This window comes from Mya arenaria, chromosome 6 (genome assembly GCF_026914265.1).
Source record: "Mya arenaria isolate MELC-2E11 chromosome 6, ASM2691426v1".
NCBI lineage: Eukaryota > Metazoa > Mollusca > Bivalvia > Myida > Myidae > Mya > Mya arenaria.
In genome coordinates, this window is record NC_069127.1 from 2,547,900 (window position 1) to 2,674,467 (window position 126,568).

The 126,568-nt window shown below is 35.6% G+C and overlaps 5 protein-coding genes and 1 non-coding gene across 10 annotated transcripts; 2 read left to right on the plus strand and 4 right to left on the minus strand.

Annotated features, from left to right (window-relative positions):
• Nucleotides 1-1,894: 1,894 nt before the first annotated feature.
• Nucleotides 1,895-23,730, plus strand: LOC128238774 (trafficking protein particle complex subunit 10-like). Its single transcript, XM_052955016.1, has 22 exons — nt 1,895-2,048; nt 7,187-7,268; nt 8,481-8,613; nt 9,112-9,305; nt 10,691-10,883; nt 11,190-11,301; nt 13,389-13,636; nt 13,902-14,048; nt 14,199-14,328; nt 14,803-14,885; nt 15,149-15,240; nt 15,769-15,906; nt 16,133-16,236; nt 16,448-16,959; nt 17,625-17,757; nt 18,137-18,375; nt 18,703-18,803; nt 19,095-19,221; nt 21,309-21,473; nt 21,883-22,066; nt 22,328-22,453; nt 22,691-23,730. Exons 1-22 carry the CDS (start codon nt 2,024-2,026, stop codon nt 22,879-22,881), a joined length of 3,459 nt encoding a protein of 1,152 aa, XP_052810976.1. The 5' UTR covers nt 1,895-2,023; the 3' UTR covers nt 22,882-23,730.
• Nucleotides 23,731-32,051: 8,321 nt separating this feature from the next.
• On the minus strand, nt 32,052-32,133 carry Trnas-cga (transfer RNA serine (anticodon CGA)). The gene has a single exon. It is a non-coding gene; the product is annotated as a tRNA-Ser (tRNA).
• Nucleotides 32,134-32,217: 84 nt separating this feature from the next.
• LOC128236562 (E3 UFM1-protein ligase 1 homolog) lies at nt 32,218-46,791 on the plus strand. The gene is made up of 17 exons (XM_052951492.1): nt 32,218-32,300; nt 35,496-35,641; nt 36,193-36,319; nt 36,684-36,798; nt 37,454-37,584; nt 37,913-37,971; nt 38,404-38,550; nt 38,857-39,032; nt 39,336-39,506; nt 40,147-40,261; nt 40,500-40,755; nt 41,044-41,210; nt 41,913-42,043; nt 44,207-44,287; nt 44,711-44,802; nt 45,075-45,286; nt 46,328-46,791. Exons 1-17 carry the CDS (start codon nt 32,227-32,229, stop codon nt 46,483-46,485), a joined length of 2,358 nt encoding a protein of 785 aa, XP_052807452.1. The 5' UTR covers nt 32,218-32,226; the 3' UTR covers nt 46,486-46,791.
• A 3,328-nt stretch (nt 46,792-50,119) lies between these two features.
• On the minus strand, nt 50,120-59,360 carry LOC128236760 (uncharacterized). Of its 4 annotated transcripts, none has more exons than XM_052951861.1 (7): nt 59,276-59,360; nt 58,761-58,947; nt 57,809-57,927; nt 56,281-57,496; nt 55,636-55,786; nt 54,248-54,389; nt 50,120-51,381 (listed from the first exon to the last, which is right to left on the minus strand). In XM_052951861.1, the coding sequence occupies exons 2-7, from the start codon at nt 58,919-58,921 to the stop codon at nt 50,552-50,554; spliced, it is 2,619 nt and encodes an 872-aa protein (XP_052807821.1). In that variant the 5' UTR covers nt 58,922-58,947; nt 59,276-59,360; the 3' UTR covers nt 50,120-50,551. The 4 variants fall into 4 exon arrangements, with proteins under 4 accessions (XP_052807821.1, XP_052807823.1, XP_052807820.1 ...); XM_052951863.1 differs by having other exon boundaries at nt 59,291-59,321; XM_052951860.1 differs by lacking the exon at nt 59,276-59,360 and adding an exon at nt 59,041-59,257.
• A 22,363-nt stretch (nt 59,361-81,723) lies between these two features.
• Nucleotides 81,724-83,266, minus strand: LOC128236540 (toll-like receptor 5). Its single transcript, XM_052951457.1, has one exon. It carries the CDS (start codon nt 83,126-83,128, stop codon nt 82,019-82,021), a length of 1,110 nt encoding a protein of 369 aa, XP_052807417.1. The 5' UTR covers nt 83,129-83,266; the 3' UTR covers nt 81,724-82,018.
• A 1,255-nt stretch (nt 83,267-84,521) lies between these two features.
• Nucleotides 84,522-88,585, minus strand: LOC128238948 (toll-like receptor 5). 2 transcript variants are annotated; one of them, XM_052955291.1, is made up of 2 exons: nt 88,105-88,585; nt 84,522-87,131 (listed from the first exon to the last, which is right to left on the minus strand). In XM_052955291.1, exon 2 carries the CDS (start codon nt 86,969-86,971, stop codon nt 86,330-86,332), a length of 642 nt encoding a protein of 213 aa, XP_052811251.1. In that variant the 5' UTR covers nt 86,972-87,131; nt 88,105-88,585; the 3' UTR covers nt 84,522-86,329. The 2 variants fall into 2 exon arrangements, with proteins under 2 accessions (XP_052811251.1, XP_052811250.1); XM_052955290.1 differs by having other exon boundaries at nt 84,522-87,693.
• Between the last annotated feature and the right edge of the window lie 37,983 nt (nt 88,586-126,568).

Sequence of the window (126,568 nt, forward strand, 5' to 3'; positions counted from 1 at the left end):
AAAGTTGTGTTATCTTATTATGTCGGACAAACAAAATGTCGCACAGTTTCAATGTAACGGAAGTTAAATTAAATGTTCATATGATTAATTTACATTTAAAATTAGCTTTACAAATATTAAAACTTGTTTTACTGTTTTATATATGAAAAAAGTCATATACAAACATGTACACAGTTAAAAATACCCAGTACACAGCTAAGCTATTGCGTAACTGTTGAAATGAATGAATAGTAGGTCGACTGCATTGGCAACAATTTATCAACGGCTTTGTAACAGAAACAACTCACAGTGTACAACTAAAAAACAGCTCATTTGATGTTTGAGTTTGATTAGCATATATGCCATTGTAAAGTAAATTGTACATGCTATTCACTTCATATAATATGATTGCTGTATGTTTTAAATAATTTGTGAAAAGTAACGGAAGTTAACATGGTTTAACAGTTTTGAACAAATAACTTTTTTTGCAATTGAAACAACAATTTAAAAAAGATGTAAAGACGACTAGAATTATGCCGAAACAACAACTACTCAGAAAAGAAAAGCTGATACATATTGGAACATCACAACATCGTGGTGAACAGATAAAATCAGCTTGATGTTTACTATTGACTATATACATGCATGTTCATTTCATATTTTTCACACTTTCTCCTAAAGAAAGAGGACTGATGAGCTGTTAATCTTCTGTCATCTTACTACAGAGTTAAGAATTTATGTCTTTGTTGTCTTTTTGCGATAGCATATCAAGTTACAAAATGAAGTAACGGATGTTAAATCATTTCGCAAACCTTGTGATTTGCTTTTTATATGAACGTAAGCAATGTGCAAATAATATACTGAAAGGGCTTTAAAAGACATCAAAGGGGTTAACAGTAATTGTTTGCATAGAGCTTATATGTAAATTATCATAAATGTATCAATTGAAAACCACCTGTCTAAATGTTTAATAAATAGAAAAAAAAAGATTTTAAAAACAATTTTTAATTATACCATGATCTTTTAGTACAGTTGCATATCCTGTGTAAACTGTTTTAGACTATTGATTTAATACATAATTGCAATTTAGATGTCGGGTGTAAATTATATTACTATCATTTTTAATATTTTCAAAGTTTCGCTAGACTATTTTTTATCGTATGATATTGATATTTATTGTTTTAAGTTCAGACGACTAGTTTAATACCACATTATATTTTATTGTGGTTTCATATTTTTTAGTATGTCGTACATTTATTGTTCAAAAGCTGTCTTAGTATTTTAATGATAATTATTGCTTGTAGTTATAGCTGTCAGATTATATGGTTATAAAGCGCCTTTGAACGTGAATATGAAAAGGGCGCTATATAAGTTTGGTAAATAATAATAATAATAATAATAATAATAATAATAATAATAATAATAATAATAATAATAATAATAATAATAATAATAATAAAATAATAATAACAATGTAATCAACACTCTCAAAGTCTTTGTATGTCCAAATCACCATACTTCATACAACATAGTTACACTCAATAATTGCCACATTCTTCTCTCTTTTCAGTTGACTGTTGATATCGATCCCGGCTGATATGGTCCCGGCAAATATCAATTTATTGGTCCCGACCCGGAATCAATATTAATAGCCCCGGCTTTTCCGAAAAAGTCCCGGGTGGGTTCCGGCAAATATAACTGCCCCATTCGGAGCTCCTCGGCCATTCTGATCGAAAAAATTGTTTAGTCTGGAGTTCCTTCCCCTTTCTGCTACGCAAAGATGCCGGGAACCAGAACAAAACATTGTTTTGATACAATTGGCCGAGCTGCAATAGAGCTGCATCCGTCGTTTCGAAATATATTCATATTTTTGTGCGATTCGAAATGTACTGTTTTTTACTTTGAATTCAACAAAATATATCTTAAAATAAAGACTTAACATTGTGCTTGTTTGTTATTAAAATAAAAAAATCTAAAAAAATTTATTTCCGACGGTGCGGTTACAGGGGAGGGAGTTGGCCCAAACTGACAAAAATCCCGGAAGATGGAAGCAAAACCGATCGTTACAAGTAAAAAGTGTTAATTGCATTTTATTGTGCTATTTTAAGTGAACTGTCTAACACTTTCCACAACCGTTTACCATTTTGAATGTTTTAAGATATAATAATAAAGTGTCTGTTTCAGAAACCTCTGTTTAGCAAAGTTTGTTTTTTTGTTCTTGCACACAAGTCAAGTGTTTCTGTTGAATTTGGACGTGCTGGAGAATTAAGCAACAGCATGCCATTTCTCTTTTCTTTTTTCTATGTTGTTTATGAAAACAACATAGTGACATTTCAATAAAGCACAATTAAATATATTAAATTATAATGAGACGTACAAGACTTTCAATTTAAATGTAAGGCCACAACAAATTGATCATTTGTTCGTCGGATTTGCCGCACCTAAAATTCGAAAAACGAAAAAAAAATAAAAAAACTTTTTTTTTGCGCCCGCACTTACTATTTGGCCGCGCATATTATTTTTTTGTTTACTTCTGAATTTCCTCTATTTTCTGAAGTTATTTTACTAAGAATTTAATCCTTCAACGTCAACTTCGCCTTTTTTGAAGGTATTTCCATGCTTTACATTCTTCGCGAGCAAAATTTCCTCGTGTCAGGACAAAATCAGGTCCGGGTAACCGCAAAACAGCCGATATTTGTTGACAGTCTTTTTTGTCGGGAATATTTTGCTGGACGCACCGTTGTTATTTATTTCCGGTATTAATTTTCTGGTTACTTTCAGTTTTCGTAATGTAAAATACACGTTTTAAATGAAAATCAGTGTCAAAGTCAATGGATTACAGTCTTCAGTAAACAACAACAGTTTCACAGCGTCAAAGTCAATAATTATCTATGTGTGTTTTAAGTAATTCATTGTTTTGTACTCAAAATTTTGTGTTAAATAATAACTAAATCGGATTTTGAGTGCAAAACTTATATTAAAATACACGGACACACGACTTAACACAATTGAACATGTTTTGGTGAGTTATTTTTTAAATTTTCTAAAATGCATTTCTCAGTTTTCATATAATCATAATCGTTATAAACAGATAAAAATAGTAGGACTTGTAAATGTTTTAGAAACAGCCTGTACATTGAATTTATGAACCAGTCAATCCACGCCCCCTTCCCCCCCCCCCCAGGTCCTGGGGTATACCAGGGATAGTCGGGGAAATGGGCCAAGTTTTTACCTTCCAGGTGGCCCCACAGTGCCGGGTGAATGCAGTGGATATACCCGGGGTTGGCTGGACTGAAAATCAAAGTCCCCGCTATTCCCCGGACCTTGGGGCGTGGTTACAATTGACTAGTGCATTACATACACATGGACAGTATAAAAAAACATCAGTAAAATCAGAAAATAAAACCTTTTATAAGTAAAATGACTGTTTTAATTTTCTCAATTCTTCGTTTTTATCCACTTGTTTTCTTTGATCCATTTGTATAAAATGGCCTGTAATTAAAGTGGCCTGTTTCTTATGGGCATTGGTTTATACTATTTATTTAGCTCGATTGTGACGAAAGCTTATAGCTTATAGAATCACTCTCGAGTCCGTTTCCTGGGCAGAAACCAGTACTGTGTCCTTTTTTTGAGAAGCTATGAGAAAGTACCCCTGGTGGGGATCGAATCCACAACCTCTTAGGTGAGAGGCGGACACCTATACCACTAGACCACTCTCACCCTCTTATGGGCATTGAAGCTATGGAGGCCGACATGATATTCTTTTTCAAGGCACGGACCTATAAACCATAGGTTCGGGGTAAAGGCGGGTTCTTTAAAGGGAAATATCTTTATTCCACCACCTGCTCTAATATAATGACTGGTGCCACATTTGCAGATTTGTTTGATACTGCTTCATTTATGTTGTCCCGCAATTTAATCCACAGTGTCTTTTTTAGATATGTTCTCTGTGTTATTTACATTTTCAATCTTCTGAAATGTCAAAGTCACTAGTAGTTGACACCAATTTAATCATGTGCTTCAAGAGGTTCAAATTTAGACCTGACCCAATATTTAGAAATGCTCAAATCATGAATAACTCTTACAAGTCTAAAATGTTTTTTTTGTAATAGTAAGTTACGGAATGAATACAATAGTTTTCTTTTTGGTCTTTGAATAATTGTTTGTTACTATGAGGAATGTTGTCTTTACAATAATCCACGTTTAAATTGAAGTTAATAGTAAAGCACTGGACCTTATTGCCATTTGTTAAATATTGAGAGAGATTTTCATGTCACTGTGATACAATCAAAACCTTTTCATTAATAACTGAACATATGTTTGCAATTAAAAAGCATTTCTTGACATAATTGTATTATAAATTTGGTAACAAATATACTTTTTTTTTCTTTTTTAAATTTTTCGCCTTGCGCTCGCCTCTGATTTGCCTTAAATTAAAAAAAAAGTATTTTTTTTTTTTCGCTCGCTCACTCCTACTTTTTTGGGGCAAAATCCGTAGAACAAATGATCAATTTGTTGTGGCCTAAATGAATAATCATCAAAAACATATTTTTTAGAGGAGATAATCAGATATATTTTGGTATGTGTAAAATCCGGCTCTATAGGGCCACAAAAGAGGCATTGGTAAGAAAAACACAGCCCTACAGTACATTGCAATGATGCCAAAATTTATTAAAATAATAAAGAATTAAAAAAGTTAGACACTAGGGCTGTGTTTTTCATTCTTGCGCTTCTGTGCAATATTACGCAAATTTCAACAATGACTTTTAGACATTATTTGCATAGCTTATAAAGTTAGTAACTTTAAACCAAAAACATTTTCTGAAACCTGGTTGTTCCTTCTTTACAATCATACCAAAAATTAAAAAAAGTATCAAGAATTAAAAAAGTCAGACCCTAGGGCCGTGTTTTCATACCTGCTTCTCTGTGCGAAATGACACGATTTTCAACGATGACTTTAAGACAATATAAGCATATTTTTTACGCTAGAAGTTAAAAATCAAAATCATTTTCTAAAAGCTGGTTGTTTCTTCTTTACAACAATACCAAAATTCATTAAATTGGTAAAGAATTAAAAAAGTTAGACCCTAGGGCCATGTTTTTCTTTCCTATGCCTTTGTAGAGGCTTTATAGGGCCAGATTTTATACTCTCCCAGATATTTGTTGTCATAATGTAACATTCATACACTCATACATGTCATGATATCGTTATACATTGTCACACAAGTTTTTTGTTATGTACAAAAAATGTGTTTTCCATGGCAATTTTTACACTAATGTCTATCAATCTAATTATCTTGAGTGCACATCAAGGGTAAAATGCAATCTTAATACAAGTTTACAAGTTTATTTCTCTTTTCCCAGAAGGTCATAGACCCATGTGGTACAATTTGCAAAATATATGATATGGCAAACGTGCATCAGTATTAAGTTGACATGATCTCATACATGCATTACGGTAGCACATTTTACATAGGAGATGAAGACTTATATTCACCTATTACATGCAGGGGCGGATCCAGGATTTTGGGTTGGGGGGCGTAACTTTTAATCACTCTAAAGGTTGCACTAGCAGATCCAGGGGCATACCTATAGTTCTAATATCATAACGAGGTTTCTATTAGGACGACTAAGTGGCTTATATAATTTGTATATTTTCGTTAAGCGGGAAAAACGAGGGAAGATACATGTATAATTGTGAACCCATGTTCAGATACTTTTCTATTCAACATATTCTAAGTGCATAGCTATCTATGTGTATCTATTCGCACAATGGATCTATCAGTAGCATGCGCCTAGGATATTTCCTGGCGTAGATGTTCACAATTTCCTCAATATCCAATTTTATGTCCCTATGAATGAAGAGTAGCATGAGAGCGTTGAACCGGCTCTGGCCCATGGTACTCCTGTGCGGGACTTGACGGCGCAGCCATATTTGTTGTCGTATAAATGTACCCAAAGGAAATTAATTGACTGATGTGTTTGTTTGTATGGGTTTTACGGCGCATCAACATGATCATGTTATATAGTGCCGAATTATTACAGTAAGGGAAGGCGGGAACGTTTAAATTGCGTGCACTCTGTGTTGTGTACGAGTACATCTCAAAAGGCAATGTTGTATAAAGATACGCGAGCGAAGCGAGCGAAGAAAAAATAGGAAAATATAGTATATTTTATTGTTTCCATACCAAAGAACATGTAAGCTCCGGGAATTTTAGGGGGGGCGTGCGCCGGGTGCGCCCCCCCCCCCTGGATCCGCTAGTGACATGATGTACATGTTTATAATAATTCACATTTTCGTCGTATGTGTCAAAAGTATATATGCAACATAAGACTTAAAAGAATAAAGAAGTGTGTCAAAAATCCAGTTGTACTGACTTTCTCATTTAAATATTGAATTTCAATCACATTGATAACGAAAGTGTGAATTTTACATACATTTTTACATACTGCATACACCATTTTCGACAATAGTAATATTTAAAGAATTTATTTAACAAATTTGATTTGATTGTGCACGGGAGATAATTGCTATGGTCTTATCACTCGACCTGTATATCGAGTTATGTAACATCCGCCGCACTATACCTTTAACAATATATTGACATAGTTACAATATAATTTCTTAACATAATTGACTGCAGTTATCTAATAAAATGGAACAAATTTGTATATAAATGTGTATTGTCCAAACAATTTTGGTTACTGATAGCGAACATTACGTATTGTGCGATTTTTTGGGAGATAATCAATATGGTCATATCGCCTGACCTATATATCGTGTTGTTGAACGTTTAATGTACAGTATAGAAATAGACACCGCTATACCAATATGATGGAATATAATATAATACAAAATAGTATCAATTCAGCCTTTAATGGCTCTTGTTCATTTTATTTTATTTTATTTTATATTAAAGTGATCAATATTAAGTAAGTCAGAAAGGAAAAGAGCCTTGATTAACCTGACCTCTTTCAAATATTAATCTGTTTTCCAATTCATTTGTTTTTTTTATTTAGTGAATATTTGGATATATGAATTTCAAAGATTTGTTCATTCCATTTTTCATTAATTGGAAAATTAAGAATATTGGAGAAAAGCATTAAGAAGTTGCTGGATTCAGGCTGTACTCTACCAGTATGTTACATGTATAAAGTTTAAAATAAAAAAAGTGATTGATCATCAAATATTTATGTTGTATTTAAGCTCATGGAAACCAAGTTGTGTTTTCATCACTTCTAAAACCCTTACTGGAAGATCTACCAAAAGAAACAGCTGAATGGAGAAGGTGAGTTTCATTTTTGTGTCGCCTGAAAAGACGACATATAGGGGTTACTTTTGTTGGCGGCGGCGGCGTCCGCGTCCCATTTTCGCTTGTCCGGGGTATATCTCCTAAACTATTAGTGGTATCAACTTGAAACTTCATATGTACATAGATCTAATTGAGGGCAAGTGCAGTGCACAAGAACTGTTACTCTTGCTTCCATATTTTTAGAGTTTTCATAGCTAGACAGATCTCATTGAGGGCAAGTGCAGTGCACAATAACAGTAACTCTTGCTTTCTTAGTTTTAAAGTTATTGCCCTTTGTTAATTTTCATGCTTAAAGTTTTGTCCGGGGCATATCTTGAAGAATATAAGAGGTATCAACTTGAAACTTCATAGCTAGATATATCTCATTGAGGGCAAGTGCAGTGCACAATAACAGTAACTCTTGTTTTCTTAGTTTTAAAGTTATTGCCCTTTGTTAATTTTCATGCTTTAAGTTTTGTCTGGGGCATATCTTGAAGAATATAAGAGGTATCAACTTGAAACTTCATAGCTAGATAGATCTTATTGAGGGCAAGTGCAGTGCACAAGAACCGTTACTCTTGCTGCCATATTTTTAGAGTTATTGCCCTTTGTTAATTTTCTTGCTTAGGTTTTGTCCGTGGCATATCTCGTAAACTATTGGAGGTTTCAACCTGAAACTTGTTCCGTAGGTATATCTGATTGAGGGTTCAAATGCCACCTACACTTGAAAGTTAAATGGCAACATCATTGTCTATAAATGAATAAAATGCCAATCTAACAGCTATAATGTCGACAGTAAATAATTCGTCAGGCGACACATCCGACTCGCGGAGTTCTTGTTTATTGGAAATCTTGCAAGTGCCATATTGCAAAACAGTGCTTCAGCTAGGATATAAAAAGTGCAGGGTGCTAGGTCAGAAAGGGCACTTTTGATGCACATTGAATGAGCCCTAATGGGGCACTTGCAAGGGCCAATGTTCAATTTTTATTGAGTATGTGTTGTAATGAATTTTAATTCTAATAGTTTGTTATGAATGGTAGGGTGTATTAAAAAGGCAGAAGGGTACAGGACAAGGGCAGAGGGGTGCTCAACTAGCTATTTAGGCCTAGCTTGAGCACTGCAGGATATGTAATAGTTTTTTGAGATATAAATACTGCAGTGATTGATCTATTTTGTCTCATGTTTTAAATCAATCTTATTAATTGTAGGTCATATGGTCGAACTGCAAGAAATGTCAACCTGGAAGCAAGTTTTGTGCCATATGATGATGACATCCTGCCTGATGATTCTGTGAAAACTTTGGTCAGTCGGCTGTATTTCCACATCTACTGGACAGATTGTGTAAGATGTTTGTTATATTTTCTATTGATTTAAAGTTACACAATTATAACAACACACAATTGATTTTAACTTCAGCAAAATCATTAAGCCAATGATTCTCATCATCCAGTTTGACCTAAAAACTCATCATTAATATGAACTGGTTTGTCTATGGTTTCTTTTCTGCATTCACTGTGAAATATGCTTTCACTGTAAAAAGGCTATCTCTGTGAATTTGAAATTATGCTACATGTATCACTGTGAAAATATGCCTTATGTGTAATAAACCCTTTCAGACAAAAATTTGATGTTTTATAGTATTTATTGTATATGCTGGATGAGATTTGTATTAACTCTTTTTAAATGGCAGTGGGTTGTCACTGCTAGAACCTATAATAGACAACATTACACTTGTAACAGCATTCTGCATTGCACAAATGTCTACCACCTTCTAATAAATTATTCATGTATAGGCATTATATTGGTGGCTATAGTATTCTATATATTCTGTTATGTCAGGACCTAGAGGCATATAAGCAGACAGTAAAGGAGGAGATAACAGAGTGGCAGGCTGCCCTGAAGGCCAAGAACATCCCTGACTGGCTGATTGTGGTAGTGAACAGTGATGAAAGCAAGGCCAAGACAAAACTGCTGCCCCGGTCATCCGTGTTTGACAAGATTAAGAGTGACTTCTGTGGAAAACAACCAGAAAGGTAATTCACAGGTGTAATGTTTCAATCTATTTATACATGAGTGCTCTTATATAACATTGTAAAGGTTAAGCTGGGTGACACTTCATCTGTTAAAAAGTGATTCTGACAAAATATCTGTGAGAAAAGTTGTTTTTCTCAATATGTTTATAAGTAAACCAAACAATTTAAATTATGGTCTCAAAAGACAAGTCTACATGTAACTGCTTCATTTTTAATAAAGAAAGTAAACAATGGCTTTATCTTGTGCAGGATTCACAATGGCCTTGTCTCATGTAGAGCTAACAATGTCATTATCACGTGTAGTGCAGGTTTTACAATGTCATTACCACGTGCATGGTTAACAATGACCTTATCTTGTCCAGGGTAAACAGTGTCCTTATCTCATGCAGGGTTTATGATGTCCTTATCTTGTGCAGGGTTAACAATGTCATTATCTCGTGTAGTGCAGGGTTCACAATGTCATTACCACGTGCATGGTTAGCAATGACCTGATCTTGTCCAGGGTAAACAGTGCCCTTATCTCATGCAGGGTTTATGATGTCCTTATCTCATGCAGGGTTAACAATGTCATTATCTCATGTAGTACAGAGTTCACAATGTCATTACCACGTGCATGGTTAACAATGACCTCATCTTGTCCAGGGTAAACAGTGTCCTTATCTCATGCAGGGTTTATGATGTCCTTATCTCATGCAGGGTTAACAATGTCATTATCTCGTGTAGTACAGAGTTCACAATGTCATTACCACATGCATGGTTAACAATGACCTCATCTTGTCTAGGGTAAACAGTGTCCTTATCTCATGCAGGGTTTATGATGTCCTTATCTCATGCAGGGTTAACAATGTCATTATCTCATGTAGTACAGAGTTCACAATGTCATTACCACGTGCATGGTTAACAATGACCTCATTTTGTCTAGGGTAAACAGTGTCCTTATCTCATGCAGGGTTTATGATGTCCTTATCTCATGCAGGGTTAACAATGTCATTATCACGTGTAGTGCAGGGTTCACAATGTCATTACCACGTGCATGGTTAACAATGACCTCATCTTGTCCAGGACCTCATCTTGTCCAGGGTAAAAAGTGTCCTTATCTCATGCAGGGTTTATGATGTCCTTATCTCGTGCAGGGTTAACAATGTCATTATCTCGTGTAGTGCAGGGTTCACAATGTCTTTACCATGTGCATGGTTAACAATGACCTCATCTTGTCAAGCCAGGGTAAACAGTGTCCTTATCTCATGCAGGGTTTATTATGTCCTTATCTCATGCAGGGTTAACAATGTCATTATTTCATGCATGGTTAACAATGGCCTTATCTCATGCAGGGTAAACAATGACCTTATCTTATGCAGGGTTAACAATGACCTTATCACATGCAGGGTTGTGTTGTTGGAGCCACATCGTGAGGAGAAGAGGAGTGCAGAACTTTGGAACAGTTTCCTGACAAGACTACGCCAGCTCCTGCTGCAGGCGTTTGCAAGACATCTTCAGAAGTATGAGGACAATATGCGAGCACTGAGGGAGAAACGTAATGACATTGGCTGGAACTTCCAGAAGTACTTTATTGTCCAGGTACACACCATTGTTACACCAGAGTAGTTGATGTTTGAGGTGATGCACAGTTATATTGGAGTAAGTGTAGGTGTGTTATACAGTATAGAATATCATTGATACAGATGTTCACACATCTGTACTGCTCTCAACTCTCCTGTGTACATTCAGTTGATTCTGTTTATTATTTTGAAATATAAAATTAATTATTTGTAAATAGCTTTTAATTTGATTTCATTTACTGTATTTACCGGTTTTTGTTTTAGAAACTGTTTAAAATGGCTCGTCTTTGTACCATTTAATGCTGAGAAGTCTTGTGTTTGGCAGGAGGAGCTGGCCTTTATGTTTGAGATGCTTGGTCTCCATGAAGATGCCCTGATCCAGTATGATGAGCTAGATGCCCTCTTCACTCAGTTCGTGCTGAATCACGCCTCCGGACGTTAGTATATCTCTTTACTTTGTTTTTACGGTTGTTGTTGTGATGTATTTGGGCAGTGCTCCAGCCAGGATTTGAAAAGGGCAGGGTGCTAGGTCAGAAAGGGCACTTTTGATGGGCATTGAATGAGCTTTAATGGGCTACGTGTAAGGGCCAATGTTCAATTCTTATTGTGTTAACTACTTTCAATACTAATAGTTCGTTATGAATACATTATCTATTATCTTTACTTTAGTATCTAGTCGGAGCTGGAGCACTGATTGCATTGTGATTTAGTATTTTTAATGATCAATAATCTATCTGTATGAACTAGTCTGTTTGCATGTCATCTATTTATGAATGTTGTAACTCTGATGTTTTATGTTCCTATGGATGAAGTGTATTTCTATACGAGTGTTGGAGTGTTAACTTTCACATCTCTTATCACATATTTTGCATGCAGTCATTGGACCACTGCTAACAAGTTTGTACATGTAGTTTAATGCTTGAAGGATATTAACAATGTTCTTTATCATTCACATACTGTACTGCATTACAGGGTTGAGGAAGTTAGAACAGGAATATAGCAAATCCCAGAGTTTGTCTGAAAGTTTAGATCCCAAGGTTGCTTTCCAGCTTGCTACAGATCACAAGTTTGATTTGGGTTAGATTCCAGCCCGATTGGTTTCCATTATGCATCCCATTATATACATATTGCTTATTCTTCTTAATTTAACTCCCATTTGATGTTCACAAAATGTTGCTTCATGTTTTCCTTTGATTTTAGTTTTAATGCGATACAGTCGAAACTCGTTGGCTCGATATCTCATGGCTTGATATCCTCGTTGGCTGGAACCAAATTAAAAGAACCGATTTTTATTTACTCATTGTTCATATAAATTTCGATCGGATGGCTCGATATCTTTTGATATTTCTTCACGCTCGAAGTCGTTTTCGCGGTCCCAAACAAGAATTTCACACTTTGCTTTGTTTGCTTGGGTCGATGTCATTTTCGTGGATTCAGTTAAGAATCTCACACCTTGATTTGTTTGATTGGCTTCATTTAGCACAAGGCGCTAATCGATTAAAATTGCTTGACTGATATTATAATTATTATCAAATTTAAATGGTTTAACAGTTTGAATAAACATGCCATCACTTTCTGTCTCTAATTGTTATCCATCCCTAAATTACTATGCATTTTGATATAACTTTTAAGCTATGTTTGTGTTAACCACTGTTCACAATTGCTTGTTTTCGCATAAATGTATTTTTATAATAAATAAAAAAATAAAATTATATTTTCTAATAATCGAATGTCATATTACGAAATTTAGTGTGCGTAACTATGCCCAATAAATACTCTTCCTTCTCTTGCGGAGATAGCGTAGCCAATAACAAACGAGGTAAATAAGACTTTATGTAACAAATGAAAAAAACACACATTCTGTAAGCATTCCCGCTTGGCTCGATATTCTCGAGGCTCAAAGTACTTTGGCCGGTCCCTAGAATATCGAGCCATCGAGTTTCGACTGTATTTCTAAATTCACTATCATGTAGAAAGGTATGTATTGTAGGTTGCATGTAATTTTAGTAGGCATTGGTAATTCTGATTTCTTTTTAAACTGTACATTTTTTTTTCAATTTGAGGTTTTTACAGCATAAATCATACTATGAAATTAAAACTTTAATTTACATGACAAATATTTTCATATGTATGACCCACATGTTCATCCCTCAACCAAATTGATATACATGCCTTCATATTGCATGACCATTTTCCATACACACGCTTCCCTCTTGCACCACATTGCCCGACCATTTCCCTTTCAGTGGTACAAATCTTCTGTATGATCTTCTTAACAAGGACACGATTTTTTTCATGTTAGTTGTTTTTTTCATAAAATAAAGATACTTTTTTTTATTTAATACACAGTATAGTTTTAAACAACTGTGACACAGGCTTATAATGAATTTAAAATAAAACTTACACTTGCTTTTTTTCTTTTCTTTTTTTAAATATCAATAGAAAAGCTAATGACAACATCTGTCACAAGGTAGATTTAGTAGTGACAGTTTATCTAGTTTATACTGTTCTATCATGTTTCCAGAGTCAGTACCATGGTTGTCGAGCCTAGTGAAGCCGTGCACATGCTGGGCGGGCCTCTCCCTCCAGCGGCCAATCTCCTGGGAGAGACGTAACACAATTAAGGATAACGAGGCAGCTCTCCTCGATTTCCGTAACTACCTGTTCTCTCGGCAATGCGCCCTGCTGCTGCTCCTCAACAAACCTGGGGAGATTGTCCAGCGGGCCATAGACTACCTTCATGAGACTGTGCAGGAAATGAAGACCCTAGAGGTAATTAGCGGCCTGATGTCTTTCTTTTTCATACTGAAAATTGTAAACCAGATTAGTTTCATTTTCTACTGATGCCAAATAAGTATTCACAGCTCCATTTAAAAGTCTGAAGCATTAAAGAATTAGTTAATAACCTGTAGTGTAGTAGTCAGTGCTCTCTTGTGTTTTTGGTTTCTAAAGATTTTATTTCTGAAGTACATTTTTCATCTCTAAATTAATTTAAAGTACATGTAAACCAATTATGTATTTGTATGTATCAATGTAGGTTTGTATATGTGAGGGTGGTCTGGACTGCTGGGTGTACTTGAGCGGGCTGGAAGTGCTGCTGAAATGTGGGCAGCTAGAGGACCCCGTCAATTCGCGCTCGCAGGCTCTCAACACCGCTTACCTCTGGGACTATGTCTGCAGAAAGGTGACGTACATTTCTGATTTGTTGTAAAATTTCAGTTGCATTACTCAAAGTCAGGATGTAATGCATTTGTCTTTGTTCACAATAGATTATGCCATTCCCACAATAGAACCCTTTGTAGTAGTACCTAACTTGGTGTTTAAATGTATTCAGCTGCACACACTGGGGGAGCTGTGTGGGTTGATGCCAGGGTTGGAACAGCCGCCCACCTCAAAACAGCTGGACCAAGTGGTTGACCTTACCTCTGGCATGGGGCTACACATTCCAACAGAGCACGAGCATGGTAAGCATTGTAGGGGAGGGTCTCTTTGGGTTGATGGCTGGGTTGGAGCAGCAAATTTCCACCCATTTTAGAGCAACTTCCATGTGTAGTCAACCTTGGGTGCACAGAAGCACTGAGCATGAGGATTGTATGCTTGGTAACCAGGGAGATAAATATTATTCAAGGGGAATTGTCCTATGTGATATTTCCTGTCATTCAAATGCAACTATATTTATGCTGTCTGGAGTTTTGAATATGTTTTGCCCGATATTTCACAAAATGTATGTACAAAGACAAGCACAAACTTTAAATTATATGTCTTGATACATGGTTTAATATGATTTCACAGGCTGTTACATAGGGTATGTAATTATAAAATGAAATAAAATTGTTTTACATAAGACATCAAAACCAGGCCCCCTCTTTAATAATACAATTTGACATGAATGATGAAGCATAATAATTATATACCCCGGTACATGGCATGTGTTTCAGTTGAGGAACAACTGACATCATCACCAAGGGACAAATTAAGAGAGGCATTGTCATCACGGGAAGCCTTCCAGAATATCTACTTGGTAAACAAGACATCTATATTTACTTTTGGCATTTCAAATTGAAATATATCCATGTAATTTGTAGTTATGACCACTACCTTACGAAACACCGTTTCACAGCCCTATTTCTGTTTACAGTAGGAAAGTGGTATTACTGGAATTGCATTCATTTTCTATTGACAATGATTCACATATATATGTTTTGGAATCATTACATGTCACTAGAAAGTCCATTTTCTCATAAATTATCTGTTTGATTTTCATATGGAATTTTGTTTCTCCAGGAGCAGTCTGAGCTAGCCATGGGAACTTTCAAACACATTGGTCGCTTCCGTTCTGCCAGAATGATTGGCAAGAACCTAGCAGACTTTTACATGTATGTCAACCTTGTTGTTACATTTAAAAATTACTAAATTAGGCAATTCTTGTTTTATTCTTCTGTTCTTGTTAACCCTTTACAAGATAAGGCCATTCATATTATTATAAAGTAAGACAGAGCATAAGTTACTGGCCTTGTGGCATAATAAGTAGAATTATAGTACTTAATATTTTGTAAATGACTATTTGAGCTGCAATGTGCTATTTTGGATCTTCAGGCTTGATTTACAAATGAAATAATTATTGGTACCCCCCCCCCCCAAAAAAAAAAAGAAATCAAAAATAAAATAATGATATTTTAAATAGGTTAGAATACATGTGAAACTTCTTTCTTTTTCACATCAAAATTTGCACTGTATAGTCATACGTGCAAACACATTTCTTTACCAATTTTAAAGATATCATCATAACATTTCCAGCAGTGTAATCCTCAGAGGACCTTCAATTAAGATATCAAAGAAAGTAAGAAAAAAAATATGTCTGAAGGCCTAAAGTTGTCAAACCATCCTCCCTGAATCTGTTTCAGGAAACTGGGAGAGCCCCAGAAGGCAGAGAACTTCCTGCTTGACGCGATGTCATCGTACCACAAGGAGGGATGGAAGAAGCTGAGGGATGTTTCCCGGCTCCACCTTGCAACATGCCAGCTTCGCGTCAATAAACACAAGTATGGATCTTGCTACATTTCTAATGGGAATGCATTCAAGAATAAAAGGATCAATAGAATATAACATAAGAAGTATGAATGAACTTCATATTGTTGAGGAAATTTGTGTACCAATGACTTGTCGTTTTAAAGCTACATAGTTCATGCTTTCAACACCATGGCTTAAATCAGTATTTCTTTACAAATGATTATTTTTGTCCGTCACTGGTAATCGCCCATTCCCTAGGTATGTGAAGACTGGTTGTCAGGTTGCCAGCAGTGCTCAGATAGACCTGGACCAGAGACTGGAACATATACACAATGTGCTCGACATTGCGAAAACAGTACAAGGTTGGCCTTTATTATAAACAATTCATTGTTAGTATGTTGTTTCAGATGGGATTTATATCTTCATAATCTCTTCTGGTCTTGACATGCGAATGTGTTCTTAGTAAGTCTTAGGTAATATTCATACATCATCATAGATTTTTATCAAATTCTCCATTACTGAAGATACATGTAAAAATCATGTTTATGATGACATGGAATAATTTTGTTTTAGGGACGGTCTTACTCAAAGCATCACCATTGTTTAAATTGGACATAAAGAGTGTCAGCTTACCTGAGGTTTCCGTGGGGGAAACATTCACTATCACAGCCACCATTTACAACAATGCACCATGTGACTTGTCATGTGACTCAATATGGCTGACACTGACAGACTGTATCCAAGATTATTCAGGAAAGAGAAAAGATAATCTGAAAGATCCTGTAACCAGACAGACAAGTAACTCCAGTTTGGATAGTAGATTTGTGATGAATTCACCCAACATTAAGAAGGAGAAACCTTTTGAAATAACTTTACGGTCCCATTTTGAGGGGACCCCAGATGAGACCGTTTCCACAGGAATAGCGTGTATGAATTCCCACGAATTGTTGCGGAGAAATGACAGCAGTGGGGGAGTGCTGGCACCCGTCGAGGAAAAAGTTACAAAAGACATGACATCTCAGAGAAGTTGTGTAAAAGATGTCAAGCTAGAACAAGGAACAAATGAATTGATGTTCACTTTTGAGGTAAATTATACACTCACAATTATATGTTGTTGTTAGCTCATTCGATTTTACAAGAAATAAAAGATGCTGTATTTTGATCATAACTCAAAAACTGCACAAGATATTCAAATGAAGCTTGGTACACATGTTGTCAGAGACAATATGCACATGCTAGCAAGGCCCATTACTCTGGCTTAAATAAGTGTTAATATTATGCTATCTTTACAATTGAAAAACAACAGGCAAGCAATGTCATTCGCTTTGCAGCACTCTTATTTAGACATCCTTCAATGAGTTATGATTTGTATTTTGCATATACATGTAAATCTGCTAAGCTTTTCTAGCAAAACAAAGTGAACGGATTTCCGAAGATTGTATCTCAGTGCAAGGTTCATTGTGTTAAAGCTGGTCGGCAGTTATGGTGTTATGGCCTTTGAAATTTGCTTCTCATGGGAATTTATTGTTCAATCCTGGTAGAGTCAGTCTCTCATTTTTGAACAGGTCTTCAAAGAAACACTTTGGAAAGCACTTATTGGTTCCACCAGTATTCTTGTTTGCCATTCTTGTTTGCCTCGCACATAATTACTGTGGGTGGAATTAAGTGAGTCTGTTAGCGTTTAGATCAGGAATCTGGAGCTGTTAAGCTTTAGTACTTGAAGATATTTTATGGTGACTTTGCTTTACAGAACATTACCGTTGGGCAGTATGAAGTGGGCCAAGCTGGGTTTAAGATTGGGAACCTTGAGTTCATCAAAGCCTTGGGTCCAGGGCACACTGTGAGTGTCATTTGTGATGATACATGCTGTGATATTCTACCAGGTAAGAATCATTTGAGATATTAAATTAAAAGTTATAATGACCTTTAATGAAAGATGATTGCGCATAGTTCACTTGATATACAGTCAAACCCTGTTGGCTCAAACTTGCTTGGTTCGAATCCCTCCTAGGCTGGAACTGGATGTAAAGGACTGATTTCTATACACTGAAGGTAAGCATTCCTGTCTGATTTAAATTTTCCAAGGCTCGAGGTATTTTCGCCGATTCCTTGGAGTTTGCACCAAGGGGGTTCACTGTATATATGTACAATTTCTATTACAATTAGATAACTTTCTAAATCATTACATCTTAAAAGATTTTTGTTTTTGTTTTCGCCATGATTGATTTATAATCATCATTATAACAATTCACATTCCTACAGAGAGCACAATGATAGCTGGTGTTATGCAGAAGGTGAGGGTGTGTCTTCATTCTGGGAACACAAACATAGATGCTAACAGCAAGGTGAGGGTGTCCAGTGCAGATGACCTCGCTGTCGAGACAGGTTGCCATGACAATACAGTGTTGCTAGGGGAGGTTGTGAGGGGTGGGACATCAGAGTGGACAATGTCACTCCTCCAGCAGCCACATGTGTATGATGAGGAGGAGATAGAAAATAAGGTAATAATGTTGTAGTAGTTATAATATCATCTCTTCAAGTGTTTGGCTTTGAAGTCTTGTTTTCATGAGTGCAATAGATAAATATATTTACCAGTATACATATTTTGTACTTATAATACTATATAAATTGTATTTTACAATGCATTGTACATGTTATTTTGATGACTTTAGGCTTTATCATTTCAAATAAAAGCAGAAATGCCAATGGTATTGTGTTTTCTATCCAGTTTAAATTATGCATAGTTTGGTATGTAATAAGTGGGAAAAAAACGTTATTTGCATATCTTTTTTGAGATGATATCTGAATGCTATTTTTCTATTGTTTAGGTTATATTTGACTGTTCCTGGCTTCCACGACCTTTGCTGACCTCTGTGACTTTCAAGAATCCGTTCAAGGTCACACACAGACTGTTTACAGCCAGAGACATGTAAGAACATGTTACAGGTTGACACACATGTTTACAAATTACAGCCTGTAAGTGTTCATCGGAACACCTTCAGGACTGTAGTTTACTTGTATGTGTAATTTTAAATAAAGCTGCACAATGTATAAGTTTGAATCAAGTTTGTTCTAAGAATTGTATAGTTCTAAATTTTGATAATGTTTCTAAATGTATACATGTGGTGATTCCAAGTATATGGAAGGTAAAAATTAAAGCTATGTGAATGAATGTATTTATGGCTGAAAATGCATAAAAAATCTTATGCGCTTTTTTCAGGAAGTACCTGCAGATGAGTGTTAGTGGTCAGACTGACCGTGAGTTTGTCCTGGGGGAGTGGTCACTGGTGGTCAGTGGGAACAATGATGTTGACCTTGTCTGTCTGAACAAGACTGGACAACCTGTGGTATGTATGGCTGCCCATCGGAGAGGGATTGTTGTAATGTTTGATAAAAAGAAAATAAATGACAACATTAAATTACAATGACAATAATAAATACAGTCCAGTTAGGGACTGGCCCGGTGCATTTAATTTTTGTTAGCCTTTCTATGATAGTATCCTCAGTAGCAATATTTAAAAATCAACAACATAGAAATTATTTTAGAGTGAAAATAATGGATATATAAACATGTAGGTTTCAGATATTTTCCATCAGTCTGTCATGGAGAATGTTTTGGTTGATCTTTTCTGTTAATGTCATTCGTTTCTACTACAAGCGATGATCCAAACTAACGATGACTTTTTAAACTCTTCACATTTACTTCTATTAAGAACTAAAGTTATATTGATAGTTCAGATACAGTCATTTTTCACTTTGAAAATTCAAGAATATTTTTTATTACTGGTCAAAATGAATAAAAAAAATATTCAAAGAGTAATAGATGTTTCCAGCATTTTTATACGCCCGAAGGGTCGTATTATGTTATGGCCTCCATCGTCTGTCCGTCTGTCCGTCCGTTAGCAATTCCATGTCCGGGCCATAACTTGGTAACTTATAAAGCGATTTTCAAATAACTTTATACAAATCATCACTACATTAAAAGGATGTGTCGCGCGCAATTTCCAGGTCCATACCTCAAAGACTAGAATCACCATGGGGGTGCGTTAGCAAATCCGTGTCCGGGCCACAACTTGGTCACTACTAAAGCAATTTTCAAATAACTTTATACAAATTATCTCTACATTAAAAGGATTTGTCAAGCATGCTTTCCAGGTCCGTACCTCAAAGGCTCATTTCACTGGGGGGGGCGTTAGCAATTCCCTGTCCGGACCATAACTTGGTAACTAATAAAGCGATTTTCAAATAACTTTATACAAATCATCACTACATTAAAAGGATGTGTCGCGCGCAATTTCCAGGTCCATACCTCAAAGACTAGAATCACCATGGGGGTGCGTTAGCAAATCCGTGTCCGGGCCACAACTTGGTCACTACTAAAGCAATTTTCAAATAACTTTATACAAATTATCTCTACATTAAAAGGATTTGTCAAGCATGCTTTCCAGGTCCGTACCTCAAAGGCTCATTTCACTGGGGGGGGCGTTAGCAATTCCCTGTCCGGGCCATAACTTGGTAACTAATAAAGCGATTTTCAAATAACTTTATACAAATCATCACTACATTAAAAGGATGTGTCGCGCGCAATTTCCAGGTCCATACCTCAAAGACTAGAATCACCATGGGGGTGCGTTAGCAAATCCGTGTCCGGGCCACAACTTGGTCACTAATAAAGTCATTTTCAAATAACTTTATACAAAGCATTATTACATTAAAAGGATGTGTCGCGCGCAATTTCCAGGTCCATACTTCAAACACTAGAATCACCATGGGGGGGGGGACGTTAGCAATTCCATGTCCAGGCCATAACTGGGTTACTACTAAAGCAATTTTCAAATAACTTTATACAAATCATCTCTACATTAAAAGGATTTGTCAAGCATGCTTTCCAGGTCCGTACCTCAATGGCTAATTTCACTGGGGGGCGTTAGCAATTCTGTTAGCAATTCCGTGTCCAGGCCACAACTTTGTGTTACTACTAATAAAGGAATTTTTAGAAAACGTGTCCTAGCCACAACTTTGTAACCAATAAAGCAATTTTTAGATAACTTTATACAAATTATTGCTACATTAAAAGGATGTGTTGTGAGCACTTTCCAAGTCCTGCTACCTTTAAACTTAGTAAGCAGTATACTAGCATAACCTAAATGTTTATTAAAGACCTCAAGCGGAATCTTCTTCGGGCGTATAATGCTCCGTTTTGCGGTGCTCTTGTTATTTTTGAAACAGTTCATATTTTCAGTCATAATAGGATACAATTGGAGTGTGCCGGGTATGCATTACCATGGTGATTTAAACATTTGCCATTTATTTCATGTACATCATTTTTTCCTCAAACGCTTGAATGTCCATTATTTAAAAGTTCTGATTTACAAAGACGTTTACATATAATTAACCTTACATTTTTATCCTGTATTGTCATTATGTCTTTCAGAAACTTCATAACAGTCAGAGCCATAGTTTTGTGTGGCAGATCAAGTCCAACATGTCTGAATGTCCACCCATGAACATGACATTCAGTTTCTCGTACAGCTGTCCAGAGGCTCACGAGAATGAATCAAGAAAACTTTCATACAGTTTCACATTAAATAGTTTCCAGGTAAGTCTGAAATGAATTGATCTATATATTCACTTAGGGATTTGTTTTGTGAAAATATGCAATACCATCTTCTGTGAACACTAATTAATGACCATGCCTTAGTTCTGCTTATATCGTTATCAAGAATTACAAAGGAAGTCATACCAACACAAAGTCATACTACAATGAAGTCATACTCTATTTCGAAAACTTGTCTGAAATAAATGTAACACAGTATCAGGTATGGCGGAAGAAACAATATACTTGGGATGACTTCTCCCAATCTGGTACGACTTCATAATAGTATGTGTTTTGCTGGTGCATATTCTCCTGTATATACATCAAGCAAGACATAAAGATGACAGTATGGCTTTGTACCAGTTCTATAAAGCAGTATGTCGTCACTATTACCATATGTCTCCTGATACAGACTATACTAACCGTGAGAGCTGACGTTTCACCTGCGGAGGACAACAAGGTGTGTAAGACTGGTTGTCATGGTAGCCTGAAGATCCAGGTCACTCAGATGCCTGGACACAAGCCTCTTACGGACCAGGAGTTAATGTATGAGGTGGACGGGCAGGCACACTGGCGTGTTCTGGGAATATCAGCAGGTAATAGTTTTTTTTTCATTTTCTCTACATCTATTTTGTGCACTTGAGATTTATTTCAAGGAAAAAGTAAATTGCAGTATACTTATACCAGTGTGATTTTGCACACTGCGATTAATTTCTTTTTTTTGGCGATGTAATTTTTGAATTTTTCTTTGCATGTCCTGCGCACTGTAGAAAAACTTCAATCTTGATATTATTAAAACTGTTACTGGTATATGATTGCATTGTCTTTGTTATCCCCAATTAACTGTGTATCTCCAGGTGTTTTCTCGCTGTCTGGAGGAAGTTACCAGACATTTGTGGACGTGGTTCCAGTAACGTCCGGTTTTCTGCCATTGCCGTTAGTTCACCTGTACAAGTATAGTGGCCCGTCAGTCCCGGAAAAAAGTAAGGCTGACCAACATATTGTACATTTGTACAGTTTAGTAAGATAGTAGTTTACTACATGTATAGTCTAAATGTCACCTATGGTTTGAATATAACATTAATAGTATAAGCCACAAAACAACAGAAAATAGGCCTTATCATTTAATTTGGAAAAGCAGTTTTTGGCATGTTGTGAGAAAATGCAGAAAAATAGACTTTATAGAGTTTTAAGAGTATATTCATAATATCATCTTTCAGAATCTTCTCAAGCAGAGGAAGATGAGCAGCTATCCACTACGGACGAGGAGAGTTCGGGCTCTGAAGAGGATGGGGGCCCGCAGCATATGGAGTTTGAGCCGGGACAGGTGTACTACAGTTGCCAGGGACGACAGGTGCATGTGTACCCTGTGGATGTCAGTGGCGAGCTAGAGGTCGCGCTCATACACTGATGGTGATGCAGAAATGTCCATGTGAATGTTTATTTGAGTATCAAAAAGCGTTTAAACTCTCATGACTTTGCTGATGCAAAAATGTCAGGATTGTAAAGTACACATGTATTAAACTTTCATGCAGAGTGAAATTGGCGTAACCTAATGTTTGTTAGGACTCAGTAGCTCTTGTATATTAATGTCATTGACTTCTTGTTTTTATGTACACGTCTATGACAGGGAGTGAACTTGCAAGTGTTTATTAGCCAGCTTAGGTTAATGGAAGTTGAATGTAGGCTGAATTCACATAAATCAGAACTGTGGAATGCATTCCAAAGGAACATTTACAAACAGCTGAGACGTCTACCAGATTGTGCCACCATACCGAGAGATGATGACTTACACATTATGAACCATGGTTTGGTAGAATGTTAGTGAGGTCAAAGGGAGTTCATATGAATCAATTGATCACCATCAGAAGTATTCCAGTGCAATAAATTTTGTTTTCTGTGTAATTTTATTGTTCATTTCAGACAATGAATGAATGACAGCTAGGCAGTTATCTTAAAATAAATTTAATACTTTGTTCATTCATCAATCATTGGCTACACATTTTTAGTTGCATCAATGGTTACATGTAGAAATTTGTTTGCTTATGACTTCAATGTTACAAAATGAATACAAAAAACATATAATAGAGGCAGAGATCACTCTTTGCAGAAGTGAAAGATACAGATTTGAATGCTTCAATAATTTATTTAAAATTAATTAATTTTGAAAATGTATAGAAGTATGCTTTTGTTAACAAGAATAATGTCTGTGATAGTTTTCTTTTATTGGCAGATAATTTATCATAATAAAATAAAACTGTAAAAAGAAGGTAGGAGTCTGTTTTGTCAATTTGTGTGTTTACTAATGTATCTTAATAATGAATCAACAATTATCATCTGCCGCCAAAGTGAAGGTTTCGGGAGGCTGATCTTGTTTTGGCATTATATGACTGTCCGTCACACTTTTTTACCTTATATTGATAGGGATTGGTCAGATAATGTTAAAACTTGGTCAGAATGTCCCCCTTAATAAAATATCATGGGGTCAAAAACTAGGTCACTATGTCAAATCTTAAAACAATCTTTGGAACACACAAGAGACATTATATTTAGTATTCATGAAACTTAATCAGAATATATCCTTGATGAACACTGGGACAAGTTTAAAACTGTGTCACATGTGATACAAAATTAGGCCACTAGATCAAATCTTAGATTTTTTGTCTTGAACCATATCATGGTAATGATTGATCAGATAATTTTAAAAGTAGGTCACGTGTGGTCAGAATGTTTTTCATGATGAACTATTTGACTAGATTGAAACTGGGTCACATGATGTCAGAAAATATGTCACTAGGTGTAACCTTTGAATAATTATGTCCGGGACAAAGTATTGGTATTGATTGGTCAGACTTTGTTTAAATTGTGGTGAGAAACTTCCCCTTGATGTTATCTGGGTAGACTTTAATAGGGGATCACATGGGCTCAAAAACTTAGTCCTTAGATCAAATTTTAGAGAAATCTTGGACACAAACGGAGGCAATATATCCACTCAATTTTTAATAAACTTAATTAGAATAGTTGCCTTGATGAACTATTTGATCAGTGTGAAACAAGGCCACATGGGGTCAAAAACTACAACATATACGCCAACTCGTAGATAACCCTTGTAAACACTTTAGATGCTGGGCAATATGTTTATTCCAATCTTCATGAAACTTAATGAGAATGATGTTTTTATTTGTCTGAAACTAAGTAACGTAGGGTCAAGAACTAGGTTTCTATGTCAGATGATGCGCTGTAAACAATAGTATTTATTTTGAAATAGTTGCGAACAAACTCATATCTCAAATCCAATATTCAAAGGAGTTCATCACTCTGCATCCGTATTGCATAATTCGGTTGGAACATTTCACAAACGCGATTTCCGTCCCATCTACTCAATGAATGTGCTAGTTGTAACTGCAAGCAACTGGAACGTACTATATATGCTAAGCATTGCCTACCAACATAGTTGTTATCATGAAGAACAAGCGTTATCCTAACGGTTGGGGACAAAAAATGAACAAAAAGCGAAAATAGTGAGTGGACATATGTGCTTTCGATAAATAAAATCGTGCAGTTTCAAGCATATCTAAAAGTAGGCCACTCTCCGATCGTCCACGTTCATAGACCGCAGAGAAAACACTGAAGAAGTCCTCCGAGAATTGCTCCGCACAGAACTAGTTGAACGCCATGAAGTGTCTAGTCAGTGTGAGGTCGATGTCGCTAATATGCAATTTACTAAAGTCCACAGAGTTGGTAGGCCGAATCAACCAACGGACGACCCAGACCCATAGTTGTTACCTTTGACAAATACATGCAAAGTGAAACGGTACGGCGGGCAGGACTTACACTTAATAAGGCCCAGAGACGTTATAAAATTTAGGAACATTTCTCACGCGAAGTAGAAGAAACGAGGAAAATGCTGTATCCGCTCGTAAGGAAGTACGAAGAAATGGGCCACAAGGTTTCTTTGGTTCGCGATAGGCTTTATGTGAACGGTCATATATATGATAAAACTACTAAGTCATTCAACAAACCTGGAAGCCAACTTGATGGGCATGGACCCCCTGCGTCTGACACCCAGAATAAAGGTGATTCCCGAAGGTCGGTCCCGGGATGGAATCAAGGCGGTTTATCTCATGGCCAGCAACGGCAGTATGTACCCGCGCCGTCAATGGCATATCGCCCCACCCAAACTCGTAGACACCCCCGACCATATATCGATGAGAGGACCCCCGTATCCCCGATATAACGCGACAACCAGACCACAGGATGTAAGACCACGGCCGTCATTTCCACCAGGGTACTTCGCGCAACACAAGCCCAAACGCTCCGTCCATATGATAACCAACCACTGTTTGAAACGCCGAATCGCTCTTCGGTACTTGCCGCTGAGACCCCCAACCGCACCGCACTAACGGACAGTCAACGCAAGGCTGTGTCGCCACTTGAGCTTGAAACTGCCCCAAAGCGCGTCGATGGTGCCGTCTACCCTGTACTACCGACCGTCAGTTCCCGAGAACATCACAGCTGCCGACAACAGTGCCGTCATCGAAATTACTAACACTCCCGCCGAACCTCCATCCACAGTGAACGATCCCCGAAACTATGACAGGCAAGAAGAGTCATTGCTGATATTTGACCCCTTAATTGACAATAGTGATCAGGTGTAGGTTTGCCCTTATGCAATTTACTATAACCACTATAATGCCCGTGAATTTGTAGGAGATTACTGTATGTTCACCCGTGTATTTCGCACTCTAGTTATTCAGAATGCGTCTTATTGAATAGCGCTAATCATTTTGATTTAAATTGTTTTGATACAAACCAGGTCAATGAATTGAAAGTGCATAAATCAACTTTAGATGGTTTGATAAATGAAAAATTGTATAAATGTAATACCTATGACAGCGTTAGTTACTACCCTTATACAAAAACATTACATGTAAATACATGCAATATATTTTTTTCTGGTGATTGTTACTTGTTTAATAATTGTTTGGATAATGGAAAAGAAACAGGCTGGCTTAGCGATTTGTGTGTTAATCGATACAACTTGATTTTTTTAGTAAATGGTTTCATGCAAAATGATTGTTTTTCTAATGAAAATGAAGAAACTAATAGCTCACATAGCGAGTTGTATTCAAAGCGACATCCATATAGATGTATTACGGACTTACTACCTGATAATGATATGTATTTGCACGGCAAAGAAAATATCACAACGAATAGGTTACTGTTCGAAAAATGTGATTACGATAACAATGTTTCATTAGATTATCCATTTGTTGATGGAGATACAAATAATACACATAACGCTGTAAATAACAGTACTAGAAATTTAAATATTTTGTCTCTATTGGTGTTGCTAATTCCTGATCGTTTGTTTATATTTAAAGGCTAGGATTGTAAAGACACTTTTTTGTAGCTAAATGCTCATTCGATGTAAGACCAGTACCTAAATGTCCGCGGTTTAAAATCTAAAATGCATTGACCCGAATTCAATGATTTAATAAATCAATATGACATTGTTGGTTTACAAGAAACGCACATTGATGATTTAGATTACATAGCTGTTAAAGATTATGACATATTTACCAAAAATAAAAAAAAAGATATTGTCGTCAAATCACGCAAATCAGGTGAAATTGCACTTATTGTCAAAAAGGATATTTTCAAATATATAACGGTTTTAAATACTGACATTTTTATGTGGTGTTTTCTACATTGCACCTGAAAATTTGTTATATTCAAATGAAGATCCCTTCTCGGATGGATATTCAGTGTGATATCGATAATTTTCCTAATCAATATTAAATATGTATGCATCTTTAGTGATTTAAACGCACGAACAAAACGTCCTGATGATATTATTTTTGCCGAAAGGCAACATTTTGAAACTGTTTACGAGGAGTTCCAGTGTGAACCAAATATGTTTGAACAATCAAATAATGTTTATATTAAAAGAACTAATAGTGACCAATCAAGCAATAATTATGAAAGTAGGCTTATCGATTTTCTATTGTTAAATAATATTTATATCATGAATGGCCAAATGGTGATGTATTAGGTAAACCTACCTGTAAGGGAGTTAGTACTGTTGATTTTTTTATGTGTAGTGCTAGCTAAAGTTGGAAGATAGTTGGGGATTCGAATATCCAACTACTTACCAGTTGCCAGTTGGGGATTCGAAAAATCAAGAGTTAGATGTTGATGTTGATATTAAGCTTCTCGACTATTTCAAGTCGCCAGTCGGATATTCTACCATTTCCAGTCGATTATTCGCGAATGTTCAACTGCAAACCAGTCAGTAGTTGGGGATTCAGATTACGTCTATATGTATGGTTTTAAGGTCACATATGGTAAAATTAATCGCCAAATGTTTCTTTATGCATGTACACATATGTATCTTTGCGACAAACACTGAATAAAATCACTTTTTCTCGTATATTTGCCAGTCGGACATTCGACCATTTCCAGTCGATTATTCGCAGGGATTTTCATCGGGCTAAATATATGTATAAACTACGTAGAAATATCGAAAACAAGGAAAATCTAAAAAGCAAAAGTAAAATATACAAGTCCACAATGACCGTATTTAAAAATGGAGACAAAATATAAGTAACTTGCGAAACTTGAAGAACACAGATCCGCGTAAATACTGGAAATGTTAAGGTAATAAGTCTAAAAGTAAAAACGACGCCAGTCTTTCTGATCTTCATGATTTTTTTTCAAAAATGTAAATTTTTCGCAAGAGATAGATTCACTAAATGAAGAAACTATGGCGAATAATGAAATCAATGAAGAAATAAATTCAAAAATTACTAGACAAGATTGAAAAAGCAATTAAAAAATAATAAAGCGTGTGGGATTGATCAAGTTAAAAATGAACATATCAAAAGCACATTTAACATATTTAAGGATATATACGCTAAATTATTCAATTTAATTCTAGACAAGGGAGTTATTCCCCTGTGCTGGACAACTGGTATTATTAATCCTATATATAAGAATAAAGGAGGTCCCAGTCGTCCTGAAAATGATCACCTATTAAATTGTTAAGTTGCCTTGGAAATTGTTTACTTGCATATTGAGTAACCGAATTGATAAATACGTTGAATCTAATAACCTTATTGATCGTAGTCAGGCCGGTTTTAGAAAGGTTAAACAACATGTTTATATTAAATAATTTAATACAGTACTTACATAATAGAACAAAGAAATTATTTTGTGAATTTATAGACTTGAAATAAGCATTTGATACAGTCTGGAGATCTGGGCTGTGGCAAAAACTGATTAAAACAAATATAAATGGAAAATGTCTAAAATTAATTCAGAATATGTATAAAAATATAAAGTCATGTGTATCGAACAACTCAGAATACTCAAACTTCTTCCCAAGTAATATTGGTGTCCGCCAAAGTTAAAATCTCTTCTTTTTTTCACTATTTCTAAACGATTTACACTCATATTTTGCTCAAAATATAATAATTGATGGTGTTGACATTCAAGATAATGCTCATAATGACAGTATGCGCACTTTTCTAAAACTATTTATATTGCTGTATGTCGATGATACAATAATCATGTCGGAAACTGAAAATGGATTAAAAAACGCTCTAAACACATACTCCAACTACTGTGATAAATGGAAATTAACAGTCAACACAGCAAAATCAAATATAGTTGTTTTTAGTTTAGGCCGACAAAAGTTATATAATTTCAAATTCAAAGATAACACTCTAGAGGTAGTTAATGAATATAAATACCTCAGGAACTATTTTAGTAGAACCGGTTCATTTGCTAGCTGCAAAAAGCATATAGCTGCTCAGGCCACCTGAGCAATGTATAGTCTGATCCGAAATTCCAATCGTTTATCTTTACCCATTGACCTTCGCATAGAACATTTTGATAAAACAATCAAACCTATTTTGCTATATGGTTCAGATGTCTGGGGTTTTGGAAACAATGACATATTGGAAAGAGTTGAACTTAAATATTTAAAATATATACTCAACGCCAAACTACATGATATACGGCGAAACCGGAATGAAACCTTTATCGTTTAATATAGAAAAAAAGTATTGCATTTTGGGGGAGATTACTTTTTCCTAACAATAACACTCATGACAAGCTCCCATCCCTGATATATAGAGTAATATACAATATAGCATCGCCTTTAGATGATATCATTTTTTTTTACCTTGAATATACTTCATTAAAACGATCCTTATTTAATGCGGTCTAAATAACTTATGGCTAAGTCAAGAGATTATAAATCCTACGTGGTTAAGAAACAATGTCAAGCAAAAGTTAAATGATCTATTTTTAAATGACTGGGCGTCGAATATAGCAAATGCAAGTAATAGTATTTTGACAGAATTTTCAAAAAAAGAATTTGGCCTTGAAAAATCTCTCAGTAAAACGCCAAACAAGCAATTATTTTCATTTATTAAATTAAGAACAAGAAATCACAGGATGCCTATTAAAATTGGCAACTGGCTTAGAATACCACTAAATGAACGAGTATGTAATCATTGCGTTAATAAAGTAGGTGATGAATTTCATTATTTGTTTGAATGTAACCTTTTTAATAACGAACGAAAACAGTTTCTCAAACCATACTTCTATAGACACCCTAATACACATAAGTTAGAAATATTAATGAATTCAAGCAACAAGCAAACGCAAACAAATTTGTATAGATTTATAACTACTATTTTTTCAAAGATTTGGTAGTTGGTTGGTTGTAATTTTGAGTCATTTTTAACTATACTGATATTTCAATTACAGAACATTTGTATGGTTGTATTATTCTTTTAATTGTATTGTACACCTTAGCATATACTAACTGTACAGCTTATTTGTATCGTGATTTAATCAACGTTTATGTGTATGTGATACGATACAAATGAATGCATAATTATAGGAATAGAAAATATAGTACTTTATTTCACAAGTGACATTTTGTTAAAAATTGAAGTAATACACATTAAAAAATATATGTAATGTGTATGTTTGTGTGTGTTCAAATTCATGACTCTCCGATACCCATGTTGGGTATTATATTCTAAATTTAAACATGTATCTGCCGCCATGTCATTGATGTTCATTGTATATACCTCATTTGCCATATATTATGGTATGAGAGAATAAACATTGTTTGACTTGACTTTGACTTGACTAGACCTTAAGCTGCCAATTGACCCTGCTCCCCTCCCAGGGGGAATTTTGAAGTTTGTGATTTTCTTAAAGCTACCGCAAAACACCACAAAATGAGATATGTTTACGCTCTGAGGGAGGGGGCATAGGTGAGTAAGGGACTTTTTAACTACGTTATCCTAAGTAGTTAAAAGACTTTTAAGATTTATCTGTACTATTTCTTCCATGTATAATGATTATTCAAGTTTCCACTCAGCAACCGTGTTCGAGACGCATTTTGCTCCGGAGTGATGCACGGTTATCATTCTCTGTTCTTAATTAACCATTTGAATGCTGCCATGGATTGATGCTATAACAGCGCTGATAAGCCGTAGGGATGCCTTTTATCGGTGCACATAACCTACAGCAAAAATGCCTGAAAACCCTAACCCATTTATGTTTTGTTGGAGATGACTCAAAACTACCCCACCCTAATGAACTTAATATAAAACACTCGACCCAGTCAATTGTAAGGTCTGTCCGCGCTTATTGGCTGTATTTTGGCTTTACCCCGCCACCCCCCACGTCACTTAAAGGAACGAATATGTTGCCAAAAGGGGAAACATTTAAAAAAGTGACTTTAAATCCAAAATACTATGGAGACCGCGGTTAATAAAACGTTTTTCGGGAGTCCTGGGCTTACTTCGCGACTTGCAGGTGCCAGTGGATCGAAGAAGATGAATAGCAATACAGCCTAAAAGAATATTTCATGATACCCTGAGACCTCAACAAAACTTGTGTAAGGCCACTTTAGCCGCCGTGTTCCATCCGAACACATAAACTAAAAGGGTCCGTGGTGAGATACACGTATTTTCACCAGTCGTTGACAGTTGTATGTCGTGATTCGTCCGTTGTCGGTCGTAGGGTTTAGTCTGCGTTAGTTGACGGCATGATGCTACATAAAATGGGCAGCAGGGGTGCTAAGTGTGTAAAGGGCACATTTTTTCGGGCTGTGCAGAACTGAGATAATTATGCTTAAATAGTTTCAACTGCCAAATATGTACGTGGAGTTAGTCATGATGTAGTTTTAATCAAAACGAACGATTTATCACTTACCGTAATGGCATTTAATTTTGAAAAGGCACAATGACAAGTTATTTCGACCATTAACGGTCTTGGATTAATTAACATTTTCCTGATCGCAGACACGGAATTAAACAAGAACGTAAACAAAATAATCATATATCAATTATCTTCTACTCGAATTGTATTAAACCCGAAAATAATGAAATGATTTGAGAATTTACTATTAATCAGATTCTGCGTGCCACGCACGCACGGCACGCACGCACGCACGCACACACACACACACACACACACACACAGTGGGTTCAACAATTGCCAATACCAGTTAATTTACTCCATAAAAAGCAACATAAAATAAAAAGAGTAATGCGTCGTGGACAGGATTCGAACCTGTGCGGGCATAGCCCATTTGATTTCGAGTCAAACGCCTTAACCACTCGGCCACCACGACCTTGCACATTTGCTCAAAAAGATTATATATATTCATAGATAAGGAATTGTATTTATTCGCACACCTCGGACGTTATCGTTAAATGTAAACAATATGGCGAGCTGGGATGACATATTGAAGTTGCAAGCAGATTTAAAGGCAGCACACGAATCTACTACAAAACAAAAGTATAATTACTTTACAAATCGTGTTTTGAATATTCAATCTACCAATTTATACCATAACTTATGTAGTGAACTCTTACTGGAATCGAATATTGACAAAGGAAACATTCCACGTCATCCGAAATGTCGTCCTTTTCAAGGCTTTTGAAGGCTTTTCGGATACTTGGAATAGGTAAAAATTTAAATCACGGATATTAGATACATGACATGGCTATACTTCAAACACTGCGAGCTATGCATTTCATTATATACTTAAAATATTAAATAATTATTCTACTGAATTACGGACCTACATGTGAATATGTTTATCAGTGATTGAGTCAATTGATACAATACAGTACTAGTCTAAAATAATAGACGTGTTATACAGGATTCTTCCAATCCCTAACGTCTAAACGGGAATGTGCAAAAAACGGGAGTTTTAAAAATATGGAAATTGTTTTAAGTGAAGTATTTTATTGTTGAAATTGATCATAAAGAGTAATATTCATATTTTACCATGTAAGTGAAATGTTATTTTGCACTATACAAGCATTTAATGCATAAAAACAAGTTGTTTACCTTTCCAATAAAACGAAAGTTGACTGACACAAACAACAATTATGCGAAGGGGAACAACTCGATACAATCGTAATAACTCTGCCTCCTCCGACAAAGCTTCGAGATAGACCTCGTTATACAATCCTAACAACTCGGCTATGGCCGAAATGTTCCGAGCGATTTAAAACTGTGCCCTGAAGCCTTGCAGGTGCCCTTCATGTATATATCGTTATGTTTTGACAGAATGAAATGAAGAAAAGCCGTCAAACTCATAATTAGAAGTTGGATATTTATTTTTTGTGTACGGAACTAATATAAAATAACATTATCTGGTAATATTTCTTGTTTTTATGATATTTTATAGACGCTATATGCTTTAACCCGGTATCCTGATCGGAACAACTACCCACTTTTGATACTAAACAATTTGTACGTGAAGGATTTGCCATATCAAAAATCTAAAAAAAATCCGTCAACATACAATTATTTGGACTAAGTACTGTACCAGGTAGTGCTAAAAGCTGCACTCTCACAGATTGAAGGTTTTGACAATTTTTTTATTTTTTGTCTTGGAACAAGCCAGTTTTTGGGAAAATCCATGAAAACAAGTTATATAAGACTGCTGACAAAAAATTAGATCACAGATTTTTATTTTTAAGTTAAAAAATTAATGTTTTATGCATTTTTCTTAATCCGTTAGTGTAACGGTCTGCTGTAGCGGATGTGCGTTCATAATAATCCGTATAAAACGGAAGTACGTTTGTAGTATGTATGTTAAATTGGTAATATGCAAATTAGCAAAGCCCGGAATCTGTAAGAATAGAGAAGTTAGTGTATATAAAGACCAGTGGACCACTTCAGGGTCGAGCATGCTTTTCCCTGAAGGGATTTGTTGGTGTTTGTTTCATTACACACATTACATTAATTAGTAACAGTTTAAGCCATAAAACATTGATTTTCGAACGGAAACATGCAAATCTGCTATTTGATGTTTTGTCAGCAATTTTTTATCATTGGCTTGCAGATATTTAAGCAATAATTTGCTCTTTCTAAGGCAAAAAATAAAAAAGTTGTAAAAACGGTAAATCTGTGAGAGTGCAGCTTTAAAGTGAATATAATTGTGGTTATGGTATCTGTAAGGGAACGTTGTAGATACCACAATTGACTTTTACACAACAGGGGTGTATGTGTTTACAGTATGTCAAAGTTGATGCATTCTCGCTCACCAGAGTGATGATGCCCTGCGTACAACTGTGTTAGATTTATCATTATTAAACCGCTGATGAATGAGAATAAGTTTATGGAATGTTTGAATGAATTTTACACTATCTGAGTTCACTGATGAGTCACTGAGTTTTAATATTCCAGTTATATACAGTTCTATGGAAGAATGAATATTGGAAATAATCTGATTGTGAAACACTTGATTATAACAAAATATATAATAGATATATATATGGTCTAAGATAGTTTAGCTAAGTTTTTTTGAACATATATTATACTGGTAAATCAAACATTGTAACATTGTATGTCATACTTTTATATACATGATTTATTGAAACTGATTAAGACTAAAGCAGAGATACAGGGTACAGTCTTCCATTCTGGACAAAATTGAGCGTGGCCTTATCAGATCTGTGGTCTGGGCCATGTGATCCACTGATCTTGGCCATGCAACCAAACTGTCATAGACTGTTCTGTTTTTCAATCTGGGCTGAATGAATTAAATTGTCTGGGATGTATTGTTGATGGGCTACTCAAACTACAAGTGACTTTAGATGCCTTGGATAGTTGTGCACTCAAAGTGGTCGCAGATCTCACAGCTTTTCAACACATGTGATTTATTGAGACTTAAGCATACATGCCATACCCCCAGCGGGGGGGACGGATCCCCCAGAATTTCGATCCAACCCCCGGAATTTAAAATGAAAAGAAACAACTCTGCAAGGGTGAAATGACTGTTTAAAAAAGGTTTGATAAATGCCAAAAGGAAACCTTAACAACAAGTGATCAATTAATTTGAAGTAATGATCAAAGGCAAAGAACTATTACTATTTTGGAAAAGGAAGAAATTAATAATTTTCATTCCATTCTGTTAGTGTCTGAACGTCATTGTAGCTGATACTATCATAGTATTAAGCAGAATTTTCTAAAAGACTTTGGAGTTAAATTTAATTTACAGTATTACAGTATGACATGTCAGTGTAGTGTACCATAAGGATATGATAAATCATGACATAAAATAATTCTGTATAATGAAAAAGTTAGAGGTTTTCATAGCAAAATATATGTGAATACATTTTTTTCATACTTGCGTCTGAAAATACTTTGTAATTTCGCCAACTTAAACCTGCTAAAAAATCCCCCTGAATACTACCAAAATCCCCCTGAATTTTCAGCCTTTCTGAACAAATCCCCCTGAATGGTCTCCAGAAAATATGGCATGTATGCTTCACCAAAAGATCCATCATCAGTTTTTCTTTTCACTATATTATTAGTTAAGTAGGGGGCATTTATATGAACTCTGAAGCTAGTCCCCTTCCTCAAAGACTTGTTTTGATACCTTATATTACCATATGGAAAAAAAATGACCAATACTAAACATATGTCATATTTCTTGGACAGCCTTCAATTTATCTTTTGAAATTTCCATTGCAGACTATCTGAACGGAATGTGATTGAAATAGTGACAGGCCTGATTGAGAAGGGCCTGCTGGAGGTGATCTACACAGTCGATGGCAAGGAGTACATTACACCAAATGAGCTTGCCAAAGAAATCAAGGATGAGCTTATTGTCCATGGAGGTACAAATAACATGGAGTCAAACACATCCTGTCCACTATTTAGAAAACTTTAAATTAACTTTTGAAACTATAACATCTTATACAAATGAGATTTTCATCTGTTTTCGATATAAAGAAAACTTAAAAAAAACACCAATTAACTAATCATCTAAAGTACAACATTTACAGCAATAATTTTCGTTTAAAACTGTTTTATGCACTATTCTTAGGACAAAAATATGCCTGTAGTAACCTTTATGTGTTTGACTTTGCTGTTTTGGTAGCTTTAGCATTTACACATTGACATTGTGCTCTTGTCAAATAGGGTTTGGAATTGGACAAAAACCATAATTGAATTTCGGAAATAATTGGAAATGCCCTTTTGATCCACCCTTGATATATCATTATCAAAATTGATTTAATTTAATGTTAGGAGACATTGTTCAAAAAATATTGCTGGGAATAATTGTTTATCTTTTTTTGTTTTTTAATCAAAATGGATTATCACCAACTTCAGATGTGAATGATTTATTTTCGACTATACTTGATCATTGTTTAATCCCAAATGACAGGTCGTATCAACCTTGTGGAGCTAGCTCAGGTGCTTAATTTGGACTTTAGCCATGTGGAGAGCAAGGCAAGTGAGGTGGTCCACCAAGACAAGCACATGACCCTCGTCCTCGGCCAGCTCATAGACAGGTACTGTTACCTCTTGTGTTGAGAGCTGTCATTACTGCAATATGTATTCTTTTGTTATATACTAATAATAATATGTAAAAGATGTTTGTGTCAATAGGCTGGTGGTATTATTTACTATGAAAAGGTTAAATTGTCAATTGAAAGTTAACCTTCCAACAATGCTAGACCTAATGACTGGATGCATGAATGTGTGGTTACATTGACTACTATTACCATTTCTCATTGTAAAAAATATTTTTGACAGTAATCTTTTGAAGGTCCGCTTTTAATTAGACCCAGTTTTCAATAGATGTGTATAACAATTTTGGTACATTATAAGTAACATATGTTTTTGAAGTTCTTGAACAGCACGATTTCCTTACAGGAGTTACCTGGACCGTCTGGCGGAGGAGGTGAATGACAAGCTACAGGAACGAGGTCATGTGACCATCCCGGAGCTCACGAAGCTGTATGACCTTCCTGCAGACTTCCTTGCTAAGGTCAGCTGAAGTCACCTTGCATACAGTGTCATATGTATTAACTTAATTATGTGAAGCTAGGTACAATAATAATAACTGTTGAAAAACAGCAAAATAGTGAAACACTGGGATCATTTGATTATATTTATTTAACTTAAGCATTTTTAACACAACTAATAGCTAGTAAAGATATATATATATATATAACAAATTTTTATTAAAATGCTGCCATCAAATTTTGGGGAGTTAAGTGACTCAGAAATTTGTAAAAATTGCCCAAAACATTCATACTGTATGAACGCACTAAAAATATTAGTAAATTCCTATATTTCCATTTTTCTGTCTGTTTTAATTGTTTTTAATTTAGGAAATTAATCATTTAAGGTGAATTTAAGGAGAGAAGTTGGTGATCTGTGTGTGAAAAGGTACTGCTGATAATCCAAAACTTGGTCAAATGACATAGCACTTGTCCAATCAAGCACAGCAATAACAGCATTATATTGATTCTGAAAACATGATGAAACAGTGTTCTCATTTGACGGAAATTTGATGGGATATTTTCACATTTTATGGGAAAATATCTCGAAGCTCACAGGCTTCGCAGTCACAATTTTTTTTTAAGTAAATGCATTTTATTGCTGTTTGCATGTTTGCACCATACTCTCCTCTATTTCAGAATCTGCACTCTCGGCTGGGCACAATTGTAAAGGGTCAGGTAGACAGTTATGACAAGGACGTGATCTTCACTGATGCATTCATTGCACGCATGAGATCACAGATCAGGGGCGCTTTCAGTGCTGTAACCAGGTAAGGGCTCACAAAATGTTGTCTTTATTCCTGCCTTTACCAGGTAGGGTTCAATGATTTGTTTTTGTTCGATCCAATTTCTTCCCTTTGGTCATTATGATTCTTGCAATGAGCTTCTTAATGTGCAAAATATGTCGCTGCGTTGTAATACTGAACAATTTTCTAGACAAACAGTCTTCATGACAGACTTTCGGCTGAAACAAAAGAAAGTATAGTGATCTGGAACTATTTATTATTAATATGAAGGATTTATGGAATGACACGTTTTCATACTGAATCACATCTTTCTATTGGTAGTATAATTTATTTGGATTTCTTTATGTTTCAGACCAATTCAAATAGGAACATTGATTCAGCAGTACAGGTTTCAAGAAAGAATATTCTTCTGTATGTATGAGTATTGGCTTTATTATATTAACAGGAGTTTAATAAATCAATGCATCATTATTATAGATTAATTTGATTCATTGCAATTTGTAATAACACAGTTTGGTGCTATGCTCATGTTTGCTGTTAAAGCTTTGTACAGGTTATTTTCCAAATCACAAAGGACCCCATCCCCATTCCAATCCTGCTGAAAAAAATGCTTAATACTGTATAATAGCTGATCTATTCAAACCAACTAGATAGTTTTTCTTGTAAACTGATTCTTAATTATCAATGTAAAAAACATTGAAAGTATTAACAACCTTGAAACATGGCGCAGCTGTTCTGTTTTTAGAATCGGAAAGTAACACACCATATAAATTTAATATATCATTTTAAAGATAAGTCCAAATTGTGCTTGTTGTGGTTCATTTGATGCTGTATCTTCTTTAGCCATCCTTGAAGAGCTAGTGGGGACGGGACGTCTGGCAGGGACAATCTCTGGGGGTCGCCAGGACAAGGCCACGTACATACCCGACGTCTACACTCGATCACAAAATGACTGGGTCGATAGCTTCTACAAACAAAATGGCTATCTTGGTACATTATGAAATATATCTTCTGTCGAAGCTTGCTTTCTTTACTGTTAATATTCTTAGACAAATATCTAGGATTCAGTTTAGTAATATTTAAAATACACTATTTGAGTGTTTTCTTTGGGCTTTAAATATAATTGTTCAATGCACTAGATGAATTCATTGAGGCCTGTCTTAGGAAAGTACTGTGTTGAATACGGACCTTGCCCAACAAAAAAAGAACTAGTTTGTTAATAGCAGTTTGGTATATTAGAAAGACTCTGTTCATACTATCAGCTATAATTTTAAAACCATATTGATGTATTTTCAGAGTATGATGCCATGAGAAGGCTGGGTATCTCAGACCCGAAGGAGTTTATCCGTAAGCGTTTCAAGAGCGAGAGTCCTGTGCACCTGACCTCGTGCAGCGTGGGGCGTGGCATTCTGGACCAGGTGGAAGCCAGCGTGGAGGAGGCCCTAACTGATGGACTCTGGGTCGATATTATGGTAGGTGCAAGCTAACAAGGGAGTTGGCACAGTTATATAAAATGTATGTCTTGTTCAAGTGTAAACAATAGTGACCTCAACTTGCTAGAGCTTAAATTGGAAAAGATATGGTTTTTCAAGCGATGTTTCAGGAAGTTGGAGTTACAAATATTTACTAAAATGGTTACATCAAACCTGCAAAAAAAAAATATGCTAAAGAGATATTTTTCATTTGTATTGTTTACTAGTCTATCTTTGTTAGTGTTGTTTCTTACATAACAGTATGTTGTTTTTTTCACATCAATATCCTTTTCTTTACTTCAGCCCCTATTGCCATCGATATTCAGCCCTAAGGATGCCAACACATTATTGACTAGCTGTCTGAAGAAGCATTCAGGGGCGATTGTGTGTTGTGACACGATCGTTGCCAGCGATAAAATCATCTCCCAGTGCTCCAAACCATTCCCCAAGCTTATGGCCATCAAAGCAGAGAAGGTATGGTGTAGTGACTAAGCCTCTTAATCATAAGCTGGTCAACTTGACAATTTAACGTCTGTTTATGAAGAGGAAAAATGTTGAGGTGTCTTGGTAGGCTTGGTTTTGTTCATATTGTGCAATTTTTTTAACCTCAGCCATAAATAAAAAAAACATTGAAATATTCAAATGAAACTTGGTACACCTTTGTTCAATGACAATATGCATATATAACTCTGGCTTCAATAACTAATGATATATAATCCTACAAAAGAGTTGTTTGCATCGCAGTCGTTTTGTTAAACATTAAAATTGTCACGTTTTTGTCATTACTTTAGTGTTTTCGTTTTCCTACAAAAAAAGATGATGACCATAATTGAAAACCACTCAAGATATTTTAAATATGAAATTTTGCGCATACATGTATAATGCATAATGTATAATAATTTTTATTTTTTATTTTAATTAGTAAGTTAAATTTGAAAGTTGGTAATTAAAAAAGAAATGCTTGTAAAGGGAAATCTTTTCAGAATATATATTCCATATGCATTGTTAAAAAAAACTTTGTTTGTTTCATAAAGAAGATTAAATAAAAGTAAATGTTCTAGGAGACATTAAACAGTTGACTGATCTTACCTCTACCTGTGTGTGATATTCCCAGGATGCTAAGAGCCACCCAGTGTTCAAGGTTGGACAGGAGAGGGCAGGGGAAGGGTCAAAGGACGGGGGCCAGACCAAGGAGGACAGGAAGGACCAGAGAAGGAAAAAGGCAGCTGGTTAGTATCATGGGTATTATCTGGGTCACAGATAATTCATGGACATTTTGTATCTTACATAATTATGAAAAAAAGGAGAAAGAGAAATGAAAGTTCTTGTGTAGAAAGTATTTAGTTTAAGATTCTAATTGTTCAAAAATTGGCAGAATATGATTGCCTAGAGGATGGTTTCATACTTTTGTTAGTTAAATTCAGAATAATTTTTCCAGATGTGATTAAATGGTAACAATGTTTGCAGGTGGCAGTGGAAGCACCAAGTCTCTGACCGGTACCCAGGGCAGGGAGGTGAAGACTAAATCCCTGAAGAAGAAGTCACACAGGGGTCGTGATGAGCAGGACTCTGATGAGGAGGAGGTCATGTCCAAACCCAAGTCAAGGTCACAGGAGATAGAGTTCATGAGCATGGAGGAGATTGAAGAGGTGTTAAGGAAGGATGACTCCTTGGAGGATTGTCCCCCAGAACTGATAAGCGAGATTGCTCAACAGCTCATCAGGTAAAATCATGTTTTAGAAATAAGCATAAATCTTTAAATCCTTAGTTTGTTACATTCTTTTAGTGCCCTAATAATTTATAAAAACTAATTTAAGTTTAGCTAGATTTGAAAAAGCTGCAAGCTGAGAAGCCCAACTTTCATATGTTTTCTGGTTGGAACCGGTAATGGTAATTTCTAATGATTTTGTCGTTTATTTTATTTTGCACTCTCTGGAAGCTAGAAAATACACACAAGTCACATATGTTATCAGATTCGATTGCTGTAAACCTTTCTCCCATTCTCCTACAGGCCTCTAACAAAGCAGTATCAGGACGTTGCCAAGTCCATATTCCTGCAGGCATCAGGAACAGAGTCCACCTCTGCACGTAAGAAGACCCATGGCGAGCTACAGGAGAAACTCACTGGCCTCTGGACCAATGCACGCCTGTTTGAGAAGGGACTCAAACATCTACCTGGTAGGGGCATGGTATTGAATTTGAATGACAATGTTTAAAGCAATAAACCACTGAAGATCCATTAACACTGTATAGGAATACTTTAACACCATATGTTGGATACAAAATCTTTCTTCTACCTCTTCTCATAAAGGATGATTAAAATTAAAAGATTCCGATTCTGTGACATAATGACGGGCCCCAAAATGACTGAAAAGAGATCAGCTATTTGATTAATAAATTATTATGCCATATTAAATGTACATAGATTAGGTAATAACTACTTGAGTTATACAAGTTATAAACAAGTGTGAGGCCGTGTTTATATAATTTAAATCATGAGGGTGCAGAAACTTTTTTGTACCATGTTTTCAAGCTTACCATGCAATAATTAGTGTAAGTGTGTTTAATAGGAGCTGTATATTTTAGTTGTAATTATTGCATGGTTCTACTGGTAACCTTCCTGATATGAAAGTTAATGCATTAAATAAAAACAAAAAGACATTTCAATATGGTACAAGAAATATGTATATATATTTTTTTTGTATATTCATTAATGATATTGCAAATGATTACAATATTATTATCTGGTTATACGGTAATCTAAATGAAAAGACCATGATTTTTTTCGGCATTACAATCTTTTAGTTCATGATGTAGCCAGATGGAGATATCAGTTCAAATAGCAGAAAACAATGATGATGAATGTTGTTATATTTCCAGAGGATGTTCAGTTGAACTCTGTGCGTCACTTGCTACGGACTGTGTGTACCGATATAACCAACCTAGTTCTCAACGCCATAGCAACAGATCACATGCTCTCTGTGGCGGATGAGTCCACTCTGACAAATGAGGTAAGTGTTAGTGGATAGTAGATGAGTCCACTCTGACAAATGAGGTCAGTGTTGTTGAATAGTCGATGATTCCACTCTGACAAATGAGGTTAGTGTTGGTGAATAGTAGATGAGTCCACTCTGACAAATGAGGTTAGTGTTAGTGAATTGTAGATGAGTCCACTCTGACTAATGAGGTTAGTGTAGGTGAATAGTAGATGAGTCCACTTTGACAAATGAGGTTAGTGTTAGTGAATAGTAGATAAGTCCACTCAGACTAATGAGGTTAGTGTTGGTGAATAGTAGATGAGTCCACTCTGACAAATGAGGTTAGTGTTGGTGAAAAGTAGATGAGTCCACTTTGACAAATGAGGTTAGTGTTAGTGAATTGTAGATGAGTCCACTCTGACAAATGAGGTTAGTGTTAGTGAATAGTAGATAAGTCCACTCTGACTAATGAGGTTAGTGTTATTGAAAAGAAGATGAGTCCACTCTGACTAATGAGGTTAGTGTGAGGTTAGTGTTGGTGAATAGTAGATGAGTCCACTCCCACAAATGAGGTTAGTGTTGGTGAATAATAGATAAGTCCACTCTGACTAATGAGGTTAGTGTGAGGTTAGTGTTGGTGAATAGTAGATGAGTCCACTCCCACAAATGAGGTTAGTGTTAGTGAATAGTAGATGAGTCCACTCAGACTAATGAGGTTAGTGTTGGTGAATAGTAGATTAGTCCACTCTGACAAATGAGGTTAGTGTTGGTGAATAGTAGATAAGTCCTCTTTGACAAATGAGGTTAGTGTTGGTGTGTGAATAGTAGATGAGTCCACTCTGACAAATGAGGTTAGTGTTGGTGAATAGTAGATGAGTCCTCTTTGACAAATGAGGTTAGTGTTGGTGAATAGTAGATGAGTCCACTCCCACAAATGAGGTTAGTGTTGGTGAATAATAGATGAGTCCACTCTGACAAATGAGGTAAGTGTTAGTGAATAGTAGATGAGTCCACGCTGACTCATGAGGTTAGTGTTAGTGAATAGTAGATGAGTCCACTCTGACTTATGAGGTTAGTGTTGGTGAATAGTAGATGAGTCCACTCTGACAAATGAGGTAAGTGTTAGTGAATAGTAGATGAGTCCACTCTGACTAATGAGGTTAGTGTTAGTGAATAGTAGATGAGTCCACTCTGACAAATGAGGTTAGTGTTAGTGATTAGTAGATGAGTCCACTCTGACTTATGAGGTTAGTGTTGGTGAATAGTAGATGAGTCCACTCTGACAAATGAGGTAAGTGTTAGTGAATAGTAGATGAGTCCACTCTGACTAATGAGGTTAGTGTTAGTGAATAGTAGATGAGTCCACTCTGACAAATGAGGTTAGTGTTAGTGATTAGTAGATGAGTCCACTCTGACTTATGAGGTTAGTGTTGGTGAATAGTAGATGAGTCCACTCTGACTTATGAGGTTAGTGTTAGTGAATAGTAGATGAGTCCACTCTGACTTATGAGGTTAGTGTTGGTGAATAGTAGATGAGTCCACTCTGACAAATGAGGTTAGTGGTAGTGAATAGTAGATGAGACCACTCTGACTTATGAGGTTAGTGTTGGTGAATAGTAGATGAGTCCACTCCCACAAATGAGGTTAGTGTTAGTGAATAGTAGATGAGTCCACTCTGACTTATGAGGTTAGTGTTGGTGAATAGTAGATGAGTCCACTCTGACTTATGAGGTTAGTGTTAGTGAATAGTAGATGAGCCCACTCTGACTTATGAGGTTAGTGTTGGTGAATAGTAGATGAGTCCACTCTGACTAATGAGGTTAGTGTTGGTGAATAGTAGATGAGTCCACGCTGACTTATGAGGTTAGTGTTAATAGTAGATGAGTCCACTCTGACAAATGAGGGAATTGATACTTGTGGTATGCCAAATGAAATGTGTGTTTTGTATATACAGAAGGAATGCCCATGTATCAAATGAGGCATATAGAAATAAAAATATAGGTGTTATGCCAAACCATTTTACAATAAAGAAACTTTCCATGTTAGTGCAATTCTGTTATTATTATTATGAGGCTTATAGAAAATCTAATTAGGAAAACCTCAGCTGTGTCCAGATACTGTAGACAGTGTTTGTTATATACAAACTACACTATAAAGGAAAGAACATTCTTCTAAACTTTGTATTTTTGTTTTCAGAGCCGAGTTAAATTAATCACAAAACTGTCGGACAATATCCAAGCTGATATGTCCAAGTTGAACGCTTCATTGAACGGAAAGGTAATGGATCCGTTGGTTATAATGTATGTGTATGTGCAATCCTCAGTATATAAGTGAAGATGATACAAGAGTATTCCATCTTCATGGGTTTTCTAGGATTCTGAGCACATACTCTGGTTACAATTTAACCAATGCATATACTTATTTCTACATGTAGAAGGGATCATAATGGCAGTTTAGACTGTATTATTATTGTACAAATACATCACATGATTAAGGTCTTAAAAATTTAAAACTGAAAAATGTAAGGACAAATATATTTTTGAATGGTTTATGTACATGTATTTCAAAGTTAATTAGAAACCCCCCATAAAATATGGATTTAAATTTATTTATGCACAATATACCTAGACTAAATTAAAACTAGTATGTGTGATTCGTCCTCAAAACTTCCCTATTCAAACAATGCTGTGCCATTTATAGTCTCTGGATGACTTTTTCAACCAACTGGATGTACTGTGTGGACCTGCAAACCTGGGAATTATGCTGAAGAAACCTGACAAGAAGAAGGAAAGGTAAACTATGTCACCTGATAACCCCCCTTATACATGTGTCCACCTTAGTTCATAGAATTTTTTTAAAGAACAACATTGAAAAAGAAAATCGCACATTTCAGAATGGAGTCTGTACAGGTAAAATAAGATAAGTTTTTAGAATTTAAAGCATAAAAACAAAGAGTATATATACTGGTAAGATACAGTTTTTAGAATTAAGGGCATGAACAATTTTAATGCATAAACTGGCAATATAATAATAGTTGTACACATTCTCTTGTATACGCCTGCAGACAGCTGACATTCAGTCACCGTCAAGCGCTATGTGAGCAGTTGACCACGGAGAAGGACGGGGCAATGTCGCTGCACCTAGCTTGTGTCATCCTCTTCCACAAGTTCACAAGCTGTATAGTGCATGTGCCTGGCAAGTGTGTTCCTCAGCTGCTCCTGTTCCTCAAAGACCACCTGGAACCTGAGAAGTTCCAGGAGATGACAGCACTACAAGGTGGGGATTGAATCAGGCTTCTCTCACCCTTTAATGTTACACAAAATATGCATGACTATTTGAAACCTGATATAATACACAGATCATCATTTGTACTTCAGATCTGCTTCATTTATATGGTTTAGTATTACTAATATATGTTCTCGCATCTACATTGTACATGTGTGCCTTCTAGTGCATGTATTGCTAAACTGGGACACAGAGGAAAGCCCAAACCCAGATACACTGTGTAGCGGGGAGATCACTCGGGCTGATCTATTAACAGCTCTGCTTGATGGGAAATATTCATCTCTTGGGGGACTCAGAGGTTAACATAAACCATTAAACTTCCCCTAAAGTAGAAAGCAGTGTATTCCATGTACTCATATCCTTCCATGAAACCTTTACTCATAAACCATATGTATCCTCCTTCATGACACCTTGCACTGCCTAGTGTGTATTATTTAAACTTGAAAAAGTTGCCATTTGCTGTATTTTCAAGACAATTGCTTTATTGGGTTAATTGCATCATTCTGTTAAGTCCACTGGCACCATTATTTGAAATTGATTTCCCCTGAAACCGTAGCTAGATAATACACTGACCTGCATATACATCGGCATACTCAGATTTCATGTAATAATCTTGAAATTGAAGTAATAAAGAAAAATGTATATATGTAGATATGTATCATAACATTATGCGTTTATTACTAAGTAACTTTTAAATGATTTTTGATATCATTGTAAAGTAAACAAATAATTGGAAAGATATAAATTATATACATGTAATTATATTTGCATTTCATATTAAGAATATAATCATAACAAAACTCAGCTGTGACATTAAAATTCAAAGCACTGACATGATTAAAAATGATCTGTTTATTTTTTGTGGTTTTTAAAAGATAAAGTTAAATTGAATTATAGTTTACTTTAATTTAGAGCTTTAACTTTTGTAAACAAATGTAACTGATTGTCTGAAACTAATGTTTAGGGCTAGATACGCATTGAGGTAATCAACACAGCTGAACATTGTTATAACATCCTGGTTCCTGATTTCAGATCTTATCATAGCCCAGCTCCAGAGACAGCAGTCAGGAGACAGCGATGAGGACAAAAGTGTTCCAACTATGACGGAAAACATTGAAAAGGTCAAGGTCATCGCTATGGAAACCAAAAAGTCGATACAAAATGGCGCAGCAGCAGCAGCAGAGGATTAAATTTCAAGTTGTTGACGGAATGACTGCACATAATCATTTTTGTCATTGGTGCAATTATGTCAGAGTTCATAGCTGCTAGAATAAAGTTTCAAGTTGCAGTTTTGAACAATTTGCTTAGCAAAATACAAGGAAGATCTACATGTGTACCTTCTTATTAAGGAACACCATAGACTGGTATCTTTATTCAGTTTTAAGAGGAGACTTGACAATATTTCTGTGGAGTGTAGGTTTACTGTTTTATTTGTTAAAATAATATATTTATACAAGTAATAGATTGTTATAGAATAAAATAAATTAAAAACTTGATTTAAAGTTGTTTTTATTTGAACATGTACATGCCTCTCAAAAGGAATATATATATTTTATTTACTGTTTTGTAAAGCAACCTTCTCTTGTACTTATTTAAGAACATTACAATACAGAAAATGGAAATTATTTCATTTTTATCCCAAAGTGGAGAACATTAATGACAAGAAATTACGTATTTTCCGTGCTTCAAGCTCCAGGCATATCGCTCTCACCTTTAAGTGGTAGCTATGAATTGTAACTACAAACTGTTGACGGACTTGTGACCCCGTTTTAACTAAAAACATGGTTGCCCGTTCTGTTGTTTTACGGTGTCCGGACGATAACTGGTGAAAGGGTTCACGGATTTTAAAACTGTTTGGTCCACTTGTTTTACATCAAAGAATTATGAGTTGTGGCCCTTCTTAAATATTTTACCGAGAAAGGATTTTGCCAATAATTATCAGGCCCAAATAAATATATTGCTAGATTTTCATCATTTTTTAAATGCGAGAGTGGGTGACGTTTTTTTCTTAGATGGCTATTTCATTGTTGAATATGTGCTCATACCCTTAACAACTCAGCAGGATTTAACCCGACGGAAGTCCGGGCCTCGCTAGGGCCAAGGGATCACGCGAGGATGAGCCATTCTCGCGTGAAGTGAGCGGCCGTGGACATGGCGACTACCAGGAGAAGGATTAGGCTACCAAAGGCGAACAGGTAGATAGGCAACTCCACTCCGCCTCACCATGTTGCTGAAGATAAACACCAACGATCCAATCATAAACGATTCTCGAAATGTGGGTAACATGGTATAAATATAGTACTCTCACCAAATGTGTCCCGGTTTCGAGCATTCTTTTTATAGATAATGTATGTCTTTTAACATGTACGAAGGCATAGTTCATCATTACTCTTAAGAATTATAATTTGCAATATTTTCACCTGAACTTCCATTCCTTAATTTAACACTTTTACCCTATATCTTATACAGTGCTTACACAACCCTTTTGTAGTTCTACGAGATCCAAAGGACACTAAAGGTTGCCCATACTCAGATGCAACGTGAGCAATGATACAAAAATATTAAATAATAACATACTGTCGCTGATTAATAAGTAACATAAACAAATAATCTATCATAAGGACATTAACGAAACACTAGCTTAAATACATGTAACTAAGGGCTGGGTGTTTCATTACTTGATCTTTGTCTTCTATAAACTATGAGTTTAAAGGGTTTAATTTAGTTTACACATTGATAAATTGAATATGATACGAGTGTAAATTGATATACTAGTTTAAGCTGCAATTTTGCTGAACAAAACTGAACTAAATGTAATCTAAATGATCATTAGCCTTCGATCGTACTTTACATGTACGCGCCAGTTTTCAGGTTCCAGTTTGACGAAAACCCTTAAGTTCTTACTGAACCGAGTACACTATGTGCATTGTGTGTATATGGTATGAAGAAAGGAATTTTCTTACTTTTACTTTATTTTGTTTTATTTTATTAATTTTGATAGTATTTCCGAATGGTGTGCATTTACTTCCTTCATTACTATACACGCAACGCTATTTGTCTCGAGTAATTTACTTGGGTACATATGCCTTTGTTCTGGAACAACATTTGGTTTTTAACTTGTCTATTTGAATATTATCTATTAGAGAATACGCTTATGACAAAGTGAAAACACACATAAAAGTTTGAACCATGCTAGTCTGTGCGGTGGAAACATGAGTTGAGTTATTGAGTAATTACTTGAATGTATACTTTATAATTGATTTTCGAGAAACTTGGGCCTAGTTCCTTTACGAGATGGACTTAAAATAGCACTATTTAAAATAAATGCCTAAGATACATTATAGTTAAAGTAAATCAATTATGTTCGTTCTTTCTTAACTTAAACGTGACGTGTAACGACATATCTTGTCGATCTTCCACGGCCAAAAGCCTCGTTTGTTAAACCATCTTGTCGATCTTCCACGGCCAAAAGCCTCGTTTGTTAAACCATCTTGTCGATCTTCCACGGCCAAAAGCCTCGTTTGTTAAACCATCTTGTCGATCTTCCACGGCCAAAAGCCTCGTTTGTTAAACCATCTTGTCGATCTTCCACGGCCAAAAGCCTCGTTTGTTAAACCATCTTGTCGATCTTCCACGGCCAAAAGCCTCGTTTGTTAAACCATCTTGTCGATCTTCCACGGCCAAAAGCCTCGTTTGTTAAACCATCTTGTCGATCTTCCACGGCCAAAAGCCTCGTTTGTTAAACCATCTTGTCGATCTTCCACGGCCAAAAGCCTCGTTTGTTAAACCATCTTGTCGATCTTCCACGGCCAAAAGCCTCGTTTGTTAAACCATCTTGTCGATCTTCCACGGCCAAAAGCCTGGTTTGTTAAACCATCTTGTCGATCTTCCACGGCCAAAAGCCTGGTTTGTTAAACCATCTTGTCGATCTTCCACGGCCAAAAGCCTGGTTTGTTAAACCATCTTGTCGATCTTCCACGGCCAAAAGCCTGGTTTGTTAAACCATCTTGTCGATCTTCCACGGCCAAAAGCCTGGTTTGTTAAACCATCTTGTCGATCTTCCACGGCCAAAAGCCTGGTTTGTTAAACCATCTTGTCGATCTTCCACGGCCAAAAGCCTTGTCGATCTTCCACGGCCAAAAGCCTGGTTTGTTAAACCATCTTGTCGATCTTCCACGGCCAAAAGCCTGGTTTGTTAAACCATCTTGTCGATCTTCCACGGCCAAAAGCCTGGTTTGTTAAACCATCTTGTCGATCTTCCACGGCCAAAAGCCTCGTTTGTTAAACCATTTTGATACTATTTTGGCTTTTTCTTCAATCTCTACACACGAACACCATTCGAATGAAAGATAAATGGCTAGGAGACAATGCTTTTGGAAATCTTTGTCCGCGAAACAACCCGAGAACAGTTTGACGTAGGACAATGAATCGTCAATAGGTTGCCCATGTAGATAAGGTCCAACTCGATGTCAGCAGATCTATGGTCAAGGTCAAACCTTTTGTGGAAAAGTTGTCTGTAAAATAATTCGAGAACACTGACTTAGAACAACGGGCATGTACTATTAGATGCCCCCGTGTGATTTGAGGTCAGTTGATCATGGCCAAGATCGATAAGAAGCGTTAAATAGGCGGTCTAAAACTGAAAGGATGCTATTGATAATGCTGTTATATAATGTATGTTCGTTTTCTTCGAATAATATACAGAATCCTTTTCATTCTACTTACAATTTGGACAAACATTAATACATATAAAAATCCCCAAAACAAGATGATCATGTAAAATTAGGACGAACGGTGGTATTGTTTTATGTCATTTCAAAGGAGTTGACGTGTGGAAAAAGAATTTATGCAAAAACTATACCGAAAGCATTATTACAAACGTATATTTATGGCCTTGGAATACTGTAAAATAGACCATTTCACGTTCGACATCAGTTGAAATAAAGAACAAAATGTACTTCACATACGCGTTAGATAGTTCCAACAGCATTTAATCTTATCAGAAAATTAAATATAAGAGTAAAGAATATTTAAGAAATACTCTGTTTCCGGCATTTGAATGGCAAATTTCTACATTTATTCTAACAACCATTCCATTCAATTCATGAAGACGTGTTCAAAGCATAACTGGAAGTGTCTGCCAGAGATGTTTATTATAATAATTAATGAATAAAATATGAAAACAATATTTCCGCAGTTTAACTTCTCCGAAAATATTCTTTGGACGCAATAAAACACAAATGTCTTAATATAGAGTTAATCGCCTCCTCCTCCTCCTCCACAGCTACTTCCACAACCACCTCCACCGCCACAGCTACTGCCACATCCGCCTCCGCCACCACCGCTACTGTCACCACCACCTCCCCCACCTCCGCCGCCACAGGAACTTCCTAGTCCCGCGCTTGCACAAGCTGACCCACTACTGCCACATCCCCCGCAACCACCAAAGTCACCTCCGTCATCCCCGCCATCTACCTCTCCACTGTCATCGCCACCGTAGCCCTCGTAAATTCCGCCACATGTGTCATCTCCCGGAAGGTCGTCCCAGTCGTCACACATTATGTCATCAATGCTTGAGACCTCTGAACGATTTTCCATTTCTTCATCATCGTGGTCAACGTCTAATTGATTCTCCGTACTTTTCTGCCCATTCAGAGTTTTGTTTTGCTTTAGTTTTGTTCGTATGTAGTGATTGGACGGCGTGTTATACAGGATCCCCGCTGCTCTAAAGAATACAAGACCATCTGGTATGTACATGACGTTCTTTCTTCCTTTTGCGGCCACTTTTGGTTTTAGTGGTTTCCCTTCTTCCCAGTCCCTAGGCCGTGGAACGCAAAGCACGTGGAGTAAAGCAATGGAAAATCCGAGAGCTATGTTTTCAACCTCCTCACCGGAAGGAGACACCCGGAGCAACCCGCTCTTAAAGTCAGCCTCTAGGGCATCTAGCGTGATAGAGCGAGAGTTGGTTGAATAATAATCAATAAATGAACTGGTTTTTGTCATGGAGTCTGCCGATGTCTTTTTGTACAACTTCACCAACAGAGCACCCGGGTCACCGCTGACTGCACCGACCATTTTTCGCCCAACTGAAATAATATAAAAGAGCAGTGGCCTTGCAATTTCTTATACATTCTCGATGAGAGATCCCTCTTAAGAATTAAATACATGTACACTATGAACAAAGAGGCTCAGCTTCACTGAATCTGTTAATTGGCAGCAGTGATATATCATGGCCTCTAAACGCCAGCTTCACCACTTAACGGTGAAGCAAAGAAAAAGAGCTGTCGACACTTCCGTGGTGGAGCTGTGCCCTATGTTTACATTAACAAACGTAGGTATGATTTATATTTTATTTGATAATTTCATTTAACGGACATATTTCGAAAATTGGAGAATGTGGTACCGCGTAAGAACACTTCTACTGTATGCTGGTTACTATTTCGTTTCAATATTGCGCAAACTGTGGTGCCAGGAGCTTTTCTCCCGAATCGGACTTGTGCATATTTTCAGATCTGATAGCATAGCAAGTACATTTCGGTGCTCACACACCCCGTAAGAACGTTCTCACGCATGCAAACATAACTTTTATGTAGAGAACCTATGCCGGTTCACAACATTACTGACAAGCACTTCTTAAAAAGCAAAAATGCACATATTTATGAAAGTGGTGGCGCTGTTGCCCTAGTGGTTGCGCTGTATAATAGTCGTGGCGCTATCGAGAATGTTTTGCGCTTGAAGTATTTAAATATAAAAAGTTAACGCTTTTGGAATGAATACAAAAGTTGTTATGTTTATCATTCATTGAACAGTATGCTGATTATACATACTATTTGCGGAAACAAAACTACGCGAACTACCTTAACCTTACTAAAAACTATTTCGAAAACAAACGGCTAGGTGCTGTTAATTTTTACAATAGAACTATAAGTATCTATTATACGTGTCCGGTTATGAGAGAGGTATTCTTGCATACAGGACGTGTGTTTCCGGTCATTTGACCAGTGCTGGAAAAACGCATCTTACACCACCATGTAAGATGAGTTACGCGCAACAACGCGCTACTTCTTATTTCTTTTATTGTATGGTTTATTGTAAGTACATTATTTTATTTAAATAAAGCGCAACCAAATTTATAAGTATGCAATTAATTAAAACAGATAATGAATAATCGTAAAAACGCGATTTAAATAGTGACTATTTGACATCAATAGTGAACATTAAAATTACTGTGCTTTATGATGTCAGTAAACAACGTTTCACGCGCTTTTTGGTAATATGTACAAAGGTGCGTTTTCTACGTCAATTCTTCCTCAAATTGATAATTTTAGATACAAGCATATGCAAGAAAAAATATCAATCATTTTTTTTCGGTCCGGATCGAAAAATCCGTCCTTTGGTCACACAATGTGGCCGGTAACTCGGCAAAGCTCGTTACCGGCTTACGCGCGTGCACTCGGGGTCTGTTCCGGACACACATGATATATACTTAAAGTTATATGATAAATTAACAGCATCTAGCCCTTTGTTATCGAAATAGTTTTCTGTGGGGTTAAGGTAGTTCGCGTAGAGTTTTGTTTCCGTAAGTAGTATGCATAATCAGCATAATGTTTAAAGGAATGAATTGCGGGTTAAAGTCATTTTCGGGGTATGAACGCAATAGGGCTGGTCAAAGTGTGTGGATGACTCCACGCGTACTTCGACCAGCCCAATTGCGTTCATATCCCCGATAATGACATCAACCACGCAATTCATTACTTATATTTACACCATAAGTTTATTATTTCAATCAATAATTGTTAAAAAAATACTTCATTTTATTTAAGAAAAAAGTTTCAGTAATCCTTTCTTACCCATTCGGTAAATAGAACGACCCGAGTGTAACAAGAAACATTTTTTCAAATGACGTCACAATAACGCGGGAAAAGATTAACCACTTGAAATCACTTTTAAATGTAACACTTATGTCAACGATACATTTAAAATATAATAATTTTTTTTTAAATGTTAATTTATATTTTTAGGACCTTCTGACATAATACAAACAATAACAAGATCAATAGTTTGCATGTATATTGTTATGCGATGAATTGCGATCCGAACATCTTCGAAGATGTTGCGTTCATCGACTGATAAACGCAATTGCCTAAAGGCAGTTTGTTTAAGGAATGGAAGTTGAGGTATAAATATTGAATGATAAACATAGCAACTTTTGCTCGTATTCAATCCAAAAGCGTTAATATTTTATATTAATTCAAGCGCAAAACATACTCGATAGCGCCACCACTACTCGACAGCGCAACCACTAGGGCAAAAGCACCACCACTTTCATAAATATGTGCATTTTTTTCCTTTTTAAGAAGTGCTTATCAGTTTTGTTGTGTTCCGGCATAGGTATTATACATAACAATTATGCTTGCATGCGTGAAAATGTTCTTACGTGGTGTGTGAGCACCGAAATGTACTTGCTATGCTATCAGATCTCAAAATATGCACAAGTCCGATTCGGGAGAAAAGCTCCTGGCACCACAGTTTGCACAATTTTTAAACGAAATAGTAACCAGCATACAGTAGAAGTGTTCTAACACGGTACCACATTCTCCGATTTTCGAAATATGTCCGTTAAATGAAATCATCAAATAAAATATAAATCATACTTACGTTTGTTCATGTAAACATAGGGCACAGCTCCACCACGGAAGTGTCGACAGCTCTTTTTCTTTGCACCGCCGTAAAGTGGTGGAGCTGGCGTTTAGAGGCCGTGTATATGCAATACTGTTAAAGCCCCCTAGCTCAAGGTTAAGTGACATTCTGTTATTATAACACATATAAGCGAATTATAAGCCACACAACCATGAGGTCGCCACACAACACCTAACGATTGAAGAATTTATGTTTATATATGCCTATATCTCTGATCACTACATTCAAGGGCAATACAAAATGTAAGCATACCTCTGGTTCCCTGTTTGCCCTTTCTATAGCCATACCACTCGCCAGTCACTATCCCCCAGTCGCCGGCTGCGTTTTTGATCAACATTGCACGCTGCCCTATCTTTGGGTTCAATGTCGGGACGTTAAATATGGCATATTTCACCTGGTTGAACAACATAGCATATAAATGTTTATGTTGGCAATGGTAAAGATGAATGTGTCTCTAAGTTGGCCTGGCAAAATTGAGAAGCACAAACAGCCAATATACGCAAGGTACAAACGAAAGCTTGCATTCTTCGGTAATTCAAATGAATGGACTCAATTCAGACTTTCATCTCATAGATAGAAACGAGTAGGTATACCAACACCATATGTGAAAACAGAACTTGCAGGTTATGTACACAGAGTGCTGTAGAATATCATTTTATGTTATGCTGTAAGCCTTACGTACAACTCAGAAATATATTTTGTATCAGATTTACCTAGGCGACACTGTCGAAATTTAAGTACCTCATGTCCACAGTCCAATAAAAATAAAACAATAATATTGCATTCATACCATGCTACGAAATACTGAGAAGAAATGTTTTGTCAATAAACTTTGAAACTTTTTGGTAAAATAACTGTTTTAAAAAACTTACTTTTTGCAAAACTTGTATCAATTTGAGCATCTAGGCCATTTTCCATTGAAAACAACCTCGGATGTATGCCGATGCATCAGTAGAAGTAGTTCGTAAATTTCATAACAATAATATTAATTAAATGTAGTCTGTAAGAATCCGAGTGAAGTGTATTATTGCATGAATAATTATGAATCATAAGTGTAAAGTCCTTAGGATTAACTGTTAAATTGAAATTACTACGCGATCTACTTGCAGCGTAGTCAAATGTAAAGAATTATCACTTTATAAACCGTCCATATACATCCGAGATTGTTTTTAATGTTAAATGACCGAGGTGTGCAAATTCGGAGCTTATTTAAACTAACTCCGAAATATTTTTAAACACCAAATTCTATAAAGCAAATAATAAAAAAAAAATATAATTTTCAAAATCCCCTGGCAAAGACGAATATATAAAATAAAGGAAATGTCAAATATTGCAATCAAGATTGATGTTGGCCTAAAAATACCGGATTTGGGGTTCTTTTCTAAAAAAATAAAATAAAATGAGTAATACCATATGAACTGTTTGACCATTCCTAATTTTCCATATGAACCTGTAGACTCTATAGAAGCTACAACTCCGGAGACAATGCTTAACAAAGTTCTATTAACACTTATATTTTCAATATGGATTCATTTTACACAATGGCTGTTAACCAAACAAGTATCCTAAAAAAAATACAGTAAAACATTATCCTTTTTCTTTACACGCAGTACTTTTTAGTATTTCTAAAATCTGCATACCTGTGTTGGTAATGGAAGTTGTTCGGCACCAATCAAGTGAGAGAGGGCCACCATTTGATCCCTGTAGAAGACCTGGATGATCGAGGTCATTAGTGGAACACTGTGAATCACACGGACAGAAAAGTGTTGATTATCTCCTCGTATTCCTAACCTGAAATCCAAGTAGCCTATGTTTTGAATCGTTCAAGTTGTATACTATTGAAACACATATTTATTTGGAACCCTTCCAGTTGTAAGTCATTGAAAAAGAGATATGTTTGGAACCCGAACAGCTGTATGACATTCAAAGAGGGATATGTTTTAAACCCTTACAGCTGTATGTCATTCAAAGAGGGATATGTTTGGAACCCTTACAGCTGTATGACATTCAAAGAGGGATATGTTTGGAACCCTTACAGCTGTATGACATTCAAAGAGGGATACGTTTGAAACACTTCCAGATGTATGTCATTCAAAGAAAAATATGTTTGGAACGATTACAGCTGTATAACATTCAAAGAGGGATATGTTTGAAACACTTCCAGATGTATGCCATTCAAAGAAAAATATGTTTGGAACCATTACAGCTGTATGTTATTGATGCTTTGTAATTATAGTGTGTTTACACAAACACGTTGGTAAATAGTTTTCCAAAGAGAGATTTACCTGTGTGTGGCAACGATACAAGTATTGTCAACCCCTGCTGGTAACTTGCTCAGAGCCACAGGACCCCAAAGCTGTCCGATATTCTCCGGAATCGTAGCGGGTTTATAAATGCCAAGTTGTAAGTATAGATCGAGGAGTTTAGCCTTCATGTCTGTGTGCGTGGTTTTCATTGTCACTTTCAAACAACCAAGGCTAAAAGACGTGGTACAGATCTTGGATGTGTCACCTCCAGTTTTCTTGTAGATGTCTTCAATGTGTATTTTATGGTCGTGATTCGCAATCTCCTTTGTGGATGGTGAAAACACCCCCAAAAAGCGCTTTTCTTTTAAAAGGACAAACGACATCTGACAACTGCACAACGCATCTTTGATATCAGTGTTTTTAGCACCCGGATTCAAATTCCATTCAAATGTATCGCGATCTGACAGTGTTGCATTACTGGTATTTAAACGAAGTAAATGTTTTTTCTTGTTCAAATAATTTCTTTCATTTGAAAAAATATCTATCATGAATGTCTTTAATTTGTTTTGTTTTCGTGTTTTGACTGGGTCGTTTTGCCGATAAGCAATCACTTTCGCTATTATTATACTGCAAACCTTTTCAGAAAGGTCCAAAATAGTCTTCTTTGGAACGGATTCAAGTGTCCCGTATGGAGGTTCGCCGCGATACATTGCCCCTGGTCTAGCATATGACTCTCCATATAAATCCTTCCATTTTCGCTTAGTGACTCGATCGCCGTTGCTCAGCGTTGAACCGTCGCTTCTATCAATAGTGGTGTCGTCATGATTAAATAAGTAGCCCAATATTCTCTCTGTATCCTTCTTGTAGGCAAGCGGGTTCTTCATGTGTGTGTGCCAGATCAGATCAATATCATAACAAGGCACAAGGAAATTGTTGGGGTTTTGTTTACGAAGGTTCAGGAACATTTTATATCTGCCTATGGCATGTTGAAGATAAATCATGTCCTTGTAATGTGGAAGAGATACCTGGTAGTAAAAGCTGGCCTGTCGCTGTGCAGCTAACACAATATCATACGAAAGTTTTGACTCGAAGTTTTCTATAATTTTGTGGTCAAATGGTTCCGATAATTGGATGTAAAACGGTTCATTGTTGTACGCTTTTGCCCAGTAGGAAGCACTTTTGTCCAAAGCCACAGAGCGATCACTTCTGCTCTCTTCCACGTGGTCAATTACAATACCAAGTATGGTCTCACAATCTGAAAGAAAATAAAAAATAAATATAATGCTAGCCTATCAATGATAAGACTGAGAAAATACATATCATTTGATGTGTAAGTAGGTTTTATACTTATCAATAAGTCTCTTCTGCAAAAAGTAAAGAATCGGGAATGAACAATTGTTTTCATTTGTATATTTTAGAGCTTAGATATTGTGTAATAAAATATTTCATCTCCTATTTTTGTTATTTGTTTTATTTCAGTTAAACGTTCAAATATAATGTATCAAATATATATTTTTACGAAAGACGTCATCGATAAGTGAACTTGTCAACTTAAAATATTTCTAACCTTCCACGTATGCCCTTGGAGCAAGCATATGACAATGCCACACCCACTCGATATCCAGCGGCGCACACAAGGTTTCATCTGGATATTTGGCTGCTAATGGAAGCCAGAAATGTTCGTACCTATGTATAAAAATCATTTAAATAACCATTCTCTATAAATCATTTCTGCGCGTAATTTTAGCAGACGAAACTAACGCTTCTGCGTTTCGTCTCTTTACATAATAACAAAGCACGTAATTAAACTAGTTTTATTGTGAAATGTTTCACAGCGTTTACAATAATTTAGATCGATTGGTAAAGAAATTCTCCTCTAAGAGGAGGTCGAATATGTAGATATGTGTTTTTTGTAAGTAAAAACTTAATAACAATCTCAAACACATTATTAATCAAAAGCATATCTATATAGTTTCATATTTTCAGAAGATCAAAAACTAATTACGCAGGAACAAACAAACACACACACAGGCGCACGCACACGCACACACGCACGCACATACACATATCCACACGTCCTCTTCACTTCTTAATTCTTTTGCTATATATGGTTGTGGGGAAGGGAAAAAAGGAATCAATACTATTTATATGCAGTATGGTTCTGTATTCAATCGGTATTTTAATTATTTTAAAAATATCATAATTTTAATACATTCCATTTTGCGAGTGTGGTAATCATATCTATTACCACACTCTCAAATGGAATGTATTAAAATGAAGATATTTTTCATTTTTTTATGATATACGATTGTATACAAAACCATTGTTCATTGCATAATTCTATTTTTTTGGGGTCTGACGCAATATTGAGGCGAATGAAAGAAATGTTAATGATATTATGAAACAGATAAACAATGATTGTTTAATAAATGAAAGAATTAACAACTTATTTGTTTTATACTTTTATGTTGTATTATGGGTCGAAGGCCTTTTCTTACAATACAACAACTGTACAATACCTGTAAATTGCCCGCTTTAGGTTCCTCAAATCGTGCAAATCTCTGTTTTGGTCAACTTCTTTTAAGAAGTCAATCATTCGGATTGCCTGGGTAACCAAACTGTCTCGCTTGGTATCCATCATCAGACTGAGATTAGTTGCCTCTTTCACCGAAGAACTCATTATTTTTGTTTTCTACTATCCGCCTTCTGAAAATATAGACCTAGGCTAACATTACACATGCAACTAAACGTGATGTAACACTTAATTAAACTGTTTGTATTTTAAATAGAAAATCTTACCTTGAAATTAATTTTTGATGCAGCTTTCCAAGTGTGACAAGAGCAATGAACAGTTTAAAACGAACGCGAAGTAGATTTTAGATTTTAAGATTCAATATCTTTTCACAGAATATCCAGATACCATCACCCATGCATATGTCCAAGTATAGTATTTTTCAGGTGAGCCATGGATATATAATACAAAAATTAAACAAGCCCATTTCACTATCGAATAAGCTATAAGAAGTGTGTTTACCTGAGCGTTACCTACCTGCGTTTAAGCACGTAAATGTGTGTTTGTCATATCAGCCCAGTCAGTATGTAATACGTTATGTATCTGCGTTTATTTATACGGTGATCGTTCGCTAGGTCAGTAGCCTTCATACTGAGGGATTTCAAAATCCATTTAAATCAATGCGCTTAAAGCGTTGAATGGCTTTCGGCCTGCAACGTTTTGTGAGTATAGTCATGTAATTGTAATACTTATTAACATAAGTATTAACATAAAAATCTAAAGATAGTATATGCATGCTCAAAATTTCCTTCGCAAAGGCTTATTTTATGTTGATTCTAAATTAGATCATGTAGTAAATGTGTAAATGTTGAAATGTGGAATACGCCAAATAGTTACGTATAAGGTATGGAGTAATTCTCAATATCACATAAAACCTTATCTGGAGCTTTGGTTTCATAAGCAATGCACTGCCACGGATAAAGCATTTAGGATTTTTTATGGTAAATCTACTTTACAATTCTAATTTGACTTAGGCGTATCTAATTTCAGGGCATGCCAGCTAAACCAAATGCATCCCAACAAAAATGCATTGGACATATTCGTTAGGTTTATGTCTAAGGCTTCCTTCTACAACGACAAATACCTGAATGAATCACCCGAATACTATTTATTCCCTGTACGTTTGATGTACATGTATCTTAATAATGCCCTCAACCCATGTCACAAAATGAACAGATAACTCATTTATATCAATGTTTTTTTTAAATATGCATATGCATTATGCTACATGCTCAAGACTTCGGTCTGAAATTACTGAGACAAACTGAGAAATATTCACAAGCTTCCCGTTTCATTCGACATAACATGGCTATGACACAAATTGTAGCAGGTCGATAGCCTGTCAACGTTTTACGCGATTTGATTTGAATGGTAAAAGTGTATTATATGCATTTAATACTGGTTAAAGGTTGTTAGTAAATTTCATTTAAAACATTATGAATTGATATGTTACGCATAATAAGCATTAAATTGCATCATAATACGATCCCTATTTTTCCGGGTTTTAACGAGATTATTTCCGGGAAATAAACCTGTCCGAATGCGATGACCCAGATTCTATTCTTAACTACAATGTGCATGTAGATATTATCGGCCCTCGGCCGCAGCGTAATCTAAACACGGGTGTGTATATTTATTTGATTCAGTACGCGTTCATTTTGAACTATTTGCGGAATCTGCTTTTTGTACTGCATTCTGTAATACGCGGATATTAAAATTGCTTTTTGTACAATCTTAATAACGTTATATTACGCAAAACGTAGCTTATACGAACTATATTAAAACTCCTAACAGCGCTACTTTTAGCTAGCTTATTAATATGCAGAGCGCAGTCCGTAGCTATTGAAGCAGATTGCTTACTAGGTAATTTCGATGTGAATGTTAAGGTAAACTAGGTCGATCACCAACGCAGTTCTAACTGCGCTGGGGTTGAAACGCCCGTGCGCGCATTAATTCGCCAAAAGTTAAAAATGTTATGTCGATCTGCCGATGCGATTTCCGAGATACGGTTATAAAAGTCTGCAGGCCTAGCTGCCTACAGCCTAAAAACGATGAAAGTCGTATAGAGTTTAATCAATTTAATACATCAACGTCTTTCATTGTTGTGATAAATATACCTTATTTTTATATGTATAGTATATATACACTGTGTTGTTTGTGGATTTTATTTTGCTGTTGTTCCATGTTTCTTGTTTTAGATTTTGTTTTTGTGTTTGTGCTCAATGTCTTTGTCGTTTGCCCTGTACCATTAAGCGGGGATAATATGGCTATTGAGCATGTTTCTGTAGTTTTTTACATAAGTATTTATATTTACTCACTGTTGTATACTATGCGATAATATATATATCTATAGATTAGTTTTAATTCATATTCATTTACCCTATACCGTTATGTTAAAAAAGTGTTTACATTTGCATGTTACATTAATATAAAGTCAGTTTACAGTACTTAATCATGAGTCGAGACTGATACCCATAAACTTAATCAAATATTGATAGAGTTAAGCCAAACCCAATATTTGGTACTTGCAACAACCAAGCAATTCATCAGCGTGGGGCTGTTGACCTGTCCGCAATTACATTTAGTCAGAGTGGGACTGTTGTAGTCAGCGTGGGACTGTTGACCGCCACCATATTTAGTCAACGTGGGACTGTTGACTGCCACCATATTAAATCAGCATGAGACCGTTTTCCACCACTACATTTAGTCCGCGCGGGACTGTTGACCGCCACCAAATTAAGTTCGTGTTTTACGTAAATAAGTTCACGTTACGTTTGGAATGAATTATATTTTGAGAAGCACACGAAGAAGGTTGAACAAATACTATCATTGACTTTAAGTATTAAGTGTAAAACGTTCAAGCAAGATTTCATCATAATGGCATATACATTTTGATAAAAGCCTATAGATTTGTTTCAAAAGCTTTATGGACAAAGTGAAATCTGATAAACGTTTTGAAATTTTGAATGAATTAAATGAATGATATAATTGTAGCTTTTAAAATCAAATGACATATTTGTTAGGAACAGGTATAGTTTAATCCGATGCATAATCAGTCGATACTATCAAAATTACCAAAGGAATACTATGGGAAACGCAATAAAAATGGTGATCAAAGATGATCGGTGAATGTTAGAGGTATAACACGTTATTTACCAGCAGGCAAACTGGCTGTTGTGCAGAATAAAATTAATAACCTTTTTAAAATTTTGAAATATTAACGTTTGAATATGCCCCTTTGAAAGTATGCAATTGTAGGCCCGTCATTTGGTCGTTCGGTCGCTGGAATGATCTGTCGATCGGTAGACGAAGTATTGTCCGATTAGTAGCCAACGAACACTTTCACATAGGACGGCCATCTCATTTCATTGGTAGACTGCCTTGACCATTCAAACTCCCTTTTGTATTTGGGCAAGTGGATAAAAAGCCAGAATAACAGTAAAAGCAATCACCCAAGAAGGTTTTACATAGCACAATAAGACATCAATGGGAACTTGTACTTGTACAGGCTATGGCATCTATTGTTGTTTGGTGACTAAAAGGCCAAAGGTCACACCAAATGTTGCTCGAAAAAAACTTTGTCCTCACAATAACAATAATGTATTGACACAGAACCACGGACATTCTTAAATCCTCGAACTGGTGTACATTTGTATATTTACTTTGCTAAATACGTTATGTTGAGGTCTGTATCGTAGCTTTAAATAGCCAATACTGTTGCTCAGGCTGGACGTATTCACTGTATATTTGCTTAGTCAAGAATGTTGGTTAGGCTGGACGTGTTCCCCTGAAATATATGCATAGTCAACATTCTTGCTCAGTCAACACTGCTGCTAAGGCTGTTGTTCAGGATAGACAACGGTTGAAGTCTGAGAGTGTAGGTGTTCTTGCGAAGACAAGCAAACGTAAGACGATCAGAACATTTTTGACGATTTGAATATAGCGGTCGATTGGATCATAGACTTTGCAGGAAATTACATCGCATAAGCAAAATAAAATGGGCCAGAAATATGCAATGAAATTTCGATTGCGGATAAAATGGACACGGAATAAGTCATAACAAGTTCCATTACCATTCAATAAGTATTTGAGGCTGTAGATAGCCAGTCGTGCAGGGACTTAAACATACTCTAGAGGCTAACCTTATTCAATCATCCCGTACACAACGGTGGAGTTTATACTCAAAGAGATCACAAGGGCAGTCTAGCTTCTGAAGACGAGAATAGAGAATTATAAGTATCTTCCATGGCCGAGAGTGTTAGATAGGTTCATCCCAAGCCGAGCGTACGTTTCTTTTTGCGGAAACATATACGCTATGCCCTTATATGTAGCATTACATTGTAAATAAACACTAAGTGTGACCTTGACCATAGAGGTTGGGACACGGGTATTGCATGCGACACGTCGTATTGGTATGTCAAACACATGTGGCAAGTTATTTTAAAATCTGTACATACATAAAAATACATAAAAAAGTTACACCCCGGACATGACCACCTCTAGTCTTTGTGTCACTGCAGGATTCCATAATAGTAAAACACTTAGTGTGATATTGACCTTAGTTTCAGGGGCATGGGTCTTGCACGCGACACGTCGTTTTGGTATGTCAAACACATGTGGCATGTTACTTTAAAACCTGTCAATACATAAAAGTGTTAAAGACAGTACACAACCACCGATACTTATATGTAGTATTCCATAGTTTTCAAACACTAAGTGTAACCCTTTCCTTAAAGGTATGAACACAGATCTTGTACGCGACACATCGGCTTTATATGCCGAACACAAGTGGCTAGTTATTTCAAAATTTGTCAATACAAGAGAAAGTTACAGCCCGGACACGAGAAGTTGAACCTGACACACGGACGGACTGTGCGATTTTAATATGCCCTACTTCTGGGCATAATAAGGTCGGCTCGGTGTAAAAGGAATACTTCTACGCATACTTATTCGTACAAAGACTTGAAATGTGTAATTATACTGTATGGTGACATATCAGAAGAAATAAATGTCATGAAATTTTTATTTCAATGAGGAGCGTTATCAGCTTTGTATTACCTCCCTTATATATATAGACGAACTCTTACAGCTTCTCCGGATGGTATGTGGTATTTACCAAGAGCGACAATCCATCTTACGCCAATGACATATTCTTAATCGACCTAAACATAATTGTACTAGTGGAAGCTCGATAACTGTTTTGCAGGTACTGACTAAGAAAAGCAACGTTCCGCCAGCTAGCTTGTAGACAAATTCGTTGAACAGGCTAATAAAGCAAGGCAAGATTCCATTTGAATGTGTTAAATTCATATGGAAGAGATATGTCAACTAAATTATGTATATATAATACATATAGTTATTGTATTACATTTCCCTTCCTTTATTTTGTTTTATTTGTAAAACACTAACAAAACCGAAACACACTCGGGGGCATTTATAAATACGGCATGAAATACCCACGAGGGAAAGTTAACACCACATCCAGACTTGGGTTTCTATGCACCCGGTAGTAAATGTTCACCCATCGGTATTTGCGTTAATACATATTTGCCTCTGGGGTAAATTTGCCCATTATAAGAGGAATGATTGAAGGGTAAATATTGTTGTATAAACAGCGTTATTGATAAGACAGAACCTTTATACTAAATTGTAAAGAAATTGTATACAAACATAGGACGACAATTAGGCAGTTTATTCGCTTCTACAGTTGTTCGCAACCAGGAAGAATTAGTTATACATTTCATTGGCGTGTACGTTTGCTCGCTACCAGGAAGAGGTGGATGTACATGTACAACACTTTGTAATGACCTTCATGCATTTGATTGGCTTCTACGTTTTTTTCGCAAACAGGAAGAGTGATATTTGACGTCAACATTATTTTTATTTCTATTATTTCAACACACCTATAACATTGTAATTCATAATTATATTTCCATGTGCCATATCAATTGTTTTACATTGAAATGCAAAGAAACAAGAGGGGTATTGCGAGGCTTACATGTCTAGTTTTGCACTAATTGGTAATAAATGGGGCAAATGCGTGGTTGGCCTCCTTCAAACCGGTCTAAACTGGCAATGTGTTCATACTTAGTCTTCACTAACCGTGAGAAGGCGTTTATCCCCATCATTTACCAATGACGATGGTAGTGTATTTGTTTTGTAATGTGTGTTGTCGTGTAACGTATTGCTCTTGTTTGGGGTTGGTTTGGGTTTTATCCTAACGCCTTTGAACAGGATCTTAGTAAAATCTAACTACCTATAGCTAAGGAATGAACCTTTGCAAGAAGGAAACTTTGACTAATCGAAATATTATTTAGTCCTTCAAATCCACGTTTATACCTTGGCGCCTTTTTATAGGGTTTTAAAGTTTCGTAACATGAAGGGATCCTGACCGATACATATATCGTAATGTATCACTCAGTTAATATTTTGATGTATGTGATACCTTTCCACCTGGGAAAAAAGGCAGAAGTAATATTTTTCTTTAGATACTCTGTGGTCTAATTAAATCAGATTCTAATTAACACTCTAGAGTGGTTATCATCGATCAGCGGAAGGCCATATCGATCAATATTATACCGTCACTGGACATATACCTAACAGTACATGATCAGTTGGTTACCTACTTTGACACAATTTTCAACTCGTATCTTATCTTGCTGCTTTAAGGTCAAGTTTGGATGTCACACTTCACTTTTAAGGCTTGAGATGGACTGGAAATTAGCTCTTGATAAGAACCATTATGTAAGGTCCATACTAATGGATTTGTCAAAGGCTTTTGACTTTCTTCCGCACGACCTCATTGTTCACAAACTCCAGCATTTTGGTCTCTAAGATGTATCATGTGGTCTACTGAGAAGTTACCTCTCTTAAAGAAAAGAGAGAGTCAAATTAGGCAACTACACAAGCACATGGTAACACATTCTCAAGGGTGTCCCTCATGGGTCCATACTAGGGCCTCTGATCTTCAACATCTTCATAAACGACATAATTATATCTATTGACCAGCAATATCCATCACTACAATTATGCTGATGGCAGCACAATTTCCTACTGGCGCCAAAATAAAGATGTAGTAAAGTCAACACAAGAAACAGAAATCAATTAACTCCTTGACTGGTTCTCTTTAAACAAATGCATGCACTCCCAGATAAATTTCAGGCTATATCAATTGGTAGAAAAAAACACTCAACGAAATTGACGCATTCACTATATCGAGCAACACAATACAATGTGATGAACCGGTCAAGCTAGGACTGGAACTAGATAACATGTTTAAATTGACACACACATATCACACCTGTGCAAAAAAGTGGGAACTCAACGTTCTTCAGACTTAGAAGATTTATCTCTGAAAAGAACAAACTTATTTTTTTTTAATCTTTTATCGGATCAAATTTTTACTATTGTTTTATCATTTGGCTTTTTTGTTATACAATACAGGGCCCTTCGAATAGTCTTTAATTATGAAGAAAGGTATTGTGAAACTAATTATTTACTACGTTAGTTGGTACTCTTCTAGTAAGATTACTGCCAGAAACAAGGAAAACAGTATCAGATTATTGTTTCAAATATTGTGTCTCCCTAAGTAGGCAGACTAGATCAATGGAGTCGGCATGCATACTTGAGCCTCCAACACAGTGTTTCAAGAGCCATATTCATACCACAAAGAGAAAACCCCATTCGTGGACGACTGTTTTGCATGCGTAATGCATTCGTATTCCGGTCTCTAGTAGTAACATGACTGATCCATTCAAAACTATTGCTCAAAACACCAGGTTTTTGATGTTTACAAAATTAAAATGCATTTGTGGAGCTTTGGGTAAAATTAAGACGATGAACCAGCCAACACTTGCTGCAATTTGTGTCAGTGAAACTTACGGGGTTTTCGAGAAAACGAGCCAGTTCCGAAAATTTGATGACGTCAAAATGCTTCTTTCCCTTGCATTTGAAACCGTCCAAATCCTTTGTATGTGATATTTTTATAGAACAGCTGCGCGAGAATGCTTGTTGCTGTAAACCTTTGTAACTAAGATACCATGTGGACAGATATCGCAGTGGTAAAGCGTGCTGGACCAGTGTTATACGTGCGGAACGTTTAATGTAAGTTTAAATATGATCAGCATCACCATTCTTTTCCTTATCTTTTTTTTAATCATTATGTTTGATTATTTTTGTTGTCATTTATTTTTAGCCTTACCAAGTTTAAAAAGGCGTCCACATAAACAAGACCCGTCACATGCGTGTGTGGGAAAAGTACACCATCGGCAAGGCCAACGTACCAGCGTTGACTAAGTTTATCGGCGAGACGTGAAAAGTGTATGCCCCAATTGGTTACAATTTATTAAATAGCGTTTACTATTTCTTTCAAAGAAATCATAGTCATGTTCAACCCTTTTAGGGACATTTGTGAAATTACACGTATGCAGAAATCATAATATTTTCAGATAGTTCAGAAAATACTAACGGGCTTTATAGTATTCTAAAGCAATCTGTACGTACTGTCCTTAAATATGAGTCTTCTTTAAATGTTGCCAATCGGAAATATATAGCTGTTTATGCATCAGGTTATACACAAATAATTAATTCTCTATAGATTTCAATGCATTCAGGCAACTCTTCAAATTGGAAAAAAAACAACACATAAACAACTATATATTAAGTATGTGCAACACTCACATTTAAACCATATATCAATCTGAAGAAGCATTCTCAGTCCTAAATATAGAGAGGGCATCCGACCTGAGAGCACAGTTACTTTTGCTATATTTACACCCCAACTTCCATTCCTTAAATGAACTGCCTTTCGGCAATTTCGTTTATCAATCGATGAACGCAACATCTTCGGATATGTTCGGATCGTAATTTATTGCATAATAATATACATAAAAACTATTGATCTTGTTATTGTTTGTATTGTGTCAGCAGGTCCTGTAAAATATAAATCAACAATTTTAAAAGTGTTAATTTATTATAATTTAAATGTAATGTTGCCATAAGTGTTTCAATTTTACGTTTTTTAAAGTGATTTCAAGTGGTTGATCTTTCCCGCGTTATTGTGACGTCATTTGAAAAATGTTTCCGGTTACAGTCGGGTCGTTCTATTAACAGAATGGGTAAGAACGGATTACTGAAAGGTTTTCTTAAATGAAATGAAGTTTTTTTAACAACTCTTGAATGTGACCAACCCAATTGCGTTCATACCCCGATAATGACATCAACCCAGCAATTCTTTCCTTAAATATTTTTCATTCAGACACTAACATGGTTTTTCACCAAACAGTCCCAATTGAAAAAAACAAGCAACTGGCTGCCGTATCGCAATCCAAGACACAGCATTTAAGCACAAGAACACACACGTTGACAAATTCAATATCTGCAAAAGTGAGTAGAAAAACATGACCCTGGGCTCAAGAAGGAATACGTCTAGCAACAACCAATTTACAGAGTTCAACAGGTAATGATGTTTCCCATATTTTCACTGGAAACTATGATCTTTTGCAATACAATGTCAACCTCTGTAAAGCTCTATACAAATAGAGCACCCGTTTCTTCTATTTCATTCAACTTTAATTTAATACAGTATTCGTACTTGAAGCATCCGGATCTTGGTCAACGGGGGGGGGGGGGGGGCAGATAACCGTGGCCTTGAACCACCCGGGACAACATCCTGTACTAAGCATTTATCTATTACGTACCTTAACATGCTTTGCAGTCAGATTGACTAGTTTTCATCTCCCTGAGTGATTCGTCCGTCAACATTCTTAAATGTAAGGGGACGGCACGTGTTTTTGCTACGCTTATTTGTGCATTCAGATCTAATTATGCACACATTAAACTGGGACATCATCACTTTTTCTTTGTCTATCCAGGCTGTCCGTAACTAGTTGTGCGGCGCCTTGGTGAATTGCATGTAAGTGTAAGTCACACAGTAAACTTAAGTAAACGTACGTGGTGCCATAAACTGAACTTATAAAACGAGCAGAAAGAATAAATCGCTCGAATTTGTCTACCTTTCATGCTGGAAGGATTAAAACAATTGTCTTTAAAACTTTGAAGTGCTTACCAGAATAATTACATGATCTTGTTAAATTGGATTTAACCTCTACATAGAGTTTTATATTTTCAAACACAGTTCACAGTCATAGGGTATTACTAAGAGCTTCCACATATGGAAAGAACTCGTTTCGTTTTGAGGCTGCCCAGGTGTGGAACAACATTCCAAATAATTTTAGACAAGCATTCGGAACTCCTCGGCCATTTTTATCGAAAACAAGCTCGGATGTATTTGGATGGTTTACATACTCAAAAACAGTGTGGACATACCACGTGTTTTGTGACGTCACATTTAGTTATAACGTCAAGTAAAATACCGCTCGACTCAAAAAGGATTATAGCTGTAAGTGTGTTATTTTTATATCAATTTTTATAAAACCTAGCGGAGGCTAAGTGGAAAAATGTACACTACACCCGTTTACTAAGCGGCATGTTGAGTAATTTATAGTTTTTTTCAAAAATCGTGGGCAAATGCTGAGAATGGACAAAATATTGTTTGTTATGACGAGAAGCAAATTACGTTTCTGGTCCAAAAAGTTGTTTATATATATATATTCACCATGTTTGCCTTAAAACGGAAGTCTCGGAATGCATATTCTATCCTCAGGATATATACATACCTACAAATAAGGCATACAGTATATAAAGAATTCAAATGTTATAATTTTATCAGTTGTATTTTTTGTAGAATTAACATTTTGAGCAATATGAATCTTCATTTTCAAGTAGTTTCAATTTGTTTTTAGACTGCTCTTAATTTAATGTTATTTTGGTTTGGTATTGTTGTATATGTGTGAATGTCTTGTTTATTGAATATGCTTAGACGTTATTAAACCTTTTGCCTCTAATCTCTATTTATGTAGTTTTTAGCATGCTGAACATCATGCATTTAATTTTATTCTAAAGTGCTTCTGTCTTTTCATTTGTTACATTTTCCTTGGATATATCTGTAATAAGTTATGTGCTTTGCGCTGCTTTTGGTATTTTATATTTTGAGCATATCGACCGAATAATCTTGTAATCATAGTTTTAAAAATCAAATATTCTAGTCAACAGTTATATCTTTATGCTTCTCATATGTTTATGTTGTTCCATCTATTTATAATCGATGTATTTATAATCATTATATATCATATGCGTCTATGGCTTAACTGTTTTGCTAATACTAATACAGTTACTCCCGTTCGTTTCAAAGCTTAACTATTTGCTTTGCTTTCTAGTTTTGCCGACAACAGACAATGGCAGACATTATGCAAATTTAATTTATAAAAGGCTAACTCCAAGACTTGAATATATCATCAACATATTAAAGTGTTCGTATATAGGGCATCTTTCCGTTCAATTTTATTGTAAATAGTAGTTGTATGTAGCCTTGCGTATATCGAAAATATTTTTTTTTTGAAAACTCACTCTGCTGAGAAATGTAAATACCATACACGAGATGGCAAGGGTCATTCAAGCGCAAAATCTTATGAAACTTTTCCTTGGCTTGATCGACCCTAGCTGTGTTCACATGTTGAAATAAACGACCGTCTGATGAAAACAAGAAGTATTTGAAAAAAGGAACTATTCGCCATCAAATCGTAAACACGTAACAAAAAGTGTGCCATCTAATTTATACCATATTACTCGTAATTCTTAATTGCTAATGCAATTTGTTATATCTCATTTTGTTTACTTTTCAAACTTCCTGCTAATCAAAATCCTATAATTTATCATTTTAATGCTATATTGTTCGGAATTGTTATTTCCGAAACCGGGTCAAAACAAAAAGATTGACAAATGACAACACGGGATAAGCTTCGGTAGTTTTCTTCCCGATGGGGCAATTCTCATTCAAGAGCCTCAGTTAACAATGTATTATATTATAAACTAGCAGATCCAGGGGGCGGGGCGCAACCGGCGACCCCCCCCCCCTCCTTAAATCGTCCAAGTTTCCTTTTTCGTCAAGAAATATCGGAGAAAAAAACAGTAAAAAATACATTCACCATTTGGGTTAGACATTTTTAAAATTTTCTTGTTCCCTCATCTGCCAACATTTTGATCTATTTCAATTTCTGTTTGAGGGATGGGCTTATGTAAAAAAGTTGTTACCCTAAGATACGCCCCCTCTAACACAATTTCCTGGATCAGCCCCTAAATAAATAAATAAATAAATAAATAAATAAATAAATAAATAAATAAATAAATAAATAAATAAATAATGAAATCTATGAAAAATTTAAAAATAAAGCATATATTTATCGCAATAAATAACCGCCTCGAGAGCTCTGCTGAGGAGTCATACTTCCGGGCCGGGTATTAATTTCACATCTGAACAAAGAATAGATTTATCGAATTAAAGGAGCTGCTGAATAACTTGAAAGGATCAACACAAAACAGATCGTATAATTTTTATTATGGATACATCGCGAACAGTTGGTTTCTCATCAATAAATTTGTCGGCACATATAGCCATACCAACTTAAAATACTTAATATATAACCCAAAACAAGCCAAGCGTACAATAAAAGATAAATGCTTAACTAGCCGAAGTATATGATAATAATAATAATAATAATATATAATCTTTATATTGACATAAACTATTCTTAAACGAAAATTAAAATGACTTTGGAAGTACGAATTGTGAAATTTTAGTTTATAACAAACTAGATTAATCAGATAGTTTGAAATATGTTCACTTTCGATGACAGACAGATCCCCTTTTTCTGTCCTTTCTTATTTTACTGCACAGAGGGTTATCAAATAAAACCAAAAAAGGATCAACACGTAAATATCACACAAGTATAAAAACAAATCATTGCACTCAGAATCGGGCCGATCATATCGCAATGGTGTATGAGAATTTATACGGGACAGGTAAAGAAGACATGAAGGGTATATTCAATTTCATCATATTGGAACGTAGGTTATAGACAATACTTATATAGGACAAACGCTGCTTAGGAACACTAAATTACATCCGCAGCCTTCTATGAGTGACATTCAACTTGCGTTCACCCTCATAGAAAAATAAAAACACTTGTTTTGTATTCTTGTTAAGATTTTACTTGAGGAAATGCAAGATGTGTAGTACACACTTGTCATATGTGCGAGGCGTCTTTAAAAAGCATTACATGCTCCCAAGACATTCAATCTAAGTTTCAAACAAATATCGTGAACATTTTGGGCTAATAGTAGTTTTGCACGATTTCTTCAAACGACTTCGCATTTATAAGAGCTAAATCTATGGTTCACCCTTTACGTGTGCACGTGTACGGTACGTGCTGCCATTTATAAAATGCATATCGGAAACTAACGGTACGGATGTTCACGTCGACGGAAGTTTTGGATGCATTGACTGCTGTATCCGTCAAATTTGATGAAACAAATAGGACATGCCTGACTGCCACTGCAATCCAAGGTGATATATATATAAGGTCTAGTTTTCTGTATGTATCTTAAACTTCCTCGTTGGGAACGCTTCGAACTATCCAATAATTGTATCTGTTTACAGGATCAAATATATCACATAGCCTACAACTTCCTCAATGTGACTGTTAAATTACATTTTGATGTTACGAAACGAAGAAATGAAAATGCTTGTTAATGAACAAGATCAATATAAAAGTAATAGTAAGCAGTATTCATATTTTCACGGAGTTAGATTGAAGCCTTTATATTGTTTTCCTTCGCTGCTCTATATGCTCAATTTAGATAATTAATTTAATTAGAATATATCATTTACTAGCGCATGATACTGTATTTCATTACCATTATATTACCATGATTAATTATAGGATATTGACCAATAAGGCAATTGTTAAGTGTATACTTAATTTAATCATTAAATGTTTAAACAGTCTTATTTGATATATATCCCGTAAATTCAAACAAACAAAACAAAACGAAACGCTGGATTGAAAGAATGGTTCGTACAAGGCAACACACATATAAAATAGTGTTCAAACGTTTTAGACGACTGTTGAAAAAAGAAAATGTCTTGGCACACTCAATGGGATAACATTACTAATCAACAACAACAACAAAAACAAACAACAACAGCATAACGACAACAACAGTAACAACAACATTTGATGCATTGGCGATACATAACAAGGACATAATACAACAAACCTATAATCATATAAAATATTTCAGATAAAATTATGTTATGTAACATTGGAATATCGTGGCGTACACACTATAAATACATATACATACGAATTAATATGATTCAAAATGATGATATATTAAAAAATTCAGTCAATGTTTTACATTATCAATTATGTCGGACTGATTTAATGAAATTTTATCAACGGCGTATTTTGCAATATTATACCTCACATAAATGTGACCCTTCTTTGTATATATAAACTTGATCGGTCCGTATATCACTGTATTTTGATGAAAATCCAGTTTTATGACGTCAGCGGTCCATATCATAATTTTGGCCGGTCCGGACCTCGCCAAAAATGTAATATGGACCGATGACGTCATGCAACTGGTAGGTTCGGCTTGCTTTTTTCACAACGACGTTAAAGTGCATTAAAAATAATTAATGGTACTATAAAATATTCGGTATAATATAAGAAATATTAACACACCACTTCGGGTCATGCATTATAAGGACCGGCCAATCAGCCCCCGAAGGTAATTGGACCTCGGCGTTATACACTTTCGGTGGCTGACTGTCCGGCCTTATAATGTCACATGACCCTCAGTGGTGTGTAATATTTCTTAATTAAAACATTTCCAGTATGGAATTGCAAACATTTGTCCAAGTGGTCTTCAGTATATATTGTCCGTCCACACGATCCTGGTGTGCTTATGGAAGTGACTTCTCAATATCGGGGGCATTTTGTTCTCATTTACTCGCTCCTTCACCATCACGATCACAGGTTTGTTCTCGTTGATTGCGAACGTCAGCTCGCTCTGACAGAAGCGGCTGGTACAGAACGAGTCCGTCACCATCAGAACAACCACGTTCGATTGTTGCATAAGGCGGACCGTCTCCTCGTGTATGTTCATTTCTAACCTGAAGTCAGAATCGCCCGAGCATACCAGGCGCCGGTCCGTGTTCACGATGGTCTGGAGGTCAAGATTTAGGGGCATATCAACGTTCTTGTGCACGAAATCGTAGTCATTGTTGCTGTAGAAACACAGCGAACCGATCATCACCCGCCTGAAGTTCTGCAATACGATTCTCACGAGGCTGAAGCCGTATCGAGGCTTTTCGGCGTTTGAAGAGAATATAAAATGTGACAATGACAGATAATAAAAACACCAACGGTAATGCATTCGCCAATGCTATTCTGGTCGGTCTCAAGCAGGCATCATTTAGGCTGTCGACAACATGTTCGTTTATCACCAGTAATCGACCGGACTGACCAATACATCGCAGTTCTGTCCATCTGTAGATATATCTAAATATCTAAGCTTTAAAAAAGCCGCAAATAGATTATCAAAATCACTCTCAAAACTCGTTACCATGTCATTCAATTGATTGTTCGCCAACGAAAGACTCCGGAGGGAATGCAGCGAGGAAAAAAACTTCGGGCTAATATAATCTATTATTTTATTACTTAAATCCAGCAGCTCCAATGTAAAGCAAGGTATTATTAAGGGTTCGAAGTGTGTTATGTCTCAGGTACAAGTTCTTCAATCTAAACAAAAACGCCTGATTCTATGAAAACGCCACCTTTTATATTGTTGCCAAGTATTACCGTTTCTTTCAGTGATCGCTGATCAGCTTTCCGAAAGTGTTATGTTTCCAGGGCTGACATGAATTCCATAAAACAATTCAGCACTGAATTTGAAATATCTACAATTTTAAGGTTTGTACAAATCCGCTCGGTACCCCTACTACCATGACCTCTTCCTCCAATAAAACCGGAAACTTAGATATATTGAAAGTAGTTTAGTTTAGTTTAGTTTATTCTGTTTATCCTCCAAATGTGAAGAGAAGTATAGTTTATATACACATACACAAATATATACAATACAATACAAAGTATAGACATAGAAAAATAACAACAAAAAACAAACAAACACACAAACGTTATGGACACATATAAAGCATAAGGTTATTTACAATATACACAAACAATACATTGGCTCTGTCATTTGACAGGAACTGACGCTTATCGTTTGATTGAAATAAAGTCTTTTTACCATTGTGTTGTGGTTGCAATGGCATTTATTGTCAATTCATATTTCTTGCAAAATTTTGACACTACAATAAAGCACTGGATTCGACATTCATCAGTGATGTCGAGATCGGTGAATCCTCTTAACATCTCAACAAGTTGATGGTTCAGATTTAATAAAATCAAGCGTCTAAGTTGTTCTTCACCTAAGAGGTTTATAAGTTTGGACCATAGCCGGCATCGTTCATTTTCAAAATATGGACAAAAGAACACCTTATGCAGAATAATTTCATTTGTTACTGCATTACAATGATAGCATGTAATGATGTATTTCCTTGCAAATAATTTGCATAATAAACCGAACATTGAGAAACATTGCTTTTTATAGACTGAGAAGCTTTTTAGAAATCGTCATATCAGACAAAATTCATAATTGGAGTGAAAAAGGGGGAATAGTAGAACAAACGTGTTAGACAGATTTAACTCGTTCACACTTTGCAAAGATGAATTATTTGCAAATAACCTTAAAACAGCATAATCATCGAAATAATTCGTGCTTGACACATCCAGAATGTTCAAGGTGTTTATTCCATAAAAAGCATCATTAATTAATTAAATTAATTAATAATAAGATAATAATCATTAATTAAAATCCATGGTTGCGTAAGACAAATGTATACCAAGTCGCGATAGCACGTCTAATCCCGCATGCCAGTTAGAGTGAAAGTACACATACTGTCCTTTAGTGCCATTAGACATACTCAAAAATGAAAGATGTTCCAAGAATGACCAGTTCCTATGGACGAATGTTCCTCTGTGAATATCCATACACCCACATATGCGTATTTCCACCGTTGTTGCACCTGCAGGGTTATGTGGTATAACGTTGTTACAACGTAAAACGCCATCTTGTTCGATAATGTGACACTCTTGGTTCGCATCCGCGCAGGTCTGGGCTTCCACATCCCCAGCAAACGGACAGGAAAAATGCTGGAAAAATTGCATCCCGGCTTACTATACAGTGTTTCATTTTAAATATATGCGGACAAAAATAGTGATTACTAGTACTCTGTACACAATTTTTTTCAATGAATAAAATTGGACAAGGTTGTTGAACACAATAAAACGCGAAATTTTCCATAATATGTATATGACTAAGATAACTATAATAAAATACAGCGGATGACCAATCAAGCATAAACAACATGTTTTAACTGAAGGATTATGTTATCTTCTAACGCCAGAAATAAAACTTCCTGGTCGTTCATTTATAAACTGCATGCAAAACAATATAATAACAATTAACCGACGTCTTCGCAAAAAATCAGAAATATATTAATACTTTATTAGACTCCGGGACCTAAAGGCTTATTAACGATAACCTCAGGTATTGATTTGGAAGTTCTTTATGTGGAGTGTTGTACACATTTCATAAGACATATAACTTAATGTTATTATTTTATCTATCATCTTCAGTTTCCCATGGCATATTTGTTCTAACATGACATTCTTCAGTTTTGCACCAATAACTACGATAGCAAGTTTATGCTTTGCTTTTTAACAATTACCACAAATGACATTAAAACTTTAAATTGGAACAAAAAAATGATTTTCTCACCTACATCGTAAGTGAATCAATTATTTTCTAATAAAAAATGCCAATATCTGACATAATACTTTGCTTGTCAAGCAGAAATTCCGGGTACACGGCGACACTCCGATGTCCGGCGGCCCGGAAGCAACCAGAATCTGGTGTAGTGAGCAGTTCCCGCACGTCATCCAGGAGCGCCGGAAGCAGCTCTTTCCTGCAATGATTAATGCCAAAAAGGACGGCAAGACAGCATACCGGTCGTATGGTTAACTAATCATTAACAGCAAAGTGTATACCGTAAACACTTTGATACTAGTTATAACTAACTAGTTATAACTAGGGTTTTGAATGGAAACAGTTAACCTTTCTCGTAAGGATTGGCCAGCGTATTCGCTCAAAACTTGATGACTATAACTGATTTTTGATATTCTGTTATTACCTGAAACATGAGATAATAAAATATCCAATATGAACATTGATGAATATAACTATTTCAATTGTATGCGCCCAATCATTAATAGCAAACGTTTTCAGCGGAGGAGTTATTGTGTATTTTAAACAAAAATGCTACTCAGGCCAATATACTTATTTGAAAATAATAAAAATGGATTTTTATGGCTTAAAGTTATAAATAAATATTTACTAATTCTTTTAAAGATAATTATTATTGTGTTTGTTTTACAACTCCGCATGATTTCAAAGTTTACAGAAATCAAAACTCAATTTTATTTCAGTACATTTTTTGAACAACTGTCCTCTAATAATATTAAATACAGTGACCTTGGAAATGTTTACTTGACTGCTGACCTAAGTTTTTGGTCTGGGGATCGGCTGAATTATTTTACAGATATACGTCTGGACCGTTATGTCATCATGCCAGAAATCAATTCACTAGTCAACAGTTTTCCTGTGCGTAAACATAACATAACATAACATAACATAATATTTATTCAGCATTAAATGACATATCATCTATAGCCAAAATGCAAAACATATGAAATAAATCATATGAAAAAAAACATCGTAAAGAGCAACATTCCGATAAACAATGCAATGCTTTGGTTTCAAATTATTAACTTTCTGTAAAGACAACACTTTCTGTATTTTGAATGGGCGATAAGAGTAAGGAAAATATATCGCGGTGTTTATAGAAATACAAAAACATAAACAACTTTGATTATTCACATTTTCCAATTTACCTCCAATTACGACAGTTTGTTATTTTGACACGCATGGTTATTTAGCGACATGCCGCAAACCTACATAACAATTTTCGCACCTACAACTCGATCTACAGTTCGACATAAGGGACAAGGAAATGTGTGAAATTCGACCACTGGGACTGAAATAGGTGGTCGACATAGCGAAAAAATCGAGATAGAAAAATCGACACAAGCAGATTTATTTTATATAGATTAAGAAGGAATAAATTCGGGACCAGAGAAAAAAGGCGACATAACCGGAAAGTCGAGATATCCGACGTCGACATAGCGAGTTTTGACTGTAATCCTGTTATCTGCACAGTTGAGTATCAAATATGTAATAATGACTGTTTTAATTCATTCACGTATATGTTTGTATCATACTTGAACGAATTATCGAATCATTGCTCGGTGACGATTAATATAAATATTCATAATACTGTATTTGTAAATAGCGTTGTGCATAAAAATAAAGTTGTTTGGAATTCCGAACATAGGAACATATTTTATGAGAATTTGAATAGCAATTGCCACTTATTTATGTAAATAAATGATTAATTGTCGTCTGGCAATATGTCTATTGATAAATGTATAGAAACATTTTCAAATTCTGTTTACGATATATCGTTCAAATACGTTGGTAAAACATCTATCAAAAATGCTTTAAATTCAGGTACACATCTTCCTGGTTTGATGGAAATTGTACAAAAAACAAGGATTAAAAACACACACAAAAGCAAGTGATTATTGTCTTTATATATCCGTGAAATTTATTTCTTACCACACGGCGTAATATTGCTGTAGCTAAAAGAAAATCTAAAGGATTGTTTTATTGCCAGTAAGAGATAAATTTGTCTCAAATGAGTATATCTTCTCCGCGCAAACATTAGAAATATATAAAACATCTGTGATGCTGATTTTTTAAAACTATTTTTTTTAATATTTCAAATTGTACCGAAAGGCAATTTAATATGAATGATCACGATACTGTTAGAAATGATACTTTGGATATAAACCAACTCGTCTGTGCTATTACAATTAAGGAGATTAGTAAAACTATAGATTTGATGTCCCGTTACAAGACATATTGACTATGATAATTGCGTAGCGGACATTTTCAAAGAAAAATAATGATTTAATTTCACCATATTTATGTTCTATCTGTAGTTAGTATATATATGACAATTGTGTTTACCCTAAATCTTTGTCGAAGGGAGTTTTTGTCCCTATATTCAAGAAGGGAATTTGATCTGACCCTGCTAATTACAGAGGTGTAACATTGGTTGAAGTTACTTCTAAAATATGTTCTGTAATTTTCAAAAATCGAATATAAAGTTGGTTTAAACTGACTAATAAGTTTAGTTATTTCCAGTTTGTTTTTTCGTGATTATCAGCTGATTTTTCTTCTACATGCTCTTATTCAAAATGTATAAAACACAAAGCTTTGCTGTGTATTTATTGATCACCAGCGTCAGGCAACAGAAATGTAAAATAGTGTCTAAACGTCGTAGTCCACTGTTGGAATAAAAGAATGTCTTGGCAAGCTCACTTAAATTACAATACTTATCAACAACAACCATAGCACTGCGACAGAAACAATTACATTTGATGCGTTGGCTATAAATAATCGCAGCACCATTGCAAAAGACACAATGTAAAAAGTGTATGACCAGATAGAATATTTGAAATATAGGTATGTACTGTAACATTGAAATGTCTGGTCGGGGACAATAGTAATACATATATCATATTAATGTTCATGAATAAAATTAATAATATATTCAGCAATTCAGTCAATGTTTTACCATATCAAGCATGTTAACCTAATTCCATGAAACTTCATCAACGGAGTATTTTGTATTAAAACATTTCCAGGATGGAGTTGCACACATTTGTCCACGTGGTCTTTAGTACATAGTGTCCGTCTACTTCCGTCCACACGATCCTGGTGTACCTGGAAGTGATCCCTTAATATCGGAGGCATTATGTTCTCATTGACTCGCCCATTCACCATCACAATTACAGGCTTGTTCTCGTTCAAAGCAAACCTAAGCTCGTTGTGACAAAAGCGGCTGGTACAGAACGAGTCCGTCACCATCATAACAACCATGTACGACTGTTGAATGAGGCGGACCGTCTCGTCGTGTTTGTTCCTTCCTAACCTGAAGTTAGGATCGCCAATGCTGACAAGACGTCGATCCGTGTCCACGATGGTCTGGAGGTGGACATTTAGGGGCATATCAACGTTCTCGTGCACGAAATCGAAATCATTGTTGCTGAAGCAACACAGCGAACCGAGCATCGTCCGCCTGAAGTTCTGCAATACGATCCTCACGTATCTGAAGCCGAATCGAGGCTTTCCGACGTACTCGATAAATCGAGTTGATTGAACTTAGCGTTGTGTTTAAAAGTGGTACTCGGAATATATTGTAGGTAATTGTTTGACAAATCTAAATTTCTATGACTCAGCGAAGTCGCTAACAGCTTTTCAAACTCCCTTTCAAAACTTAATAGCATGTCATTCAATCGATTGTTTGCCAACGAAAGGTCCCGGAGGGAATGTAGCGAGGGGAAAAACTTCGGGCTTATATAATCTATTATATTATCACTTAAATCCAAAAGCTCCAATGTAGAGTATGGTATTATTAAGCTAACATTAAGGGTCCGAAGTGTGTTATGTCTCAGGTACAAGTTTTTCCATCTCCAACAAATTCTAAAGGATTGTTGTAAAGCCAGGCAAAGTTGTCTCAAATAAGTAAATCTTCTCCACGCAAATTTTAAACATATTCTAAAAAAATCAGTTCTACAAAAAGAAACAATTCTGTTAATGCTGGTGAGTTTTAATTATATATATGACACTTTTTACTTTTTTCACTTTTTTACCCTAAGTCTTGGTCGAAGGAGGCTATTGTTCCCATTATCAAGAAGGGGGATAAATATGACCCTGCGAATTACAGCGGTAGTACATTAACTAATGTTACTGCTTAAATATTTTCTCTAATTTTGAGAAATACAATAAATAGTTGGTGTGAACTGATTTATTTAGATAATTCATAGATTTCTAGTTTGTTTTTCGTGATAACATGTCATCTTTAATCTACATGATATTAATTTGGTTCAAACACTATTTATTTAAATAACAAATTTCAAGATATTCAAAGTTTACGTTAATCCACAGATTTACTGTGGCAATGATGCATAAAAGATAGACAAGTGATATACCCCCAAGATAAATAATCACGACAGAATGTTGAGAAAGTAGCTTTGTATCTTATGCTATGTCTCGCTTCTGTCACACTTTCAAGGTAAAAATGATAAACTCTTGTATTGTATTCTTAATCAGAATTTACTTTAAGGAGTGCAAGGATGGAGATCATCGATTTTTTTTTACAATGTGTAGTAACATTTAACACTTTTGCAAAAAGTCTTTAAAGGCCTTACATGCTCCAAAGACTGTTGTGTAAGGTAAGAGACAAACTTATCTTGATAAGAACTTGTTGCAACAATAACAATATTCTCTGCAATATTTTCAGTTTCAAACAAATATCGTCAACACTTTTGAGCTATGACCTAGAGTTATGGTATACATGTTCTCTATGTACGTTATGGTTTTCATTATATATCCTAAACCTTCGCATTGATCACGCTCCACGAAGTACTGTCTTACTATCATATCTCCTCACATGATCAAATATTTTACACATAACCTATAATTTTCCTCCCCACTGAAGCAGCTATTTTACATTTTTTGAAATTACGAAATGGAAAAATGAAATGTTTGATAATAAAACACTGTGCTTAATAGTAAGCAGTATTCATATTTACACGAAGTAAGACGGAAGCCGCAATATATAATCTTTGCTGCTCTATAATCTCATTGTAGATTTATTTAATTATAATATATCATTAACTTGCACATTATACAACAATAACAACATCATTATCACAAGAACAGCATCAACATTTAATACATTGGCGATGTATAATTGCAGCAACATGACAAAATACACAGTGGTACAATAATATGCTCATATGAACTATCTCAAATATACGCATGTATGTAATCTTTCATTTGAAAATCTTGGCGGGGACAATAGAGATACATATATCATACGAATGTATATGATACAAATTGATAAAATATTCAACAATTCAGTCAATGTTTGACAATATTAAACATGCCTCGGACTAATTCCATGAAACTTTATCAACGGCGTTTTTTATATTAAAACATTTCCAGGATGGAATAGCAAACATTATTCCACGTTGTCTTCAGTTCGAAATTTCCATCCACTTCCGTCCATATGATCCTGGTATACTTATTGAAGCGATCCCTCAATATCGGAGGCATTATGTTCTCATTTACTCGCCCATTTACCATCACGATCACAGGCTTGTTCTCGTTGATTGCGAATGTCAGCTCGCTCTGACAAAAGTTGCTGGTACAGAACGAGTCTGTCATCATCAGAACAACCACGTTAGATTGTTGGATGAGGCGGACCGCCTCGTCGTGTATGTTTACTCCTAGCCTGAAGTCAGTGTCACCCGAGCACACGAGGCGCCGGTCCGTGTCCACAATGGTCTGGAGGTGGAGATTCAGCGGCATTTCAACGTTTTCGTGCACGAAATCGTAGTCATTGTTGCTGAAGCTTAGAAACACAGCGAACCGATCATCGTCTGCCTGAAGTTCTGCAATACGACTCTCACGAGTCCGAAGCCGCATCGACGCTTTCCGACGTTTGTAGAGAACATAAAATGTGGCAATGAGAGATAACAAAAACGCCAACGGCATTGCAGTCGCCAATGCTATTCTGGTCGTTCTCAGGCAGGCATCATTTAGGCTTTGGACAAGTTGTTCGTTTATCATCAGTAATTGACCGGACTGACCAATACATCGCAGTTCTGTCCATCTGTAGAAGTAACTCTTCCGATTGATCAGCCACTCAACTGTTGATTTGTGTTCGCAAGATGAACATAGTATCTTGTTGCTTGTAAAATCAAAAACGGGGTCTTTCTCAGAGCTGTTTCTGCAAGATTCCATGAATGCTGTTATGTCTTTTTGCAAACCCGCGTCGTTTATTACAAACAAATTATTAGACACATTAAGAGAAGTAAGAGTTTCTAAAGTACACAATAAAAAACCTAATTCTGATAATTTGTTACCCGATAAATCGAGTTGAATGAGCTTAGAGTTCTGTTTAAAAGTGGTACTCGGAATAAATTGTAGGTAATTGTTTGATATATCTAAATTTCTAAGGTTCAACAAAGCCGCAAATAGATTTTCAAAATCACTTTTAAAACTTAATAGCATGTCATTCAATCGATTGTTCGCCATCGAAAGACTCCGGAGGGAATAAAGCGAGGAGAAAAACTTCGGGTTTATATAATGTATTATATTATCACTTAAATCCAGAAGCTCAAATGTAGAGTAGGGTATTATTAAGCTAACATTTAGAGTTCGAAGTGTGTTATGTCTTAGGAATAAGTTCTTCCATCTCCAAAAGGTGTTGCTTCTGGTCTGGTTTATTGTAATAATGCCTGATTCAATGGAAACGCCTCCTTTCATATTGGGTTCTTAATGGACGGCAGATAGGATGTGGGATAACCTTAAATGTCAGGCTGTATCTATAAGTGATTATTATACTTAGAAAGAACGTTGAACAATAAAGAACTAACATTCGAACGGTTGTTGTTTAATAGCTTAAAGACTTCCAACAAGTTAAGTGAACAGTAGCATTACGTGCCACGGGTAACACATCGTGATTACTAGAACTATGGACATATTTCCTTTGTAATGTGAAGTTGAACAAGGTTGAAGAACACCGTAAAATATTCCATCAGATGTAAATGACAAACGTAAATATGATAAAATACAGCTTATATTATGTCACGCTTTTGTGACTTTTCCATTCTACTTATACTGTTGTAAAGTGTTTTTTAATTAGAAGATTAAACTACGTTTTTATAACGCGATTGCTAAATTGTATGACAAATTTATGGAATACTTTGTGGTAATATGTGGTAAAATGCGTAGGAAGAACGAAAGAAAGAAACGGAAAGATACAGGGTGAGTAGGCCTGGACCGGTCTTTTCGGTGGTAGAATCAAGTTTCCTCTAATTGTATGAAATATGTCAGAAATGATTAGTTAGACGAATATAATGCTGAACGTGTCTATTGAACTTGCTCGAGACCTTCTTGATATCAGGTCGAATAGGTGATTTTTCAAAGCTCGATAAAGGGGACATTCTCATCCATCAGAAGTTCTACCCACTGTTTCAAACGCTGCAAAATCGAGTGCAACACTAGTTAGATGAATGTATTGCTGAACGTGTCTTTTAGTCGTTGTGTTGATCATGTTCGAGACCTTCTTGATAACAGGTCGAATAGGCGATACTGTTTAGCTCGATGTAAGGATATTCTCATTCATCAGAGGTTCTAGCCTTTGTTTCAAAATCGAGTGCAAAACTATAAATTTACCATTTAGCTGATGTTATCGTCGACCAATTAAAACGCTCGTTACATTAATAATTGAGCATATCGAGTCAAAACTTGGTTTATTGCCGTGATTATCGATACGCTGTTTTGCCATTTATTTATAACAATTTGCTCTGAAACGATTTGCTGGCTGATGGGTCATAAATCACGGGCCGGGTATTAATCTTGCATCTCTCCAAATAATAGATTAATCGAATTAAAGAAGGTACTGCATTACATTCAACACAAAACAGATCATATATTATTTATTGACATGTATACATCATGAACAGTTGGATTCTCATCAATAAAATTGCAAATATACACATATAGCCACACATACTTAAAATACACATAACATAAGCCAAACATAAAGTTTCATTAACTGAAATATACATTTTATATGAAAATTGATCCAAGCAATAAATGTGGTTATCATTATAATATTACTCACTACTTTCAAAATAGAAAAGTCCAATACACAAGAAGATTACACTCAAGGCATAAACTATGAATAAATGGTAAAAACGTACCAAGAATTGACATCTTAGTATTAATACAGTAAAATTACAATGACTTTTAAAATAAGTATTTTGTAATTTTAGTTTCTCACTAACAAGATTAATCAGATAGTTTGAAATATGAAATATCGAAAACAGATGGATACCTTTGTTCTGTCCCTTTTAATTTCAATTCACCGAGGGTAATCAAATATATGGAACAGCTAAAGACGAAATGAATGGTGTTTTTTATTTCACCACATTGGAACCTGGGGCTATCGACACTACATTTAGAAAACAAATGTTCATTACCAACACTTAATTGCACCCACAGCCTTTAATGAGCCTTCAACTTGTGTTCACCTTCATAGTAAAAATAAGAAACTCAATTGTATTCTTGTTAAGATTTTACTTAAATGAGTGCTAGGATGGAGAATAACGAATTATTTTTCATTAAACATTTGTATGTCAGATTTGAAATATCTACAAGAGGTCTTTAAAACTTATATGCTTTAAAGACTGCCACTTAGTTCTAACAGGTTTTAATATCAATTGCCGGTAAGAGACAAACTTATCTTGTAATATCTTATAATAACCTCTTACAACCACATCAGTCTTCCGTGATTTTTTTTGCAGTTTCAAACAAATATCGTGAACATTTTCTCTATGTAAGTTATAGTTTTCTTTATGTATTTAAAACTTCCGCATTTAGAACGCTTCATTAAGTACTCTCTGACTATTTTATATGTTCACATGATCAAATATTTTACCTATTAAACATCACATATAACGTTTAACTTCCTCAATGAAACTGTTATTTAACATTTTGAAATAACGAAATGGAAAAATGAAATGTTTGATAATAAGGAACTGTGCTCTCAATGTAATAGTAAGCCGTATTCATATTTACACAAAGTAAGACAGATGCCGTAATATATTTCTTTCTCTGATGTTTTGTATACTAATTTAATTACAATATATCATTAACTTGAATACTGTATTTCATTACCATTATATTACCATGTTTAATAAAGTTGAAATTTAAAAAGAATAGAAATGTAAAAATTATAAGTGTATACTTAAGATAGTCGTTAAATGTTTAAAAAGTTTTATTTGATATCAATCCCGAAAATTAAAAAAGGAGCACTGGTTTAAAAGAAAGGGTGGTAGAAGGCAACATAAATATAAAAATAGTGTCCAAACGTCAAAGTCGATTGTTGAAATAGGAGAATGTCTTGGCAAACTCACTTAAATTACAATACATATCAACAACAACCATAGCTATGCGACAACAACAGCAAAAACAACATGTAATGTCTATAAACAATCGCAGCACCATTGTAAAAGACACAATGCAACAAGTTAATGACCATATGGAATATTTCAAATATAAGTATGTAATTTTACATTGAAATGTTTTGGCGGGCACAATAGTAATACATATATCATATTAATGTTTCTGATTCAAATTAATAATATATTCAACAATTAAGGCAGTGTTTTTACCATACGAAAAATCTAAGAGTAATTATGTGAAACTAAATCAACGGCACATTTTTCTTTAAGACAATTCCAGGATAGAGTTGCAAACATTATTCCAAGTGGTCTTCAGCAGATACTGTCCGTTCGTTTCCATCCACACGATTCTTGTGTACCTATGAAAGTGATTTCTCAATATTGGAGGCATTATGTTCTCATTTACTCGCTCCTTCACCATCACGATCACAGGCTTGTTCTCGTTGATTGCGAACGTCAGCTCGCTCTGACAAAAGTTGCTGGTACAGAACGAGTCTGTCACCATCAGAACAACCACGTTAGATTGTTGCATAAGGCGGACCGCCTCGTCGTGAAGGTTTACTCCTAGCCTGAAGTCAGTGTCACCCGAGCACACGAGGCGCCGGTCCGTGTCCACAATGGTCTGGAGGTGGAGATTCAGTGGCATTTCAACGTTCTCGTGCACGAAATCGTAGTCATTGATGCTGTAGCCTAGAAACACAGCGAACCGATCATCGTCTGTCTGAAGTTCTGCAATACGACTCTCCCGAGTCTGAAGCCGCATCGAAGCTTTCCGACGTTTGTATAGAACATAGAGAGTGGCAGTTAGCGATAACACAAACACCAACGGCAATGCCGTCGCCAAAGCTATTCTGGTCGGTCTCAGGCAGGCATCATTTAGGCTGTCGAAAAAATGTTCGTTTATCATCAGTAATTGACCGGACTGACCAATACATCGTAGTTCTGTCCATCTGTAGAAGTAACTCTTCCGATTGATCAGCCACTCAACTGTTGATTTGTGTTCGCAAGATGAACATAGTATCTTGTTGTTTGTAAAATCAAAAACGGGGTCTTTCTCAGAGCTGTTTCTGCAAGATTCCATGAATGCTGTTATGTCTTTTTGCAAACCCGCGTCGTTTATTACAAACAAATTATTAGACACATTAAGAGAAGTAAGAGTTTCTAAAGTACACAATAAAAAACCTAATTCTGATAATTTGTTACCCGATAAATCGAGTTGAATGAGCTTAGAGTTCTGTTTAAAAGTGGTACTCGGAATAAATTGTAGGTAATTGTTTGATATATCTAAATTTCTAAGGTTCAACAAAGCCGCAAATAGATTTTCAAAATCACTTTTAAAACTTAATAGCATGTCATTCAATCGATTGTTCGCCATCGAAAGACTCCGGAGGGAATAAAGCGAGGAGAAAAACTTTGGGTTTATATAATGTATTATATTATCACTTAAATCCAGAAGCTCAAATGTAGAGTAGGGTATTATTAAGCTAAAATTTAGAGTTCGAAGTGTGTTATGTCTTAGGAATAAGTTCTTCCATCTCCAAAAGGTGTTGCTTCTGGTCTGGGTTATTGTAATACTGCCTGATTCAATGGAAACGCCTCCTTTCATATTGTTGTCGAATATTACCGTTTCTGCGTAGGAAATAAATCGGTATATTTCAAAGAACTTTGATCTTTCAAAAACTGATATATTTCCAGGTCTGATATGAATGCCATAAAAGAAATCAGGACTAAATGAATTTGAAATATCTACAATCTTTAGGTTTGTACAAATCTGCTCGGTACCACTACTGACATAACTACTTCTTCCAATAAAACCAGAAACGTAGACATATTGAAGGTAGTGACAGTGACGAGAAAAAAACACCCTGTCAAACTCTTTGATTGTAGTGTGCCTTAGGTCAAGCACCTTAATCGGTCTGCTCATTACAGTTTGTAGCAGCTGTTTACTGAATTTTTTAACATATGTGTTAGAAAGATTTAATTCGCTCACACTTTGGAAAGATAAATTATTTGCAAATATCTTGAAAATTTCAGTATCACCTAAAAAATTCGAGCTTGACAAATCCAGAATGTTCAAGGTGGACATTCCATGGAAAGCATCATCATCAAAACCCATGCCTCCGTCAGACAAATGTATATCAAGTCGCGATAGCACGTTTATTCCCGCATGCCAATTAGAGTGAAAGTACACATACTGTCCTGTAATGCCATTAGAAATCCTCACAAATGAAAGATGTTCCACGAATGACCAGTTTTTATGGACGAAAGCTCCTCTGTGGATATCCATAAACACACATATGCGTATTTCCACCGTTGTTGCACCTGCTGGGTTATGTGGTATAACGTTGTTACAACGTAAAACGCCATCTTGTCCGATAAAGTGACACCCTTGGTTCGTATCCGCGCAGGTCTGGGCTTCCATATTCCCAACAATAAACATAGCTAACAGGAGAAATGCTGGAATAATGGCATCCCGGATTACTATACAGTGTTTCATTTTAAAGCTATCTAGGCAAAATACAGTGACTATTAGTAATATGAACACAATTTCTTTCAATGAAGGAAGTTGGACAAGGTTGTTAAACATCATAATGCACGTAAATTTTCGTAAGATGATAACGAGAAATATGAATTTTAAAATACAGTGGTAGACTATTCAAGCATTCAAAACATCTTTAAACTGAGGGATTTTGTTGCAATATAACGCTTGAAATAAATCTTCCTTATCGTTCGTTTATATACTGCATGCAAAACAATATAATAAAATTTATCGGACGGCTTCCCAAAAATCAGAAGTGAAATAATTTATAGGACTCAGGTACTAAAAAAACATGTTAACGATAACCACAAGTATTGATTTGGAAGTTCTTCAAGTCGAATGTTTTAAACGTTTCATAAGACTTATAACGACAATGTTATTAGTTTATCTTATATCTTCAGTTTCCGATTGAATATTTGTTTTAACATTACATTCTTCAGTCTCGCACCAATAACTACAGTTTGTATAAGCTGTTTAATGAATGCGTGAACAAAAGTGTTAGAAATGTTTAATTCGTTACACTTTGCAAAGATGATTTTATTTTTCAAATATCTTTAAAACAGCATTAGCCTGTAAATAACGAGAGTTCGACAAATCCAGTATTTTTAAGATATACATTACATATAAAGCATCATTATCAACACCCATGCGTCCGTTATATAAATGAATACCAAGCCGAGATAGCAGGTCTAATCCCTCATGCCAGTTAGAGTAAAACAACACATACAGTTCACTATTGGAGTTTAAAGTCCTCCCAAAGGAAAGTTATTGTATTGTCGAAAGCTCCTCTGTGTATATCTATAAACACACAAAAGCGTATTTCCTCCGTTGTTGCACCTGATGGAGTATGTGGTAAAACGTTATTCCATCGGTAAAAGCCATCTTGTCCGATGAAGAGAAAATCTTGGACCGTATCAGGACAGGTCTGGGCTTCCACATTCCCATCAATGAATAAAACAGACAGTATACAGGCTGCAAGAAATGCGTCCCGGCTTAGTATACAGTGTTTATCTTAAAGCTATCTGGGTGTGACGTAATACCGTAATACGTTAATTAACGTTATATTTAAGATATAATTAAGATTTAATTAAATGTATATGTGTCTACATACTGTATGTTTAATAATGTAGGGCATATTTAATTGTCATTTGAATATGGAGGTGGTTGACAGCCGACCTGGTACAAATGTAGAAAATGGTCATGTCAATTACAAAAACGTGTATTCCTTGGGTTGTAAAGCTGTCATATTTATATAACAAAGTAGTATAAGAGAGAAGATTTTGGATGTAAAAACAGAGGGGTTAGGCAAGGCAAGGAAAGCGGCCTTGGGTCCTTAATGGACGGCAGATAGGATGTGGGATTACCTTAAATGTCAGGCTGTATCTATAAGTGATTATTATACTTAGAAAGAACGTTGAACAATAAAGAACTAACATTCGAACGGTTGTTGTTTAATAGCTTAAAGACTTCCAACAAGTTAAGTGAACAGTAGCATTACGTGACACGGGTAACACATCGTGATTACTAGAACTATGGACATATTTCCTTTGTAATGTGAAGTTGAACAAGGTTGAAGAACACCGTAAAATATTCCATCAGATGTAAATGACAAACGTAAATATGATAAAATACAGCTTATATTATGTCACGCTTTTGTGACTTTTCCATTCTACTTATACTGTTGTAAAGTGTTTTTTAATTAGAAGATTAAACTACGTTTTTATAACGCGATTGCTAAATTGTATGACAAATTTATGGAATACTTTGTGGTAATATGTGGTAATATGCGTAGGAAAAACGAAAGAAAGAAACTGAAAGATACAGGGTGAGTAGGCCTGGACCGGTCTTGTCGGTGGTAGAATCAAGTTTCCTCTAATTGTATGAAATATGTCAGAAATGATTAGTTAGTCGAATATAATGCTGAACGTGTCTATTGAACTTGCTCGAGACCTTCTTGATAACAGGTCGAATAGGTGATTTTTCAAAGCTCGATATAGGGGACATTCTCATCCATCAGAAGTTCTACCCACTGTTTCAAACGCTGCAAAATCGAGTGCAACACTAGTTAGATGAATGTATTGCTGAACGTGTCTTTTAGTCGTTGTGTTGATCATGTTCGAGACCTTCTTGATAACAGGTCGAATAGGCGATATTGTTTAGCTCGATGTAAGGATATTCTCATTCATCAGAGATTCTAGCCTTTGTTTCAAAATCGAATGCAAAACTATAAATTTACCACTTAGCTGATGTTATCGTCGACCAATTAAAACGCTCGTTACATTAATAATTGAGCATACCGAGTCAGAACTTGGTTTATTGCCGTGATTATCGATACGCTGTTTTGCCATTTATTTATAACAATTTGCTCTGAAACGATTTGCTGGCTGATGGGTCATAAATCACGGGCCGGGTAATAATCTTGCATATCTCGAAATAATAGATTAATCGAATTAAAGAAGGTACTGCATTACATTCAACACAAAACAGATCATATATTTTTTATTGACATGTATACATCATGAACAGTTGGTTTCTCATCAATAAAATTGCAAATATACACATATAGCCACACATATTTAAAATACACATAACATAAGCCAAACCAAGCCAATAGAACAATTAAAGATAACTGCTAAACTAGCCGAAGATTACGTCAATATTCATCACCTGTATATTTTTTCATGAATTTATTAAAGTAAAGCACTCTGTTTGGATACGAATATGACTTGTTTTTTGTAACGAATACTTAGCGATTTACCTTTAACTTACATTGCATTCAGGTATTTCAGTACATAATGTAAACAATGGACAAATGTATACAAGCAATTGTTAAAAAAACACTCAACAATCAAATAATGAAATAAAGCTACCAACCATAATTTTTATCTTTAACAGTAAATATAAGATGCACATATTTCACAACTGTTTGTTTTATAGATCAATACGATTTCATTAATATCTTGGGTGAAGTGGGAGGTATTTTGTGTGTATTTTGCGGGGGCGGATATATGGAGGATGGTACATATAATTATGTTGACATTGACAGATTTGATTGTTCACACCCACTATAGTTAAATATTTCTAAAACATCCAGAAAAAGACAATAAAGTTTCATTAACTGAAATATACATTTTATATGAAAATTTGATCAACTGGATGATCACCGAGATACAAAAAATTAAGCATATTAGCTGATGAAAATCTCAAATTGATCCAAGCAATAAATGTGGTTATCATTTCATCAAACACATAAAATCCCTTCTGAGCCCCACAGATAACCGACGCAGCTTATCAGCACACCAAGGTGGTCATTACGAGGCTACAGCGCACCGAGAACGGTCAGCGAAATTAAGTCATAGCAATTCTTAGAAACTAATAATATAGTGAAAATAGCGGATATTATTTATGATAGAGCAAGCATGAATGTGGAAGCAGAGGTATGTAATAATACATATTTGACGGGTATATTAATATGCAATGCTCGAGGAATTAATTAGTTAATAGTTTAGATGTTGGTTTGAGGAAAATCAATAATTGAAATAATTACTGATAGTACAGAGAAGGTGTTTTTTTCAAGACGGAAAATTAACAACACCATTACACAGTTGTATCAAATGTATTTGAAATGGAGACCACATTTCAAATTCGTTCATATACGACGATTTACGTCGAATGAAAAATTATATTGGTGGAATTGGAAAATAAAAGATGTTCTTTATCTTTAATAAAAGGCGGATACCACGCCAGAATAACATGTGTATTGACAAATTATCCGACGAATACCACGTCAAGATTACATGTATTTTATCAAATTATCCGACGGATACCACGTCGGAATTACATGTATATTATTAATTTATCCGGCGGATACCACGTAGGGATTTCATGTATTTTATAAGATTATCAGACGGATACCACGTCGGGATAACAAGTATTTTATCACATTATACGACGGATACCACGTCGGAAATACATGTTTATTATTAATTCATCCGTCGGATTCCACGTCGGGATTACATGTATTTTATGGAATTAAACGACAGATCCCACTTTGTGAGTATATGTATTACATTTAAGTATATGACGGATACCACGTCCTATATGTTGTATTTTATATAAATGATTCGACGGAGCCCACGTCGTAATAAAGAATACAAATGATACTCTACAAAAAGTAATCAAATCGGACGGATACCTCGTCCTAGAAATTCGTATATGTTAAGAGAGAAAGGTACACAGAGAAATATTACTTTTCAGGCGGATTTGGCAGACGGCCAGGGCGGAAGTAACAGCGCGCATGCGCCTCAAGAGAGCCTTTTTGATAGGCTGGCAAAAATGGGGAATAGCACGTCATCCTCATCAACAGGGTTTCCCGAATGGAACCAATTATCAAGATGTATGGAAACGATGACGGAGAGCATGAAATGCTTACAAAGAGAGGTCACCTCTTTAAAACGGGGGAATTCCCAAGAAACTGATGACCCCTCACCGTGTGAGAAACAGATCTGCCTTGATAAAGATTATGAGAGCTCAGATGAGGATGATATTGATCAATTTCTTACTGATAAGATGGAAGGGGTCTGCGACGGGGAAATAAATGAATGGGATGCCCTGTCAGATTTCTTCATCCAGGACATAGAAACTGGAGATCCAGTTCAAGATGAATTGGCAACGGTGGTAAATAAATCATTAAGATCCAAAACAAAAGAGGAAAAAATGACAGATCTTCGAAACAAACACAAAAGACCAAAAAACATTGAAAATCTTGAAGTAACCAAAGTTGACGAGATACTGTGGAATCAGTTAAAACCAGAAACAAAGGCCTACGATTATGGGCAGCAGAAATTACAAGCCGTACTTTGTCAGGCTCTTGTTCCAGTTGTGAAATTGATGCAAACTATCAAAACAGACGGTAACAAGGAAAATAAAGAATTAGTTGGTGACATTTTTAAAATCTTAGCGCAGGGAGTTGTCTCATCAAACGAAAATCGGAGACAAAAGATTAAAAACAATTTACTACCGGCATACAAAAAATTGTGTGACAACCCACCCTCGGCAACAATGCTATTTGGGGACAAACTGGAAGAAGATATTAAGAAAATGAAAGAAACAAAGGCAAAACTAACACCAGATCAACCACACAAGCCTTTTTTATCGAAAAGAGGAGGGGGGCCCCGACCATACAACAACAGAAAGTTCACTGCTTACCCTCCTCGCAACAATCAAGCACAGACGAACCATCAACGTCCGTGGAAACGCCAACAACAAAAGTACACAAAAACAAACCGAAAATAATATCTGTAAGTAAAGATATCAATGTACGTTTTTGCAATACAGCTGAAAATTTTCGAGCTGGAAAAACTGGGGATAATATCAATGTATGGGAAACAATTACTAGAGACAAATGGATACTTAATACTATAACAGGTTGCAGTATAGAGCTTTCCGACATTCCGCAACAAAAGTATGTTCCAAAACCGATTAAAATTTCGGACGATGACAATACTAAAATTCGCAATGAATTAATAGATTTTTGGAATGTAAAATAATTGAAAAGGCACCAGAAACCACAAACAATGAATTTATTTCTACCATTTTTATCAGACCGAAAAAAGATGGACGCGTACGCGTAATACTAAACCTTAGGTACTTCAATGAACATTATGTTGAAAAATTACATTTTAAGATGGAATCTTTACGAGCGGCAATTAACATGGTCAGAAAAGACTGTTATCTTGCATCTGTGGATTTAACGGACGCTTACTATTCAATTCGAATCAGAGAACAAGATCGTAAATATTTCCGGTTTATCTTCGAAGGTCAAAAGTGGCAGTTTACCGCGCTAGTCATGGGATATTCATGCAGCCCTAGAATTTGGACAAAATTGATGAAACCAGTATTTGCTTACCTCAGGTCCATTGGTCACAGTAGTGTTTACTTTATCGATGATTCTTGTTTGGCCGGGGATAACTTCGATTCGTGTACACAGAATGTAATTGATACCGTAAAATTAATGGACAATCTGGGTTTAACGGTAAATTTAGAAAAGTCCGTTCTTATTCCATGTACAAAGATTATATTTTTAGGCTTTGTATTGTATTCAGTCTCAATGACTGTAAGGTTGACGAAGGAGAAATGCCATGATATTATCGCAATATGTAGAGACATGATTTTTATCAGTAGAACAACAATAAGAAACTTCGCTAAACTGATCGGTAAACTAATCGCGGCAGAACCAGGTGTTCAACACGCTCCTTTATACATTAGGCCTCTTGAAAAGATAAAAGAAATCCAATTGAAAAAGCATAGAGGTAATTTTGATAGCTTTATGAACGTGCCGAGAAGCATAGACGTTTCTTTACAGTGGTGGATACATAATGTTGAAAGCAGTTACAAAAACATCGGATCAAAAAGTCCAGAAATTGTTATTTATACAGACGCATCCAACGTTATGTATGGCGCATACAATGTAACAACTGGTTCAAAAACGTGTGGATATTGGAGTCCAGTTGATCAAACATTTCACATAAATGTTTTGGAATTTAAAACTTGCGAGATAGGACTCATAACATTATGTAAAACCGTTACAAATAAACATATTCGCCTGTATACAGATAATACAACAAGTTGTGCGTATATTAATAAGTATGGGGGAAAATTTGAATCATTAGATAGTATTGCAAGAAGAATATGGTTTTGGTGCATTGACAGAAAGATTCAATTATCAGTTTCCCACATAGCGGGCAAGGAAAATAAAACAGCAGACAAACTCAGTAGATCCACTAATGATGATATTGAATGGTCATTGGACCAAGGGGTCTTCAATAAATTGAAATTACATTTCCCTCAGATGGAGATAGATTTATTTGCTTCAGGTTTGAACACCAAACTGAAGAAATTTGTATCGAGACATCCTGAACCAAAATCATTTGCTGTAGACGCATTTACTTTACAATGGTCAGGACATTTATTTTATATGTTCCCTCCTTTCAGTCTACTGGCGAGGATTCTTCAAAAGGTGGAAGGAGACAAAACGCAGGCAATTCTTGTCGCGCCAATTTGGCCAACGCAAAGTTGGTGGCCAGATCTTTTGAAGTTAACAAAAAACAATGTATTAGTGTTACCAAACACCCAGAACGTTTTGAAATTAGTGCACAAACCAAACAAACAACATCCATTAAAAAAGATGCGCTTAGCTGTTTTCAGCATATCAGGCGAGCGTTGGGAAGGCGAGGCATTTCGGGAACAGCTCAAGACCTCATTCTCAACTCCTGGAGACAAGGGACAAAACTCCAGTATAACACTTATATTACAAAATGGTTACGTTTCTGTGAAGGGAAGGCAAATCCCTTTAGTTCACCTATAAGTGTGGTGGTTAGCTTTCTTACACATTTGTTTGTACAAGGATTAAGCTACTCCACATTAAATACCGCAAGGTCGGCTATAAGTTGTTTTCTTAGATTAACTGGAAATACAAATATTCACGATGATGAAGTGATAAGAAGGTTTATGAAAGGAGTATTCAATGAGAAACCATCATTGCCAAAGTCCAAACCACTTGGGATGTGAAGACTGTATTACAATATTTGAAACAAATAGATACAGGGTCATTATTGTCCCTATCTTGCAAACTTTGCATGCTATTTCTTCTGATAACAGCTCAACGTTGTCAAACACTTCATGTTATCAAACTGTCGGATGTTCATCAAACTGCCGAAGGCATTGTTATACACGTTTCGGAACTGATCAAGCAGAGTCGGCCAGGCATACATTTGGACCCAATTATGTTAAATTCATACAGGACAGATGAAAATATATGCATTGTAAAGACTTTGAATGAGTACATTGACAGAACGAAATATCTTAGGAAAGATGACAGCTTACTTGTTTCAACAACAAAGCCTCACGCCAAAGTATCCAAACAAACTATTACACGTTGGATAAAACTTATCTTATTGAAAGCGGGTGTTTCAACAAAATATAAGGCACATACCACAAGAGCGGCAGCCACATCATTTGCATTTGAAAAAGGGGTTCCACTAACTGACATTATTAAAACAGCTGGTTGGAATAATGAAAAAACTTTTGCTAAATATTATAAAAAACCAGTCATTTCAACAAAAACATTATTACAGAATGTGATACTTGACTGACTAATTATGCTATCATCATGTACTTTGACGGTAAACATATATACAAATATAATACAAAATAAAGATCTGTAAAGATTTTGCTATTTTGTTGGATACAATATTTTTCAGAAATTATCTCTGAATTATCTGTGGGGCTCAGAAGGGATTTTATGTGTTGGATGAAATTGAATGATTAAGCTAGACTTACCTTTAAAGGAGGGAAGGCGAAGGTTGATCATAATTTCATCCAACACAAAAATCCCTCTGAGCTCGCACGCCCGCCCAAATTACCCAAACCCCAAATTTGATTTTCTTTTAAAATATTGCAATTTTGGCAAGCAACATAGAGATACTCTAAAATATGACCACCTTGGTGTACTGATAAGCTGCGTCGGTTATCTGTGTGAGCTCAGAGGGATTTTTGTGTTGGATGAAATTATGATCAACCTTCGCCTTCCCTTCTTTAAAGGTAAGTCTAGCTTAATCATTCAATTATAATATTACTCACTACTTTCAAAATAGAAAAGTCCAATACACAAGAAGATTACACTCAAGGCATAAACTATGAATAAATGGTAAAAACGTACCAAGAATTGACATCCTAGTATTAATACAGTAAAATTGCAATGACTTTTAAAATACGTATTTTGTAATTTTAGTTTCTCACTAACAAGATAAATAAGATAGTTTGAAATATGAGATATCGAAAACAGATGGATACCTTTGTTCTGTCCCTTTTTATTTCAATTCACCGAGGGTAATCAAATATATGGAACAGCTAAAGACGAAATGAATGGTGTTTTTTATTTCACCACATTGGAACCTGGGGCTATCGACAATACATTTAGAAAACAAATGTTCATTACCAACACTTAATTGCACCCACAGCCTTTAATGAGCCTTCAACTTGCGTTCACCTTCATAGCAAAAATAAGAAACTCAATTGTATTCTTGTTAAGATTTTACTTAAATGAGTGCTAGGATGGAGAATAACGAATTATTTTTCATTAAATATTTGTATGTCACATTTGAAATATCTAAAGAGGTCTTTAAAACTTATATGCTTTAAAGACTGCCACTTAGTTCTAACAGGTTTTAATATCAATTGCCGGTAAGAGACAAACTTATCTTGATAATAACTTCTTACAACCACATCAATCTTCCGTGATTTTTTTTGCAGTTTCAAACAAATATCGTGAACATTTTCCCTATGTAAGTTATAGTTTTCTTTATGCATTTAAAACTTCCGCATTTAGAACGCTTCATTAAGTACTGTCTGACTATTATATATGTTCACATGATCAAATATTTTACCTATTAAACATCACGTGTAACGTTTAACTTCCTCAATGAAACTGTTATTTAACATTTTGAAATAACGAAATGGAAAAATGAAATGTTAGATAATAAGGAACTGTGCTCTCAATGTAATAGTAAGCCGTATTCATATTTACACAAAGTAAGACAGATGCCGTAATATATTTCCTTCTCTGATGTTTTGACTATCAATTTAATAACAATATATCATTAACTTGAATACTGTATTTCATTACCATTATATTACCATGTGTAATAAAGTTGGAATTTTAAAAAAAGGAAAAATGTAAAAATTATAAGTGTATACTTAAGGTAGTCGTTAAATGTTTAAAAAGTTTTATTTGATATCAAACCCGAAAATTAAAAAAGGAACGCTGGCTTAAAAGAATGGGTGGTAGAAGGCAACATAAATATTAAAATAGTGTCCAAACGTCAAAGTCGACTGTTGAAATAGGAGAATGTGTAGGCAAACTCACTAAAATTACAATACATATCAACAACAACCATAGCTATGCGACAACAACAGCAAAAAAAGCAACATTAAATGCATTGGCTATAAATAATCGCAGCACCATTGTAAAAGACACAATGCAACAAGTTAATGACCATATGGAATATTTTAAATATAAGTATGTAATTTTACATTGAAATGTTTTGGCGGGCACAATAGTAATACATATATCATATTAATGTTTCTGATTCAAATTAATAACATATTCAACAATTCAGGCAGTGTTTTTACAATACGAAAAATCTAAGAGTAATTATGTGAAACTATATAAACGGCACATTATTCTTTAAGACAATTCTAGGATAGAGATGCAAACATTATTCCAAGTGGTCCTCAGCAGATGCTGTCCGTTCGTTTCCATCCACACGATCCTTGTGTACCTATGGAAGTGATTTCTCAATATTAAAGGCATTACGTTCTCATTTATTCGCTCCTTCACCATCACGATCACAGGCTTGTTCTCGTTGATTGCGAACGTCAGCTCGCTCTGACAAAAGTTGCTAGTACAGAACGAGTCTGTCACCATCAGAACAACCACGTACGATTGTTGCATGAGGCGGACCGCCTCGTCGTGTATGTTTACTCCTAGCCTGAAGTCAGTGTCACCCGAACACACGAGGCGCCGGTCCGTGTCCACAATGGTCTGGAGGTGGAGATTCAGCGGCATTTCAACGTTCTCGTGTCATTGTTGCTGTAGCCTAGAAACACAGCGAACCGATCATCGTCTGCCTGAAGTTCTGCAATACGATTCTCACGAGTCTGAAGCCGCATCGAAGCTTTCCGACGTTTGTAGAGAACATAAAATGTGGCAGTTAGAGATAACAAACACGCAAACGGCAATGAAGTCGCCAATGCTATTCTGGTCGGTTTCAAGCAGGCATCATTTAGGCTGTCGACAACTTGTTCGTTCATAAGCAGTAAATGACCGCACTGACCAATACATCGCAATTCTGTCCACCTGTAAAAGTAGCTCTTCCGATAAATCAGCCACTCAACTGTTGATTTGTGTTTGCAAGAGGAACACAATATCTTGTTGTTTGTGAAGTCATAAACGGGACCTTTTTCAGAGCTGTTTCTGCAAGATTCCATGAATGATGTGATGTCTCTTTGCAAACGGAAGTCGTTCATTACAAACAAATTATTAGAAATATTTAGAGAAACTAGAGTTTCTAAAGGACACGATAAAAAACTTTATTCTGATCATTTGTTACCCGATAAATCGAGTTGACTGAGCTTGAAGATGTGTTTAAAAGTGGTGCTCGGAATGAATTGTAGGGAATTGTTTGATATATCTAAATTTCTAAGATTCAACATAGTCGTTAATAGATTTTCAAAATCATTTTCAAAACTTAATAGCATATCATTCAATCGATCGTTCGCCAACGAAAGACTGCAGAGGGAATGCAGCGAGGAAAAAAACTTCGGGCTTATATAATCTATTATATTATCACTTAAATCCAGAAGCTCCAATGTACACGAGGGTATTATTAAGCTAAAATTTAGGGTTCGAAGTGTGTTATGTCTCAGGTACAAGTTCTTCCATCTCCAAAAGGTGGTCCAGGTTCTTGCAATAATGCCTGATTCTATGGAAAGGCCTCCTTTCATATTGTTGTCGAATATTACCGTTTCTGCGTAGGAAATAAATCGGTATATTTCAAAGGACCCTGAATTTTCAGAAAGTGTTATATTTACAGGGCTGATATGAAAGCCATAAAAAAAATCAGGACTGAATAAATTTGAGATATCTACAATCTTAAGGTTTGTACAAATATGCTCGGTACCACTACTGATATGACTATTTCTTTCAATAAAACAGGAAACGTAGATATATTGAAGGTAGTGACAGTGACGAGAAAAAAACACCCTGTCAAACTCTTTGATTGTAGTGTGCCTTAGGTCAAGCACCTTAATCGGTCTGCTCATTACAGTTTATAGCAGCTGTTTACTGAATTTTTGAACATACGTGTTAGAAAGATTTTGATTCGCTCACACTTTGGAAAGATAAATTATTTGCAAATATCTTGAAAATTTCAGTATCACCTAAATATTTCAAGCTGGACAATTCCAGAATGTTCAAGGTGGACATTCCATGGAAAGCATCATCATCAAAACCCATGCGTCCGTCAGACAAATGTATATCAAGTCGCGATAGCACGTTTATTCCCGCATGCCAATTAGAGTGAAAGTACACATACTGTCCTTTAGTGCCATTAGAAATCCTCACAAATGAAAGATGTTTCACGAATGACCAGTTTTTATGGACGAATGTTCCTCTGTGAATATCCATAAACACACATAAGCGAATTTCCACCGGTGTTGCACCTGCTGGATTATGTGGTATGACGTTGTTACAACGTAAAACGCCATCTTGTCCGATAAAGTGACACTCCGCGCAGGTCTGGGCATCCACATTTCCAGCAATGAACAAAACAGACAGGAGAAATGCTGGAATAAATGCATCCCGGATCACTATAAAGTGTTTCATGTTAAAGCTATCTGGGCAAAGTATAGTGATTACTTGTAGTATGAACACAATTCCTTTCAATGAATGAAGTTCGTCAAGGTTGTTTAATCTCATATTTCACGCCAGGCCGCTCATTTCACGCCGCTAGGCCGCTAGGTCCCTGAAGTGCTTGATCGATTCTTTTGAAAATAGTTGAAAAACGCTTCAGAGTGATAATTTGTGCATAAAACAGTTAATTTAAAATTGTTTTAGAATAAAAGGTAATGAAAAATGTTCTGAATAGAAAACAATTTAAGGTCGCTATGTAACTATATGAATAAAAAAACTTATTTATCATGGTTTAAAAAAAAACGCATTAACAATTGCTTGGAAATAAAAAAATAATTAGGCCGCCAGGCCGCTAGGCCGCCAACTTCACGCCGATAGGCCGCCAGGCCGCTAACTTCACGCCGCTAGGCCGCTAGGTCGCTAGGCCGCTAGGTTGCTAGGCCGCTAACTTCACGCCGATAGGCCGCTATGCCGCTAACTTCACGTACATATTGAATATTTGTTTTAACATTACATTCTTCAGTCTCGCACCAATAACTACGATAGCAAGTTTATGCCTTGGTTTGTATGACATTAATATTAAAATTTGAACAAAAACTGAGGTAAGTGAAACATATATTTTAAAATCAATTTGAGTAGAAAATCAAGTAGACATTAAAGGAACACGGCGATACTCCGACGGCTGGTATGACACAAACAGAATAATGTGTCGTGAACAGTTTCCGCCCGACGTCCAAGAGCGCCGAAAGCTGCCTTTTCCCCTTAAAAGGACAAAAAGACAGCATACCTGTTATATGACAAACTGCATATTAACAACAAAATATATATTGTTAACACAGTGAACACTGCTGGTTATAGCTATAATTGTGAATTTTCCAGGGTATTCGTATTAAACTAGATGACCCTGATTATTCAAAATTTGTATCCGATTTCGATATCTGTAACAAACTGAAACATGGAGTAGTAAAACATCCAATATTAACAATAATGGATATGACCTTTTCAATTGTCCGCGCTAAATCATCAATAACAAAGCTAAATTTTCCAGTGGTGGAGTTATTCCGTTTTCAAAAAATGCTACTCAGGCTATATCTACTTAATTAAAGAAAATGATAAAGGATATTTATGGTTTAATTTAAAGAAGGAATTTACCAAATCCGTAGAAGAATATTATTATTTTGTTTGACACCGTGGGAATGTTGAACTAAATTCTCGGTCTGGTGATCAGTTTAACTACATCCCAGAGATACACCTAGACTGTTATGTCAGCATGCAAGAAATCGATTCACTAGTCAACAGTTCACTAGTCTAACCTATGCGTAAAAATTCCGATATATAATGCAATAGTTTTGGTATAAAGTTATTAACTCTCGGTAAAGAGAACAACTTGTGTACTTTGACAATATACGTTTCATATCATTTCTTGTGTTTGCCCTACATCCAATCAGTGGCGCTAAAGTTTTTAAAATGTTTCGTTTCTTATTTGTGAAGAATCGTTACGATTCTTCAGGATGAAGTTAATTGCTATAACTGCGCATGCGCATATAGACACGTCTACTGTTTGCATGTGCAAAGGCTCAATTTCAGTGTCAACGCTGATAAAAATGACGTTACAATATATATTTAATGGACAAGTCTTTCTGACATATATCGTTCAATTTCTTTGGTAAAACGAATAATGTCTTTAAATATCAGTGATTTAAATAAGATTGCATTTTTACCACACGGCGTCATTTTGCTACAGCTAAATCAAATTCTTAAGGATTGTTGTATAGCTAGAAAAAGATAAAGCTGTCTCAAATAAGGAAAGCTTCTCCACGCAAATTTTGGAAATATTTATAAAAAATGAATATAGGACACTTGTTTTTACCCTAAGTCTTGGTCGAAGGAAGCTATTGTTCCCATTTTCAAGAAGGGGGATAAATCTGACCCTGCGAATTACAGCGGTAGTACATTAGTTAATGTTACTGCTTAAATATTTTCACTAATTTTGAGAAATACAATAAATAGTTGGTGTTAACTGATTATTAAATTCATAGATCCAGCTTGCTTTTCGTGATAACATTTTTACAGCTGATGTCATCTTTAATCTACATGATATTAATTTGGTTCAAACAATATTTATTTCAATCACAATTTCAAGATATTCAAAGTTTACGTAAATCAACAGATTACTGTGGCAATAATACATAAAAGATATACAAGTGATATAACCCCAAAACAAATACTCACGACAGAATATTGAGAAAATAGCTTTGTATCTTATGCTATTTCTCGCTTCTGTCACACTTTCAATCTGCTTATACTAATGTAAAGGCATGAGCGACATTGGACTAGCGTTCAACCTCATGGTAACAATGAGAAACTCTTGTTTTTGTTTTCTTGTTAAGATTATTTGATAATAATGCAATCGTAGTTTGACGTTTATATTATGTAAATACTATCATTGAAGAGTTACATTCTTTCAAAAACTTACGTTCCTAGCCAGCTCGATGAACAAAGTGTTATTAAAATATTGATTCTAATGTTAAATTTAAAGTTGTGTTGAATGATGATGAGAAAAGCATTCCAACAATACACTGGTTACCTAAAATGCATAGAAAATCGTATAGATCACCATTTATAGTTAATTCCATTTCTTGTTCTACTAAACAGGTTTCGATTTTACTTACACCCTGCTTAACTGCGATTAAGATGCATGTGAACAATTATAGTAGCAAAGTTTATGAGAACTCTGGAATAAATATCTTGTGGTCCATCAACATTTCTTCAGATGTAGTTAATGCTTTTGAAAGTAAACGGTATAAGGTCTCAGTGCTTAATACTTATGACTTTATTAACGCTTTATACTTATTTATTCCACAGTATTTAGTTACAAATAAATTGACTCCGCTTATCGAAAAATCTTTTGCTAGGAAGAAAACATCTTATATGGCAGTTAATGATAAAACTAACATTTTTAACAATGATCGTTTAGATAAATATATCTATTGGATATGTGCAGATGTCCTTAAAGCATTAACTTTTGTACTTTATAATTATTTTCTGATATTCGCTTAATATTTATATAAGCAAACAAAGGACATTCCAATAGGTGCCAACTAGGCACCTTTACTTGCAGACCTCTTTTTATACTGCAGTAAAAGTGAATAAATGTTGAAAATATCTAAGTCAGGAGATCTTGCCCTTGTTGATGAATTCAATAACATATTTAGATATAATTACGATATTCTAAGTTTGGATAATCGGGTATTTACATTGTAATCATTGTTTTAGAAGAAAAGGCATGTATACATGCTTTGAAATTTGACACCATTTTAGGCCGCTAGACCGCCAGGCCGCTTACTTCGCTAGGCCACTGAACCACTTGAAAAAAATGTTGATAAGGCTGCTTACTTCGCGACTCAAGGCCGCTAGGCCGCTAACTTCACGTACATGTCCAATCGGCGTATCCGTTTTAAACATTTTATTTGCTAAGGCAGACTGTGTGTGATGCTCATAATATAGGTTATTTTATCTGTTTGACCGAGAACTACGGACTTATCCTGAAGTAGGAAATACTGTACTTAGTTCTACGATATTCAGAACTAACTGATAACCTTTGTAAACTGGCTAAAGGGGATTTTAGCTAAACGGAGAATATTGGATATGGGCCGGAGAAGATACTTATTTTTAGACACAAATATAAACATAGTACATGTACGAGCGCTGCCTAACATTGCACCCTCCCCGAAAAGGCATTCGGACCCCGAATGAGTATGAAAAGGTAAGCTAATAACGTTATGGCAAATTGGTAATCAATTGACAATTAATAATCAATAAAGGGGGACTACTCGTCATGCTGTTTACATAAATTTATACTTGCTGAATCAATATCATTATTATAGTGTAATTTATCAATGTCTGACCTCTTTTTTTTAACAACTTTCAACGTTAAATCAACTAGCAGACCACTACAACACTCAAGTCCAACTACACTTCATTTTGAACATACAGGAATTTGCATTATCATGCTATATACATATTTGTCTTTATAATTACCTAATGTTAGTTATAATGGGATAACGTTTGTCATCAATATTTGCAAATCATGATATCTCATTAATGATAATTATTAAACAATTTTAGACATATTCATTTGCTCTATCCAGTCATACCATGGAGCCCCGGCCGGGAAGATCTCCATGACAAGTAACATCATATATAATATGCATGCTCTCTATGAAATTAATATGTAACATAATATAACACAAGGTGATTAATCTATTTACAATATTACATATATCAGTTAAATGAAATTCTAAATGTACTCATTGAATACATAGAAGAATACTGTATTATTTACATCATTATTTATAATAGGCATATTTACAGTATCTGCTAGAAAAGGGGTATTGCCTTGTCCGTGGTCATCGGTACAGAAGCAGAAGTTAGGTATAAGTAAGTATCGGTAAATTCTCTCATTAAAACTTATAACTGTATTAATGTATCGGTGCACATATAAACAATTAAACAGGTGCGGTGACCTGGATGCAAGAAACCAACATGAAAGAGATTTAGTGGCACACAAAACTTGCATGGGAGTTCAACTTACACAACTAGTCATGACTCGATTAACCTCTCGTGACAAATCTTAGATCTACAAAACACTAACTATAACTAGTCCTAGGGGCAACAACTTCAACAAGAGGGGCGGCATATACCACAGGCGCCTTATTATCATAACGAAACCTGCCGAGCCCTATATTTACCTAAAATGGTCGAGAACCTATTACATAAGGATGACTAGGAGGTGACTGCTCCTAGCCCACCGGTCTCTAATGAACTATAAAATAGGGGGTACTAACAGTACCAAAAATCTAAAAAAAATGTAGGACCTCCAATCTCTGATTCAAAAGAAACCACACTGTGAGGAACTTACATGCGGCTAGCTAGCAATTATTATCATGTACAAAAATGGCAGGCTCTACTCCTAGCACTGAAATAAACAAAATGTCTCTGTAGGTCAATCCAAAACCTATTATCGAACCCAATTATTAGCCCCAAACGTCCCGTATTAAATGTGTGCACACATAGCCCCAGCAACATCTCCGAAGAATAAATGTACTTCAGATTTATAAATCAATATAGTTTATAAACCCCATAAAATGATTAATACCTATTTACAATCTTGGGTTAATAAATGGACCTACTTCACTTAGTGATGCTCTTAATTTGCAAAAAACAAACAACAACAACATTATTTAGACAAAATAATATTCTTATTGTATCAGGAAGGAAAAGAAACGTGACCTGATATTTCCCCCAACCTAACATTTAAGGTCAAAACCAGACGAGTGTGGGAAGCTACATTGTACCTAACGATATTATTTTTATTATAACAACATGTTAATACAACCAAAAGTGTACATGCTTAACATATTTGATACCTGGTATTATATTTCAATGAGTCAGAGTTTAAGATATACTCTAGTCAACCCAGAAATATTCTTAATATGAACAATGTAATTGTAAGCAATTATTGAAAGATTCTTAACAGTCCAATATAATAATAAGATTAATAAAATCTATAAGGTAAAATAATAATCAATTTGAATGTCATTAATGTGTTGTCGTTGTCTTCAGGTCGTTGTATGTTTTCTTCGTAATGGAGGTGTCCATGGGCATCATCAGCTCTCAGGTACTTTGGCAATAGATTTGTTTTTGTTTATTTTGTTTATTTTGTGGATCTTGGATATTACTTATGTTTTAGGATTTTTCCTTTGTTCTCAATTTTCTTGGTTAAGTCTTTCAGATGGTAGAAGATTGTCTCATTTTTTATTTCCAAAAGATCTTCCAGTGTGTTTGGCAGCAGTGATAACTGTATGGTAGCACCATTTCTAAGGTAGTTTAATATGGTTGAGAAGTATTTTGGGCATCTGTCTATGAATATGTCACTTCCTTTGTGATCTCGTGATATGTGGCTCAGTACGGAATAGGGGTCATTTTGTAGGGCGTGTTTAGAAGTATTATATATTCGAACTCCAATGTTGAGAATGATTTTGCTCTAGTTTTGCTGATGGATTGTGAACATCTTGTCCTTTAAGGCTTCATGACTAAATGTGTCGTGGTCAATTGTGGGTTCTATTTCAAAAGTCGCTATTTCATCAGGGATGTCTTCAGGGGTTATGAAAATGTCAGAGTAATTTACTTCTTTTCTGCGCTTGTTCAGATTTGGAATGATTGGAGTGATTATGTCTGTAGAGGCTTTCCTTTTTGTTATCTTATCAATTTGTTCTTTTTTTCATTAGCTAATTTCTCGTTTAGTTATTTAATTTGGGTTAGCTCTTGGTTTATTACTATCCTTCTGTCTACTGCGGCCATCGGGGAGGTCATGCGAGAAGTTTGTTCATTATTGCTGCAGTGTATTTCTTTTGTTGCCAGTTTCGGAATTTTGGTGAAAGTTGTGGGTGCTACATCATTATGGCCTGCGGTCTATTCTGTTTCTGGGATTAGGCTTTTGGTGAGATTTTGTTTTTTCTTGTGGTTTCGGTTTGGCCTCCGTTTTTGAATCTTTTGTTTGGGGTTTTGTTTTGTTGTTTGAATTATGATCTTTAAGTGGAAGTTTAGTCATAGCATCTGATTTCAATTCTTTGGTTGAAGCTTTTGTTTGGGTTTCAATCTTTGGTTCTTTGGTTTCTGATTTCTGTTTGTTAGGGTTACTATTTGTTTGAGCATCCTGTTTTGATTCTTTGGTTTGAGATGTCTGGTTTTATAATACTATGTAAATTTGGCTGTTAATGGTGTAAGATTTCCTTTCCTTTGAATTTTCTGCTTTCTGTTAAATGCTTGTTGTTAAAAAATCGCTCATATCCAATTGTTTCAGAGCTTTCTCGGCTGCACTTACCTTCAATGTTCGATATTGTGTTAAATAGGATGATTTCTTTCAATCTCCCTCTCTTAGGGCACCTGTGGTCCTCTTTTCTGTTTATTATGGCTTGACATCTCATGCATTTATATTTAAAATTCAGATGTGTTGTCTGTACGTGCCTTTGGGCGTTGGCCTTCTTGGTAAACCCTTTATCAATGTGTGGGCACAGGGTACACTGCCACTGTCTAGCCTAAACAATATCAAATTTAAGCATGTTAAGTATTTTTGTCCTTGAAGATGTGAACAATAATATGTGAAAGTGATTTGTATATATTTTTTTCCTCTTTTTCAGAAAAACTGAAAAATGGGCTTGCCAAATTAATGGAGATACAATCATGTATTCTGAGTCTGGAGCTGAATCATCAACAAGTTTTGGGGTAAACAACCTGGGATCATGTGTGTAGCAAAACGTCAATCAGCTTGTATTTATTTTATACTAAAAATAAAAAAGCACAACATCGATAAAATAATACATGGTACACCAGTTCAACAGTTTTTCTTCTTTGGCCTAGTTATAAACTAGTATCAGTTGTTGTTGTTTTTGTGCTAGGCTTGAAGCCAGTTAGCATAATTATCACCCCGATAGTGTTTTAGTTTGTCGTGATGAATAACAAGTCTGGGAGAACTCTGTTTCAATTGAATACCATATAGAACATCTCCCCATTTCTTTGTCACGCTGTATTGGCCTGTCCATTAGTTTTGGAGTTTGGGACTTAATCCCTTTCTCCGTTTTGCATTGTAGTACCACACTGACTCACCAATTTCATAAGTGGTATGAAATTTTCCTTTGTCATAATTTGTTTTCATGTTCTCGGCTGAATTCCCTAAATTCTTACGTGCTATGTCATGTATCTCAGTTAGAGTGTCTTCTAGTTCAAGAACATATGTTTTTGTAAAATGTGATTTTTATCTACAGGTTTACCCAGGGCAAGGTCGATAGGCAAATTCATCTCCCGACCAAACATCATCAGTGACGGGGTGAAACCAGTGCTGCTATGTAGACTTGAGTTGTAGGCCAATGGGTACACCACTCACGATGGTCCTTCTGTACAAATGCTGATAACATGTTCTGTATCACCCGGTTGATTCTTTCGACTAGGCCATCTGAACTTGACCGTCCAACGGTTGTTCGTGTTTTATGTGTTCCTGAAAGGTCACACATTTCCTTGAATAGTTCTGACTCAAAGTTTGATCCTCTATCTGAGAATAATTCTAGGGGAGTACCAAAAATACTGATGAATTTATCGATCAATTTCTGTGCCACATATTTGGCATCTATTTGTTTCAGTAGTATGGCTTGTATCCATTTGGAAAAATAGTAACAAACAACTAGTATGTACCTTTTTTGTCGGTTCGAGACAGGGTATAGGCCCTGGATATCAGTGGCTATTCTTTATATAACTTGACCTACTTGGTGTGATTGCAATGGCTTTTCTTTGGGGTTGTTTTCTGCAAGCACATGCGACGCAAGTCATACACCATTTATCAATATCTCTACTCATCTAATGCCAATGAAATCTAGCTTTTATTCGATGCCTAAATGTCCAGCTTACTGTGAACTATGAAGTTGTTCGAAAACACATTTTCTAAGACTTTCTGGATCCACAATCAACCTCATCAAAACGTGTTTTTCATTGGGAACTTTTTGAAGGAGTTTCTCATTTTCTATTTCTAGTAAGTCAAAGTTGTGCCAGTAATGTTCGATGTTTTGCCCTTGCTTAGAAATATCCTGCCATTCTGGTTTGTTTCCTCTCTCTACCCAGGAAATTACATCCCTCAATATCTCTTCTTTCCTTTGCTCTTCAGCCATGTTAACTAGTCTTTCCACTGCGAACAATTCCTGCTCTTCATTTGTTTGGGAATTAGGTTGGGATGTGATTGTGCGTACCAATGCAGTGCATTTTTCCTGGTATTTCTTCTCTGTTCTCTAACAGTGTTGGCAGTTTGTTTCTTTCCAGGGTCTTCTTGACAAGGCATCACAATTGTTATGCACCCTACCGGCTCTGTGTTCAATGTTGAAATTGTAGTTGGCTAGCACTTCAAGCCACCTAGCTAACTGACCCTCGCAGTTTCTGAAGTTCATGATCCATTTTAAACTACCAGAGTCAGTACGGATTGTGAACGTATGGCCATAGAGAAAATGGTGGTTATCCTTGATGGCCAATATCATTGCATACAGTTCTTTTCGGATGGTGCAATAATTACTTTATGTGTTGGATAAACATCGTGAAAAGTAGCTAATAACCTTATTTTGTCCTTCTATGATCTGGCTCAAAACTGCACCAGCTGCTACATTCGACGCATCAGTATCTAATATGAATGGTAAGCTTTCGATTGGAAAAGCAAGAATTGGAGCTGAGCATAGTTTTTGTTTTAGTTCAGTAAAGGAAGCTTCTGCATAGTCATCCCATGTGAATGGATGGCTAGCTTCGGTCAGTGTGTGCAATGCTTTGGCAATTGTGGCTAAATGTGGGACCATTTTACGGTAATAACTGCACAAACCTAGAAATGATCTCAGTTGTCGGACATTTTAGGTCTGGGCCAGAAACGGATCCTCTCAGTTTTCATTGGGCAAGCCTCAATTCCAAATTCACTAATTTGATGTCCTAGGAAACTTAACTTTGTTTGGAAAAGATGGCATTTCTTTGGACATAGCTTTAAGTTTGCTTCCATTAATCTTTGGAACATTACTTTCAGACTGGCAAGGTGTTCATGAAATGTTTTTGAGAAACAAAGAAGATCATCCAGGTAGACAAGACATATTTTGTAGGTTAAACCTTTCATATCTTTTTCAATAAGCCTTTCAAAAACTGCTGGGCAAGTTGCCATACCAAATGGCATAACTTTCCACTGGTACGTTTCACCCCCTAAGCTAAAGGGCGTTACTGGTCGGTCCTCCTTCGCTACTGAAATTTGATGGTACGCAGATCTGCAGTCCATCGAAGAGAAATACTTGTTCAGAGACAAAGATTCAAGTGACTGATCTATCCTTGGCAGAGGATGAGCAACATATTTTACTTTGGCATTTACTTTCCTGAAATCTATACATAGTCTATATAAAGACTTTTTGTCAGATTTTGGCACAACTACGACAGGTGAGAGCCATCTAACAATTTTTGAATCTCCTGTTCGGCTAATTCCTTTTTCGCTAATGGTAATCGATATGCATGGGTGCGTACAGGTTTATTGTCACCCGTATCTCTTTTAAAGTCTACTAAATCAGTATGGCCCATGTCCTCATCTGAGGAGCAAAACACATCTTGGTATTCTACAAGTAAGTCAGTAATCTGTTTGGCTTCAGATTCTGTCATGTTTTGGGTACTTCTTTCTATTAACTCTGTGAGGGAACATGTTGTAGTTTGTGGTTTAGGGCTTGGCACCCAATTCTCATCCATGTTTAAGCTTTCTCTGTTCACTGGTTGAATATTTATCTCTTTAAATTTCGAATCTATCAAAGGATCTAATACAGCTATGATAGTGTCTTTTCTCAAGGTTACAGGAACAGACAAAATTGGCTATCTGTAAAGGAATAAGACCGTTTTAAGGCTTGACAAGCGCTTTGGCGAGCATAACACTGTGCTTTTCTACGAAGGGTTGATGCATTTCTGTGACACCTGGAGTACCTAAAGTAAATGTGTCTAGAGTTCTTCCGGTAATAACCATTTCACTGTCAGGGGGTATTTCTATGTCTTCTGTTACAGCAATACGGCAGGGGCTTACGTGTAATTCATTTGTATGGCAAAAGAACTCCTCGTTATTCATTCTGAAGACTTGTCTACTAAGTATTATGTCACAGTTATGGGACAGCATGAAATCTCTACCAATGATGCATTCATTGGCTATATAGGCAAGAAATAGTGAGTATAAAATCTTCTTTTTTCCTGTTTGTACCTCCACTTAAATTTTTCCATGAAACCTAGCTGTGTTTACAGTGATACCCAATAATATGTCAGAGGTAGGTTTGATTAAGGGCTTTTTGCTTTCTGGCCACGAATCGAATATATTTTTGTGGAGAAGAGTAATATTGAATCCAGTGTCTATCAAAGCTTTAATGTTGTGGGACTGTATTTGTATTGGGAGAAATAACCCCTCGTGTATTGATTTTCCAGATACGTCTCTTACTGAGTTTGGTCCCTGTTCCATGTGGGTGGCTGTGGTCTTTTTGCGGACCTCCAAGAAGACCTGTTGAAGTTTCCCGAACTGTTGTGGTCCTGACTTTGGTAGTCTGAGAAACATCTGTTGTTGTTTGGCGTGTTTGAGTAGTAATTGCTATTTGGTATTGGTCTCTGTGACCTATTATTGTAGTCATTTCTTGGGTAGTTGTTTCTTGGAAGACCCTGCCAAGTATTTGGCCTGTCCGGGTATCTAGGGTTGGTTCTGGTAACTTGCTCTTGGTTGTTAATTGGTCGGGAGTTCTGATTCAGTTGTGTAAAATTATTCAGGGCTTGGGTCAGTTGCTCTATTGTATTATTTAGAGTTTTGAGGTTTTCCTCCCCTACTTTATTTTCAGTGGTAGGGTTGGTCGAGGGGTATTGACGGGTACTGTTCGTGATACAGTTTTGTGGATACTGGCCCTCATAATTTCTCTGGTCATGTGTCCTAAGTCCAGCTGTTACTGGGATTGTCTCGTTTCTTTTCTTGTCAGCTATTTTATAGGCCTCTAGTCTTGTTGCCATTTGCTCTGCTTGGGAAAGTGTTGTGGGGTCTGCTTCTCTTTTTTTCAATCACATCTCTTGGTCATTAAATGGATCAATGAAGTGGTCCTTGGCAATGGTCTCCAGAAACTCAGATTGTCATATTTTTAATATCTTGGGCAAGGTCTGAATAACAGACCCATATCTTTCTCTCAGTTTCTGTTTAAGAAAATTAATGTCTGTCCTTTCATTTCTCTGTAGTTCAGTCAGAATCCCTCTTCTACTGCCTGTTAGGCTGCTAGCTAGGTACAGTCCTTGTAAATACGGTGACCAACCATTTATTTGACTGCATATTTCAAAGGAATTGAGGTAATCATATACGTCATCTTTCCCCGTCATATCTTGGGGGGTTTTACTCTTAAATGAGTGTCAAGTTGTTCAGGGTTATTTCCCCTGTTTTGTGGGTTATCTCTCCTTGTTCTGTAAGGGTAGGCAACTCTATATGCTGTGTCACCTCTATCATAGTGATTCCGGTTTAAGTTAGGGAAGTCTATCTCTGGGTCAGGGGACGGGTTATAATATGTGGTGTTGGCCCTCTCTGGGAGTTGGGTTCCAAAACTCGGAACCTTATTGACATTTCGTGACTCTGATGGGTTCTGCAACTTGGTAACTGGGCTTTGGTTAGGTTGGGGTGGAATGTGCGGGTCATCAAGGGAGATTACACCGTCACGCATGTTTCGGTCACGTAAAGGTCTGATACTAAAAGGAATAGTCTCCCTTTGATCAGAGCAGCTGCTTAAATCAAGGTTCATGTTTCTGGTATCGTCAGGATCTTCCTCTCTACACTGGTCATTCATGGTATTACTCGACTGGAAGTTGCAGGAATAATCATTGCTTAATGAACAAGAGAAATATAAATAATATAGTCTTTTAAATAATTCCTAATGGCTAAACCCACCATTTGAGTAACAAACACATGTTACCGGTTTTATTATATGAAACAATCAATAATCGAAACTGTAAAAATCGGGATAAAATTCACATCATGTCATGGCTCTGCAGTAAAGTAACAATAAACTTTTTTTTTGGCGGGTCAAATTAACGGAATGCGGTCCAAGATTAAAGATCATAACTATCCGGATAAAGGTACTTGGGTTCAAATAATTGAATCCCGTGGATCGATCCCGTCACAAGTTTTGCGCACGTTGTAAGCCTTGATAGCTCCGTAGGGTAGACGCCAGACATCAATTTTGGCGACGCGGGTTCGAACCCGGACTCCGACACATTTTTATTTACAATTTTTGTACCTTTTTACAATTTTGACATAAAAGCGTTACACATTCTATTAGATAATTGTCCTGAGATTCGTTACAAAAAAACAACAACTTTTTGTGGCGCCAATCTGTGAGACAGTCCCTTTAACTGTTACTCTTTTAATAATACAATTATATTTTCTGATTCTTTATAATGCTGTTTTTTTTGCTATGGATATCTGTTTTTTACTCGAAGGATCTGTCTTATGGATTGTATCTTGGTTATGATAAGGTAAGTTTCCTACGAACAATTATATAAAACGAATGCTAATATACTTGCATATATGTTGTAGTTATCAACTATCCGGTATATCCGTTATCTATTGAATGTAAAGATATAAATTTTACGCAAACACTATTTCAAAGACAATTAAGTCATTTATTCTATACATCTAGTAATGCAACGCGTAGGGATATTTCTAGATCATTAAATACATTGATATAATATAAATTTTACTCCAAATATTTGGTCAGATGTAGAAGTTAGGCAGTTTAATACACATAACCCTCATAAGATAATAACTTTTTGAAGGGTACTCTCATTACTTATTAATGTAAGAAAAAACTGTTCAACAGGACACGGTGTGCTTGATTTCATCCTTAAACACAGTGGATCACCGAATACCGGATATAGTAGCCCTAGCGAGACGTTAACATCGCTAAATGGCAATATTTATGTGTACAACAGATTTTACAAGAAATTTCTGCTAATTTTGATTTTAAATGATAATAAATACATGTATTGATTGTAATCGTCAACTGTTGTATCCAACCAGTAATCATGCGAAAATTCTCAGAAGTGTGTGTAAGCAGTACAATTCATTTAAGAAACGAAACAGCTCACTCACAATATGGTCCGTGTATATACCGGTCTTTTCGTCTTTCGTTTTTTACAATTGAAAGGAAAAAACGAAAAAGGTATACAAATCATTTTTCATTTGTCTTATGACTGAATAGAAAGCCAAAATTGATAGGCTTTTTCCTTTTCCGTTTGTTTCAATTATAACCACGGAATACAAGCAAGGAAATGATTAATTTATACCGTTTTTCGTTTTTTTTTTATAACAAGTAAGAAAACCAAAATTGATAGGCCTTTTCTGTTCCATGATTTCAATTTTACTCACGGCAATCAAAACAAGAAATTGATTCATAAATACCGATTTTCGATTTTTGTTTTACAAAGTGCAAAACTATAATCAAAACACGAGTGGCGCTCCAATTTCCTGTTTTCACATGTACTTGATGACATTAACATATATGATAACGCCTACTAAACGACATATGGGGCGAGATTTCCAGATGCCTTTCCAGAATCCAACGTGAAGTCAACGTAGATTGATTTCTAAAGGTGAGTATTTTATTAAATGTAATGTAATATTTTGTACCTGCTGCATGATTTAACAATTACCGAGCATTGGAATACATATTCTGTTACAATTCGGCTAACATGAAGTCCTGTCATCTTGCCAAAATGAAAGTGAAAGAAGTTCTGGAGTTGTTTACGTTAGACAGTGACATAATGTAGTTGCTGACATGTTAAATAGGATACATCTCTTAACAATAGGCTACATTTTAGAGTGTTGTTTTAGTTTATTGCTTTTTCTAGGATGTAAATAAAATTCACAGAAGTGTAAAGCAAATGGAATAACTATAGAATAAATCACTCAGGTCATCAGATTAAAGGCCAAGCCCAACTTCGGGAGTATACGTCACTTGTACTTTTGTTTTTTTCTTCGAAACGTTTGACATTTTGTTATTTTGTTTACGTAACATGGATTTAATAAACCACTGTGCCAAATCTTTGCTTTTCATTAATGCATTTCATTTATAGTTAGTAAAAATAATCTTGATAATCACGTGTGCTAGTACATATAGCAGGTATTAACAATCCTAAATACAAAAAAAAAAACGCAAAAGGTAAATCTTATCAAAGTATGCATTAACTTGAGGAAACTTTAATAACAATGAAACAAATAATAGTCATACTAACATGCATTTTGACACTTTTTTATTGGTATATGTTTGATCGGTAGAGCATTTCTAACAAACTAAAATTACCAGCCAGGCTAAATAGTAGACTTTGTATCTAAGGCCACTACTTTTATATAAATAGGTTTACAAAACCGGCGGGTCTAATTTTCCGAAAAGTACAAAAAAAATAAAAAGGAATTTCACTTTTTTTTTCAAAATTATTTTCCCGACCGTATTGATTTTGGTGCGAAACGAAAGAAAAACTAACAGATAAGAGTACGAATGCAGTAGATCTCTGACACAAACAATAACTGTCACTTGATTGTTGTTTTTCCCCGCCAATTTAGGTCATGAAAATATTGTTGTTTATAGATGAAAAATAAAAGTGTCAGCGGCTGCCATCGAATAAGTAAACACAAATATCCGTAAATTATGTGTGAGAAAAACATTTTATAACATTTTATGGTTAAATATCAAATAAAAGTGCACTTAGTGTGAGTTGTGAAATCGAAAGTAAAATTTCTAAGTTGACACCGGTGACCTAGTTTCACAAGTTCGGTCGGTTGTGTTTATGGATTTTAAATAACAAAATGGTTTGGAAATACTTGTCATTGAGTCAATGTAAAGCTTGTGTTTATTCTAGATTACAAGTTTATTCCTGTTGTCAACAATGAAAGAGTTAAACACATGTGCCAATGACATTTACTAATGCCAGGACTGGCAGGAGTTGTGTGCAAAACATTTAGATAAAACAACACGGAAAACTATTTTGAATAAGTCCATTTTAATTTGTAATGAACTTGAAATTTCACTATAAATGAGATTTGTTGTTGTAACCAAGGAATACTCTTTAAAATGAAAAATAAACAATCATGAAGTATAGATGCCCTGTGAACACATGATACACAAAATGGCGAAGTTGGGAGAAGATGAAAATATCCGATACATAACTATGGATTTCTCTGTTACTATCATTGGTACATAAAGTTAAGTCACAAGCTAGATTTATTATTTTGCTATGTGAATTTTATTTACTGATGTGGTAGTTTGCTGCAAGATTTATTTGAAATGGATTTGGCTAACATCCCATGGTAAATATCCCGGTCCGAAAATATCCGGCCTGAGCATGGATTGGGTTACACACAACTAGGATCCCGCATGGTAAAAGTTATTAAAACTCAAATCTAGGTCTAGTTTGGTTTTTACTTTTTCAGGAATTGTTTCCACAATATTAAAGCTCAAATGTCTTCATAAAATGTTACTTCCTTATTTACAAAATTGAAAATTATTTCACTTTATTGACATTTTCCAATATTGAAATAACTGAAACAATGTTTAGAAAATGTAATGTATTGTCTTAATACAGTGCAATTTTTGTGTATTTTAATGCGTAAAATTCGCCTTCCCTTTTTTTCAATTTAATATTGGTCAGATTTTAATTGTTCTGCATTCACTTTTGCTTTAGCATACCCTTAAAGCTTAACAAATGTCTTGCTGGGTAATATTCAATGTATCTTTGATAAAAAGTGTAGTTTAAACATGTAAACATGTTTTATAGTCAATTTCATTGATGTTTTATATGCACAGTATGTAAGATTTAAACTGTGTGTTTAATTAGAATTTTGAAACTTTGAGTGTATTAAAACATGCATTAATAGCAGTTTAAAAAATTAAAATGTCAAGTAAATGATATACATTTTCAATGATTTTATGTTGTTCTCTGATTTTCACCCTTTAAGAGTATGTTTTGTGACTTTTCCTCTTTTTTTTTCGACCACCCGGTGGACATTTTTTTCCAAAAATTCTTGTAAACCTAAAAAAATAAAAAAAGAGTGGCCTGAACAACAATAAGTTTACTTTTTGCATAAAATAGCTTTATATCAATGAAAAAAGCTGGGTAACACTTTCTAATACACAGTAAGTTGAGACCTGACCTACTCTATATCTGTGAACATGACAGGGGACACATTCTTCAGTGCTGTAGTTTGGCAACAGGCCACCCCATGCCCATGCCATTTCTTGAGAGCGCTTCATAAAGCAATGTTGTTTGATAATTTTGCAAATACCTCATACCGGTAACTAGAACTGGGGGACGCTCGAAGGCACCGTGACAACTGACTGTATACCATCAAACCGGTGGCAACCCCTTCTGAGGAACTGGGGAACACGTTATTAAGCACTGTTGAATGACAAACGACCATATACTTCCGACCAAAGGACAAGATCTCTGGACTTGTTCTAAAGCACTATTTAGTCAACTGATATCATACTCTCTAAACGGCAACCATAGTTTAGGGACTCCTTCAAAAGCACTTTAGTTTGACAACTGACAAAATGTTCGAATACGGGCGACCATACTTTGATTACTAGTCTTCAAGCACTGTAGTTTGACAATTGACTATACAACTTATACCATTGACAAGACTTAGGCTACCTTTCTTAAACACTAAAGTTCGACAACTGACTAAATGCCTCCATGAAAGTGACAATAGATTGGGAACAAGGTCTAAATCATTGTATTTAGAGAACTGACGAACATATTCCTCTTGCCAGTGATACAAGTTCGGGTATCGTAAAGAATTGTAGTTAAATAACTGACCATTTACCAGTGACTTAAGTGAAATGACTTATTAAAATGCATTGCAGTTTGGAAACTGATAATATGAAGATTTTTATATAAATTTTAAGTACAAATTACATATAAGAAACACTAGAATGCATCATTGCAAATAAAAATAGCCGATACACCCTCTAATCACATTCACATGCACATACCGTTCAGTTTAAGGGGAGTAAGCGCTCGTTTAAAGCTGCCGCAGCTGCGGCCCCTCTTATCCTGGACCAGGCCTTGATCAGTTACTTTATAACGGGTTTGAATCAAAAGCAAGTGAATTGCAATGACCAATATGTGTTATAAATTGCACAATTTATCATAAGTAGCAAATCCGTATGTGTTTTTTTAGTAAATGACTACTGGCAGAGTGTTGTCAAGGCCAACCCGTCTACTGTTGACCTGGTTACCAGATGACATGTCCAGAGCTTAATTGTTAGTAAAATAACAATGTAATGATCATGAACCAGGCTGAAATGAGTAAACTTGTATAGAGACACAGACATAGATCACATGTTTAATACAAACAAATTAGAATCATAATAAAAAATACTAATTTTAATTTCTATAAAAGCAGATAGTTCCAATTGATCATTTTCATAGTGTTTGATTAATATAAGTGTTTCTCAGTTTGTTTTTAATGTAAGGAATGTTTGGATTGCAGACTCCTTCCCGAGAGGGATCAAAACAGTCAAACCGACGATAACATAAAAATAAATAGGAGTGAAACAAAAAATAAAGAAAAATAATTCGGTATTAATCACAAATAGTTATTTTCCATCATCGCCAGCCTTAGTGACATACGAGCAGAGTGGTCACAATGTCTAGAAAATTCGATGCTAGAGGTTGATCGTTTGTACCTCTTATACCGGTCAAGGTATTAGGCCTGAGATAGTTAACAGAGTGAAACCGGTGCCCGAAGTCGTAATATGGTTGGAATAAGTGGACTGCAATCTTGTCAAAAAATAGGTTCCTAGAAGGGGACATAACTCTAGCGCCTTGCCCTTTAACGTTCGTTTAATATGTTTTAATTTATCATTTGGTTCGCGTAGTGGGCCATTCAGGAGTTATTATCATTCATCTTTAGCATAGCCTTTCTTAACACTTGTCCCCTGTAGACGAGATTAAGTATGTGCAGCATCTTAATCCAAGAAGTCAAAAATCACGACCATCTCGGAGTCACTTTGTTTTAAACAGCAACTTGGCATGAGCACATAAAGTTCATTAAAAAGGAGGCATGGCAACGTACAATAATGATGAGACAAATTAAGTTTACACTAAATCGTCATATTTGGAAATTATATATACAAAGGTTTGTCAAACCTATTCTTGGATATGCTGACATTGTCTGAAACAAGATACCTATATTGGAACAAAGATTTAACCACATATAGACTAAGAATCTCTCGCAACATTCATAACTTATAGCACGAAACAATTCTCGAATTCACTTTTGCAGTTTACTATCTTAGTATGGAACTTACTATCAGAATAAACCCGAGAATCACCGTCACTATGTTCTTTTAAACATTCCCTCGTTAAAAAAACCCAATCCGGCTGTTCCGAACAATTCTATTTTGGATCAAGAGAAATTTCTATTCAACATGCCCGACTTGACATGCATTGTAGCTCCTTACACGAGTAACTGTTTTCAGAGAACATTATTGAAAGTCCGTTATGTGAAAAAATAATTATTCGACACGTTTTCTTCGCATGTCCTTTATTTCCAGCCCAGAGAAAATATTGCTTAACAACATGAGTGCTGTATTTAACGCCACACTTCAACTCTTGCTTTTCAGAGACATAGGCTATATTCGATCACGCACTTAGTTTCATGTATAATACAAAACGCCTTCAGTGTAAATCAAGGCCGACAAGGCACATCACACCGTCTCTGTTTTCTACGAGTGACTGTGTTGTACACAGCGAAACCACTTTTATGTAAAAAAATCTTCTTTTTTGATGTTGCAATTGTTTTATCTGATGTCTAGTTCATTTAAGGCAATTCAATATTCCCCGTGTATTGTCAAGTTCATCGTTAGCATAGAGTTAAAATAATAATAATACAAACAACTACAAATCCAGTTTCATATTACTCATTAAAGGGCAGTTTTGTGTGCAGACGGACGCCCGTGTAATGGATCCAGTAGGAATAACGTTGGCTACAAAAGATCAAATTGCGATTTTCACCGCTTAAAAAGGTAATCTGTGTCATCATTTTTGCAACTATCTGAATAAAGATCTAGATCAAATGGCTGAGGTGGATGCTATCGGCTTTTAGAAGCAAGAAAGTAGAAGTGAAAATTCCGGTGTAATCCGAAAAATCCGAATACTTACTTCATGAAGAGCACTTCCGGTGTCCTATGTTTACAATATATCTTGGTATATGTCAATATGAAACTTACAATAAATATGTAGTTCCTAAGGGTAAAAAAAACCTCATTTATTATATTAAAATTCATTGGAAACATATTTTTTGAACTTTTTTAATATATATGTGTAACAATCAATGAATTAATTTTGAATAATTCACAAACATTTTTTTGGGGGGGAGCACTGCCACTTAACTAAACTTCTGACTTTTTAATGATGAATAAAGATGCCATCATTTAATTCCAGAAAATGGTGGTGGGATCCTTTAATTAGGATAAAATAACATTGTTTTGGTAAAAATGGGGAAAATATTAGCATAATTATTTTTTTATTGTTAACTTTTTTCATACTTTTTATTTAACTAGCTTATTTACATTCTCATGAAATGCACTCTATTGCTAAATTTGATAAATGTAAAGAGGTCTATGCTCCTCCTCCAAAAAACAAAATATTAATATGCACTTTATTTCTGCCAGGTAAACTATATTTCTATACCCAGACCTGCCAACATTGCTGACATAATAATTTTAGCTTACTGACTCGAAGTTTAATGCAGTAGCTACATTTCCCATAATTCCCCCGGTAATTGGTAACTGATCCAAGATGGCGGCCCTGGTGCTTGCTCACGAGGTCTATGTAGTGTTTATGTACTACAGGCAGGTCTTGATAAAGCGTGGAACTCTGGTACTACATACAAACTAACCACGGAATGTGAACTGGATTCCACATGACTTCTTATAGTTACACGGCGATAAACTCTGAAAATTCTAGTTGTGTCCGTAACTTCCAGTATATACATAATATTAAACTTGAGACATCAACAATTGCTGACGATATGATACTGATGCCGTTTTACGTGAGTGGTCTCAACACAATGCTTGACATTTGTAAAACATACTCGAAACGTTGGAGATACCCGAATGCATGTCGTAGACGTACCTTTAAAATGCGGTGTAAATCATCAATAAAACGAAAGACTATTATAGCAATCTTAGGATTAAATGTGATGCATTTCTCAGTATTTCTAGCAATATTTAAACTGCGGGTAACTTTAATTAACACCTGCAACAGCATAGACTTTGTTTCTGTCCTGTCTTATTTCCTGCTAGACTTAAAGTGTAAGATGACTTACTGTACTTTTAATAACATTTAATTATTTCCGGATGGAAAGTCAATCAATGCATTAACTATAACAGACATGAGAACAGAGAATCAACCAGTGTTGTTTATCTTGATAAAACCATATGTAACACGATCATATAATAGTTTATACCAAGATCTGTCGTAGGGCAGCGCGCTCGACTATACACCGCTTTGTCTTAGATATGAATACAATAATGATGTAATATGTGCCTTTCGAAAGCAATAAACGTGTCAAAAATAAAAGGTAAACAAGAAACACCGCAATGCGAAAAAACAGGTGTTCAATGATTGACAGAAGAACGTCAGTCTTTGTTGTGGGATTCCGTTTCAACTGTTTTTTCTATATTAAGTAATAGTGACCTTATTCTTAGGGTCCCCAAACGCAATCCCATGGAAGTCCTCCATAATCTCTTCCTACATACTAAATATATAACCTCTAACTAAGTTATTCAGTATCAAACGGTTATCTATTTTAGTAACAATGACCTTGATTCTAGGAGCCCATAACTTCCCCCAATTTTGGCGTAGGAACAAACCGTTCACATCAAGACCCCAATATTGCATTCAAGCTTCTGTAGCTTTCGTTGCAGGAACGAGTCATCGTGAATTAAAAACTAGTGCATGTATTACGTCAGTGCAAAGAAGAAAACCTAACGTATTAATTTCTGAAAGTACACTCATGTGACTAAACGACTTTCTTTATAGTTTCGGAAACACGCTAGGTGGAGATCAGACTTTGATCTAAAACAGTTTTATAAGCTGTTAGTGTTGTTTTTTACAATTACATAATTACACTCACAAAACGTAGCAGGCCGATAATCTTTCAACGCTTTAAGCGCTTTGATTAAATTTACAGAAATAATATTTAATAAAACGGTTTGAACATTTAACGAGTACCGTTTGTATACACTGAACATTTTTTTCTATTTGATTTATTTTTAAATTTCAATATAGTTTAACATGGCAATAAAATGAAATACAGAGTGTCATGTACTTGTTGATATATTCTAATTTATTATCTACAATGAGCATTTTGAACAACGAAGAAAAAACATATAGTCTGTGTTAGTGTTAATTGGAGTACTGCTTACTAATACGTTGAAACACTTTTGTATAACATCGTTAACATTGTATGCTCTTGAAAATGTCTTGATACTGCTCTATTCTACCCATTTGATTTTTTTGTTCATGCTATAAACATTGTATTGTTTTATGCAATAAATGGAACTGGAACTGACGTTGAGAGCGCAGCTTGTCCGGTATCAATCATTTCATTTTTCCATTTCGTAATTACATCATGTTAAATACAAGTTTCATATTCAGGAAGTATAAAAAGTATTGAAACAGTTTATGTTTTATAGGTGGAGATCAGACTTTGATCTAAAACACTTTTTTAAGCTGTTAGTGGGTTTTTTTTTTACAATTACATAATTACACTCACAAAACGTAGCAGGCCGATAATCTTTCAACGCTTTAAGCGCTTTGATTAAATTTACAGAAATGATATTTAATAAAACGGTTTGAACATTTAACGAGTATCGTTTGTATACACTGAACATTTTTTTTCTATTTGATCTATTTTTAAATTTCAATATAGTTTAACATGGCAATAAAATGAGTTTTGCATAAAACCATTGATTGTCAGTGACAATATGAACACGTGCTGGATGGAACATGTATCTCTTTAATAAGGTCAAAAACACATTCCACTAACATCCCCCGTAAAATAGGGTTGATAGGTAGGTAGGTAGGTAGGTAGGTAGGTAGGTAGGTAGGTAGGTAGGTAGGTAGGTAGGTAGGTAGGTAGGTGGGTGGGTGGGTGGGTGGGTAGTAGGTAGGTAGGTAGGTAGGCGGGCGGGCGGGCGGGCGGGCAGGCAGGCAGGCAGGCAGGCAGGCAGGCAGGCAGGCAGGCAGGCAGGAAGGTAGGTAGGTAGGTAGGTAGGTAGGTAGGTAGGTAGGTAGGTAGGTAGGTAGGTAGGTAGGTAGGTAGGTAGGTAGGTAGGTAGGTAGGTAGGTAGGTAGGTAGGTAGGTAGGTAGGTAGGTAGGTAGGTAGGTAGGTAGGTAGGTAGGTAGGTAGGAAGGTAGGTAGGTAGGTAGGTAGGTAGGTAGGTAGGAGGGTGGGTGGGTGGGTGGGTGGGTGGGTGGGTGGGTGGGTGGGTGGGTGGGTGGGTGGGTGGGTGGGTGGGTGGGTGGTAGGTGGGTGGGCGGGCGGGCGGGCGGGCGGGCGGGCGGGCGGGCGGGCGGGCGGGCGGGCGGGCGGGCAGGCAGGCAGGCAGGCAGGCAGGTAGGTAGGTAGGTAGGTAGGTAGGTAGGTAGGTAGGTAGGTAGGTAGGTAGGTAGGTAGATACTGTACACAGGCAAATGTTATTCTTAAAAACGCAATAAAAAGCTGCTGCAAAGGTACATATATTGACTGCGATAAATCATGCACACGATTGCTTCCTTTTTGCAGCTTTATTTTCTTCCTAATGGACAGAAACCAGCAAGCGTATAGTTTGCCTTAATGCGAACAATCCAGTCAACTGAGACGATATGATATATTTGCTTTAGATAATATCTGCATATAATAATCATCAAGAAGTAATATTTCACTTCCTAGTCCTGTAAAAATATCACAATGGAAACTCGGAGCCAATCAAATAAATAAATCATACCTAAATTGTGTTGTAATTGTATCAAGGTATATTTGATGGATCCATCTTAACGATCAGGTATTTGGATGATTTGAAACATGATGCACGCTGATCTAAGCTAATCAGTTTGATGGATTGTTGTTCATTAAACCTGCTGCCTTTATGTTTGAACATGTAAAAGTTGATTTTGCTCTCTTAAAGTGACACTCTTATTTAAAATCAATACATACACATGTATAACAAACATAAATTATGACTGATATACCTTTAACTACTTACTAAATGATGAGTTTATTGAAAATATTAATTACTGATAACAATTTTGTAACCGTGTATTTAATAGCAGAAAGCGCAAAGATATTAAATGACTGGTGAATGCTAAAAGATTTACTGTGGTCAACTATATTCTCATAAGGTAGAACTACCGTGTTTTATGTTCATTTCTTTCAAATTAAACCCGGTATCCTTCATAAGAAACATTGTTTTCGACATTTATCCATCATTTTTGGAATATTAAAACAATATTATTGATTGTGGTAAATCTCATCTGGGAGTAAGAGTGCATCTTTAACAAACCTCATTTAAAAGAACTATTTACTAATGGTATGCAATAGTTATACTATTATGATCCACAAGGAGCAACTAAAACACCAGAACACTCAGCAGTCCAGGTTTGTCTAAACCGATCTTTGACAATGATTATAAAAATAACAGTGTCAACGTCCGCTTACATGTCTAAACCGTTCATTGTCAATGCTTATAAGAACAACTCCGTCAACGTCCGCTTACACCGATCAGAATTTACATTAATACGCAAGATTTACGACGGTAGTGCACATGAACCATTTGACAGTTAAAACATAGTTTAGCGTACCATTTATTTCGAAGTTCAGAAAAGTTAAGCAGCAACATGATTAAAAGTCGACATAAACAGACGAAAACAGATACAAAACATATTTACAACGAAGAAAGTACAATTTGAGTATTTAACATTAATTTGCTTTATCTTACCAAAAATAACTATAATGAATAAAACACTTTTAAACCCTTTTTACTTAGGTTCAATTAATAATAATAAAATGATGATTTTAATAAAAAATAATAGGTTGTAACAACTCAATGCCCAATGAGGATGTAACTGAAGTTTGTGAAGCCGTCAGGGAAAATGAAAATGTTTATTAGTTGTATATATATTAAAGCTGCACTCTCACAGATTTACCGTTTTTATAACTTTTTTTTGTTGTCTTGGAAAGAGCAAATGTTTGCGTCCATATCTGCAAACCAGTGATAAAAAATTGCTGACAAAAGATCAGATCGCAGATTTTCATATTTCCGTTCAAAAATTAATGTTTTATGGCTTAACGGTAAAAGAAAACTGCATAAAACATCATTTTTTAACTCAAATATAAAAATCTGCGATCTGATTTTTTGTCAGCAGTCTTATATAACTGGTTTCCATGCATTTTCGCAAAAATGGGCTCGTTCCAAGACAAAAAATCTAAAAGTTGTCAAAACGTTCAATCTGTGAGAGTGCAGCTTTAAAGAGAAGAAAACAAAATATCTTAAACTTAAAAAGTTTCCGTATTTAGTGAATAATTCACAATGAAAACACTGTTTGCACATTTAATCTATCCGTAGAAGTTGAATTTTACAAAATAGTTAGATGACATGAATTAAAATCTTAATGATTAAGAATGACCGGAGAGAGTGTAGAGAACAAGCCCTTTTAATCATAAGATTTTTATTCAGGGCATCTAACTGACTTAGAATACGACCTCATTTGACTTACTGTCAACGCAAAATCTGATGGAGGGATTGTGTATCGGATGAGTGGCAGTGGGCGGATCTTTAACCATTCGCGAAAGTGGAAACTCTTAATGATTAAGCCTCATAAGCCCAGTACT

Coding starts and splice junctions, on each gene's coding strand:
- LOC128238774 (XM_052955016.1), top strand. CDS start 2,024: ATGGAAGCAAAACCGATCGTTACAA. Junction 14,329..14,802: donor TCCAACAGAGCACGAGCATG/GTAAGCATTGTA, acceptor CATGTGTTTCAG/TTGAGGAACAACTGACATCA. Junction 18,376..18,702: donor AGGAGGAGATAGAAAATAAG/GTAATAATGTTG, acceptor TCTATTGTTTAG/GTTATATTTGACTGTTCCTG.
- LOC128236562 (XM_052951492.1), top strand. CDS start 32,227: ATGGCGAGCTGGGATGACATATTGAAGTTGCAAGCAGATTTAAAGGCA. Junction 37,972..38,403: donor TCAAGAAAGAATATTCTTCT/GTATGTATGAGT, acceptor TATCTTCTTTAG/CCATCCTTGAAGAGCTAGTG. Junction 41,211..41,912: donor GGGACTCAAACATCTACCTG/GTAGGGGCATGG, acceptor TTATATTTCCAG/AGGATGTTCAGTTGAACTCT.
- LOC128236760 (XM_052951861.1), bottom strand. CDS start 58,921: ATGAGTTCTTCGGTGAAAGAGGCAACTAATCTCAGTCTGATGATGGAT. Junction 57,928..58,760: donor CTAAAGCGGGCAATTTACAG/GTATTGTACAGT, acceptor TTTTATACATAG/GTACGAACATTTCTGGCTTC. Junction 51,382..54,247: donor GGGCAAACAGGGAACCAGAG/GTATGCTTACAT, acceptor ATATTATTTCAG/TTGGGCGAAAAATGGTCGGT.
- LOC128236540 (XM_052951457.1), bottom strand. CDS start 83,128: ATGGCGAACAATCGATTGAATGACATGCTATTAAGTTTTAAAAGTGAT.
- LOC128238948 (XM_052955290.1), bottom strand. CDS start 88,561: ATGAAACACTGTATAGTAATCCGGGATGCCATTATTCCAGCATTTCTC. Junction 87,694..88,104: donor GTCAAGCTCGAATTTTTTAG/GTGATACTGAAA, acceptor TTTCCTACGCAG/AAACGGTAATATTCGACAAC.